Here is a 117,727-nt window from a genome sequence, read left to right as displayed (position 1 = left end):
GGAAAACGGACAGGTTAGTGCCAACAGACACACAGCCCCACCTGTTGATTCTGTGATTTTGTTGCTATGCTAGCATAATAAACTCTCCTCCATAAGTCTCTTGAAGGCTAACATTTGCTTATGTAAGTTCACTGATATGCTCTTATTATGGGACGTCACCTACTTTTTTCTCTTCTCTTTTGTTGATGACAACCCCACTGTTATGTGTGGTTGTCTTCAGGATCTACATTTAGCTGTTGTTTTTACTGGTTGTCTCAAAACAATGCATCTGTCAACACCAGACGGTTCATTGTAATCCAACCTGTTCCTGTCACAGCAGGCCGGGGGTAATAGTGCTACCTACCCGCTGTAATATAGGCCTTAATTAAAAAAAACAAAAACCGCATCTGTTTGTGCTTTCTTTACTTATAGATCTTGCTTCCTGACTGCGTTGAGTATCTCACACAGTAATAATGTTGACTGGAGCCTCCAGAAACAGAAGACACCTATTGAAGAAGATATGAAGGATGGTGTCAGCTGAGATCATGTGGATATGATGAAACCAATGTGGTGAGTGAAAATATAATACGAGGGCCTATTTTCTGTAGCATGTATTTTATTCATGTAAGTTATCATGTTACGTTAAAAGGAATTTATTAAAGATGAGATAATCCTTTATTGATCCCCAGTGGGGAAAGTCAAGTGTTGCAGCAGCAAAAGACAAGAAGAACATGCATATTAGTGTAAATAAAATAAGAATAGATTGTATAAAAATGAAAATAAATTATTGCTTTTGACAAGTAAGTATAAATACTTAAAAACAAACCATTATTATTTTGGCATAAACCATAATAATAATAAACTGATATTGTGACCTTAATGAGAATGTAAGCACAGTCTCATGACTGTGTTTACTAGTGTATATTTCTGGTCACGAATATGCATTAGAGCCAGTGATACTGTGTAAGTCTACAGTCTGCATATAATGAACCAATATTTCCCAAACCTTTTCAAGTACCGAAACACTTAGTATTCAGATCCCTTCTTATCGAGCTCGCTCAATTAATTGTGATGCTGCTGTGTGTACTGGTGTTGTCACAGAAACATGTTCATCAAGTGCTATTGTCAGGGCTGATTAAAGGACCAGATGACTACATGACCTTTACATGCATACAAGTGTAGTCACTGTTCAATTTTTTCTTCATACTGTACTTTAATCAAATCAAGGTTCTTGTTCAAACATGTAGGCTCTTTTCCATATTGAAAACCTGTTGGGGAAATCTGTTAAAATATTTAACATATGTAATATTCTTAGGATATATAACAATAAATATTTTATGCAACATTGATTTGACACCCAGCAGAGCAGAAACACAGTTTTTTAATTTGTATTTATTATTTTAAGATCTGTGTAAATGCATATCTTATTGCAGTGAGATTGAAAATCTGTCAGTTAAATAAGTCAAAAGTGCAGGTTGCTGTTTGTTTGTAGCAGCAGGGGTGCAGATTGGTGATATCATACATCATTTAGCTCCATGGAAAATTCCACCTCAAGTGTGTTGTTGCTTAGTGACCAAGACACAGAAAACGGATTACATGAGTGAAACCAGTCATCCTTGCCTTTGCCCACTGTTTTTGAGTTGTTATAAGAATTTTGATCTTGTATTTCCTGTACAACTAAGCCTTTGTTATATTTAACTTGCAACTCTAAGATAAACTTTGTGTGATTCAAAGTCTGTTGTGTTTCTTTTCTCAATTAAAAAAAACAACAAACCATCATAGAATTCCCAATCCAGGTAACAAAATGGAATCAGAAAACAAAACGGACTCATATGAAGACAACAGAAATGTCAATCAGAGTCGCGAGTCAATCCTGAGTATGAAGAAATATTCCCCAGAATCATCCTCCCCAAAACACAAAAAAAACTTGGGAGAGAATGACCAGGACAAGGAAGAAAAACATGACAGTGTGGAGAGTCGATCGAAAACCAGAACCTGGCGTTCAGATCCGGATCGGGATGAGATGTCAGACAGAGAAGGACAAAGAAGTAGTCGGTCATTTTACTCCGAGGACTATGAGAATGAGTCTCATTCAGCTGGCTCACTCTCATCGTACTCCCGGTCCCGGACTCCATCCCCTGCGCACCAAAGAGGGGTGAGGGCAAAGAGGCTTACTGGCAGCCACCTCTACAAAACAGGTATGTAGAGCAGGAAAACAATCTATTATTGACTGATGATAAGAGAAACCTCCTGATCAAATTTGCTCTACTGTCCAGGTGATGGCAGTGTTAGGCAGTTTGTAATGAGCTGGTTTTGCAGACGGACAATCAGATTGACAAACGTGTTTTTAAAAGCAGAAACATGTACCTAACTGAAGTTTTATTTTAATATAAGCAAAGTTCTTAACAACAAGCTTATTCTGTCTTGAGTAAGGTTTGATTTTCGGCAAACTATAGCTTCAGCTCTAATTTATACTCGCCACCGCTAGTGTACTTAACTACATGTTGCAGTATTGACCTGTTAAAAGTTTGTCAGTGCATTTATATTATCTGAACATCTTGTGTATCTCTATGCCTAGCAGGTGGTGTGGGTCGCCGGGGTCTCTCTCGCCCACTGCGCCTGGGCGGTCAGCCTCTTACCCAGCAGCATCGCAGGGGGGTGCATTCACAAAGCAAGGAGTCTACACCCCCTAAAGACCTGGACCTGGTGACCAAGAAGGTGCTTTCAGCCCGCCTTTTGAAGATCAACGACTTGCGTAACTCACTAGCTGAGCTTCAACAGCGTACTGATGAGCTGCAGAAGGAGAATCGAATCCTCAGACAGGTAGAACTGATCCTGTAGTTAAGCTTGAGTGGTCAATACAATCTTTTTCGTAGACAAAGGACATAAACATGTGCGTCTTTGTAGAATTATTATCCAATTAATCTTTTACAATAACATGCTCTTACTTCCTAATAATGATCATCTGTGGCCTTCTCAATTTTAAAATATTCTTTTCCATGCTGCAGCTTCAGGTGCGCCAAGAGAAAGCCCTGCAGCGCTACGATGACACAGAAAGCGAGATCTCCCAGCTGCTGTCGCGCCACTCCAACGAGACCCACGTACTGCGAGACCGGCTCAGGCGGACCCAAGAGCGGGAGCGAGCGGTCGAGCGGCGGTTAAAGGACAGTGAGGAGCAGCTGCAAAGGAGTCACGCGATCATCGCCAAACTGAAGAAGCTGGTCAACCAGCGAGAGCTAGGAGCCAGAGACGAGCTGAGCCGCAAGCTAGAAGAAGAGAAGACTCGTGCCCAGGAGGCAGAACGAAAGATAAAAGTACAATTCTTTCAAATTTTATTTCATCTACATATGCATCAGATTTGTGGAGAATGAAGTGCTGTAATATTTCAGCACATAATGTTTTCTTGGCTTGAGATGTAGCTTACAGATGTGTCAACTTGGCTGCAGTTTGTTGGTGTCAGGTTAACAAGGTTATACTATTGCTAGATAAACAGCCATCTGTCAGAACTAAGTTAAAAAAAAAACATGCTTATTCTGACCCAATTTGTTCGAATTGTGCAAATAATGTATTTTTCAATCTTCAGACTAGATTTCCTTGAAGTCATTTTTTTCAGGAAAGTTTTATTGTAAGTCTGTGTGTTTTAAGGAGCTGGAGCGTAGCATGGAGCTGAGCAACAGCAGTTTCCAGAGGCAGCTGGCTGCAGAGAGAAAGAAGACTATCACTGCCCAGGAAGACATCGGGACTTTGCAAGAGGAGCTTGAGCGATTGACCAATAAACTTAAGGTCTGTCTACAAAACAATAATCAAAACATTCTTTATGACCAAGCATGTTAAATCAGATTATTCATGGTATGACATTTTAATTCATATTAATCAGGAGAAAGAGAGAGAACTAGATACGAAGAACATCTATGCAAACCGCATGGTGAAACCCTCACTTAAGAAAGACATGGAGAATGGATCAAAACGGAAAGGTAAAGCCCTACTTTTTGTCTGTGTTTGTGATTGATTTGTTTTGAATTCTCTTAATTTATTTTTTTCTGTCAGTCATCGGTCAAATGGGTATTTTGGAATAAGAGTAGCCTAATTAATCTGCTTTTGTTTCAAACTTTTAAAAGCTCCCAGCAGGAACAGCAGCAAGGCAGTGCAGGCTAAAGACAGGTTGTCCAGTCTGGATTTCCCCACACCTCCCCCTGCCTTCACTGATGCAAACGAGTGCAGCGAACAAGCACCTGATGACTACATATCACTCAGGGTAAAGTGACCTTACCTCACTCAGAGAGGAATTCTTTTTTTTTTTTTAAATCTGTGCCCTTAAGTCACGTATTTTGGAGTTTAAATTACAAAAAAAATAAAATAATCATTTTCAAATGTATCCATTAGAAAGCTTCCAGCAGCATCATTTTCAACAGGCTTTAATAGCTGCATTGGAACTTTAAGACACTAACACTAATCTAAGTGTCTGGCAACAGTGCAGAAGGGATTCATACAAAGATATACTTTTTTGTTAAGATAAAATCTTTTTTGAAGGGCTACTTGCTGGTCTACTGTTCCCTTGATTTGTTCATTTTTAAGTTAACAAGGTTTTGGTTATTCTGTGACTTTGGTGTTTTATATGGGATCCAATACAATATCTTTGAACACACAATAACTCGACACAAACACAAACTCACCCCGTGAAGCAGTGGTAGGAAACTCTTGAGTTCTGTGAGGTAGAAGTGTTGTTTTTGTGAAAGGAGTCTGGTGGCTTTGAAGAGAGCAATGTAATGGCTGTCTCTGGTATTAAAATATAATCTTACTTTTCTTAAGAACAAAAAAGAATCATGTTTTCCTCTGTAGCATCCCCCTTTGTCTTGTTTATGTATTAGAATATCAATATCAGCCTATCAGTTGCACACACACAAAAAAAAAAACGCTTTCAGTGCACATGCTTGGATCAGATACGTTTGCCTCTAAGGATTGCATTGTAGAAATTATAGCCTGTTTTGCCTCTGCTGACTGAAGAAAGCTACTGAAATGATACAGAACAGTTTGTATCAGTAAGTCATTCACACATAAACAATATGTAAAAAGTACAGCTCAGCTTTAAAATACTGCAATTCCCTTTAGCCTCAATGTCCACACTTCATCATCTGCCTCTGTTTTGATCTGTTGCCTGCTCTTATGCCTCTTCCTCTAAATCAATTTATGTCAGCAGGAGCTTGGCAGTGTGGACAGACAGGCGGAAACAGAAGATAGACACCAAAGTGGTGAGCAGCAGAAGATGAGAGACATAGAAAAAGAAAGAGACAAGGAGGAGTTGGTGAAGGAGAAAAAGGAGAAACAGCAACTCAACCAGGAGTTAAATGGGCCTGAGGAGAAATCAGAGAGACAAGCAAAACGGTGGGAAAAAGAAAAAGAGGAGGAAGACAGAGAAGGGCATTTCCTGGTTAACGAGAAGGAAGACAGTATCAGGAAGCACGGCCATGTCCAGGAAAAGGTGGACAGATGGAACCACGAGGCTCTGGCCAATCAGCAAGTGGCAGAACAAGCGCGACGCAAAAAAGAACTGCTGCTGGCTAAGATGCATGAAATAGACCGTTCCATAAAAGGAGCCCAGGACACAATGTTCTCCAACTCTGAGTCCAACAGGGGTACCAGTGAACATTCTTCTCCTCATCCTCCTGAAAAGAGGAGCAGTAACTCATCCGTTTTCCAACTTACAGAAGCTGATGAACGTGCTGCAAGCAGGGAAGGAGGAAGGAGATCAGGCATAGAGGGTGGGGTTGCTACAACAGGAATTGGGAGGAGAGCGCTACGACTCCAAAACTCCGGTGATGACTTAGCATTCGGAAGCTACGCACCTTCTTTTGGAAATTCAGCTTCCAGAGGTTCCTCAGGTTTCCCTCCACCTCCTCCTGCAGAAGAAAGGGACTCTGCATTAGAAGCAATAGGTGTTTTCAGTCTCAGAGGGGTGGAGACTGAGAAAGGTGTCGGAAAAGATAGAAAGTCTAGCCTGATGCAGCAGCTGTTTGGTTCCCTGGCAACACCTGTAGGTGACAGTGTGAGCCCCCCTAATAAGATGGAGGTCTTCAGCAGTCCTCCTGCAACCAATGGGGTACGTTCAAAAAGGGAAGGACTTTTCAGCTTCAGCTCAGAGTCACCCACCCCTCCAACATCCTCTCTGAACACAATACATGTCGCAGAGAGCAGACCTGCAATACGTGCCATCTCCTCCTTTAATGAAGACGACATAGAGGAACTGACTTTATAAAAAAAGGGAATTACATCTGATGTCGTCAGTCTCATAGCAGGCCATCGTATCAATCAGTCAGTAACAAAGTGAGACAGCATGAGGTGTTTTTAAACTCTGAAAGATTGAGTCATGAACATAAAATATCATCATTATAAACAGAAGGAAACAGGTGCAATAAAATGTTTCTACAAAAAAGTCTGAAATACCAGCCCTAAATATTATACAGCACTAAATACATGATAGTTTATAGTTTGATGCTAGGTGAAGTATTACCAGCGACTGTGGCTTTTATTAGTGACAAATTGCAGGACATTCCTCAGGTGGTATTAGTTATTGTGGTAAATGTGTGACTTGTTGTTTATCAGACCAAAGGAAGGATAGCAGAGCCTTAACACAACAACCAGCAACAAACCAATCTCCAAGTGGCAAGGTCACATTTAAAAAGGTTTCATTACATTCTCAATCACATTTCTCTGAGATTCACAATTAACCACTTTTCCATATTTAGTAGCAAGACTAGCATGACATTTCTGTTATTTAGTGTCAGACTCTTTGATTCAGTGAACCACTAAACAATGCCACAATGTGTTTAAACTGCTTGCTGAATGTCTGACACTTGTATAAAAAAAACAGTTGTGGAGAGTACAATTTGACTTAATTGAGTCCTGTTGTTCTATGGTTCTTTATAAAACCCCACAAGATTTCAAAGGGACATACTGTTCTTTTTTTGAAAAACCTTTACAGCATCAGAAGTTTAACATGACAAATCAATAACTTTAATCCAGTTAAATATTGAATTGTGAAATTGGTCACTCCATATAGTGAGAACTTTGACTTTTGGTACTTTGAATACAATGCTTTTAGTTGTTTGTTCTTTTTTTCTTAAGTAATATTTAAATTCAGGACCTGTATTTAAGTGTTTTTAGAATATGGTTTTGTTGCTTTTACCAAACCAAGTCCAAGCTACTTTTGTTATAAAAAAAATAACTACTTTCTGTATATATAGCCTATATAAAAAAATAAATACCTAAATTGAGCTGGTACTGTTTTAATGTTCCATATAAAAATTGGATTTACATCATAAACACATGTGAATGACCAGTAAAGAAAAATATACATAGTAAATAAAACTTGTAGAAAGTAATTTTAATTGTTTTGTTTAATAAAATGGTATCCAAACAAAAATGTTGATGGCTAAGACAACCAGTACGAAAACAAACCACTAGGGGCTGCAAAAAGAGTAAACTATTACCGTTAGTGGACAAGGTTTTCTATTTCATTCCTTGTTTATGTTGAGTCGTAATAGACCTCCATCAAATTATAAAATTTGCATTAAATTAAACTCCTAATAAGCTTATGAAAACGCATTGGTCAGAAAAAAAAAACTTGTACTTTTTCAGATTTAAATGTTTGAAGAGATCTTTGTATTTATTCTGGTATATTATTTTAACTTTATTGACAGACGAAATGTGTGACACTTTTTAAGAGTTTACGACACTTGCAAACTTTATGCTAAACTAGTCAGCAGGCTGCTTGTGTTTCAAATGTCTCCACGTTTTGTACTTATAGCCTCGATGTTTTGTGTTGTTTTTGTTGGATGAAATAAATTATAGCAGGAGTGAATTGTTATCTGTGGCGCACTTGCATTATTATTCATGCGGCGGGAAGATAGAGATTCCTGGGGCGTCTCCAAGCAACCACAACCTGACGCAGACTCCCCGCCCCTCCTCCGGTAGCAAAGAAAAAAACAAAAAAAACAAGCGGACCGTGGTGGAGCTGTTTGGAGACGATTTAAGAAGAGGGGAGAGGTAGCGGGCTCGTGATGGTGTTCACTGATGCTGTTGCTTGGATTCGGGGTGGTTGACAAGTTGGACTGCAGCAGAAAAAGTCCTAACAAGGTAAACGAGCCACACGCAGTTTGAATTGACGTACGTTTCGGTAACACCTTCTGTATGATAGCAGATGTGCACGAGGAAGTTGAGGTGTACTGTGCTGGAGGCATCAATAACCGCGCGTGACATCAACTCTGCCCTTAATGTTTATACTGGTGCAGAAATGATGCTCTTGTTGTATGAAGAGACCAAGGGGAAAGACAACTAACTAAGACAGCTGCTTGAACAATTAGAATCTATGAATTAAGATAACTTGAACACAACTCTGATATATTTGAATTTAGGCTTGGCTTAGGTTTAGAATAAGGTCAAGTGAATTATTAAACCAGATATTTGTAGGAAAGACTGACTTATGATCTAACTGTGTTATTACACAATCATCATTTTCTGATACTTTTGTAAAGTTTTCTTTGTTAATTTATTGTATTAATCATGTCTGCTTTAAGTTAACCCATCCTACATGCATATACATTAAAAATTATATTTCAGCTTGTATTTTACAGTTATAGAAAACGCCTATTTAATTTAGTGTGTGTGTAAATTCATTAAATGCATGTGAATGTGAATCTTTTTGACAGACAAGGTGTTGTTGGTTTATCTCAGCTCCTCTATAGGCTCTTTATATAATGTGTTCCTCTTTCTGAACATACACAGGCAGGAAAATGAAACCTGTTCATACTGATATCCTGTGGTTAGACTGAGGAATGTATTGAACCAGCAGCTGTTTCATTAGTTTTTTGTTGCCATAATAAGGGAGTATAATCTACCAGGATAATTGGACGTTTGCCTGTATGAATAGCGTTTGTGTCAGGGCTCTTAACCCTTGAATACACTTAGGATCCTGTTGATGACTTATACATTATTATTTATATTCTTGCCCATGATACACTGTTTATCTTCATACAGTTATCCCTGTGGTTTACCATCTTTAAATGGAAATGACTCAGAGTTGTACTATGTTATAGACTGAAGAGATACACACTCAAGCCTGATTAGTTTCCCTGAAGTTATGTTTGTTATTAGGACATGACTCTATGTTCCAGAGAAGAGCCAGACTTCATAAGTCAGACCAGGTTTAGGCATCTCCTAGTCCAACACCTCAAAATAAAATCTGTTGGTGTGGCAGCACTGAAAGTCTCCTGCCTCGAAACCAGAGGAATGTTCTCAGTTCACATTTTAAATCACTTCTTTACTGTACGTACAGGGTCTTTACAAACTCGTTAAAAATGCATATGGCATGGATTTATTCTCCTCCCGTATTGGTCTTCTGTAACGAGTTGGTCCCCAGAGATACACTGATTCCTTTTAAGAATAAGTAGAGGATCCATTCCCCTGCTTTCCTTATTCAGCTACTGTGCACAGTCTGAGCGGAGGTCTTTTTGTACCTTGCAGAACAGCCATCCTATCATTAGATACAAGGGCAATGACTTCTCTGCTGGCCTGCTGTGCCCATTATGGAATAAATGAGCACTAACCACTTACTACAGGAAGACTTTGTAAGAGGACGCTGGAAGAGCTTTCTTTTGCTGCTCCTGGTATGACTGTGTGCTATATCATTTAAGAGAAGTGAAAGGTTTACATGGTGTTTCTTGAGGTAGTCGTCCCATGCTTTATTTAGTGGTTGGATTTCACAAGATAAAGAGTATGATGCTATTTGTTGTTGTGTATAACAAATTGTGTTTGAATTTGCAGTATGATAATGAATACAGGTTTCTATCCAAAAATACATTTTCTTTAGTCCAGACTTATTAAACTTTACAACTGTTGGATGGATAACAACATTTTCCATCAAAACAATAAGTCCAAATTTAATCTTACCCAACACTTTGGTTTATGAACCCGAACATGCATATGTTTTGACACTTTTATTAGAATGAGCTTTTGCTACTTTATATGAAGTGTTTTACTGTCAAATTTAAGTATGCTACACTAAATTAAGATTCTAAATAGTTGAGTTCATTTTGAGTATGTTATTAGTAGTAGTAGTAGTAAGTAGTATGCTTGTATGTTAGAATTCCTGTGTTAGCATTTAGCTCGAAGAAGAGCAGTTAGCAGCATTCTTGAATTGTTTGTGCAAGTTAAAAAATATGTACAAATCTAATGAGGAACATTTTATGATGAAAATAATGGTCAGGATCTGTGCATGTTGAGTGTAAGAGAAAACATAACTCAGCCAGTCCTTTTAGCTAATGTAAGTTAGTTAGCATACTAAATTAAGAAGTTATCATTCAGCTCCAAGCAGACTTATTGCATATTTCTAAATTATATTTGTAGGTTAAAATGTGTATGTCTCATTGTACTTATGAATATATTATGAATACGATCTATTAAAGTATGGTTTGGAAAACGTTTTTTGTGACATAATGTATGTTTTTATCAAGCAATATGAGAGTGTATGTAAAAGAGAAAAACTATCAGCCTTTGGTTATTGTAAATCTAAGTTAGCTAGAACACCGAACTATTACATTGGCTGTTGTGTCCATTCTGAAAAGCATTCAGCTCCAGGCAGAGACACCAGTCACAGCATTTTGGAGTTAGCGGTCATCTCAAGCAGAGACTTTCAACATTCTCGGGTTGTGTGTTTGTGGAAAAATGTGTAAGCAGATACTGCCTTAATGTTCAGGATTCGAGAAAAAAATTCAAACATGTTTTTTGTCCCATTCTGTGTCTTGCTGTGAAAGAGCAAACCCATCAGCCAATAATTTAACACTGCCAGTAAAAGCAATAAGCCCTGAGGACAGGAGGTGGGAAATGTCTGATTCATTGACAGTCCCTGTCGTTGTTGCTATGGAAACAATTTGTTCCTGTTAAACAAAAATCCTGGAGGTGTGTTTCCTCAGTGTGCTGATACTTCATTATTTGATGAAAGAAGCCACATTGTAAATCTTCTACAGAATGAACTTGTGTGCACAAACTCAACATTCATTCAGTATTTCTGATTTATAATCTTTAATTTATATGACCTTTCATATAGCTGAGACTGACGTGCCAAATTAGATGTGTAGCCTTGCTGTCAGATGTCTCATAACCTTTATCTCTTGTCATTTAGGAAATTGTTGCCAGTGGTCACAGAATGCGTCATACTTTGCTTCTTCTCTCCTCTGCAGTTCGAAACTCTGCCTCCAAAACATCAGTGGACCCGTTTTTATCCATTGAAGATCCACTTCTCTGACAAAAAACCCTCATACATATCTGACAACAAATGAGGCCACCAACTAAGAAAATATATCTAGTTTTTATTTTAACACATTTCTCAGGAATCCTTGAGTGCTGAGCAGATTAAATGGACACCTCCAAAGCTCCTCAGATAACACTGGACAGGGCTTGTGTCCTGGAGGAACCAGAATGTGAGGAAGATGCGGATTTGCCGGCAGATGACCATCTCATGAGCCTGAAAGCCTTGACTGAGAAGTTAAGACTGGAGACCAGGAGACCTTCTTACCTAGAGTGGAAGGCCCGGCTTGAGGCAGAAAGCAGTGACGCAGAAAATGGAAAAGGCCTGAGCGTAGTTGAGATTGAAAAGGAAGTGGTTACTCCCAAAGAGGCTGTTGTGAACTCTGATGGGATTCAGTGCAAGTTGCCATCAGGTGTGCTGAAGGGATTTGGAAACATCGATGAAGCGCTCAGCTGGCTGAGGAGAGAACTGGTGAGACAATGTATTAAGTTGTCATCTATTTCTGCTAGGAGTTTGCAAAAAAGTTAAGCATCTCTTAAAAGTTTTATATTCCCCCCTAATATTTTCAGCAGATAATCACCCTAATACAGAAATTCTCTATAGGCACTTAACTCTCATAAATGCAACACTGTAAACTGGCTACTAGAGATTCAAATAAACACTTTATAACTCAAAGAGCTACACTGCTAGTTAGTGCAATTTAACAGCTTAAGGCCAGAACAGACAAAACGTTTCTGCTAGTTAGCTATTAAGAATTTAACAATGAACACAACATGCAATTACTGGCCGGAAGAATCCCTCTCACATTAGTGAGTGAGATTGATTGGGATTGGGCAATTGCATCAGATGTTCACTTTCTGCAAGTGTAATCCTTTCTACTCCAGTCCAATTGCTTTGGACATTCACCCATAGTTCATAGGCTACAACTGAGCACGCAAAGAGGTGCTGTCACATGCAGAATCGCACTCACACAGTACGTGTGGAGACAATATTTTGCACAAGAACAGAGGACAAGAGAGATGATTATGATGCTTGCACTGATGTGTGCACATAAACACTCACATATTTTCATATACGATAACTGAATACACAGAGCTCTATCTTAACATTAAGACTGGAATCAGGATTAGACCGGCTCTGTTACACACAAAGAAATGTACATATAACAATTTAAAAATCTACCTTTAACAATCTAAAAAACTTTAAACAATCTCAAAAAACTCATTAACTACAGTAACACCACATAGATCAAACCATTTGATTGATTTCTTTGTGCAAAACCACAACAAGAGTTGTCTCATTACGCTTGACACAAAGAGCAGGTATTGATCCCACTCCTTGTCATTTTATGTACAGAGCCAAAGTCTGCAGGGACTTGTGTTGGGAACTGGAGGGTCTTCTTCTTCTTCAATGAGCAAGTAGTGTCCTTTTGACAGGAAGAAACCTTGAGGAGAACCAGACTTATTGGTGAACATCCAGCTGCCTTGACCAGCAGAGAAATAAGTAGATACGAACAAATAGACAAACGACCAGACAGACTAATGTAGAGGGAGCAACTACAGTATCTAAATTAAATAAAAATAACCACAGATAAAAGAACAAATAACAACAACAGACACTTTAAACTCCATCACTGTGAACATTTTAGTTGATTAACTTGTGTATCAATTAATCAGCAGCTTGTTTCAGCTCTACTCTCTTTTGTCTCCCTCAATCAGACAGACATGCGTCTGCAGGACCAGCAGCTGGCGAGGCAGCTCATGCGGCTCCGGAACGACATCAACAAGCTGAAGATAGAGCAGACGTGCCACCTGCATCGCCGGATGCTCAATGATGCTACCTTTGGCCTTGAGGAGCGCGACGAGCTGTCTGATCTGCTGTACGAATGTCCGGTCACCCCAGGGCTCGGCCTCTCCGCCCCACTGAGACTCATTGGTGTTACAAAGATGAACATTAACTCTCGCCGTTTCTCACTCTGCTAGAGGCAGTGATATGACTTAATGCAGGGAATATTCATATCAAAACAGCCTGCCTAATATTATCTTTGCTGGGGTTAGATAGCGTTAAAGTCCTTTGTGTATTTCAGGCTTTTACACAACACTGTAAGAATGAACTAAATGACAAAACACAGATTTACAGTGTAATTGTAGATAATTCACAAAGAAGATTTTGAGTGAAGTAGGAACATTTAAAGTAAACTATAGACGCCAGCTACTTTCAGAAACCTATCTGTCTTGACCATCGGGCCATCATGACTTCCAACAAAGTACTTGCAGTTCCACTCGCAGTAAAAACTTTTCAACAAATATTAAGCTTGTTTTTATTAACTTTTTAAACATTTCAGTCAAATAATTATATTTTATATTACTATATATGTGGTGGTGGTTTGCCGGGGCTTTTGTATCTACAAGCAAGATCCATCACTCACAACATAGATATTTAAATTGATTTTACTACACACTATACTATATATGATTCAAGGACATCCTTGTACTTAACCTTTATTGTTTTGTGTTTTAAAAAAGCTTTAATATTGGGGCTGCTGGTAGCCTAGAGGTCAATGCGCGCGCCCCTTTTGCAGAGGCTGTAGTCTTCCAAGCAGGCGGCCCAGGTTTAAATCCGACCTGTGGCTCCTTTCCAGATGTCATTCCCCACTCTCTCTCTCTCCCTGATTTCTAACTCTATCCACTGTCCTGTCTCTAAAATAAAGGCAAAAAGAGCCAAAAAATAAACCATTAAAAAAATATTATTATTAAAACAAATTGTACACCATACTATATGTAAAACATTTTCGATTTAGAACGAAGTAGTACTATCAGTTTTTCAAATCAATGAACAATTCTTTAAAATGCCTGCACTAGTTTGATTAAATTCCTGTTCTGAAGCTTGCCTTTACATTTAAGAGTATATTTAGGTTTTGGTTGTCACTTTGTACATTTTATGCTCCAATTGTTATGTCCCAGCCTGAGAGTACCCATTTGAGATGACATTGTCTGTTTGAAACCAAAACAAGGTGAAGTTTCCTGAATAAACATCATTATCATTCACCTAGATCTCTGCCTGTACTGAGTGACATGATTATGTGCACCTTGTTAGGAGTCTTCTGTTATGCAGGCAGTTATAATGGTCTTTACCATAAAAGGTAACCTTTTTTGTACTCACCTATTTTTTTTTGTTTATGACAACAGTCAGTAAAGCAACTTATCACATAATAACCAATGATGAAATGATAGGTTGGAATTTGCTTTGACTATACTACCAAGACGGTTTAGCTACATGTACCAATGTAATACTTTTGTTGTGTCTCAGTTTGCAGGGATGCACTATGCCACCTGGCAAGAAATTCCTTGCAATGTTGCCTTAATCTTGTTTTACTAAGCCTATAATTGACTTGAACATACCTTAAAACTGGTTTGGTTCAATGAAATACGGTCACTGTTAGTTGTAATATGATTTCACAAATGAACTGTAAATAAATAATCCATGAAGAAGTTGGATATGTGGCTTTTTTAACCTCAAGTTTGCTAGCGTCACAACAAAATCTCACCAGTAGTCTCTTGTGTTTTCTCCTTGTATAACTCGTCATTCAAACATGGAAGACGGGGTCTATAATGCTGTGGATTAAAGTGCTCAGTGAACCATGAAAGTAGGAAGCATATAATAAAGAGGCTTGGATACAGTGAGCCAGCAATCTTTTTACTTTTTACTTTGAAGCAATCTACGACACTTGTGTAATTTATTAAGCTAAATATGGAGCTATTGTCAGCAGCTAGCCTCAGTTAGCAGCCTAATTAAAGACTGTACACAGCTATGCTTTTAGCTTAGCTTGGAAGAAGAAAAAACTCCTATTAGCACATTCAAGGTAGAAGTAATATCTTACACAGGATTATGTATGTTATATCTTTAAAAAAAAAAAGGTAAAAATCTAATTTCTGTCACTTAACTAGGAGTTACATTTCTTCAACTGTTAAATTATACAAGAAAGCCATTTCTTATAGGCTACATATGAAAAATAAACATGCAGTAACACTACCGCTAATATTTTCTGTTAGGTTTAGTTGGTCTCAGACAAAGCTAGATTAGATGTTTCCCCCTGTTTCCGTTCTCTGACATTTTTCATGCCAATGCTTTTGTTCTGCCAATAACTGTATTCTGCGCACACTGCACAAAAACTGTGCAAACAGTCAGCTCCTATAGTTTTTGGTACGTGTGAAGACAAGAACACTGGGGTCATAAGGTCTTGCATGTGAGTGTCAATGTAACCCACTCACTGATCCCTGTGTTCCTCTCCATCTGCAGGGTTGAAGTGGCACCTCATGAATGACTCTGCTGAGCCTGAGATTTTCATGCATGAGCTCCAGCTTTATGTTGGCTTATCGCTGCTGAAAGCCACAACTCCTTTGGACTGAGAGGCTGCCAAAGGGGCCATCACATACTTTTTTTCTAAGTTCCTGCATTATGATTAAGGCAGTTTTATTTATTCATTTTTTGTTGTACTGGAGAGACATTACTGTAGAAATAAACCTATACAACATTTAAATTCAAGACAAAATTACTTCCAGAGAAAATGAAAAACAAAGTACTTTGTGGTCGTCTAGATTCCATTTCTGCCCAACAGCTGTTTTTAAGAATTGGCAGTTTTATTAATTTCATGCCTAAACCATCTCATTAGCATGACAAAATGACTTGACAGGCATAAAATCAGGCCCCATCGCTGCTGATTAAGCATGAGGATCAGATACTGTATCCAAAGCCACAGTCTTGATGCAAATATAAGACATCACATTGAGAGCTTAAGTAATCACTTTTGGGTAATTTGTTCATTCAAACATTCAAACATAAGCACAGCATCCAATTTAAGAGAAATGACGACACTGAAGAACTTTCCTACACTTAGATTTTATGGTTTCTCAATGAGGGATGAAGTTAACTAGTTGAATTCTCAATCTTTGCCTAGGGGGCACTTCCTGCTTCCATCATTTTCCAGTAATATAAAAAAATAAAGACCACAGATAGAAACGTCTTTCCCAGACTTAGCTGCAAACTATGGCATGAAAGGCAGTCAGACAGAAACCACCAAGGTGAACCACAGACTGAAACTGGCGAGAATCCCAGACTGCATGTCACGCCGAGCCTTTGTGTAGCCGCCTCTCGGCACATTCTGAACACCCAAGAACTGGGAAAACACATTTAATGCCTTTTTTTTCCAACTATGGCAAGTTTTAGGATCCTGACCTGGAAATGTGTTGACAATGCAAATTAATTTTCAAAGCTGACTATGCTTTAAATTTGAAAAGTTAATTGATGATTTAGTGGAAAACATTTAACCAGCAATGATGATTTAAATTTTTACTGCTGTGGTGCTGTGGTAATAAAAGCTAAATCATCTTTTTGAAGGAGGCCAAAAGGCACTATGTAGTCCAATGAGGCCACACAAATAGACCTCAGAAGTGTTGAGACTCTGGTTCTGGCTGTGTTGGTTGGTGGAAAATGGATTTATAAGGTCACTTGAACAGTTGGAACAACTCCATGATGCTTATTAAACTTGTCTTAGGCCTAAAAATAGCCTTTCCAAACTTAGCTTTCCCTGTGAGATTACTTTTGGGAAAAGCCACTTGCTTGCAGATTGTTTTTCATTTTGGATTAGTTTGTTCTGTGTTAGATATGGCAGGCATGTTGCTGTTTGATAACTGTCATTATCAATCACATCCCCCTTACAGAAGTGTAATACTAAGATAGATCTAAACTTTGTATGACCCCTTAAAAAGAGGGCAGGGCCAGAGCTCAGGGGAAAATGCACTGCCCTTTGTGACAAAGAATACCAGCACGAGCTGGTTGGATCCTGACGTGTCACAACAGCAGTCACATTTTTGTTCTTGACCTGTCAGTATCCAGTGCATTTTCATTACAATTTTGAAAAAGTGTGATTGTTTTTGAAACTCACAGTGAAGAAGAGCATTTCATTAACTCAAAGGATTGAGATCCTGCCTCATGTACCAAAGACTGAATTTGCCTGCTGGTTTGATTCCAACCTGTGCTGAAGATCCATTCTAATGTCAATTCACATCACATCGAATGAGTACACCAGAATTCTTTTACTTTCGTTCCTTGTTTACGAGACAAATGTGTTTCCTGTTTGTTGCAGCCAAAGCACAGGTGTGTTGTTGTTGACAACACAGAACATGTAAGGGTGAACTTACTATCTCTATAGTGATTCAAGTGACCAATCTGTGTCTATGAAAAATACAAATAATAAAGGTAATACATTATTAGATCAATAGTTTGTTTGGGCTATTTGAGATATAGCTCAGTATTCATCTAACTGCATCATTTATAGTGATGTATTTTACAGATGGCAATTCAATCAGCTTACAATTTCTCTATGTATTGCAGCTCATTTAATTAATGTACAGAGTAATACATTTTTAACAAATTAGGGTCAATCGTGGCAACCGGCTTGCAAAGTTATATGGATGTTTTGGCAGGAATAATTTTAAAGTTTGAACATCAGGAAAAGGCATCTTGATAGATGAGGATGCTGGAGGAATCCAATTTGGTTTGGAGAGACTGTAACCTTAGCAGCTGGTTTCTATGGTTACTGAAGCTATGAAGAAACATGCACTCTGACAGGGTCCAAAAAGTTTTTAAATAGGCATAAGAAAACCAAAAATTGTTGTACTGTATCCCACAAATTCCTCAAACTCCACAGCTGCATAACGTGAAGAAAAATACTAAAGTGTTAACAGGTAAGCAGTGCAAGGTGGCATGTTTGTGCGGTGGTTAGCTCTGCCTGCTCACTGAGATGTTGTCTGGTTTATATCCTGCCCAGGCCTAACCGCGTAGAGCTCAAATGTTACATCTTCTGCCTACAGATTGTTGACCATGCTTTTGAGCAACGATAATGTAATGAAAGATGAATCCTGAATGCTGCAAGGAGGCACGTGAGTGTTGTGGTTAGCACTGCCACCTCACAGCAACGTGGTACTTGGAGGTAAATAGGCTTGAATAAGCAAGCACCCGGAGGCAACATATTAGTGCTTCAATTTTCCTCCCAGACTTCAACAAGTACACAAACAAGAACCCGACTCTTCATGAGGCTCATTGAAGGTGATAAAGTCTCACCATAGGGGCTCCTGTCGGGTTGTAAAGATAATTGGCAAACTCTTTTCAGAACAGCATGAGACCTTTCGATGATTTATTTGAATCAACTGATCTATTTAATAATGACTTGCTGTAATGAGACACTCTACTCAGTCTTTAATTGGATTAAGGTGAGAATTTACAGGAGGCCAATTAGAATTCCACCGAGGAATGTGAGAAAGCATGCATGATCAGTTACCAAAAATAATCGCTTTCGCTTTTGGTAGCAAAAACAATTACACGACTTTATCGCACAAATATGAGAACAGTGTGTTTGAGGGATGAGAGAGTCAGTGTTTGCTTGGTGAGATCATGGGCGTCTTGATCATTTCATCCTTTTGTTCAGAGGCAGACAGTGTCTCGAGGCGGAGATGCTATTTAAACCAAGGTGTAGTGTTCCAGTCTGTAATGCACTCCTTTGCCTCTGCTGCATTCCCTCGACAAACACTTGATTTTAGTTTTTGTTTGACTTTAAAAACTTAGTGAAGAAAATCATTTTTAAGTAAACCTCTAATGGAAACATTTTGGTGAGTGATTTGAGGAATGTGCTCAACTCAAACTGTCCTGCCAGTTTCTCTTCCCTCAGACTCACAAAACTAATCCCTAACTTTGAGGGGAACATCCAGCATGGGCGGGCGCTTTGATGGAACTCAGGCTGAAGTTACCCAAGCAGCTTAGGGGCATCCAAGCAGATGATCAGTCAGAGAGGATCACAATCATCACAAACACCTTCACCTCTTGTGACAGTTATGGTGTATGAAAGTCAAATTAGATATAACAAACTGCAGTCAGGTGTAAAGGATTATAACCATGTATTTTCAAGAGGTAATACAGCTTATGACTTTACAACAGGAAAAAAAAAGGGACAGTTAGTGTAAAGTAGTTGTTATTTAATAACCAACAATTTACTCAACAACTGTAATTACAGTTCAGAACTTCCTGTCTGTGTGTGCAGACAGTTGGCAGCAGTACTGCAGTGTAAAGGCACAATGATACATGAATGTAATGTCATGAAACATTACACAATACTAGAGGTCCTGCAGGACATGAAAAAACTCAAATCATAAATTTACATCAGCCATAATCTAACAGGCTTTGTCAAATAGTCCCCACTCTTTTGCTTAAACTGAGTGAGAATTTTTGTTTTTACAGCATTTCCTTGGTCTGTTAGAATAACGCAAAAACAAAACAAAAATATATATATATAAATGAGTAAACACTGATAACAAATGATAGTGTAAAAACAAAGTGGTACACAAATCTTCTTGTAAAAACTAAAATATTTATAGATATAGTATAGCAAAAAAAATTCACTCTCACAGCAACACACACATTTGAAATATATGATGCAAAGTTCTCCTGGTGGATGAAGCTGATTGACCAAAGTTATAAAAAAAAGAAGAAGCAGTACAGCCTCAGTCTTTACCTTCTAAAGACATGTGCACAGTCCTCAGATTGACCCTCCAGAGGTCATGCACCTATTCTAATCAGCCTGTCAAAGACTCTGGAGATTGTCGCTACATTGGTGACAGCAGTGGCAGATACTGCCAATAAACGAGTACAAAAATCAAAGCAGTTTAAAAATATATCAGAGACTATGAATCCCTCTGAGTGTAAAAATAGCCAACTGACTGTGAGTCCTCTACAGAGTTTGCATAAGTGCATTTGTTGACTTCATGTTTTCTGGGTGATAGGTTGAGGTTTGCCTGGAGTTTTCAGGGGATATAGAATGTCCTCTTGACAATTAGAGGAAAATACAATGAATCATATCTTCGGTCAGTGCTGAGGACCACCTTCATCTGGTCCCTTTAGCTCAGGCCTTCTGTTCATTTAAGGATCGCCGGCCATGCTGCGTCTTCTCGCCGCTAAATTTCCCTTTGATCATCCTGTCAAGGCGTCACTCCCTCCTGGTCCATACTGCAGCCCAGAGCTTCGATGTCATTGCTAATGTCTGTGATCATGCGGTCCCACTCGTCTCCCTCTGAGGCCTCCTGGCCCTCGTCCGAGGCGACGCTTCCTCCGGCCGCTCCATTGCCGTTGGTGGTAGAATCAGAGGCGGAGCTGGCTGTGCGTCGGTAGCGGCCGAAGCTGTCTGTGATGATGCCGCGGCCGTCCTTCACACCGATTGTCTCAAGGAAGTTCTCAAAGTGCTGGCTGTCCTTCTCTGGTATGAAGGGACGCAGGCCTACAGAAAAACAATTCAATGCATTTTGAGCTCATTTTGTGTTACATGTACTATTAAAATAAAATCTGGCAGATTTATTTTATTCAGGAGACAGCAATGCATATGGTGGCTTGGGTTTTATAATCTCTTCTGTTTTTATGTATAGAATTGAAGTGTCTTACAAAAACTGGAACTAACTGTAAGATTATGGTTTTATGAACTAAGAGAAAGAATAGAAGTGTCATTAAAAAAAATGTATCTGATAAACAACAGCCGACTGTTTCATCATTTCTTATTTGTGTGTGCTTGACCTTCATAATTCTTTGTTTAGCTTGATGAAAACAAGGTGTAGCTGCAAGACACATCTCTAGCTTATGGGAAAATCAAGTAGTCATACCAAGTAGAAGGAACTTTCTGCTGTCCCCGTAGAGTTGTCGCAGGTTGATGCAGAACTCATGGATGGAGGCACCGTTACGGTATTCGTGGAGCAGGGTGGCAAATTGCTGGATCTCCTGCGATGACAGCTTTGTCCGCAGCTAGGGGGAAAAATAACACATTTATATTTTAAACAACAGATTTAGAAAAAGCCATTTCTAAAAATACAGAAACGGGACGAAGAAGGAGTCTGGGAAATGTTTCATACTGTGGTCATGTAGTCCTGCAGCAGCTCTGCAGCGGTGGTGCTGAGCTCTCCTTCACTTGCCGTCTTCGTCTGAGGGGATGCCGGGGAGGAAGCTGATTGAGACTTTTCTTCAGCCTCCAAGGAGCCCTGGAAAGGACTGAGAGAGGAATACACATCATGTAAATGGCATGCAAAGATAAGCCACGTTGGATTGATGTCTGTCTTGATCACTGTGCTTAAAAATAGAAAACTATCATAGAGGTAGAGCTCTTACAATGTGCCAGCTTCAGCCTCAAAAGTCTCTTTAACATCCACTTTGCTTGAGGAGTCATCTGCAAAACGGTAGCAGAAGAAGTACATACTTACAGTTTTGAATTTGACTTTCATACTTCAGGCATTTGAGAAGAAGGTTCAACTTTAAAAGTATTACACTTGTTGATGCCAATGCTCCCTTTAAAAACATATTTTTAAGCTTCTTTAAAAGATTAAACAGGCAGTGTGTAAAAGAGCAAATGGGTTTTTTCCTTACCACTGTATAGAGAAAGGTGTCTGGTAGGTGTCGTTGCTCCATCAAAAATGGCTCTGTCTAAGAAGTCTATTGTGGATTCTGTGTAAACGATCTGAAAGACCTGACTGAGCAGGAGACACAGCTCCTCCGCTGCAGCCTACACAACAAAGAAATGGCTGTCATCAATGCACTTGAATCATAACACTTCTCTGTAAAATATAAAAAAAAAAAAAACGACTGTCAAATTTTTGTTGCCAAAATTAATGATGTTATTTTTGATGAAACTTTTGCACTTCAACTTTAATATTGGCAATTAAAAGTACTACAGATCATTAGAGTTCACATTTTAAGGGAGCACTGATAGACTAGCAGTTATGAGCACATCCCATGTACAGATTCAATAGTCCTCATTGCCAGGCCGTGGGTTCTAACCTCGGCCCTTTGCCGCATGTCATCCCCTACTCTCTCTCTTCCCATTTCCTCTCTCTCTTCAGCGGTCCTACCAAATAAAAAAGGACAAAACCCCCACCCCGCTAAAAAAATGTCTTCCACATTTGAAAAAACCCTCAGTAACATGTAATCTGGGATGCATATTGGTTTTGAAATTATTTCTCGGAGATGTATACTAACGCTTCACGGCAAATGTGAAGTTACTTATCCTTATCAAGCTACTTCCGACCGTGTGTTTCGAGCCACAGATGTGAGATAATACCTTATTGTCAACAGCCAGCACGAGCAGACAGCAGACTTCTACAAGGACAGCTCCGCTCTCTGATAAAGAGCTCAGGGTCTGAGACTTGTTGAGATCAGGACACGAGCTGGGACAAGGAGACCCTCCTGACTCCTGGGCTGAAAAAGATTTTAAAAAAGACACCCTCATATTTTCATTTACAAATGTTGCAGACACGCCTTGGGACACTGTTTAAAAACAAAATAACAAATCTTTTCTTCTTCAATAATACATTATGTGACCAAGCTAGTAATTAAACGGATGGGTAGTTCTGTTTCCAGGAAGAAGTCTGTTTAGAACTGAAAATAAGGATGTGTAACGTTAGGATTTTATGCTTATGGATAACAATACTTATCGCTACTCTTTACCTTTTCTATTTCTACAGAAATATATGCCATTTTCAATACACTTCCTGTACAGTTTAAATAACCCTGGGAAGTCTGAAGGTAGCATAGGAACTCCTATGGTTTTACTATTTCATAATAACTTGCAAACAAACATTTATTGGAATTTTTGTGTCCACAGGGATCCCTACAAATCTCCATGTACACGAAAATGCCAATAAATGTTCCAGCTAGAGCATTACAGAACCTTATCCTTAACCCTCATCTTAACACCTGGAGTTAGCTTTGAATCTTTGTTTTACCTGTTTTAATCACCACGAGGTGCAAAGAATCGTCTCTGATGTAGGAGACAGCAGCAATGTCATGGATGGGCACCCGGAGGATGATGTCCTCTCCATCACGCCAAACAAGCTTGATGTTGTACGCCGATAAGCTCACCACTGCATCCTGCTCTGAGGTCAGCTGGCCTGCCAACTGATGGGACTTCTGACAATCACAGAAGCATATGAGCAGGTCATTTTAATCACTTTATCAGATCACTTTAATACTCTGATTCAAAAGTTTAAACATTACAGCTTTTTTATTAACGGTTGACGCTCTTTCGATGAACCTACTAAAAATAGCAAACATACCCTTGCAGAGTCGATGAGCTGCAGCACTTCTGTGCGACTTGAGGGATTCAAGTATCCTGGAACGGATGTCAGCTGCCCCAAGTACTGCACAGAACACGCACAATCATTTTCACTGCTTTCCTTCGAAACAAAAGTAAAACAACACATCTTCAGGAAATCAATGTCTCGACATGTCGCACTCACTTTGACCTCCTTTTCGATGTAGTCATTGAGGAGGATGTCAGGGTCGATGCGGTGGTCAGGCTGAGAGAGTGAGAAGGTGTGGAGGGCCCTGCGCTCGGTGGCTTTCTCCTGCGCCTTCTTGTCTCTCCCCTTCTCTCCTTTCAAGAAGACTCGCTTGAACGGGGACACGATACCTGGCTGGTGAATCAAGACAAAAGAGAGAGCGTTGGAAGGAGAAAAATAAAACGATTATCATGCTGCCTTCCAAAATACATCAAGAGACCGAGATCAATTTGTATGGATACGTGGCATTCCAGGCTATAGACCATTAAGGCTCTGTTTCTGTGCCGTACATTATCAATAATTACAGGGCTATTCATATCAATGACACACATATAGGGTTGATGCAACAGACATTAAAGAAACTGCAATGCTTTATATAAGCATAAAAAAACATATCAAACTGTGTTTGGATGTGGTACACCCTCTTCCCCTGAATGTGCACAAAGCTGCAGACACAGCAGATGGGCTCTTCTACAGAGTGCAAGCCTTCTGTGTTACCTAATATGTGTTGCTCAAATGTCAACAATAGCATGTGCAAAGGGAAACTCTGCGTCTTGCAACACTTGTGCCAATGCAGTTAAAGTCTGAGTGGAAAAAAAAAAAAAAACTGCCAGAGAATCCTTTTTTTAACATTTTTACCCAGCAGCTGCTACAGATGTGTCACAGGAGGAAATGACATTTTTCTTCTACACTCAAATGTTAAAGCATTTACTTTTATTTACCTAATTTGGTTTGCTTGCACATAAACTGATTTAAGTCAAGTGCTATGTGTGAAAAACATAGCACATTATTGCTAACGCATCAAGCTTTTGCATAATACAGAAAGTAAGTCTCTGTATGCAGGTCATAATAAAAAAGCCTACCTCGCTCTCCATGAAATCGAGTCTTCAATTGAACAGCGAGGAGCTGCTCAATTGAAGCGAGGACCACGGATCCTGCTACACCCAAACTATCCAAACTAGTCACCTGTTGCCTCCACTTACACACGGTGACAGCTGCCAACCAGTGACAGATAAGCAGCATCAAGCACAACCTGTGTGTTTGTGTGTGTGTGAGAGGGATGTGACCCGTAACAAAGGAAGTGTCTGTCTTTATACTCAGGCATAAGAACAGGAAGAGGACTAGCCACAATTTCCTGTGATGACACGTGCAGTTAAGCTTTCAATTAAGATACTGAACAATCTGCTGCGGAATACTAACATTGTTTTAGAAACAATCTTTACAGATGTTGAATTTAGACGAATGACAGTGACGGGCTAGCGTTTCACTTTACCTTTTTGTAACTGCTACACTTCATCAGTCACTCAGCAGCACTCAAGATCTAGAACCAAAAGCCCATATGCAACATTGCTCTTTCTGTTCTGTGGTTTAGCAATGTTGAATATGGCTTTTGGTTCTAGATCTGAGTGCTGCTGAGTGAGACTGTATATATTCTATTATACCAACCACAGACTTGACATCTGCAGTATTTAAACATCTGCAGTATAAATGGCTTTTTAAGTGTAACGACTGTAGTTCTACACAAAATATTTCCTTTTTTTAAGCCCTCTTATCAAATGGTCAGTTCAACTACTTTTCAAAGCAGACAACCATGTAGGAAAAGAGTTATTCTTCCCTCTGCGTACCTCTACTAACTCATCTACAGTCATTCATCATGATAGTGAACATAACTTGTAAGCCCCTGATTTGGAGCTGCTTTATATAGATAGGATAATAAAACCAGACATGTACACATCAACCTCGAATGTAAAAAAAAATGGTCTGATGTGTGTTTGACTCTTACAACTTATGAATCCTTAAAAGGTGCAACACTACGCAGCCCCTGAAGTCCCAAAAAGTAAAAAAAAAAGTAAAAAAAATGTAGGGGCTCCGTACAACACAACCTATAACCAGTGCATTATTTATCTGTACGTAGACCGTGAGGACAAGTGGCAAGCGCATTAACATTTTATGGCTTCTTCTTGTGAAATGTGAGACAAGAACTACAGTTACTGACCTCTGTAGGAACAACCGCCTTTTTAAGTGACAGCCTGTTTACAAAGAAACACCACTGGCTTCTAATGCCGAGCTGACTGACAACAGGCACACAAGAATAACACAGAATGTGGTTATCATTATCACCACAATTTTACTCATCAGTATGCAACTTTTTAAATAGTCCTTCAGAGGAAGTAAGTTTAAAAGCGATGTGAGATGTGTCACTTTATATTTATTTCAAGTAATTAAGATGTAAATTCCTCTGTATAAATTCCTGAATAAAGTTTCAGGAATTTCAGAGCCTTCACTTGAGTCTGTGGCATTGTACAATACTCAGTCTGTACAGCCTCTATACAGTAGGGCAAATTCTGTTCACTGTCACCACCAAGTGGTGCAAACAGAAACTGTATAGGTCTGTGACAAGTTAATATAAGTAAAGACTGATAAACTGAAGAATCTTCAGAGTAAATACGTCAATAGCAATAACAACAACAACAACAACACTATCAATAACATCCATTTTCTACACTAGGATATCAGTTTTAGTTTAGTTTAGTTTATTTGCACATTTTTTGAAAGAATCAAACAGAAAATAGATAAAATAAAATAAAACACATATGCAGGTGAGGTAGAAACCCATGAGGGCTTATCTCAAAACCTCACCTTAAGAGATTAAACAAAGTTTAAATAAAATACAGTAAATCACTGCAATTCCATCAAAATTCCCCTCAAGCTCAATGGAAAATGAAAGTGGGGAGCAACCTCTGAGTTTTTGTCTTGACGACTAGCACAATCATGAAAAACATTTGAACCTCAGACCTGAGGCCCTGCCCTTCAGTTTCCTCCTGTGTCAACCACAGCAGTAGAGAGAAATTGTCCCTTGTGTCTGTTCTGAGACACAGTGGGAAGAGAGAATAAAATAAATGTCTGCTATTTGTCTAAACAAAAAAAAAAAAGAACTGTCTCCATATCAAACAGGATCAGGAGGCAATATAGTGTATAGTGTGAGGCAGGATGGTGTGAACAAGCCAGGAGTGTAGTTTCCTTTTAGCATGAGTAACACTGATAACTGTTGCCTCTGACCTTTGGATGTTGAAACCCCCTCCCGTTTGCCACCAAGAACTCTGGACAAATAACTCTGAAATTAACTATTCAAAAGTACAATCAGTTTACCGCACATTGCACAAGTTTACTTTTTCTTTAAATTTAATTTAATTTAATTTACCATTTTGTACCTTTTGCAGAATTTAGAATGTATTACTGTAAATATTATTTATCTTATTTTACCTTATTTTATTTTATCTATTTTACCTCATTTCATTTTATCTATTTTACCTTATTTTATTTTATTTATTTTATTTATTTTATCTATTTTACCTTATTTTATTTTATCTATTTTACCTAATCTATTTTACCTTATTTTATCTTATTTTACCATATTTTATTTTATTTATTTTACCTTATTTTATTTTATTTATTTTACCTTATTTTATTTTATCTATTTTACCTAATCTATTTTACCTTATTTTATCTTATTTTACCATATTTTATTTTACCTTATTTTATTTGATCTTATTTTACCTTATTTTATTTTATCTATTTTACCTTATTTTATTTTATCTTATTTTACCATAGTTTGGTTGTATTGCACTGTGGGACGGAGACAAACGCAATTTCGATTCCACTGTATGTCTGGCATATTTTGGAATTGACAAGAAAGTTGACTTTTACTTGACAGCTGATGTCTCCCATGATCCACACCTGAACTAAACAACCAAAGTTCTTACTGTGGGGAAGTTGTCACCCTCTTTCTAGACTACTGTCACTGCACTTCACCAAACCGTCCTGATAAAAAAACAGCACCAAGGATAACAACACTGACTGGTGTTTCCCTGTACAGTAAAGCTACAGAACAACAACATCTGAACACATTTAATCCACTACCAAGCAAACAAGGCTACATTAACAGAACTCTTAATATATCCCTAAATTTACACATTTTAGTCCAACTTTTAACAGTTAACTGGCTCTTATTCAATCACACCTGACAACATGAACCTAACTTTACTTAAAGTAGTACATTTATCAGTGTCCTACGGTGATATTTTCTTAAATTACTAAATTTAGCTAGAAAAAAAAAACCCAAGCTCGCCTGTATTGTGCAGCTAGTGTTTTAGCATGCCTGCTAGTTTACTTGAAGTTTAAAGTGATGTCATTTACCTGTCTTACCTTTTTCACTTTCTTCACATCATCCTCCATTTCTACTTGAAGGTCCTCCTCTTCATATTCAGTTCCGCGGGTCGATCCAGGTGAGGTAAGGCATAACTCCCGAAGCTCTTAACCAGCACTCATCTGAAAAGTACTTAGCTTGCTAGCCTAGCCTAGCCTAGCCTAGCCTACAACTAGCATTGGTAAAGTGATGCCCGACATTTTTGGCAGAGAGGAAAAAAGACATTCTGATTTTGGTCCCTAGCCCACAGAAATTAGATAAAATGCCGGCGCGCCTACAGTGTGTAAACGACAAGTCTCCGTGCTGCTAATACATCCAAACACGTAATCTACAAGGAGGACAAACATGGATAAAACTGGCAAAACTTTTCAACCGTGCCGCCATTTTGGGCGTTAAACTGTGAGGTCCAGCATGCTTTGCTTTGCTCAAACCAAAACAGCTGATTGTCCTGTTGAGGGTTAAGAGATGAAGGAAAAGTAGTGACGTGAGGGAACATCACTGGAAGCTCTGTAAAGTTTAATTAAATGACGGAGATTCACATAAGTTCAAAGCTATAAATTTGGACATTGATTCCACAGGTGCTCACTGAAACTAGCTTTTGCTGTAAATGTCATATTACTGCTGCTCTTGTGTTTTTCTTCTTTATCTGCTTTACTACAACTTCAAACTTCGAAACGAGGTTGATATATTTAACATTTCTAAGGAACTACCTCAGTAATTTTCTTTAGGAAAGCCCCACGTTGCCTATTTTATTTCACTTAATGCCACGACTAGAAACAAAACATTTTCTAGCCTCATCTGATATTTGTCTTTCTATTTTAATGTAAGCCTCCAGTTTACTGTTCCTCCTGAATGTTTTTGAGCGGCCTGTTAGGAAAAGTCTTTAAACACATGTGGAACAATAAGGGTTTTAAAGGTATTTCACTTGTTCAAATCCTAAAGGGAATCAAGAGACAATTTCACATGTCTATGTTTGAATGCTATTAATAGTTGCCTTTTAATTTTTTTGGTTTACTCGGCCAAGAATTAATACAATGAAGATGTCATCAGTGGGAAAGAGAGAGGAGCAGATGAAACAAGGCGAGAAGGACAGGTTAATGTGGACATACAGCGAACGCAGTCCCAATGTTGACTACGAAGGAACGGTAGACTCTGTTTTCTTTTCTTCATGCTCAATATTGCTCTGTGAAAGTTCAGAGTAACTGTTTTATATATAGCCTACAGGTACGGGAACTACAGGTATTAATTTATCAAATAAATAATCTGTGTTGACATCTGAATACATTAGTTGCAACACGTAATTAATTGGGGAATATTAATGCTGGTAAGTTACTACAGCAGAGAATGTAGGCTACTACATTACATGTATTTGGTGTATTAGTGCATATCAAGCTATCTTATCGAGAGATTAAAACATCATTCTCTACAATTAAGTCCATCAGAGAATGACCGCGGAATCATCACCAACCCTAGTCAAAATAATGTAGTCAAAATTATAGGCTAATATATGATCTAATTTAGAATAACAGTTTGTTGGAAAGATGTTTTTTAAATTTATTTGACTTGTGCACCCATTTTTATAAGCCTCATGGCCAAAGTCAAACTACGTCAGTGTTTCTACTTGTTGTCTTATATGTATATTATATTGTCCTCCATCTCACTTTATTGTACTTCCGTTGATGTCTAAAACTTTGACCTAATCATTATCTGTTTTGAAAAATGACATAGAGTTATTCTCCACATTACTCTATAGACGTTGAACCTGCACCCTGCATTGATCCAATCAGAGTAGAAAACACAGACAGGATTTAGCATGCACCTAACAATCTGAATTTTAAGATATACTACTAACATACATTTCAAATCTTTTTCCACAATTAGTCAAACTTTGGTGAGGCATGCATTTGTATATTGTAAATATTGCTGCTGCTTTAATCTGTTGAAATGTGAAACAAGCATGTAATTACAAGTACTACTAAATTGCACTTTCAAATACTATATTTATTTTTCTCTTCTGGGATGAACAGTCTGATATATGAATCTACAGTAAGGCTTAACATTACATTTTCAGCATAATATTTCTCTTTTCTTCTAAAAACCAAAACATACAAAAAGAACTTTAGCACCATATGTTATTAATAATATTCATATTGTTCCCCAAAATAGGACATCAGTTTTGCTTCTTTTTTTTTTTTCAAAGAAAAGGGATCCCATGGAACAATTTAGTTACATTTTATAGTGAACAGTAACAAACAAAATCATTCCTAATATGTTCTCAGACACAGGTTGTATGAGTACACTTTCATAAAGATGCTACAGACTGTAGCAGATTTGCTAACCGACATTGTGCCAACTTTTGGAATACCCCGGATAACTCATGTACTTTTAGGGAGTATCCTGATAGATCTGTGTAAATACACCAACAAGCTAACACAATCTATAAATTGTTTGAATATAAACAAAGCAATATTTCCCAACAACTTTGATAACAATTTAAAAGAAATCAGCAGCAATTAATATGACAACCATAGTTGCGTCATTGGAATAACAGTTTCATTTTTAAACAAAATATTACAGCCAATTCTACAATAACAACAAAATATAGATACACACAGATTTAAGACATATAGATGACGGGAATTACAACACAGCAATCACGTTCTATATATATACTTTTTTTTCTCATTTTTCAGTAGAAGTACATTTGTGCTCCTATGCCCCGAAATATGCATTTATTCATCCTTCAGCTTCATTCTCTCAGAGAAAATAAATAAAGCAAATCCTAGTGCAGTGTAAATGAAAGTGAAAAGAAAACATACTTCATCCTGAAACCAGTATGATAAACATTATACAAGCAGTAGAGTTTTGTTTTGTGGTGTGTGTATTGGAAATTAAAATGGCACCATTGAAAGTTGAGTTCTGCTGTAAACTGTGCGGATTTAAGGTGCAAGCTCTTGAACATTTTAAGACTGCCAGTTTCTCTCAGTCGACTGAAAGTTCTTTGCTCTCACAAAGCCAACAAGTGGACTCTGCAGTCCACAGTGGTAGCACCTGTTAAATGTATTTATTCAGCACCAGGTTTATAACTAACATCAAAGCAAAAGGAAAAATGCACCTTTTATCATTTGAGCACACTGCTGCAGTAGTCAAACAGATGGACATGACTCCAAGGTACAGACCTAAACCAAGTCAAAATCTACAAAACCTGCTGCTACACATTGTTGCAGAAATTAGAGGGTTAGTTGTGCAATTGAGAGCACTAACATGCTAAATGTCAAGGGTCACTTCACAATGAGTTCTGAAGGCATGCTGGGAAATGGTGGTAAAACCAGGAAATGAGGTTATCCAATCAATCCAATCATTCCATTGAAAGAAAATGCAATAGAAGGTTGGTTGTTTTTTTGTTTTTTTTTTGCACATTTTATCATCATTGACACCTTCCATGTCTCATTACAACTGCAGGCATTATTGTTTGGCTAGAGGATGTGTTGTTCACACGAGACTAACAACACAAAAATGTTACGTCTTGGCACAACAAATCATTCATCATTGCAAGACAAAGGACAATGTACTGTAAAGGCATAGACAAAAGTACAAAACAATCATTGAGTAAATCGTTCTGTATCGTGGCTGGCATCTGTTAAGACTATCAATTAGGTATAGTCCAAAACGAACATGTTTGAGTTAAGACCAAACTACTGTTTCTAACTTGCTGAATCATTTGGGGCTGCTGTGATTGAGCTTACTCCAACGTAAATTAGATGAGGTAACCAACGTTCAAGTGAAGAAAATGTTCAGTATTGCCTTACTTTCTACTTTGTCTTTTTTTAGCAGAACCAGTGTGTAGGTTTCATGCTCTTAGTCAGTTTGTTTCTAACACTTTATCTAGGATATTGGTACGGTCCTGTAGATGAAAACTTGGAAGAATTACAAGATTCATCATGTTGTTGATAACTGAGGTGTAAGCTGACAGAATAGAGATCTTGGCTTGATCTTTTTTGGGTAGACAGACAGGAAATGCGGTTCCGTGTTGTCATAGTCTTGGTGAATGTGCTGGCACGTGAAACAGGTAAATAAAGACATTGACGTTGTTTGCGGACCTGGCTGCCATGGCTGGATTGAAGCATCCAAAGTAACAAGGCACAACAAGTACTGAGAAGAACAAGCCTTCTGTTCAAACGCTCTTGCTGTGTGCTGTAGCCTTTTAGTTGTGAAGGTTGGCAGGTAACGTAGCAGAAATAATTCTCTGTAAGGGATTTCTTGGTGACTTGGTTATAAATTGTGGAAACAGTTTCCTTCTGCGCTCTTGTGTTGTTCACTTTGAATCCTTGTATAATTTAAGGATAAAACAACAATCTTGTAGTCAATCATTTTACTAGAAATAGAATGTGGTAAAATAGTAGTTGAACTATATAAATACTTAAAATATACTGCTGTTTCAAAAAAATCCATAATTAGACATAAAGACTCTAAAACAAATTACTTTTATTTACTGCCATTACTACTACTCTAACGACACAGTCAAGCAAGCATAAATACTCTGCGTTTCACGACATTAAGCACCACTAGATGAAATACACCCCAGTTGTACATAGTCTTGTTTATAATGTTGTAGAATAACACATGTGTCTCAGACGCACACAGAAAAAAAAAGAATGAATCACAGTGTATTTGCACCTGATTTGGACAAGTGTCCGTGTCTGGAAAGGTTCAGCAGAGGTTAGAAAGGATGCAGGATATGCCAGGCAGCCAACTACCACAAAAAACTGCTCCCCCCCAGTTATAAGAATGATAGAGTATCATTCCCACAAAAAACGAAACATGCAAACAATATTTTAGTGGTCCCAGCCGAGGAGTGGTCCAGAATGCAGTATGTTAAGGAAAAAATGGAGACCCTTGAGGACATGCCTGGGGATGAGAACTGCATTGAGACACCCCTGAGTCAGCTGGTTCAGTGGTCTTGGTTGTTGGTCCTGAGGAACCCCTGTATTGGCTGTTTTGCTTAGGTTTTCTTAAAAAGTTTAACAATAATTGTTATTTATTTATCAACTAACTATTAACATGGCTGTTCATTCACTACAACAGAGAGGAACTACTCTGACTACTATGGTAAACAGTTAACAAGTTGTAACAAGTTGGTTGTTTGCATACTCATGTGTATCTATAAATGGTGTGTTGCATGGTTTCTCCACCCTAGCTGACCCAACAGTTCTCAATCACTCAGGGCTGAACATCGCTCTTAAGCTGAAGGGTGGCAGACCCTGGATATTGAAGCTCTTGGTTATGGCAGTGTACCTCATTGCATGTTCTCATGTCAGGATCTCCAGTTGTTCAGCCTCAACCTCGTTGTTCAGTTACCAGAGAGTATTTATTTGGGAGTGCACCAAGGCCCAGCACCGCAGAGATGGGGTAGAGGGTGGAGCAGCAACCAAGGAAGGAGCCGAACAATCGGCAAAAGAACAGAACCATGGGAAAGGGCTGAAGAGAAACACAGACAAGATAGTGAACTCATCACCCTGTAAGCATTCTTGGATCCTCTAATACCTTATAATGTTCTTCTAGTATTGGTGTCGATAGCATTATCGGTATACCCATTCCAGTATTAGGTATGGGTATACCGGGGGTATAAGATAGCCCCCAGTACTGCTTAAAAATCCGGTACATTCAATTTGCAAGTATGACAGACAATGCATCTGTCCAAACATGACCAATTAGGTAAAAAAAACAACCACTTTCAGATCAGTGGTTTTTCACCAAGTTATTCATATTATATTCAGATGCTACTATTGGCAAATACGGAAATCTAGGTATCAAACTCAGTTTTATAATTTTCTTATTTCATGCCCTTTTCCACATTCTGTCAACATGTTCATTTCCAACCCTGGCAAAACCCCCCTCTTACCTTTAACCTGGACTTTCACAGTTCCTGCTATTTTACAGTACGATGTTAGCAGGCACATGTAGCCACAGCTAAGCAGAGAGCCAGTGAGCCAGGAGAAAGGAATCTCTGTTTGATGCAGTGTTCTTGGGCATCCCTTGTTGGACCATTTGTACTAATGCCTTAAACTAACATCATGCCAAACACTGCAATGTAAAAAACACACATTATATATTCAGATGAGTTATTGAGTAAATAGGTAAAGGTGGAGTATGAAATGCATTCATTTTTCTATTGTACTTTTCAGTAGCCCTCTGGAAGATTTCATCAAGCTCCTTTGACTTAGAAGGCATGTTGTTTTTTTCTGTCATGTGTGTAGACGGTGGCTGTCCTGTTGTTGAGATCTTCTGCAGGTTCAGCAGGTAGATGTATCAGTACAACACAGCAGGCCTATAGATGGCACACATTTTGCAGGGTCTTGTTCTACTGGTTCAAAAGGGGGAGATAAATGAGGGACACCATACTCCAAGATGTGATTTGGCTTTTTCTCATTTACACTAGCAGGTATCAGAACAGTTGTACACCCTTATAAGAGTATAACCTCTTTGAGGGCACACTGATTTTGAGGAGTTTTACCTTTTAACACTGCACAGCACAACATTTTCTGTTATGTAAAAATAATGTGTGTTCTGACAAAATATCATTATGTCAAGGACTATAAATAGAGACACAAATATTCACTTAAGTATCATAGAATAGAAATTTCTTCTTAGATTTGAGATCATTTGAGTTTTTTCGAGAGCTTAGTACAAGTCTTTGCACCCATTAAGCATATATTATTCAAACCAAAACATTTTCTGACAAGAAAAGAATCTAAGGAGGTTTGATAAAGGATTATCTCTTCTTATTTCTGGGATTCAGAAGGGAATGGTGGAGGATTCCCTGAAGACTGTCTTTGCACTTCAAGAAAAGGTGTGTTATGGAACACATTTCTTCTGCTGACATCCTTCATTCAACTTTTTACAAGATGCCTATACAATCTTTTGACTAAGTCTTTGGAATGTTTTTTAACTATGACTTTCTAACAACCAATTTAGAAAAGTTGTGCTCATTTTTACTACATTCTATCTTTCATCCATTATTGTGTTTATTAACCTATATATTGATATTTTGTGCTGTCATACCATTGGGCATAAATGACCAAGCAAGGCATGCTGTTATAGCTTGCCTCCACTGGAGGGCTCTCTACACTGTACAAATTTAATATATGGGTGGAACTGATTGAAGGTCAGTGTGCTTCTTTTTTCTTCCATACATGATGCGATTACGATTAAGGATTTTGACCAAAAATAGTACATTACAGTTGGATACAGTTGAGCCACGTAAGCTCTTAAAGGGAAAATCCATTTAAAATTGCTTCTCTTGGACAAATGTATGATTGTGTCCCTCTGGTATAGTATTGTGATAGAAATTTCAGTGCTTTGTCTCCATTCGTGGGCTAGGTTCTTGGTAAACATCATCATTCATTTCAATAATATACATAAGAATGGCAGTAAATGTTCGGGATGTGCAAAGACCTCCTCCATCATTCCCATCAGGCTTTGCACCAGTCCCCTGTCACAGGGACATACAATATGCCCTTCACAAGTATTCACAGGTTGAGTCACCAATACAGTATAATGTATTAAACACATTTCATAATGAAACATTCATATGTTATCTACATACTCATACAGAACCATCCTCTGTCGATGCAGAGGGATTTATATGAGACCTCTGAATATATCACATAAGATACTGTAGGTTCATGATTTCCTCTCTGTGCTGTATGTGTTTTCAAAAAATAAATCATGACTATGTATTTAGAGTGTCTGGACAGATTTTTCAGTAGACAAAAAACACTTCTCCGTCAGAGAAACTGAATGATCGTAGGAGAGAAGAGAAGTGTGCCAAATGAAGAGAGAGATTAAATCTTGAGGATAGAGGAAGCAGAATGAAAGAAAGGTAACGCAAGTGCATTGCTGTGTCTAAGAGGAGGTTACAGAAGATGCCTTCAGAAGGAGGATTCGTACTGCAGGAGCTCATAAAGAAGCGGACCGTCCCTATACCTGATGCCCGCCGCATTCGGGCTAATATACTGTAGCACGTTAATGGTCCTGCGCAAGCGCCGATCCACAAAGTGTGCATCCCAGGCTGGGTATCGTTTTCTGGGCATGTCTATCTTGATGAGAGGACCCTCAGGACGGATGGGCCTTCCAGCTGCATCCACAGGTTCCGTGGACCTCACCTGGAAAACTGGAAGGCAGGTGTCCGTGGCTGTTTCATCTGACTCTGCGTGTTCTCCTGCCAGACCCCGTGTGGGAGTGGCCTGAGAGCCTCGAGGGCCAGGTGTGGGAGCCATAGGCTCGGCTTCAGGGGGTAATGGAAGACCCCACAGCAACTCAGCACAGCAGGAGCTGGCCAGCACCCTCAGCTGGGGGCCCATTGGGTGCAGCACCCCGTAATAGAGAACCATACAGGCCACACCTGAAGCAAAGCACAGGAAGACACCGCAGAGGGCTAAAGAGGCATAGGCGTCAGTGGTGGCTGGGTCTCGGTACGCATACCAAAGGAAGCTGAGGATGGCGTTCTCTAACAGTACCAACGTGTAATAGGCTACCATTCTGTACCGCGTCCGGCCCTCACGCACATTGAACCAGCAGAAGACGTATACCACACCAACCACCATGTTGAACAGTACCTCTTCCCATTTGGACATGCAGAAGTCGGTGCCGCCATGGATGACCCAGAAAGCCATGGCACACCAGTGGAGCACCACAAAAATGCCAAAGTAGATGTGGAAAACAGAGGCAAACAGGGCAAGGGAGAGCACCCGGGACGAAATGGTAAAAAGGCGCCAGAACAGGTGCACCAGGGCACCTCGGTAACTCATGCTCTTCTTATCGTCCCGTGAATCACGCAGTAGTTTGTGGTAAGAGGCTAGCACCCAGGCCAGGGACAGTAGGGAGGTCATGGCAGAAAAACCTGGAATTATAGACAGAGAGAGAAAAGTAAAGCAGGGAAGACAATGAATGGCAAGAATAAAAGAAACTGCAGAAAACATTGGAAATTAAAAGAAAAATCCATTTCATAACTGAAAAGAAACATATTATCTTGGCTTTGCTGCAACTCTACTTGCTACAGTATATTCATTCCAGCCAAGCAATCCATCACATCTCTGAAAGGCATATTATTTTCGAGATCATCATAGGTCATTCAGTCAACACAGTCTCCATTTACTGAAACAATTCAGTTTCCTTAAGACTGGTATTATAGTGGAGACAGCAGATATGTCAGAGCAGCAACCTGCTACATGAAAAATGATACAGAGTTATCTGCAGAGCAGCAGCATGGTGCCTCTCAGCAAATGTATTGATGGCATTTCCTTAGACACCCAGACAGGGAAGGGGATCACTTGTTGGTATTCAATTACCTCATTCCGTTGGGAGCTTTAATAGATGAGGAAACTGCAAGAGTAAAAAAGGGTTTCAAATACAAGAGTGTGGAGTGGTAGAAATTGGATACAGAGGTGGGGATCCTGCAAAATGTAAATGAAGTGATATGGGAACTTCACACAAAATGGAAGAAAGCCCATTGATAAAAACAGTATGCCAAAAAAAAAAGACAACACAAAAACAAAATCACACTCTCAAGTTGCATGTTAAAAAACTTAAAGAGTCCCTTACACTGCAGCCACTCAGCCTTGTTGCTCTGGATCATGATGCAGAGCTGCAGCACCAGCTGAGGGGCACTTTCTAAGAAGGTCTCCAGCAGTCGCAGCATGTTGACATCGGCATACTCGTACATCATGGCCCAGTAAAAGCGCCGCTGGTTCTCTTTCTGCCGGTGACTTTGTATACCGAGGTACATGGTGCGGATGTACCTGCAGAGAGGAAAAAGACAGAGTGTAAGACAACCCAATAATGCAAACATTCACTGTTCAGTATACCTGCGCGTGGAGCTCAAGCAACACTAGAGGGCATACTAAGCTACACTATGTACCCTGCAGTAAAATATTAAAATCTGCATTCATGAGGAGTTGGGATTCTAAATAATTTCAAGGGACTTGTACTCATGAATTAAGTTGACATTTGTCGACCCAAACACTTTGCGCTTTTAGAGGCTGTACTGTTAAAAAGGAAAATAGAAAAACTGGAGAACTACAGAGAGAGAGTCTCCTCATCAAAACCATTGCTTCCCTGGGAATAAGTTATGACTTGCATATCTGAGCATCTTTACAGAGTACCACTGCCTTGCCTTAAGCAGCAGTCTCAGGACCCATTGTCAATTGTCGGACAATATATGTGTAGGATGGTCAATCTTTCTTTCTTTTGTGTGTGTGGAGGGAGGTGGGGGTCTGTAGGGCAAGATTTCCTTTTTGGTGCACTAGTTATTGTTTACATGTTCCCTATAACTTCAGAAGCAAGAACTTAGTTGACCTATGACCGGATTGTAAAGTGGCTCATATATGCAGATGTCCGTTTTCAGTGATTCATTTAAATGTAATCATGGTGAGATAGCAGATGGATTCTGGTTTTGCTCTTTGCATGGAATGTTTTCCTGCTTTGCATTAAAGCCTGCTGAAAAGCTGATGGACAATACTACTTGGGCTCCAATCAGAAACCAGAATGCTTCCAACACTTAAACCTCAACTACAGATTTCGTATTTATTTGCAGGATCACTTTATGGTTTATGAATGTAAAGACTGGTATTTTGCCGTTGCCTCTTTTGGTCATTATTGGAGGCCTACAGTAAGGAAGCCAACCGTTTTAATCTTACTGCATTTTAATGTTATAGACACTGGACTGGCTTTTCAATGACTGACAGGGCTTTATAATAGTGACAAGATTATTGTGTAGCCAGAGAGATTTTAGGTAATGCAGCTGAGAAGTGGCGGCTAATTCAATCAAGCTCCCGTTTCAATCAAGGCCGAACCCCTGCTTTTTTCTTGAAAGAACAAGACACCAGAGGTCTTTGTTCACTGCTGAGCAAAAATGTTACATGCTCAGTTCTGTGATATAGCTAATTAAGATCTTAATCTTCCTTGGGTATGGATCTTAGAATTGGAGTGCAGCAGCTGGAGTCGCCAATTAATGTTTGCAGGGGAGGATGAGTAAGCAATAAAGAAGAAAACATTTAAAGATTGAAGCTTTGTTCCAAAACATCCAACAAAAGAAAACAAAGGCAACAAAAAAGGGAAACAGCCGTCTTGTTTGCTTGAATCTCTAAAATATGTCTTGAATATGTTAGCTCATTCTGCCTGTAAGGAAACAATCTCTGAAGCCAGCATGACAGTTTTATTTGGTTATAGTTATCTAAACAGCAACTTTATCCCAATGCATATGGCTGCAGGGCCTATCTGCCTGAGCTGCCAGAGTGGCCAAATAAATCCAGCACTTGATGTGAAGGCAGTCAAGCAAGGACAATAGTGTAGCAAGGACAGAAATAGACTAGACAGTAGCACTCCCCCAACAAATTGAGAGTCCATCGATCTAAATTCAGTCTACTCAAAGTGAGACACAAATTCACAACAGCATAACAAACAAATCCCCAAAAATGCTTATGAGTGGCTTTCAATATAATTAGCTTCTGCATAAGCTGTTGGGGAAGAGATTACTGTTTATTTTGAAATGAGCTCGACAACAGTGCACTCTAAAGAAAGCAGCGTATAGGTTCTGATTGCTTTGGGTTATTGTTTGGCAAAGATTGAAGCATTCAAATTCCATCTAGTCTCCAGACTTTAAAAAAAACCCATCTCTTTAAAACAAACCCGACCTTCAGTTAAATGTGATTAGGGGGAACATGAAATATATGTTCAGTGCATATTTAAGGGTGTAGCACAATGACTTGTGCTCACAAAGTCATAAATATCCTGTGATCTTGAGGAAATTGATTCAAGGTTATCATACTTGTGTTATAAATAATTATTTCAAGCTATTCAGACAAACAAATTGTGTTTCAAACACTTGGTCATTTCATGGCTACGGACATTAGCATGGTCTGATGGGGGATCATTAAAAACACCAATACATTGAACAGTGTTACAGAAGCAAGACATCTCATTCTCAACAAATAAAACGAGAAAAAAAGAAAATTGAGTGCTCTTATTTTTGCCAACTACAAAGCTTTTTCTGCTTGGCTTTTATTTTTTCTGACAGAGCTGGCAAACCTCTACATGCTGCAGTCTTTCACTTAGTCAGTCAATTAGCCAACCTGAAGAGACAGCCAGTTTCCCAAAAGGTGCGAAAACAACAAAGAAAAATACAATGGAATAAAAAACATCCACACAACAATAGCTCCGGAATAAAATACATTGTTGCAGCTATTGAACAACGTGTAGCTCTACGAAACATTATGAAAGATCTTACAATGATATATGCAATGATACTATGTAACCAACATTTTGCAGTCATAAGTCATAGAATAAACATTTTGTCAACATACTCAGTGCTATTGGGTTAAAATAAAGTACATAAAGTTTTGCCTTTAACTCTGTCTATAGCCCAGTTATGGCCTCCCATAAACACTGAGCTGAGGCTGCTAATGCTCTGCAGTAATCAAAAAGAGAAAAAGGTCCGGCTGTGAGGTTAATTTTGGAGCACAGGGATGGTGGTCTTTCTCGGGACAGTGGACAGGCGAAACAAGCAGAGGGGCAAAATGTACAAAAGTTTTTTTTTTTTGGGATCAATAGCTCTGGGCTGTAAGAGTTAGCATTATATCCAGCAGTAAAGGCTGGCATTCCGTGACATTTTCAGTCGGACTGGTAAATGTCAGAGGGAACAAGTCAACCCGTCTCCCTCACTAATGACATGCCACCGAGACCTACACAGGCCCTTTGTCTCCATCCCCCAATTTCCATTAGTCTGTATTCCACTGATCCGTCTCACTGGTCTGTAGAGCCTCCATCAGAAACAGTAATCTTCATCGCCTTCGTGCTCACTTTGAAAAAACAAGACTCTGTAGCCTTGCTAGCAGCTCTTTGAGGCTGTACGCCAGCAGAGCAGTGATTTAAGAAAATGCTGATAGAAGCATGCTCACAATGACAAAACTGACATCCTGCAGTTTTTATGTATGTATGTGTTTATGAAATGCAAAAAATACAAAAAGGGAAATTTGTTGACATGCAAGCGAGACAAGCAATACATGCAAAGGAAGATTTAGTACATTTGTGGTTTATTTTTTTTCCCCTTTTCAGATATCCATTTTTACAATTTGGCCCAGTCTGTGTCCAAGCTTCCAGCATTGCAGAAGCATGACATGTAAAGAAACACTAGGGGCTTCATATAAACACACTCTCTGACATGCACACACACACAGCGCTGTTCTTTCCTGCTGGCTCCACCGTCTTTTAGTGATCTTGTCTTGCCCCTGTTACGCCTCTGTCAGTACCAGTGATGTTCAAGTTACTGGAAATGTGTAACCAGTTGGTTACTATTATCAAAAAGCAACTGAGTTACTAACTGAGTTACTGAATTTTAAAAAGAAACTAGTTACTTGTGACAGTAACCACCTACTACATACTACTATCGGAAGTAGAATGCAATATGTCCTGAAAAATAAGAGTATGTACTGCATACTGCATACTACGTTCAACAATAGTATGTATGACTGCCAGTAGGTGGTTATTTTGCAGTATGACAGACTGGTGTGCGGTCTTGGAATGCAGAAGTAAACAGCAGCCCAGCTGACAACAAATGTCACTACAGTGTAGCATCCATTTACAGTATAAAAAAAACTCGCAAGTGACTCATGTCAATAATGTCAATAAACCTTAATTTTATGAAATTGTTGGCTATTTCATGTAAAGTAATGAGTGCTTTTAAATGTCTGAAATTGTAAATGTGCTATTCAATTTAAAAAAAGTAACTAAATACACGACCAGTTACCATAAATAGTGGAGTGTTACTCCCAACACTGGTCACTACTTCTAATGAAAGGGCTTGTGGTAATGAAAGAGGTGTGAAGGCTTGGTACCACCATTGCACCTCAGGGACATTCATATTGAAAGTGAGATGTTTCAGGGGTGTAGATATTCTACTTTAGTTGTTAATATGAAAAAGACATGACTTAGATTACTTAGAGCTTTTTTATTGCTCATTCATTTCCCCATATATGTTGGTACCAATTAAGTGTTATTTCCAGGAAACTTCCTGAAAACATTTCATTTTTCAAAAAAATATCAATTGTTTCTAAAAATGTTCAATTTATGGTGGGATTAAAAGAAAATGTATACAATGTTGTATAAATATAATGGAAATCTGTCAATAGTGGTTGAGATATTTCAGTCAACACCAAATGGATGGAACCAACAAAAACACAGACCTTCTTTACCTCTGTATTTAGTGCTCCATCCATATTACTGTCTGCCATTCATTAAAAACTGGCACTCCAGCTCTTTATTAATACAATGGATAATAAAAGTTCTCACTGTACACACTCACACCAATCCCTTTCCTCTCAGATTAAACACTTTGTTAGCTCATATCCTCCAGTTCAGAAAAAAAAGAAAAAAAAAAAAACACTTTGCAGTTAAACACTTCGGGTTTCCCGGCTGTCAGAAAAATCAGATCTTACTCCATCACATCTCCAGCACAGGCACACGTGTCTGAGTCTCACATACAACCCGGGATTGTGATGCACACTGTTAACTCTCCCACTGTGCCTTTTTCAGATGTAGTAACACAAATGGCTCTCTAAAAATAAACACACACAGACACACACATGAGTGCACAGACGTACTTGTCAGTGCTGTAGGTAATGGGGGATTTCCTCTCCTTTTTGAGACACATTTGTCAGATGGATCTCTCTCTCTCTCTCTCTCTCTCTCTCTCTCTCTCTCTCTCTCTGACTTCCTCCCCTTCCTCCCCTGCTCTCACTCCACTTAGCCTGTGGTCCACTCCTTGATGCTTCCTTCCTTTCTCACCCCCCTTACTCTCCTTCCCTTTTAGCTCAATAGCTCCTCTCTAGGACTCCTCATGAATTATTTGTAGTAAGATCATAGCAATCGCTCACGGCTCGTTAGGCAGCGTATGCACGGTCTAACAGCTCGCCGCTGTGTCCGGGTCGTGTTCCAAGCTCAGACGTCTGCCCCTACCGTCGAGACATGGGCAGCCATTAGCACCACAACACACACACACACACACACACACACACACACACACACACACACACACACACAGACACACACACACAAATACAATTTTAAACTTTTTTAGATCTGACCATGAGAAGCAATGAGACACAGGTGACAGGTCAAATGAAAGAAACACAAGCGCTGTGTGATCTGATATAATGTGATCACGTGCACTGCTCTATATTGAACAGTTTTGATTATTTTGACAATATAAATAGAACTTACAACAATTATTTTCCTGAAGTAATGGATACACTTTATGTAACATGCTTTAAATTGTGTATTAGACTGTTTTACTGACTGTATTCTTTTTGTTAAAGAAAAAAAGCAGTTCAATCAATTAATTAAACATTTTCATGTGAAACATGTGTCTTTCTGATGCTCTCCCATGAAGGGCCAAACGCTAACTTAGCTTGTCTAAGTTAGCATTCCTTAAAGGGGCTATATGTAACTTTCAAAAATACTGCATTTGTAGTGACACCGCATGGCCGTTATAGGCGAAGTGCACCAGTAACCTGTTGCTCGCTCTCCCTCGCGTGCTCGTCATACGTGCTCGTACGTACACAAACGAGCATCATAATCAGCCTCGAAACACTGGATATTTACCGGCATAATGTTTACAGAGGAGGTAAGTGGTCATACACATGTGAAAGTCTGTGAAGTAGTCAACGCTCTCTTGCAAAGTCAGGATGTCCTGTGAAGTGCAAAGCTGCCACTACTTTCCACGTTTTTAGCTAAATGTTTCCATGTTTGTCAAGAGGTACCTTATCTTTTAAGAATAGCCAAAGTAGCCAACACATTTACTTTTTGGTATTGGTAAAAACATTTTTTGTTTGTTTTTTATTTAACAGATGGCATGTACTTCTCCATCACGAGCTCTCCTTTGCTGGGTGTGTATTTTGTGCATTCAAATACTGGCGAACACCTTGTACACATACACCATGTGGACTCCTGGTCTATGTTGTTTTGCTTTCTCCTCCAAAGTCATTGACCAGTGAGTCATCAGACCACCCCTACACTAATCCCTTGAGTGGGTGGTTCGAAAGAGCACACACCCATACGCACACACACCGAGCCAAGTTTAACAGCATCTGTCTTCTAAGTCATGTCCGTGGGAGGGCCCAGGGATTCAGACTGCATTCATCTTGTCATAAGCTGATTCATAAGAAGATCATAACTATTACAGCAGAGCTTAAACAGGTGGATTCTAACAAGACGCTAAGCACGGGGGACACATAGCATACGCAAGGCCTGAGGGGTTTTGAAAAGGGGTGTGTGTGTGTGTGTGTGTGTGTGTGTGTGTGTGTGTGTGTGTGTGTGTGTGTGTGTGTGTGTGTGTGTGTGTGTGTGTGTGTGTGTGTGTGTGTGTGTGTGTGTGTGTGTGTGTGTGTGTGTGTGTGTGTGTGTGTGTGTGTGTGTGTGTGTGTGTAAGGTGTGGGCAATGCCAGCTGCAGTGAGTCACCCCCTGAGTCACTCTGAGGGGCCGCCACTGACTCTCAATGAGGTTTAAACCTCCTTTATCAGGCAGATTGCATCTGATTCTCCTCCTCTTTATCTTTACTTCTCTGTGTCTTTCTCACTTTTTGTAACAGCCAAACTCGCTACTAAGACAATTTAATTTCTACGTGTTAAGTTTTGTCCTTTTTTTTTTCCAGTGCTAATTATTTCCTGTGGAAAGAAGGGGTGGGTGAATGTGGGAGTTGTGGTATAGTTACAGCAGGTACTGCTTATTGATGCCATTGCTGTCTCCTCTCTACCTGTACTGCTTCACTGAATCATGAATCATGAATCCAGAATCGTTTTGAATAGAAAAATTGATTCTGAATCGAATCGTGACCCTAAGAATCGAAATTGAATCGTGAGACACCCTTAAGATTCTCAGCCCTATAGTTGCAGCCCACCTATTGATCTGGACGCTGTGGTTTGATTAATTTTTAAGGCCTTTAGCCCTGTAGTTAGAGTTGTAATGTTGAATTCTTGTTTAATGATTTTGAATCCCATAGTCTCTATTGCGTGTGAAACCTGCTCCTTTAACTCTCAAGGATGCGAGTATAAAATTGCTTACAGTGACACAGTTACGGCTTTCACGCTTTCAGAAATCTCCTGAAAAACTCAGGATGTTTCCAGGAGATACTGTATGTGTGAACGCAAACAGCCAAATTTTTCGCTCTGACTTCACCCGGAGTTTCTCCTGCTAGACCCCTAGTATTTTCTCCGCAGCCAGTCAGAATGGGCTGATGTGAGAACGCCGCAGGAGATTCTCTGCAGAATTCGCCTCGAGCGAGTGGAGGGGGAGTGACGTTTGTATACTGTGACTGCTGCACGGTGCATAGAGTTACTGCACGCGACCGCTACGATCTCCCTGCACATAATTAAACGGCTGCATTATGTTTTCTGTTCGTCAGTATGTTGTTCTCCACTCTTTTGTGGATGTTGTCATTCCGTTGTCCTACACGTAGCATTGATATAAAGGCAAATATTGTCATTATAGCGTCGTGCGGCAGACTCTGTTGCTTCGGCCGCTACTTCCGCATTGTTTTTTTACGGCACGTCATACCAAATACTGTCATACCACCCCCAGTCACGTCTGCCAGGGATAGTCTCCAGCTGTGATGAGCATATGTGAACAGCCAGGTTAGGAGAATCTCTGGAGAGAGAGATTGCATTATTGCATGCATCATCATCTCTGTGTGGGAAGATGTGAAAAGCTTTTGGAGTCAAGTTTACTGCGACCTTAACCTTAAATCTCCTTCCCTTGTTTTGAATATTGTGACCTTCAGCTGCTTAAGATCTGATTATTTTAGTTTAACGTTTCAAACTTTGATACTCAGAGAAAACATAATAACAAAATAATATCATCTCTCAAGCTTATGTGCAGCCTTTGGACAACATGTGTGTAAAGCCTAAAAAGAAACCCTGTTGTTTCCCATCAAACACTTTTATCTCACTGGGATGGCAGTGGTGGACACACACAGAAAGCTGTATGAATTGAAAAAAATATATCTAGTTATACCTTGATTTTCAAAGGATTAAAGTCATCTCTTCACACAGACAGTGAGTTAGAAAGCACCAGACAAGCATTAAGAACTGTCAAGGATTCAGTCTCCTGCTCAAGGACACTTAAGAGTGCCGACTCACAAGTCTGCCATGTTTTTACCCTTTTACAGTGAAAGAAGTAAACACAGCACAGGAGGGAGACTAGCATTACTCATAGCTGAGTTATTCATTATTAAGCTATTTAAGGTCTCAGAGAAAACTGTTACAGCAAATCCCTCTTTAAATCATCATGTTAGATTTCATGGAAGATAAAATCTGAAATAGAGATACGTGGTTTTTATGTTACATTTTATGTATGTCAAGGATAAGGATTTCAACACTTTCTAGAAACTCTTTGTAGCTCAATTGACTTCCCCTTTAACAGTGTACACTGATCCTACATCAGGTATCTCTTTGTCCTCCTTTTGGATGAGAAGAGCCTTGGATAAAAGTCAAGCTGATCTGAGATCTGAGTCCCACGGGCGAGTCAGATACACTTATAGACAAACACACACCGCTCTGTGACCAGTACCTTTGGGCAATTTCCTACACCGAGAGCTGCTGGATGTTGAATGGAAACCGGGTTGACATGATTCAAGCTGAAAGCAAAGGGGAGCAGCAAGCCGAGACGAGTGATGCTGTGTCACTGACGCTCCACCCTGTCAGTTCTTGGAGTGCTTACTGGTTAACCACCTCTGACGTCTTGACTAAATATTATCTCTGTAATTATAACACTTCATTTGTATAAATCACTCCATGTGGGCTGTTAGATGAGGTGATTTATGATGGAACAAGTTTTAGACTGTCACTATGGCGAGTGCGAATTTTAGTGGTTAAATATGTTTTATGAAAGGTCAAAAGCTTCATACCTTAGCTAACATTAGTCCATTTGCATTCAGCGGCCTTGTCAGCTTACCGTTGTAGTTCAACTGAAAAGAGCTTGCAAGGTAAAGTTTTATTCAATAAGCAACAGAGCAAATATATTATTACGATTTGAGCGTCTCCTTTGTCATTTAGCCATGCAGCTAACATGTTTGTATGAAGTTTGAAAATGTTCTTTTTTGACCAAAGTTATGTGATGATCCATATTATTTTGATAATGTATGAAGCCACAGTAAGGTAACAGTGAGCTTAGCATAGTGTAAAAGCTTGTAACTAGAAAGCCTGGCTCTTTAAAAAAAAATAAAATAATTAAACCACCTACCAGCAGCTGAAACTTGTAAAGGGTACCAGGAAACATAGTGTGGTTTCACATGGGGCTATGTGTTGGACTTGTTCTTGTCAACAGCAGGAGTTTCTGTAGGATACCTGGTCACTTTACTGTGACAACAAAATAACAGGTTTCTTGGAACAGCCAATGACTTCTACAGCCTTTGGGCACTAGTTTTCTAGCTGGATTCTGCAGAGTCACCTCCCACCATTAAGAACCAAGCCAATGGCCCAGCTCTTTTGTTACCTCTTTAATTCAGATGTTAAATGCATAGTATGTTTTATTCATTCACATTTACTCATTTCAAAAGACAATAACAACAACAAAAGACAAATTTGACTTTTTGAAGAACTGTGGGATCATGGGAGTTTTGGTCTTCATGGTTAAACGGAAGCAAACATTCTAAATAAAAACACGGTTGACTAAAATGTTCATCACATTAGGTTCAATTACACATGTGCCATTTAATGTAATTTAATATCCATATGTGACTGAAGCTAATGTAAACATTTTGTTGACTTTCTTCTTAGCCTTCTCAACCATTGACATTTCTGATTTCCCACAACTTAACCTACCACTATTAGAATGGTTGGATTATTTTAAGTTATATTAAAGTGGAAATCTGAACATGTTAAAGATAAATCAAACTGATATCATTTAATATTTCATTGTGGTCCACAAGCTTTTCTATCTTTCTTTATCAGTGACCCCCCCCCCCCCCCCCAGCATGTAAACTATAGCTCCTCTCTCCTCTGCTGTACTCTTTTCCTCTCTGCACAGCCAGTCATTTGTCACCATTAGCAACGGTCCTCAGGTACCCAAACTCATTGCACTGTGATCATGTGACATTATGCCACCACTAAGATGGGTGGAAAGCAAAGGGAAGATATAATATAAGATGATTGCTGATGAGGAAGAAGGAGAAGATAAGAGAGGGTTGAATGAATAAGGTGAAGGATGTAAGATAAAGAGCGAAAGAAAAGAAAAAAGCGACATGATCAAGGCCTATTTGCCACTAGATGGACAACAGCCAGAGATTGAGGCTGATTTAAATAATTTGAGGTCAATCTCCAATAATGGACTCCAGCAGATGAGGAGGTGCAGATTCTTTATCAGTGCTAAAGAGACGCCCTGCCTTTTGTCAGTTCAGCTGGGCTTTAGCAGCTCAACAGCAACGGGGCTGCCTTATCCAAAGTCCAGATGGATGATCCAATGAAGTGCAGGCTTAATTAAGTGATTCATTTGATTAAATAATTCAAATTAAAACCACATTATCAAACAGAGACTGAGAGTATACATGAAACCTGCAGTCACCTTAGACTGAACTCTGAAACTGAGAGGTTTGACATGTCAATCAAACTCGATTTTATATCTCAAGCACAGTCTTACATTCAAAATTTTCTTTACACAGAAAAACGTTTTCTTTCTTGAATTCTCTCAACAAGCAGTGCATGTTTTTTTTGCTTGTCTTACTCAGTCATGTTGACACTGCTGTTGCTTAAAAGCCTGAGCTGCTGTTTTTCCTTCAACTTTAGCACTGAAACAAAGATTAGTGTTGTTGTATGAATATGCTGCTGAACCTTCTACTGATGAATTCATTTCTGTGTATAATATATCATAAAAAAATGAATGCTAAAATGGCTATCACAGTTTCCTTAAAGCTCCTGTGTAAAGTTTTTTTAACTGGTCATAAACAGACAGAAATGAACACTGATGCCTCTGTACGACCTACAAAAAGCAAATGACACCATCAGCATAAAGATAGGCTAGTTGCATAAAGTAATTTTTAATGCCTTTAACCTCTGCCACAGGCTAGGTGTCAGGCAAGATGATTTTTAGCATGCTGACAAGAAAAAGCCTTTATTTCAGATTCTACATCAAGGTTTCACAATGAGTGGTGGATTTGAGTCTTAGAAGGAAACAGGAAGACATGTAAAGGACATGATCAGCAAAGATGTACCACTATGTCCACAGGGGGCGCCAAAATCAACACAAACATAAAGTTCCTCACAGAAGCTTTAAGTATCTTAATTTGTCTGATGAAACCCCAAACCCAAATATATTACATTTAATATAAACACATAAATATCTATAGACCATATAAGTAGCATATCCTCATTTAATCTCTTATTTGTAACGTTTTTTCCAAGTAACTGTCTAAGTTTTCACTTTTTTAAGCTTTAAATCCTCGTTTATGATCCTCTGCATGCTTTGATAGTCTCCACGCTTGATTTTTATGCCTTTTGATTGGAGTTTTTTGAGGACATAGCTTCCTATATTTTTATGATTTTCTGGGATTTTTTTTAAAGGTTAAAGTGTCAGGTGCAGTGATATTTCTAAATTACCTTCCCACACATGCGGCACATCACAGCTGGTTTCACAGCTCTTTATAGAATGTTGTACCCAATGCACACACATGCACGCGCACACACACACACACACCTACATACCACACACACACACACACACACACACACACACACACACACACACACACACACACACACACGAAACATGCCACTGTATGAATCCCTGAGAAAAAAAAAATGACAGAATGAGCTTAAATATTAGGACAGGTGGTTATTACAGAGACAGCAATTTGTTCTCCTGTGGCCTTCTCCTACCTTGAAAATATTTTTCCTTTTTCTTTTCTTTTTTTGAAGAGAAATATCCTGACAGCCTGAAGAGAAATCCTCTTTTCTCTCTACTTTTCCTGTTGTCTGTCTATCACTTTCTCTGTCTCCCCTCCTGCCCTCCTCCTCCTCCCCCTTTTACTGTTTTTTTGTTGCTGCTCTTCAAATAAAGGAAGGGGCAGATTATGTCAGGATTAAGAAGAAAAGGCTTGACCCACTTGCTTTTCAAAGAGCAGCAAACCAAAAAGGAGCGTGTGGAGGCTGGCTTCCAACCAGTGTCAGCACTTCTGTTGTTCTGTGTGCACGACACTTGAAGCTCATGTTTATTACTCTTAAGACTATAATTAGCAGGGCTGGCTTATGGGGTTTAAATGCTTCCCTGACTGACTGACTGATTGAAAGTTCTCTATGTAAATCTCCTCTGTGCCTGTGAGTTTTAAACATCGCATAGCCTAAAAAAAAATATATTTTTCTTCCAAAGCTTTGATGATCTTACTTGCAGGTTAGTTAGCATTATGCATATCTCAACCCGTGCAGATAACTCAAGAATGGAGGCGAGAGCCAAGTCAGCAGGAAGAAAGTGTGTGTGTGTGTGTGTGTGTGTGTGTGTGTGTGTGGTGTGGGGTGTAGAAATAGACAGGAGAGGCAGTGGAGATAACCGCCCAGAAAGTGAATGAGAGGAGAAGTGACAGTGTGATTTAGTGACAGAGGGAACAAAAGAAGGAGGCAAAAGTGTTGAGACACAAAACACAGGGAAAAAAGCTTCGAGAGGTGAAGAAGAAACCTGGGGAGTGAGGGGAGAGTGAGAGGAGGGGAGTGAGACAGAATGAGACCCAGGAGGTAAACTAATCACCGAGCACGCAATGCAATTTTCTGGCTCTGTGCCTCCACTCCACCATACTCCTCCCTCCTTCGCTCTTGCTTCCCTCCCTACAAGCCCCCCACCCCCACCCCCCCTCCTCCATCCCTCGTCTCGGGGGCTCTTTTTACTATTCCGCTCACACACACTGTCTCTTGCTCCTCTATCTATCAGGTTGTACCATTTCAGCGAGCCCCTCTCTGGTTTGGTACTGCCCAGTGATCCCCTCTGGCTCCCTGAAATGGATCGAGCCATTCTGGCCATCAGTGTTACAAAAAAATATGATGGAAATGAAGGCAAAGGAAGGGGGAATAAGGCATTTTCTAAAATAGTGTTGACAGGTGTTTTTCCTCAGGTGCTCTTATTCTTGTCTTTGTGATGCGGTTTGTGTGTGTGATGAAGTCAATTATGGGAAAATACAGCTAAACTAAAATGTAATAGAACCTTTTATTTTTTTTGCATCTTTGCTTGCGTCTGTGTGTGTATGCCTTTGCCCCGAGGTGAAGGCATTTAGGAAGCGTTTTCTAACGCTGCGTTGAAGGTTTGAAAGTGTGTTCCGTCTCTCTCCCGAGAGCGTCGGCGGCGCCTGCCTGCCTTGCTGTTTTGCAGTGCCTTGATGATGATGATAGATGTTCACTCCAGACATGCAAATAAAGGAGGCGGCTCCCCAGAAGTGTGCACACGCTCTTAACTCACAGTTTCACACAGACACTCAGAACACCATCAAACAGCACATGGGTATGTTTGACTATGATCAAGTCATCCATTGATATATTAATCTTCCTCTTTAGGGAATATACCCATGGGAACATGCAGTAAGCTCCCATACACAGCAGCATGAAGAGTGGCCTATTTTCACAGATTGGAGCGTGGAAGATTAGTGGCATAACGCGCTAATTTGAAAGATAGGAGTTCTTCTCTGAAAGCAAAGTGAGAATGTGAGCTAGCTCATTATTGACATGCAGTATATGTCACCTCATCCATCATAAGTGACAGCGCTGCTACTACTCGAGCTTAAAGAGACACAAACACACAGAGACAGACAGAGACACACACACACACACACACACACACACACTTGGGATGCACAGGCTACCAGAAACAGATCCTTTGAGGACCTCGATCTGGCCTTTTAATTATTTGTAACAAAATCTGAATCACAAAATCCTATTCTAAAGATATTCTTGAAACAAATGGTTTTACCCTCTACAACATCTAGATTATGAGGAGACTACAATTTAACAAGTTTGCTTTTCAGCCCATTTATTAACTATATCTGTTGTAAGCTCAGAAATGCACTTTTGTATTTTAAGTTATAGCTCTAACTGTTTAGGCAGAGGGGCCAAATTTCTTTTTACAATTAAAATTCACTTTGCAGACTTTTATCCAAAGCGACGTACATCAGAGATTAAGTACAACACTAAGCCATTCACCGAAGCAGCGGGAGCAATGCAGGGTTAAGTGTCTTGCCCAGGGACACATTGGACATGCTGCTCAGCTGGGGATCGAACCCTCGACCTTCCGGTTGAGAGGCGACGACTCTACCAATTGAGCCCCCCCACACTTTAAAAAGTGTTTAATGCAAACTTGTGTTTATTGGAACAACAATCAACTTCTCTTTCAGATTTAAAAAGGTGCATGATTAAAACATGAATGACTATAGTTGTATATATCTGACACTGGAAATGTCAATGTCTGGCCCCAAGACCCTTTGTCTTTGAAAAGGCCTGGACTATAGGATACATTTTAACAAGCTTTTTCAAAAGTGTCCTCTGATACAACAGAATCCGTGTGCATATTATCTCTGCCTTTCTCACTGTGAAAAAACATTGTGAAATGTGATCTAGACAGATGCAGGTACATACAATCATATTCATATACCACTCATATTTACACTATCAGGCAGTGGCACTATAGGAAAGCCCCGAGCCTCATGCTAACCTGAGGGGATCCGTTGACACAAAGCATATGTGTGAGCCTCAAACTGTTAATCTGTGACAGGCCCGCTGAGCAAAACCTGTTGTGACAGATCAAAATATCAGCCTGGCAGGCGCAGGGAAGAAGAGAGAAAGACAGACAGAGAGAGAGAGCGAGCGAGATAGAGAGAGAGAGAGAGAGGCGGAGGGAATGAGAAGCACATCAAGTGGGCACCATAAAAAACGAATCCAAAGATGCTTTAGCGATGCAGGGTACTTTAAGGTCGCAGACAGGCGGTAGTGCAGTCGGACTGCACAGCAGACTGAGAGAGAGTTACTGACAATGAGGGAAAAAATTAAGAGTCATCATAGTTTCCTCGAGGTGCACACAGACACTCTCTCTCTCTCTCTCTCTCTCTCTCTCTCTCCTTCTCTGCCCCTCTCTCTCTCTCTCTCTCTCTCTCTCTCTCTCTCTCTCTCTCTCTCTCTCTCTCTCTCTCTCTCTCCTGCCCATTCTAGCATTTTTCGGCACCATAAACAGCTTCCTCTCATCACCCACACACCGACTAACACAATGTGATATAAATCCTCTGAGACAGTAGCCTGGAATAATGGTGTCAGCTTTTCCAGCTCTTATAAACACGCGCGCACACACACACACACACACACACACACACACACACACACACACACAAACACAATATGCCAGCAGTGCACACGCAGCGAGCAGACACAACACATGTACAGACTAAGCCAGGCTGAGATCTCCTGCTCTACCTTTCCTGGCTGGGGGATGGTTAGATGGTAGATAGCGGAGGGGGAAAGAGACATGGGGGATGGGGCTGGATCAGATCGATAGAGGTATCCTGGGATCTCTTCCTTTCTTTCATGAATCTGTGCAGGGGAGATCAGATGCTGACAGGGCAAAGCCCCGCTCTGGACACCTGATCTGGGCTTCTTCCCCCCTTTGAGGGGGGATTCATCAGGGCTGGGAGTAAATGATTGGCTGTAGCTGTGGCATACATCCCTCATACTACTTGTCCTATCAATAAAAGAAGCATGTGTATGATAGCTACTATATCTTCTTGTATGTGCCTCAGGGAGATAAGAAAAGGGCTGTGGTATGATATATACTGGCTTTTGGAAGAAAATAACAGAGACTAGCGGCGTATCTGATGTATTGACAATGTGACAAGAGAGGTGTGTGTTTTGATAGAAAAGTGTAAAGAGAGAGGTGTTATCTTCACAGGTTGTCAGAAAATTCTCAGTTTGACAGGTACAAATCTTGTACATTTACAGTTTGAAACATGCTGAGCCACAGGCCCGTGATGTCTACATTTAAAGCTGCAGTATTTGAGATTTGTTTGTACAGTGTTGATCTTCATATATATGACGTTTATATCACCGTGTCATCATAGGCAAAATAAACGGTCAAAAGTACATAATGCAGCTCTGCCCAATATCATCAAATGAAGATGAAATAAAAAGAATACAGCAGAACTTGAATCACCTTATAGGAAGTAGATCTGACTTGAATGTTGTTGTAGTCATAGCTTCGTCCAACAGCGTTTTTTTGTCTCATTGTTTGCTTAACTAATCATGTAGATTTAATTTGATTTATAATCCATCCATCCACTTCATCAACGGGTTGAGACTAAAACGTGTCCAGAGGTTAAAACCTTTCACAGCAATGAATCTTATGATGTAGCAATAGGCTGCCTAGGTAGGTAGCATCAACACCCAGCTATTATGGTTTATAGTTCAACATAACACACCACAGTTTGGAATGATATAACTGAGCAGCCAGGAAGATAGTTTCAAATGTCAGCTACTGTGCAGTTTTTTTTTTTTGATGCTGACGTGATATCATATCACTTCACATTAATGCCTCCCAATAGTGACCTGTCTGCCCAGCATATTGAATTAAATGTTAGCAAGCAAGCTAGTGGTCTCTGCTGTGCACATCCTTCTACACCTCTGTATCCAACGTTATTATGAATGAGAGAACTTGAGACTAGCACTGACCGATACTTCCACCTTTACATCATGACCTAAGCTGCAAAAACTTGATTTCATTACTGGGTAATCATTTGAAATGTCGGTAGTGAAAAATACCATCCAGATCGAAGGTCTCATGTAGTCTAAGAGTCTGTATTAAACAAAGAGATTCAGTTTATCGCCCCTCAGATAACGGAGTGAAGAGGAGTGAATCCCGTATTTTTGAGGAAAATACTGGATAAGAGCCTGTCAGCTGGTTAATGGTAGAAACATCCATCCATATTGAGGAATTGTGACCACACACTGACCACTCTTTTTCAAAACTTTTTTTTCAACTGTGTTTTTAAAATAAGTTCTGACTTTGGAAGAAAAATTTGATATCCTCCAGCCAGTTTCTGAGATTTTTTTAAATAACTATTGACGTGACAAAACCAGGGTTAAACAAAATATAACAAAAACACAAACAAAAAAAATAAGAAAATAAGAGTATTTTTTTAACATAGTTGAATAAGCCACGTCTTAAGAGATAGTTCAATTATGAAGCCACAGGCAGCAGTTAGTTAGCAAAGTGTAGCATGAAGGGTTGCTGCTTCTAGCCTAAAAGTAGTCTAGCACATGATACAAAAAAACAAAAAAAAACGTGTTATTTCTACACATAGATTGATTAAACAGTCTAAGTATAATGTGTTGATTTGTGAGTCTGTTAAGATGGCAGTTCCCTGTGCTCCTGGTCTATCTTTAATAATTCATAATCTTTCTCAAACTGTAAAGCGTTGTATTTTGAATCTAAGTTAAGTTCTTAAAGGGTCGATTAAAAATATTTGATATGATCATCTTTGCCACTTGTTAGTTACAGTCTGAACAGAGTTTTTAATTTTCATTTGAAGCCCTCCGACTTTCAAATAAATCTAGTTTCGGTACTAAATTGTTAACAACCTTAAAGGATTGTAATTTGCCAATCATAAATGAGGGTTTCAGATAAGCAGAAGAGTGTTCATTGAAGAGTTTCTGAAATTAGAGTTAAACGTTTTATTCTCAATATAGTTGAATTCACTTTGATCATGCGTTTCCTCAAACTACGTCACTTGTAATCCTGAACAGATCCGTGTTTCTCTCCATTAGAGCTTGTTCCACTTGTCAGGTGACGTATTGAAACACATGGTTGGCCATTACCGCTACAAAGCACTTAAAGTTCAGCGGGTAGAGAGAGAGAAAGAGAGAGAAAAAGAGAGAGAGAGAGAGGAAGAGAGAGGGAGGAAGAGAGAGAGAGAGAGAGAGAGAGAGAGAGGAGGGAAGAAACAGGAGATGGTCCATGGTTGTTTGGATGAGAGTTTAAATGAGGTTGTGTTTTGTGTGCGTGTGTTTGTCTGTAAATGTGGGCTGAGTAAGTATATGAATCAGTAAGAGTAAGCAATGGTCAGAGTGGAGAAGATACATACATACAAGATACCAGAAGGAATTGATTTAATATCTTTAAAGCCCAGAATACACACTGTGAAAACAGTATTTGATTTGTTTTAATGGAGAAAAATGCTCTAGAAATAACATGTCTATAGGAATTGAATGTACGATTTCCTTGTGTAATGCATATTGAATACAATATGAAATAACTAACATGTATGACATCCTAAATTATACATAGACCTTATGTTGTAACTCTAACTGTTTATACTCTATAATTTAAAGTATGTGTACTACAACAAAAAATATCTATGTTGGGGCACTGGAGAGCATAGAGGCTGTAGTCCCCGACTCAGCGGACGTGGGTTCCTTAAATCCGATCTTGGCCCTTCCCTGTATGTCATCCTCCCCTCTTCCTTCTCCCAACATTTCCTGTCTTTCTTCAGCTGTCCTATCCATTGAAGGACAAACATGCTATTAGTTTCTTTTAAATTATTGCTGAGTAATCACAACATGCAGTACACTGCTTTAACATAACTGTATCTAAGATACGCTTATTTGAATTGTAAGCAAGTCAAGAGAGAGTTGAGCGAGCGAGCATCAGAGAAAGCTGTTGACTCTTGGGAGTTGCTAAGTGATGGTAACTGGACTCCAACATGTTGCTGTCTGGGAAGCCTCCTGATGAATAGGGAGGGAGAGAGGGCATAGGAGGACGGGTGGGAAGGAAGACGGGAGAAAAGCTAGCTGTGTAATGTACTGGCACGGTGCCAAGGCGTCCATTTCATTCACAAAGCCCCTGAGCATGTCCAACTTCAGACTGAACAACCCGCTCACACTCAGCCCGGGGGAAAACGACAGGAAGCCTCTCTCCTTCCTCCTCCTTGCTCACTTTGATCCTCTTCTGTTACTCCTCTCTTTCTTCCTATTTTTGTTTTCTCGGTTAGGCTTTGCTCTTCTTTTTATTACATCAAAGTCATAAAATTTGACTATTTTTGCAACATCACTTTGGATGTATGGATAAGATGAACAAACCATGCCAATGTTCCTCTGGGACTCCCTGACTGACTTCAATATGGTGTTTTCCAAGTGTGTTTCATGAATCATATTTTTTGATTCATTAAAAAATATATATATAAAAAAGTTAATATATCCAAAGACAGGCCATCAGTTTAACATTTTTTTTCTCTCTTTAAAAGTGCTCTATTTAATGCACAAAATGACTGAGGGTGCCAGTATTGATTTCTCCTAAAGTTACACAAGACTCACTAAAGAGGTGAAATTATGGTTTAAAATTTTCATAAAAAGCATCCCACATGTAGCAGCTCAACTCAGCCTGACCATGCTGTAATTTGAGCAGCTTAAGCCTGTCTGCTCATCAGTTTGACTAAAAATAAAAGACTCAGAAATATTGTGCAGCTTTCTCACCACCTTACAAAGTACAAACAGAGGCAGATAGTTATACCAAAACCAGCAACAATATGAAGAACAGTGGGATAATTGACTCAATATTTGTAATTGCTTGAGCAAGAGCAGAAGTTCTTGTCAACTATTCAAACACAGTGCAAATGTACAACTATTGCTCCAATGTCACAGAGGCGTAATGTGGGGGGGGGGCGAAGTGACAATGTGCAGAGGCCACAGTCCTTGTGTCTGTCCTGGGTTCAAGTCCACATTTGGCTCATTTCGACCCCAACTCTCTTCTCCCATCATTTCCTGTGTCTCTCCTTTGTCCTATTGAAATAAATACAAATATAACGATTATCGTCTTTTTAATAATTAATACGTCAGTGTACCAGATTAACTGTTTTGGAAAGAGAACCCAGAAAAACGTCTGCGCTTTTACCAAAGGTCGGCCTGTGTACTGTGTAAGTGTTGCATGTTGAATTTTTTTACACAAGCTTAAAATGCTGCATATCTTCTCAAAGGATCAGAAGTCCTCAGTTGGTTGTCAACCGAGAGAGGTTTTTTTAAAAAAAAGCAGCAGGGATCAACAACAAAAATGGTATGCAATGTGATTTTGTGATTCTTAAGCAGCAGCTTGGAGCATGACTTTCTGAGGTGGTGGCGAGCAAGGCAGAGAGAAAGATCAGGAGGAGGAGGAGGAGGAGGAGGAGAGGAAGAGAAAGTAGGACAGAGATGTGTGGGCCTGGGTCTATAAGGACGGTGGCTCTAATCAGGACTGAGCAGCTGCCATTACTCCAGCGCTCTCTCAGGGAGGGAAGCGCAAAACCCTACTCATGCTTTAACAGCAAGTAGGGAAATCTAAATCACAAAGGGAACTGTGAGAGGAAGCACACATCTTTGGGAAAAAAAGGGATTTTCTCTTGTCTTGCTACCTTAAGACATCGGGAAAGTAGTAAATTATTCACTTGAATTGAACTGCAGACGAAAATGATCCAGGAGGGACAGATGATGAGTAACTTTTAGCATATCTTGTATGCGTCACTAAAGTAGACCATTTTACTGAGTTCTTATTACAAAAATAAGCCTGTTGTAAACAATACAAGTCAAGCAGAGACTAGGTTTTCCTAGTCAGACAATATCTAGCAGAAAGAAGTTTCAAAAATGACAGCAATTTTTCTTTTTTGTCTCATGGGCTTCATGAGCATATCCCTTTTTATTCAGTGAGGGCGGGGCTCCAGGCTTACCCTCACTGAATATGATGGGGCCGATATATTTGCACATCTCTTGTTAAAAATACATTGTTTTATTTTTCATTCTAACTCTTTTACTCTAACTTTAAACAGCAAACAACACATTCGGTATATGCAAGTCACTGACACCTCAATCCCTGTGGCAGACCCTGTAGCCTCAACTCCCAGAAACACTGCACACTGAAATATTAAATAGAAAATAGGAAGCGGCAGTCTTTTGAAATTTCCGCACATTGTAGGGGAAAACAAACTGTCAATATCAACGCACCCTGGGAACACTTGGAACGTCAAAGAGACAGAGACACTGACAGAGATGGAGATGGAGACACAGAGTGGAAGGACATGTTGATGTCTTTTTCTCCATCATTGTGGGCTAAGGGGCTTGTCTCTGACACAGGGAATGTCCGTCTACATCTAAAGTGGACAGCTGAACCTGAAGAGCATAAAAGGCCATGCAGGGTGAATATCCTACTCAGCCTCTGCCTCTTTGCTCCCAAATAAATATTTGGAAAGTTGAAAGTTAACCATGAAGATTTTGAGGCCAGTAAGTTTTAAACATGGCTGTATTACAAGATTTCTCTTCCTACCAAGAAGAAAAATAGACTGTACATCCACGGGAAACAAAGTAAACAACATCCACACACTGTTGTTTAACATGCCTAGCAAGTGTTAACTACTTGTGTTATCATTTGCTATCACACTGCAGCCATCTGTTATATAGACAACAGTTTGTATGAGTCAGTTGTTGTCAAGAAGTTAGGCTCTAGTTTGTTTGTAAGGATTTTATTTTGGAGATTTCAGTGATTACATGATAACACAAACTCGCCTATCCTTGTGGGCCTACAACAGAGCGTACACTGTAGGATTTCAGGCTGAGAAAGACAGAATAGTTATGAAGTTGACTACTTATGAAGTTGGACCAAATTTCAGCTCAATTGTGTGTCATTGGTGCTGTAGTGCAGTGTACACTGAAGCATGATGGCTGATCATGGCCTGATCTTCTGCTTGCAATCGGTGATCGATGATTTTTCTGGCATGTTTGATGTTTTGGTCATGCTATTGCACACACTTGCACAGTGAGAGCAGAACCGCAAGCCAATTCCCCAGCATCTGGAATTTTTTTTCTTCTAGTTGTGCCTGCACAAACTGACTAACATCGTCCAAAATCACCATGGCAGCAGCAGACATGCCTGTTAAACCTGTCTTCCCCCCATATCGTGAAAGAAACGATGGAAGGAAACATCTCCAGCTGACACGGCATTTTGTTATGATTTCGCTGCTTGTGTAAGTAAGCTTGTGTTTATTGGTGATTTAGATTGTCAATGGGAGTTTTCTATAGACAATTGTAAATGCACTGTCCCGAAATGTTGCCAATCACCACAACATTTCTACAGATCTGACCAATCCCTGTAGTTTACTCAGTGTGATGATATTTAATCACTTTAGTTTGCCACTCATTAGGTGTGGTTGCAAGCCGTGTTGACCATGGCTCAATGGTAAATAGACTTGTGCTTGTATAGCGCTTAAGTCTTCTGACTACTTAAAGAACTTTTAACACCACAGGTCACACTTACCCATTCACACCACATTCACACGTATTCATCAGTATTAAATGAACCATTCATACACATTCACACCCCGCTAATGCAGCAGGAGCAGTTTGGGGTTCAGTGTCTTGCCCAATGACGGTTGGGTTGCTCCCCCAATGACACTTCAAAATGTGACTGCAGGAGCTGGGATCAAACCCTTGACAGTTGAGATGCGACTGACATAAACAATGAATGAATTTATGTAGAATTGACAAATTACATTTGAACATGTCTTGGTGGTATGGAAAACTGTCAATGGGGAGAGAAAAAGCTTTTTTCAGGTATTAATGCAAAAGTCAAATGATAAATGCTGTCTCTGTAGTATGGGATGGGCATTTGCAGTAATTTAGTCACTTGAGAACCCTCATTGTGAATGAGTACTGGAGTGCTTACTAATGATATACTGTATACTTTTTTACTGTAAAAAGAAATATGTTAGACACAGATCTCTTTGTAGCCTGCTATGTTTCCTGCAGTGTGCTACTCAGTAGTGTCTATATGACAACGGTCTTCAAATCCGGTCCTGAATGAAATAACAGGTGATGGTAACATAACAGGTCAATCTCTTCAGCTAATGCAAATGTGTATGTTGAACATAGCTGAGGCTGTGGCTGGAGAAGTAATACCCTACAATGAACGGTTTATTAATTAACAAGTTATATAAATTAACAAGTTTTTTCTTACCACTGTAACTTTTGCTGCTTAAGCTAAAAGTGCTCATGATGGATAGGCCGGGTCTTTGTAACATAACAATGAGTAAGGTCTTTTTACCTGCTCTTTTGTAATGTTCACAGACAAAGAGTAAGGTCTTCTACCTGCTTTTTGTAAAGTGTCTTGAGATAACACTTGAGTTATGAGTTGACGCTATAAAAAATAAATTGAATTGAATTGAATTGAATATCCAGTTAGGCAAACCCAGAATTCTTGATTTCACATGTAACGCTAACTGAGTGGAATTATTTTAGTAGAGTACCGATACCTTCTCTATAGTCCAGCTCTCTCTATTGTATCTAATTAAATTACCACACAGAAAAAGCCAGGGAGTATTTTGTACAAAACTTATAGATGCAGGAAGGAATTGGAGCATTAGAGAGGCCCAGTTAATGAAAAAGCTAATTCATGTAACCTGATTTCGTTGATGTTGTCCCGTTAGATGTATTCCCTCTGTGCCAGGGTTGCAACACATCGAAAAACGAAACATCTGGGAGTTGATAATTAGCAAGTTTGCATGTGCATGCTTATCAGTGCACCCAGGTGGCCTTCCTGGTTCACATCAGACCACATCAAACGGCTGCATCTCAAGTCTGTGACACACTTCCATCAAAGGCTGCACACAAGAGAGAGAGAAACATCCTCAGAAAGGCTCAATATGTCACGGTTGGGTTGCTTCCCTAAAGAAGGCTGGGTTATATGCAGCACTATAAAAACACACACCATTGGCACACTCATACACACTAACACTCACAAGTGCACTACTGTAAATGGAGCCAAGTCTGAAAGAAAAGATACACACACTCTGCATTCTGAAAACTCACAAAAACAGTTCTGAGCACAAAATAAGTGACACATGGATTACAGTCTTAGGCTAAGTATATATGCAGCTCAAAATGTACTTGTTTTCAACAGAGGTCTTTGCATACATCGGCTACATGACAGAATACTCTGCTCAAAGGTTTCTATTTTTACTCTATGCTCCACTGTGTCTGACTGTGTCAGAGTGCAAGACAAGGCAGAGTTGACTTCAAACAGTCTTGTCCCATCGAACAACACATCACAGCCCTGCAGCTCTACCTTTGAAGCACCCTCGATGGAGCATGCTCAGTGGCACACAGTCAATAAGTCGTTAGTGGAAGCTTTAATGCCAGTTGCTCACCTTGTAAAGCTGTGCAGTGACCCTGAGTCAGACCAGGGACCAATGTACCACCCTGCACACAGTTATCCTATAGATCCAAAGAACAAACAGGAATGAGAACACCTTTGAGGATATCTGTTGAATAATTTTCTTTTGACATTTTGCTTGAATAAAGCATAAAGCTGTAAAAATACAGCAATAAGATCAACATACCTTTTAGCTAATTTAGCATTGCAATAAGCAACAGTTAAGAAATCAACTCTCTCCATGTAAGATCTTTGATAACAACATTAAAAAAAAAAAAAAACCTTATCAGAGTGGGCAGGTAGAAAAGTTTTTTTTTTTGGGGGGGGGGGGGGGATTATGTGGGGATATACTTTTTTTGACTGACTCATACAGAGGGAAATTATGGTGCGTTCCATTTAATCTCGCAAGTCGGAGATTCGGAGTTGCCGGTCTGACACGTCATCAGTAAGGCCCCCCTGAAGTCAGGATTCAGACTTGGAAACATGGAGAGCCACCATTGGCCCGAGCTATAATCTAACATGGCTGCTATGTGCATCAACCGTACTGTTAAGCTCGAACTATTGTGTTTATTATGAATTTAGTCAATCACACCGACAATAATGAGCAAGTTCTATCTGCAGACATGTTGTGTTATTTTCATGCACAAACTGTCACGTAGTGTGTTATCGCCAGGTATTAGCTAACAAAACGAAGGTACGCCTGGAGGCGACCATATTTGACGCGTTGCCTACACTCAACTGGAACACAGTTAACTCGGGTGTGACGTCATTCCCAGCCCTGAGATCCGAGTTTGGTGGTAAATGGAATGCACCATTACGCACCATAATTTGTGGCTAAATCTGGTGTTATTATAGTCTAATCTCTGTCAATTAATTTCTGACAAAGGTAAGCGTTGTAAATAAGTCTTAACCCAATACAAAATTATCTGAACGCTAATTTGATGAAAAACCACAAACGAGTTGATTTGCTTTTGATACCACTCCGTCTGTCTTTTAAATATTAGCAGGCGACAGCTACACCAAGAAATTCCAACAACAAGCCCCCTGAATAACAGCTTTGTCATTTTTACACTTCTTTGTTAGAAGGAGGCATTTTGAACAGGGCTTAACTATCTATTTCCCAACCTTCATAGTCACATTTCAGAAAATAGTATCAACATTTAAGTCTGAAAGGCCTTTTATATTTCCCTTAATATGTCAAGCAGTTTAAAGCTTAGGTAAGATAAGACTCATCCTTAACCAGTAGTAGTTAATACATCGCAATGCTTAATCCACCCATGTAAAGTTGTCATTTAAGGCTTGGACTACTTCGCTACATCATAGATATGAATAGCTTTATCCAGGTCATGTCTTGCTGTGTAGACATTGTAAAAGATGTGGAGGCAGGTATTTAAAAGTAAAAACTCACAGCAAGATCAGTAGTCATTCATGAGGTCTGCAGACAGAGATCAAAACCTTTTTTGCATAGTACATGGGCAGAGAGGCTTTTCAAAGTCTCTTTCATGGATCCTCTGGTTGTGACCCGCTCAGAACCCATTTCTTTTATTACCTTCAGTTCCTTATTTTTTTCCCCGTTCACTCTCAGTCTGCAAGCTTTCCTTGTTTTGTATCTCCTGTGTTACCCCTTTATCTTTCTTTTCTCAGTATTCTTACCCAGTTTTGGCAACTCTCTTTTATGAAAGATGTCGAAAGAACAAGCTTCCAGAGTGTAGAAAACGACTCTTTTACATGTCTGCCCTTGATGTTTCATTAATGTGAAAAAGTATTTTTTTTTGTATAAAGGATGACATAAACGGCTTACTGAATTGATAATAGGAAGTTGTACATTCATTTTAAAGAGTAAATCATCTTTAATTATTACTCAGGTTTTCATGAGCCGAATGTAAAAGTGCAACCACATCTTTTATTGTATATTCTAAATTGTGAGGTCGGACAAAAATGCATCTCACCATATGCATAATGGGCCCTTCTCACAACGTTGAGTCACCCTTAATTAGCTTTTCAAACACAAGAAGATCTGGGGAGGGCAGATCCTGCTTTTAGTTAATTCATGTTGAATGAAGAAACAACGGCCCACATGAGAAGCCCCCTTTTTCTTACAATAAAATGAAGCATTGGCTTAGTATCCTTCCTGACTTTTGGCAGGCACATTAGAAAATGAATGTGTTGAAGCCAATTTAATGTTAAGGCTAATAAACTGGAGTGAAGTTTAGCCAAGAAGCTTCTCCTTTATTTATGTTTTTAAAATTGTTCTTAATTTCTGTCAATAACCTCTGTGTATAGTTTGAACTGGTTTTTGTACAGTGTTTTTTAATTCATCAAAAGATGCTTATGCTGCAATACGCAAAATAACTGTACCAAGGTCTGTGACATGTAGCAGAGCCTTTTGTTACTGTGACAAGTGTGCTTGACACTGCGTCTCGCTAAAGCACCACTGTGTTGAACCACTCCTTTCATATTTTAGCTTCTGTTTTAACTGCTTTATTTCTCATTTGGTGTAATTCATTTTAATTTTAATGAATTGTTATAACAAATTCTAGGCATTTGAAGTTGCAATTGGTGAGAGCTGGGCTGTGTAAGGTGCCCCTGCAAGGGATACCTTACACAGCCTGTCCGAGCCAGCCTGTGAGCTGTGTTCCAGACACAGAACGAACAATCTGTGAGCCTAAATCCTTGGGAAGACATTCTGGGGTGGATTGTTAAACAGAATCCATTTCAATTAGTCCAGAGCAGCAGGGGAATCTGTGACCGGCGGGACAGTAAGACTCTGTGGTCAGCGACTTCAGAGCACTGGATGGTTGTTCTCATTACTTATGGTAATTGTTCACTTTTATTGACACACCCAACACAATGTGGTGCATATGTTTTTAATTTGACTGTCTTACTTGCACTGATGTCATGTTTCTGTATTTCTTTTGGATCTTATTTTATTTATTTATTTATTTTTCAAACATATTTTCATATTTCATCTTCTCTGTTATGTTGTTTTAGTGATTTTTAAATTTTCTATTCTATAATGTTCTCATCATTTGAGTTCAACCATGCTAGAGTTAGCTTCTTTGCTAATACCAGTGCAAAATACATTTAAAGGTCAATAGGAAAGTCATAATGTTTTTAGGTATTTAGTCATAAACCAAAGTATTTGACACATTGCAATTTGTTCCTAACACCAAAATTATTGCCTCAGAAAAAAATTGCTCTTCACTTTTTGTGTGTGCAAATATTAGGTTAGGGTTTTAATTTGTTTTACTTTCAAATAAAGCAGGTGCCAGACATTGTGTCGTAAGTCCACCATAATCCCTCCTAATTTTGGATCCTTCCATCCTTTGTCAATTTCCTCTGTCTCCAGCAGGCTGTGTGAGACTGAGAGAATGAGAGAAACTGTAATTTCCTGGCAGAAGAGGAGAACTGGCTCAGTAGCGGCTCCGCCTCGGGCCTTACACACAGCTCCTTTACTCAATTCTCAGAGGAGCTGCCAGTTACCAGAATGATACCTGACAGCCAAGAAGAAAAAAAAGAGGCCATGCAATGGTGGGAGGAGCCAAAAAGTAAGTGCCTAGTCACAAGATATGCTCAAACACCCTCTATTCTTGAGATCTCTTTGCTGTGTACTTTAGGAAAATTAAAATAAGACTGAACTGCTGGGATGTTTTAAATATGTCATTAATACAGCCTGTCATCCTCTTTGCATTGATCTAGTAAAGGAACACCATTAAGAGGCCATCATCTCCACTTAAAATGTCCTGCATTTTAACTTTTAAGATTTTAACTCTCCCTGCCACCCAGTTTAAAGGAACTATAGTGGGGAATAACTAAGAATTGACATTTGAAATGAAAAGCTTTGTAACTCCATAACATCTTCCCCACCGCTATCTATTAAACAGCGAGACATTTCATACAGAGTAGCAAATAAAAAGAGTCCCTCAAAACCACATGACATTGTAATGCAGAGCAAATCTCTCCCCCTCAAGCAGAACACAGAGCAGCTTTGCGGGAGGCTCTTTTTCTCTCATCACCCTGCAAAACAGGCAGACTAAGACAAAACATCTTGTGCAAAACCAGGAATCCGCCCACCCCAGATCCAGTAAGTTGAGTGGACCCCTGCTGGGTGGCGCTTTGGTGTGACACCATCTGCAGAGGGCTCGATACGCCCCCACACTTGGACCACAGCAGGGGGGCTTGAGCTTACAAATGGATGCTATGGTAACTAGATGTGACTTTTGTGAGAATTTTTCAACACCCGTATCAAGTGATACCTGCAGATGAAATGGAACTGAAGGAAGATTAAGTTTGCTTAAGAAATTCTGATGTGCACACAGCAGATGTGGAAAACAAACACTGCGTTTACAGCTCTGATTCGAAGGGATTCCCCGTCCACCCCCCCACTCTCACAACCACCCACCTTTCTCTCTTCTTCTATGTGCAAACATAAGAGCGACGGCTCATATCGCTGTTTGCTCAACAGTTCACACAGATTCCACACTTTCCGTAAAGCTTGCATGGAGACAAGTGTCAAGAGTGGAGAGAGAAATAGAGAGACAGTAACAATGAGGTTCAGTACAGGCAACATGAGACAGTGTGATTAGTCACTGTACCAAACAAGATCACAGCACAGAGACAAACACCGTCTGGGAGTGACACAGTGTTAACTCAACATGTTGCAAGCCTGAACCCGAGATCGACCATAGAACCTTGTTATCAACACAATGCTGCTGAAAGCCAAGGTTCAGCTGAGACAGAGGAAACAATAGTAATGTGACTTAGCACCAAAAATGCTGCTGCAACAGGCAGACTTTTGCATAGTGTTGTCAAGTAAGGAAAGATGCGTTGAATCCAGGATCTCTGATGTTAACCAGTGTTTCCAGTTATACTGATGAACACATAGTGAAACAGAACCTCCACATTAATTCTACCTCCCGCTCCAGCTCCTCTACACAAGCATGTACAAAAAAAAAGTGACAGAGGCAAAACATCTAGCATGTATTTTAATAGAATATATACTGCAACACATACCTGATAAACACATTGTGTCCACTTTCTATGTAATTCCTGCTCCAGCTCCGAAACAAATAATAGTATTCAGGTTTGCTGATCAGGCTATTAATCTTCATTAACCCTGATCATATGTTTCAGCTGATGTGTGTTGGTCTGACTTTTGTTGTAACTGTGTACTGCACATAAAATCCATTATTTCTTTTGTTTTTCTTTCCTTGAATTATTGTTTTATTGTTGTCCTATGTAAAGGACTTTGTAAATGTTGTATTATACAAAAAAAAGCTAGGATTATTACTATATACAGATAATAGTTTGCTGTAACTTTACGCAAGCAGTTATCACTTTTACAGTAACAACTTTCGTGCCAGTTCAATAAAATCTGTATGTTAACATCTGGAGAAAATTCATTGAAACACACTTGGAAATATAAATATAAACAAAAGACCATGAGAAATATTGGATTTATTAGGATAATAATGAGATAAAATATAAACAAATCCTGCCTTTTCTACACAATAATTGCACAAAAGGAGAGAGAGGGGAGAGGGGCAAATTGGATTATTATTTATTTTTGGGCTTTTTTTGCCTTAAATGAAGAGACAGGACAGTGGATAGAGTCGGAACACAGGGAGAGAGAGCGGGGAATGACATGTGGGAAAGGAGCCACAGGCTGGATTCAAACCTGGGCCGCCCGCTTGGAAGACTATAGCCTCCATACATGGGGCATGTGCACACTGCGCCACCAGTGCCCCGGAAATGTGATTTTTAAAGGACGGGCTCTAAAGTACAAAAACAACACTTCTGGAGTTATGGTGGTCTTCAAAGACACCACTAATAAAAACCTATTTCTAGAAGATATTGTGTAATTATAACAACAAGACAGTCAGACATAAATTAAGACTTACTGTTACATTTGAATAATCATTGAAATCATTAGCTTCTCTGCCGCGATTTGAACATCTGCTTTGGGGTTTAAGGGGTTCATTTCTGCTGCAGAGTCCAGACTCTGAAGAAACCAGCTCTAGAAATGACAGTCGTAGGCTTCAATTAGAACCTCTTCAGTCCCTTTCTTTCTTCCTTGCAACCAGGCGACTAAAAGCTCTCGGGGGAGCAGTCACTCTCGGCCCACTCGTTGCCATGGCGATTGAATGTCAATCAAGACACGGAGGGGTCCTCTCCATTAGATTTTTAACTCCCACACGAAGTCTCTCTGTAGCCTTGTACAAGCTAAAAGGATGACAGTAAATAAACATAAACATGCGTAGGTGGAGTTCAGTGATCATGTCACGAAAAAATCATCCAAGCTGCAAGGGTTTGGCTTTTTCTCTTTCCTTTTCGCACAGCAGGAAATAAAACATTGAGGGCACTTGAGATTAATGTATTCACCTTATTTTACCTCTGATACCTTCTTCAGATTTGATTTCACTCATAACTCTGTTTCATTACTAGACCATTTCTTATCCCTTTTTTTTATGTCTCTCTGTATAGAGTGTATCATATAATGGTCTCAGTATACAATATACTACTTTCTCTCTCTGTTTTTCTGTATTTTCCATTTACCACCCCCTCTCTCTTTGTTTCTGTGGCTCAGACAGTGCTGTTGAGTCTCAGTGGGGCTGAGCCAAAGTGACCTCGCAATCGACTGCTAATACAACTGTCATCGCCTGCTGCCCGCTGAGGCCCACCGGGGTAAGTCTGCAAAAAAAAAACAGTAGAGGAATGGGAGCTAGAGAGGGAAAGAATGACATGACTGTGTGAGCTGAAATGTGAGGGGAAAAACGTCAAAGCTGTAAAGAAAAAAAAACCCATAAGATGCCCCAGGGAGAGAAAGCGGGCAGAAATGTGAAGAAGAGTGAGAGTGGCATGGATGAACAGAAGGATTGCAGACAAGCACATTAAGACAAAACTTCTGTCAGTGGACCGAAGAGGCAGACTGCTCAGGCTGGTGTGAGTCACCGAGGTCGCCCTGTGACACGGCTTCCCATGTAGCAGCAGGGTCAGCGGGTCAGACAGGTGGATGTCTGAGAGCACACAAGGTTTTTTACTTGACTGGACATAAGAAGGTGCACATGGCTGCTCCTGCCCCAGTGCATTGTGTAGAACACATTCACCTGGATATAAAGATCATTTAATCTTGACCTTGTTTTCACTGACAATACATCTTTTGATTCCATGACAAACTTGAGTGGCTGAGGCCCAGATTCTTAAACTGCTGCAAGATTTTTTTATGGATCTCGTCACACAAATAGAAAAAAGAAGAATTTAGAATCACGTGTCAAGACATGCAGGTAATGTTGGTTGTGTTTGCTTTGCTTTGAGAATAAATTATTTTTCAATATATTTCTGTTGAGAAAAAGGTTAAGTCAGAAACTTGTGGTTCCTCCCCAATCGCAGCATGCAGCTTAGAGTTAAAAATATTTGATAAAAATTTGAGTTGCATTTCACAATTTCTTCCCTTTAATCATTGCAACACTTCTAACATTGCATACTTTCAAAGTCCCTTAAATGAACTTATTTTACTATAGTGCAATGGTCTTGCCTGGCTCTTATGATGCAGTTCTTTACATATCATATCAAACTCTACCTGAACAACCCACCATCTCCCTAACCTTTTTTTTAATTTTACCAGAATAGATTTAAATTAGTGAGGGGAATTTTTCTCAGATATTTGGCCATTCTGGGAAAAAGAGTAGGCAAGGCCGTTTTTCCACCAAGGGAAGGAGGAGTGGATTTTGTGCAAAACAAATGATTGCAATAGATTCAGAATCCTGAAAAAAATCTTAGTTTGACCCCTTAACAAGCTGCCTAATGCAGGTTCAAAATTTAAATTTTTCACAAAAAATGTTCCAGGTACGCCAATTTTGAGCAAGCTCTCATGTATTTCCTTACAAGAGTTGAATTGAAATCTTTTTCTAAATGTTATAAGACATCTTTATGAACACGTCTGTGAATAAATGTCTTGGTAACGAACATATTCCCAGATTTTTGCAATATTCCCTCACTAAATGGCAGCCTGTGCTACCCTATCTCGTTATATGAACTTTTAATGAAGAAGCCTCCACTTAAATCTTCCACTGCTGCTACCATCAATAAATACTCGTACACACTTCAACTAAGTTTTTCTTATTAAAATATATATTTGAGTTTAAATACAGGCAAAGAAAGGGTTAGTTCTTTTTGTTCTCCATTTTCTCTGCATGATTAGAGCTGGAATGAAAGCAAAGCACTGCCACTGTACAGCAGCAGTGGTGTGACTGGTCAGTGCTGGACTAGACTATAAATCTAGGTCACAGTTTGCAGCAGGGCATTACCTCATTAACAGTTCTCGATACACACGGCTCCCTGACCACAGGCCATACACAGAAAAGTATCTATGTCAAAACGTAGTTGGAAAGAAGGAAACTTTTGTCCCAAATCAAATTCTAAAACATGCACATTTTTAGTATGATATAGTATTATATGTAGGCAGAATACTCCAGATATGTAAAGACATAGAACACTCTGGTTTAAATATGTCCTTTAAATATGGGATTTTAGGAGACTGGACAGAATAAACTCGGGGAACTATCATGTTTACTCAATTGACTTTTTTTTATGTGTTCAACCCGATCAGCTGAGTTCTCACCTAAACCATTCACAGTCAGCCAAACCTCTGTGAACGTCTACATTCTCTGCCGCTTTCAGTTTTTGATGTTGTGACTGAATGATGCAAACCTCCTACTACCCTACAAGCCTTTTCCATCAGAATGATCTGTGCAATGTTTATATTCAGTGAGCCCTATAGGAATCACGTTCTTGATCACTTCTATTCAGAGTCCCGCTAGGGCTTTGTTCTTTATTTTTCTAATGACACCACTGTCCTATACAACCCCCTCAGGTGTCTGTTAGGTCTCATTGAGCCACATTTAGGTTAGAGCTTTCCTGTAAACCACTGACTTGGCTTTTCCTGATTCATAAACAAATGCTAAATCGATTGGAATGATCTTGTCTTTTAATTAGCAAGGATTAGCATTATTAACCCTAACCCTAACCCTAATCCACAGACCAAAGTGGCTGTAGATACCATTAAAAACAATCAAAGAAGCGATGCTGCAGCACTCTTATAGGCAAGGCAAGTTCTAAATTTAAATGCATATGGCTACTTGTTCCGTTAAATACTAAATGTGTGGCACGACAGATGATTTTGTAGGCAACACTTACCTTTTTTCACACAACATGAACTACCCCCAGTTTGGGTGAGACTGACCTGTTCGCAGAGTCTGGATGTTTCACCTAAGTTGCAGCCGTCTTGCTTGGCCTCAAGTGTGATAAAATCGGCCCTTTGTGAGATAATAGTTGTGATTGTCTTGATCTAAATCTGGTAAGATAGGAATCTGTCTGAATGGGAGGGGCAACTGGCAGAGCAAATAAAGCTTGCAGACTTATGTGTTCCCTAAAGTGTAAATCATCCCAATATGTCTTAAAATCCAAATACTTTATCTCAACAGCTTTATTTACAGCTCATATGCTTTCCACCAACACTGATGATAAATTCCACAGAAAGTGCGACACTTGGAAAATGGAGTGCAAGATTGTATTATTGTAATACTGATGGGCAGATGCTGTGCAAAAAGCTAATTAAAACTGTTCAGGGAGTTCAGTGGGAAATAATTAATTGCATTATTACTGTACTGTCAGATGGACTATTAAATAATACTCACTACAGAACAAATGAATTCTCTCTCTTTAAAAGAAGCACACAAGACCACTGTTAAAACTCATTATCAACATCCACTGCAGCACTGCAGCTTATGATGTTTTTGTACGTCCATCTTTTTTCCTCTCTCTCTCTCTCTCTCTCTCTCTCTCTCTCTCCCACATACACACAATATTCGGTTTGCTCTGAAAAAAAAAAGAAAAAACTCCTCGAGCTTTGATGAGAAGCATGTTAATGACTGCTCGGACATTTTGAGAATCCTTAGGCAAATTGATGTTTGGCTCAATTAATTTCATATAGTGTCTAGCAATGACAGGTGTAAATGAAACCTGACACATCAAATCATCATCAACAACCTAAATCCAGGCGGGGAACGCACAAACACACATGCCTGCATGTACGCACGGACACATGCAGTCAGCTGAAGTGTGAAAATGACTGCGGTTCTAACAGCATTTGGTATATATGTAACAGATATGTGCAGTAATGTATATGTTAAGAGTCAGCCTCCACTTCTTACACTGATAATTATTCAGGTGATTAGTATGTGCCATGTTATATTATACACTGTTATGTAATATAATGATATAATTACAAGTTGACTTAAAAGGTTGAAATGCCTCTCAGTTGAAGTGTGATTACAGACTTTATAAGTGAGGCGTTTATATGTTAAAAAAAAACCCAAAAAAACTTTTTAGTCATTTGGTTAATGCATTTATATACTGTGCACTGTAAAAAAAAAAAGTTCAGTGACAAATACACAAAGAATACAAAGAAGTTGTCCAACATGAGGTAATTCATTTGAAAATGTTTCACGTCATACATAAAATAGCAGCACATTATAAAAGTGTACACTACTGTTTGTATTAATAAGAATGGCTTAAAGTCACATCCTCTGGATTGTGGGTGATGTAGGGGGATAGGCAACCTGTCAATTATTCTCTTAAATTCAGAAAGTGAAACATGTTTTGATCCAGTATATTCAATCCTGTGTTGTATCAGGCTTTATTCACTTGTAGTATTGTGTGTGTGTGTGTGTGTGTGTGTGTGTGTGTGTGTGTGTGTGTGTGTGTGTGTGTGTGTGTGTGTGTGTGTGTGTGTGTGTGTGTGAGAGTTATTTCGAACACATTTGAATAATTAAATCAAGTTTTGAAAAAAGACAGGAACAAACCAAGTCACTCGATTAATGAAGAAAGGTAAACATGTCTTTATGAAATTGGCAAGTTCTATAAGTAGGACATAATTATTATTATTTCTTTAAACCTTCAAGCTACCTGAGAATGACATTTGTTGTAATGGAAAAGCCTAAATTTAGTAAGCTAGCACAAGCTAACCGCCGGTGTTAATGACCTGCCCGTCCAACAGAATAAAAGGCAAGCGCTGCGTCGCAAGTTAAAACCAACCCAAGGTTCACCCTCGTTTTTGAAGTTTTAGCCACGTGGTGCTTCGTCTCATTTTGATTAAATTTCCTCTCCTTTGCCACTAGGTCTGCATCCGCAATAATCCCCAGTTTGAATGGCATCCCATAAGTAATGACTGAGCGATATAACTTTTGTATAAGTCAGTACTTTATATTTAGGAAAGAAAATAGTGACTCTAATGTTTTGTTACATTCACTTGTCTTCAAAGAGCAGAGATGTGTGCCCAGTGGGAAGGTGAGGGAGAGGAGAGCTCGACCATGCCAAGAAAGACAAAGACCAGTTTGTAGTCTCTTGTGGCTATGAGGCAAAAATGCCAGACATGACAAAATAAATAAACAACCTTTCTCTCTCTTGGACCTAAATGGTTTTGGAATATCCTCAAAGTCGTTTACAGAAAATACAATATCAAAAAAAAGTCCAGAATAAATCAATAAACAGACATTGAAACGTTTGTCAGTGTTGCATGATTTTGTGTTACTAAGGGCCTTTGTCCTCGGCACACACTAAAAGAATTCCTTGGCTGTTTTTTTTGCCCAGTACTCAGATACATTTTAAGCTTATTTCAAAAGGCTCCATGATTAAACATCCCACTAATCTTGGCCCATTTTACATAAAACTCCACAGAGCTTAAATCCATTTATTGCTAAATGTGAGGAGAGGCAAACATAGAAAGACGGGTTGCCCTCCAATTTAGGTAAAAAATGTTAACTTCATTACATTTGGGAGTGTGAGAATATGTGTTTGCCAGTCATTATACTTGTTTAGGTTACAATATCATATAAATTGATAAAAAGGGAAGATGCATGGGTGGTGAGAGAATGACCGAGAGAGAAAGACAAAAACAGTGGGGGAAAAGATGAAGATTATGAGAATTAATGTGTTTGGTTTGTATGTCGTTGTCTATGCATGAAGGGTCCATGATACACTGTAAATAAATTATCGCTAATTTCCATTCCTTATTTAAAGACTAGATGGAAACCATCGGCTCCATTTGTGTACTTTTTAGCTGCAGTATGAGGTAAATAACTAAACAGCCTTTGCTCTGACAGATATTCATGGTCGACTTCTTGCTGTTTCTTCCAAACCTGTAATCCATATGGAGCAAAGGGAGTCACAGTAGCAGTTTTTGAATGTCCCTTAGAGGAATACCGGACTAATCCACTTAGACACAGTGGCTGAAAATATCTCACTGGCTACATGTCATCCTGAAACCACTGCAGTGTAACGATATGTTACAAATCTTGAGCCCACTTTAAAAAAAAAAAGTGATTTGGATTTCAAATATGTTTTCAATATATTTTCGAATACAAGAAATGTGTTTGGCTTATATGAATTCATCATATCATTGAGGACATTTCTGTAATAAGGATATGTGTGTCAGTATGTGTCTTTGTGCATGCATGCATTCCCACATTGCTGCACTGAGTCAAAGCAAACAGGCTCATGTGTACACAAAACTGTTGGGAGTAACGTGTTACTTGATATGTCATTACTCTAAAGCTACTAATATTTGCGGTAACTACATGTAGTCGTGCATGTAGCTACCAAAGTAGAACCACTCCATCCGGCTTGATTTTAAACCACTGCCAGCTCCACGATCCATAAGACAGGACTGATAGCAGGGTATGTTGTTGAGGAAATGCTTCATATCAACTGTTGAGTCTGTTGCATTCAGAGAACTTATTTGCAAACTACCTACATATTGAAAATAACTGCAATGTTTTGTGAAATTTGTGAGTTGTTTCTTCTCACACTGCCACAGCAACACTAAATAATATCTACATGAATATGAGTGTTGAAACAGAAAAAGTAACATTAATGTTACTTTTACTAAAGTAACTTGCCCATCACTGGTAAAAAAACTTAGTATTTAGGCACATTGTGTATTCAAAATTGTTCTTATATTGCAACATTAGGGATATATGTATCCTTATGTGAGTGAATTACATCCTGTCTGTCATACTGAACAATGAGTATGTTGCATCATCGCTTTAGTAACTGGTGTGCCACAAGGATCTATTTTTGGTCCCATCATGTTCTCTGTGTTCATACTTCTTGTTAACCAACCAGGCCATGGAAATCAATATTTATATTGCTAATCATTTTTGTGCTGATGATACACAGTTTCATTTTTTTAATTAATAGAAACAGATACAGTACAAACTCTTCCTTGAAATTACCTTGCCATATCGGTTCTGTACAGTACAATTTATGAGTTTCCTTGTAACTAATCTGAAACTGTAATAATCTAATTAACAGTGTAACACCATATCTTCTTGCAGAGACAAACTTGACTGCAAAGCCTCAGATGATTTACACTTCCATATGAGATGCGTCATGAGCTTCTCAACACTCTTTGTAGCAGAAGGCTGAAGAACATTCACACCTCCTGTGCGTGCACTCACACACAAACTCACACATTTGCATACTTACATGTATACAATTTCACATATGCAGGACCAGTGCAAAGCAGGTGGCTGAAGTCATAAGTGTACTTTCTTTCTTGTGAGTACATTATGTATGTATGAGTAGTAACATAAGAGAGACATCAGTGAGGCCTTTTTGCCTGAGCTCATAAGTCAACTTTACAGGGTGTATTTAAAAGCCCCTCAGAGCCAAAGCAGACAGGCTGTTGTTACTATGTGCTCACTCGGAGTGCAAACATATAGGGAGGGAGGACAAGTAAGAAATAAAAAAATAGATATGAGAAGAAAATGGGCGATGAAGGCATAAAGGGAGAATGCGCAGGATAGATTGGAAAGGAGAAAGTACCAACAGTAACAGAAGGAGATTGAAGGGACATGAAGAGGTGCAGGAGTCACAGAGAAAAGAAATAACAAGGAAGCAATGAAAATAGGTCTGAGTTGCAGCATCTCAAGCACACTTGATGTAGACCCATTCCTTTGCTGGCCTGAAGAGGTGCTGATATTTGACATCAACTTGATCACTGTTGGACTCTTGAGCCGATGATCTCTTTGCTGTGTTCCTCTCAGGTCACCCCTCAAGAACCCAATTTAGCTCTCCTGGCACGCCATGGTCACCCTTACCAAGGTGAGATCCACCTAGGCGCAGTTATGAGGAGGAGCGAGGAAGGACACAGAAAGGACAGTGATGGACTGCTGAGCAGGAGGCCTGAATATGAGCCGTCCTAAATATGACGAGGCTCCTTACACTATGTGGGACAGAACACATTATCTGTGTTACGTTAAAGTTTTCAGGAGAGTTAGACATTTGTGATATATGCTTTTAAGTGTTCATGAATGTGAGTTAGATAGAAAGCCCTTAAAAGATAGGAGATCAGTAATGGGCAAGTTACTGAAAATCAGAAACTACAAACTAGTTAGTTCACTGAAGGCAACAGACTTAACAGTTGTTAGGGAAGCTTGTCCTCAACAACATACCTTGCTGTCAGTCTCTTTAGTCCTGGCTTACAGATAGAGGAGCTGGCAGTGGTTTAAAATCAAGCCATGTCTGTTTCGATGAAGTATCTCCGCCTTAAACTGCCAAGCTAAGGTGAGCTGCGCCTGTGTCTCCGGTGTTTGCAGCGCCCAACTCTCTGACAACTAGCTTAGAAAAAGCGTGTTGTTTAGCTCGGTGCTCTGTGAGATTAGAACTACTATTATTTCCGGTGAACAAAGTTTTCCTTGCTGCACATAGACTACACCACTAATTTCTTGGCGATGAACACAGGGGAGCAGGGGAAAATAATGTTGGTGTTTCAAAGACTCAATTGAAAAAGATACAGCAATAAGACAAGTACATACACATTTTTCATGGCAAATCAAAAATATTTAAGTGAACATTTTCTACCTTGATTTTATACCAAGGTGGTGATCAAATAATGAATAAATGATACTATGAAAACTGCATGTAATGTAACTATGTAACGTGCTTCAAATAAGACGTCAAAGAAACACGCCGACATTTTTAATTTTGGCACTACAATACTTGGATGAATCCATTTTATATATCTTCTGGATGTTTGTAAGTAACACTATATGGTAAGTTGATGAGGTCAAGATTCACTTAAAACTTGTGTATTTCAACCCTTCTGCAATATCAAGAGACTTTCCCCTGCATGTCTAAATGCAAGGTAAATATGTTAAAACACTTGACACAGCAAACTCTTTAATACTTCTCAAATGTACTTAATAGTATAAAAGAAAAATTTGATCAGAAAAATAACGATGATGACACTTTCACTTATACCCATAATGTGTCCATATCTGACAATATGCTGACAATAGAATTTTTCAGCAACTTTTAGATTCTGTTTCAGCTTTGACGACTTTGTGTGTGTTCATTTTTGCATTTAAACACATTTTGGAAACAGTTTTTCGAGTGTATTTGACTCTGTGAGTGCAAGGCATGATTTTGTTGTCATGATTCCTCATTTTCACGTTAGCACATTGGCACCCTGCTTAGTGAGCTGTGACAGAATGCACACTCTGCACAACAGCACTGATTTGGTGAAAGGATTTTGCTCTTTCGACTTTGCATGCAGCACACCTTCATACAGCTCATTTCTCAGTGAGCATAACAGCACACTAAGCAGGGTATCGCCATGCAAATATGAGAGTGAGACGAGATGACTGAGAAACCCTGCTAGTGCGACACCGTGAGAACGAACGGGCCTGTTCAATTATTTATAAGCAGAGATTGTCTGTTTATCAAACTGACGCCTGGAGCGTCGACCATGATTAGACTCGAACAATGGTGGTCGTCTCCAAACTCTGCTGATGCAGCTTTCAAGAGACAGCCAAGATATGAATAGGATAAAGACAGCATCAAATGACACCGGGAAGAAAAAGACAATGTGTGTGTGACGTGTGTGTGTGTGAAGACAATACAATATGAATTCCGTAAAACCCCAAATTATTCTCTAATAAATAGATGATACTATAATTATCAGGACATCCCTCTGTGTTTTCTGTATTTTTCCCTTTTCCTTTCAATCGAGAACACACCAGTTCACTTCCTTGATTCTGCTGACTCCTTACTCTTATTTTGGAGTTGAGACAGTCATATCATGTGATGCCCCCAACACACATGAAGCCTGGGAACACTTTCCACCTGGTAGAAAGGGGAGAGACTTAAACAGAGGCGCACACTTTTTATCCATGACAGACACTTAAACTAGTATGAGATCCCTCACTGGCTTCCCAGTAGCAGAAGCATGGACATTGTTCATGGAGAACCTCGCTAAACAGTAAATACTGCATGTGCATCAAATAATTTATCCAAACCTTTGATGCAAGTTCTTTTATTTCCTTGACCTCCACTTAAACAGCTCTTTACTTGTTCTGTTTGTTTCACCCGTTTCGTCACTGTAAACTGTAACCATCACTGTCTCTGGTATCTTCCTTAAAGAGCAGCATTAGAAAACTTTCAGCCAATATGGATCAAAAATACTCACATCAGAGATTCTCTGTAAGGACATCTTCTCGTGACAGCCTGTGAGCAAACTACTCAAACATACACATCCATCAGAAAGCAGAAAGCATCAGAATCCGTTTTCTTTTGTTTTGTTTCCTGTTTTTGTTTTAATTCCTTATTCTTTGTTACTTTTTGAAAGATAAAGCCTAAAAGCAAACTTTCATTTTATCCTTTTTATTTTTTAAGTTTTCCACATTTTGGATGTCAGACTCCGTGAACAAATACCTCTCTGGCTTTCAACTTGTTGAAGTTTCTTTCTCTTGCCACTTGTTCTTGTTCTTCCATTTCACACTGCAGGTTGTGTACAACCAGCTTTCATTTAACTCCTGGGCTAAGTGCAGATTCTCCAAAGCTATATGTGAACAATGTTTTCACTTGAGCTGACCAGTGTCTGACAGCTGCACAGCCGAGAGTTGATTCTCGGTGAGATCTGCACCATGAACCTTCAAAATAAGACTCATTTCATTCAGTTGTGGGATCAAAATAGAATTTAATGCACCTTTGAAGACCAGTGTAATGCCAGTTACAACCTCTCACCTTTTACTGTATTGGCTTGCTCTGTTTTGTGTTGTCTATTCAACAGAGAATAACAAAGTTTGACGACCTGCAAATCCAAAGAGAAGGCATTTGGTGTAAGAGGACAGCATTGAGCCACAGGATGACTCTTTAACCGAGGTGATGGTTGCTTTTTTTTCTTGTAGAAATGCAAGTTTTGTCAAAGAGCTGGAGCGGAAATAAAGAGCTAAAGGTGCAGAGGAATGTGGGAGATCTGAAAATTGTCTCTGAGGGGAGTAAACGATGGGTGGTATTGCAGGGTAAAGAAATTCAGGGAGGGAGAGAGGGAGGAGATGTTGAGTTGTAATGGGGCAGGAGGCAGATGCTCCAGTTTCCTTGACAGAAATGGAGGTCAAGTGCAGCTTTATGTGAAGGCAACACGGGGAGAGAGGAGCGGACATAAAGAGAAAGATGTAGGGGAGGAAGGGAGCATTATGACTTTAACTTGCGGTGAGGGACACAGGATTTCAGCTCACACTGTAGAAAGTGCAATCCTTCGAACTCAAATAATGAGAGGATAAGAGAAACACACAGTGTGGTGTCTCCTTCAGGATGGATGGAGGGGGATAAAAGGCTTTGCGAGGAGCCTAAGAACATTAATAGGTGTAAGTGATAGGAGGGATAAAAATAAAAAAAACATATGTTAACTTCCCAAGGAGGACAGATGGTAATGTGGTGACTCGAGCATATGAGGACCGCTAATGGATAGAGAGACTGTACGGGGAGAACACATGATGATCTCAAATAGTACATCAGGGAGAGTAGGCCTCACCTATTTCAAGAGGAAGGGAAGCATAAATATATATTAGGGGTATAACTATTAGGCTGGGGAATCCAGATGAAAAATAGCCTTTGTGTGTGAGCTTTTTAGCCCCCTATGGGCACAGGTAATGATAATCTCTGAGTGGAGTAATATGAGAAATATACATCACACAACATGCACAATTTGTCTGCTGTGAGTGCTTCTAAACGAGCTCAAAGGAAAAAGTTGCAGCAGGGCAGATTCAGCTTTTAGTCCAGATCAGAGTGGAAATAATAGACAGCTGTAGGAAGGATGGAGAATTAAACTGATGCAGCCAACATGGTTTGCCAAACAGAACTAGCACACACACACACACACACACACACACACACACACACACACACACACCCCCACACCCACACACACACACAAACAGCACATTGAACAAACAGTAGACTGTCAATAAATCATCAAGAGCCAAGTTCCACAAGCATGCAAGCTACAACTGTATCAGGCAGGATAGATGAGTGTCAGCATGTTAGCATACACAGAGGCAAACACTGGAAAACATGTCTAATTTACAACATTAGGCTTGCTCTGAATGTAAAGGCCAGAACTAACAATGTCCCTCAATAATTACAAAGTGTGTGAACTTGCCCTAAGCCCATTGATACATTATTCAAGACTGAAACATTTAATGGTAAATGGTTAATGGACTTGAGCTTATATAGCGATTTTCTAGTCTTCTGACAACTCAAAGCACATTTACACTGCATGTCACATATGTCATGTAAGGACTTGGGTTGGGAACCGGAGGGTCGCCGGTTCAAGTCCCGGTGCGGACCAAATATGGAAGTTGGTCTGGTAGCTGGAGAGGTGCCAGATCGCTTCCTGAGCACTGCCGAGGTGCCCTTGAGCAAGTCACCAAACCACCTCCCCACCATCAGCTCAGGAGCGCATGTTAGTGCATGTCCATAGGATCCTGTTTGTATATTTCAGCCTATGTGTGTGTGAGTGTAAAAACAGACATTTTCCCTTGCGGGGATCAATAAAGTCAATCTTAATCTCTTAATCTTAATCCCATTTATACACCGCCACCAAAGCAGCGGGAGCAATTCGGGGCTAAGTGTCTTGCAGATCGGACATGTTTCCCAGCTGGGGGTTAAACCCTGGACCGTCCGGTTGATAAGCGACGACTCTACCAACTGAGCCACAGCCGCCCCTGTAGGGCTGTGAATGCTACCAACACTCTACAAAATAGTACTGTTTAGTACTGTTGTTTAACAAATAAGTTAATGTGCAACTACTTTGCCAGCATGGCTTTGACTGGTTGTCAAATGTCATTTTGAAGCTTTGAGTTTGACATTTTGACCAAAATATTCTTAATACCATAGCTTTTGGAGCAGAATAATGTAGCCAGACGTGAACTTCAATATATGGACCATATCTGTGTTTTCTACCAGCCTGAACACTTTTCTATTGGTCATTTTAACGTGGGGCCTAAAAGTATTGTATTTTCTCAATAAATAATTCAATATTGTAATTGGTACTTTCAGCTGTAGATTAATACATATTCGGTGGTCTTTAAGTCTTTTAGCAATATTTTTTTGTCATAACTCTAAATAAAGTTGAGCACTTATTTTATTATAATACCAAAACTAATTGACCAGTGCAGTGATTTTTTTTGAATTTGATGATTATAAGTGTGCTCTGCATTTGACAGCAGGCAGAAGGAGGCTTCTTCTTTTTTTTTTTTTAAAGCCAGAGCAGCTTGGGAGGAGTTCATTGTCAACAAGCCGCACCACCTCTCTCTGATCTAAGCGCCTTAAGAAACAGGACATTGAAATGTGTAGTCTGCCAAGGTGTGTGTGTTCTCCATTTCCCTGAGCAAAAGGGAGGCCATGATGTGAGACTGCATATAAGGAGCTGTTTAAAAAAAAAGCTACTCTCAAACTCCTTGAGGTGTGGTTTTATGTATGCGGTTGTACACACATGCATGTGATGCACATACAAAATCCCAGTCTGGTAACCCATCTGCCTTTGTGCTTATTATTCCTCCATGAGTTCCAGCCTGTCACTGTCTGGTGGCCAGTTTTTAAGAACCAGGGCCTTCAGGCTTCTACTACAAAATATTGTTTGCTCAGGAGGCAAGCCTGAGGCAGTTAAATCAAGCATCATCATAGCCTCTTTATTCCCAGTCATTCTCTCTACACTGAACTTAAGAGCTCTCTGCAGAAACAGCCGGTGTCATTGGCTGTTGAAATGGGATTGCAATCAGCTCACATGTGAGCTACTGGTTTATTTTAGGTTTTAAAGCTTTATACACAGATACGATTTTTAAATAGGAGATACTGTTTACAATAACATTTCTGTATTTTTAAGAGGTTAATGTTTAGATTTACAGAATCCCACCAAAGCACATGCTACATCAAGCATTTTTACAGCAATACTCTATAATTCAATAACCCAGCTTGAAATCAAACCCTGATGACACTGAACCAAAACAGCAATTCAATCTCTTTTTTCAGAACCCGCTCTCTTCCTCTGCTACTTGAAAAGCTGAAGCACATATTTCTGCCTCGTTTACGGTTTTCCGTCTCTTTTACCCCCGGCTGTGAAAGTGGGGTCTTTTCTTGCTGTTTGACAGGCTCCTCTGTCACGTAATTGGTGGGTTTTCTTGGAGGGCTGGCTTTAAAGGGTTTGTCCCCTGTTATCAGTGCTAATGAGAAAATGAGTAGCGTAACAAGGAGCTATTCCAGAGCAGCAATGGTGGTTTAATGTGCTGTCTGTAAATAACACACAGCACAGTCAGATGTGTATTTTAATAAAGATGAGTATTCTCTCTCTATGGCTTTGTGTTCTTTTCCATCTTTTGTTCTCTGCAGAATTAACTGTTTTGTGGTTTTCTTCTGTCTTCTGAAAAGCATATTGACCATAGTGACACATAGTTTTCCCTTTACAACAATAGAAACAGTTGATTTTTTGAAAGGACAGATTTATTTGGACACTGAAAAGACAGGATAGTGTGAGCCAGTCATCCATTCAGTTTTCTCCTTCACTCCAAAAATACTCCAGTTGCCTCTACTGTGGCGGGAACAAGATGTTCCCATCTTTCGCCATTTTAAACTCTCAATACATAATTATATGGATTGTAACCAATTTATCCGAGCCTTCATCTCTTCCCCTCGTTCACCCCTTCAGCTGTTTTTTTTTTCTCTTGACAGGGCAGCTGGTTGCATTGTATCATCTCAATGTCTCGCTTCGCTGCATGTACAAACCTTTTTTGGCAACTACAAGCAGCCCAGCCAGCCAACAGAGGCTTTTGTCGACTCCTTTCCCAGTCTGCATTAATATTTACCAGGCTGGGAAACCGAGGCAGATGTCAACCATGAGGCGATTCCTTCGTGTTGCTCGCTGGTGAGCAAACACTTGTTCGGGATTAAAGTGTAATCCAAGCATCAGATTTGTGGTGTTTAATCATTTTGTACAGTTTCAAAGGAAGAGGGGGGAGACCCCACTTCTTTGGCTGCTGCAGAAGCGGAGAGTTCCTGGATGGCAAAAATAAATGGATCATTTTGGTAACATTTCAGCATACTTTTCATTCTCGTTGTCCCCCCAAGTGGAATTAGCAGTCTGTATTATGTTGTTTTTGGATACTGAACTGGAATATATCATGTATTTATAAACTGTTAACCAAGCAGTAATGCAATACACACACACAAATAACCAACATTTCAGCAATCTTTAACACAGCTGTAATGCAAGTCAGTTTTACAGTGTAATCTTAGTCTGACCTAGCCTAGTGTTCAGCAAGACTCCAAACATGATGAAAAAAAAATACAGACCCATTCAAGATCAAAATCATGACACATAGCTTCCAGATATGGTCTGGATTGTGGTAAGGATGGTGTTCAACACAGTGTTGTACTGTGTTTTACATGGTACAAGAAGGGAAATGAATCCGAATTGAAACCTGTGCTTCAGTTCAGCACTGGACAGCTCCCACAAAACACAGAAGAGCAGGGCAGTGTTTTCAGGAGGGACAGCTCCTGGTAATTTTATATGCAGCATGGAAGGAGCATTCAAACATTTGTGTTGTCTGTTGCAACAAATACATCTACAAGAACTGTGTAATATACTTCTTTGCAGTAGACACTTATCTACTTATACACTGCTAGCTAAACACAACAAATAAATGTCATCCAGGGCAAACAGGGGCAACAGAGTTAAATGGGGGATATTTTAGACAAGCTTGTTGTCATGTTCACACTCTCTAAATCATATTTAATCATTTGAAGATTCATTGGTGTTTTAAAGGGGACCTCCAACAATCTATGACTGTACTTCCCCTGAGTTGTGCAACCAACAAGAGACAACTTTTTATATCACAACTCACCTCACACCCATCATCCCCCCACCACTCCTCCTGGTCACACACACACATCTCTCATCCATCTGTATTATTGTATTATAGTATGTTCATATTATGTCCATATTCTTTATATTATCTGTAAACTAGTATAGCATGCTCACTGCACCTTAATCTGTATATTATAATCCTAAGAATACACTTATTTTGTAGCATTACTTATTTATAGCATTTATTTATATTTATAGCATCCCATTAATCCAGCCATCCATATATACCTAATAATTCACTTTTTTAGTCTACATCTGTAAGTTTTGTAATTACTGTACATAGCACAGACTCTTGCACTTTCTGCTTATTTGCACTTCTGGTGAGATGCCAAACCTCATTTCGTTACTCTATACTTGTATATGTGTAATGACAATAAAGTTGAATCTCATCTCATCTCATATAAAGGTCCAAATGAGCTAGAAGCCCAAAATCCTGAACTTTAGTCTCTAGTGTGATCAAGTATCCAAAATAATCCACATTTAAATAGTACATTTTCACCACTGTCTTGATTAGACTTTCTGCCTTCTCCTTGTTCACTTCTTTCAAAAACCCTTATGCCTATTACTAATGCCCATTTTCTGTCAGAAGGTTTAAGGAAGTTGTATACTCTAGCTAAGCCAACCAACAAAATGATGGCAAATGCTCATCTTTAAAATGTTCAGCTTGTGGGAAGCAACTGAAAATTGTCCAACATTTTCATCACGAACAATGACATTTTCAGAGGGAAGATAATGACTACACCACACCCAATTCTGCAGGGATTTCCCAAATACAGAGCGCTCTCAAAACTTCCTTCATGGATTTCCTAAGGGAGGCGGGAGATGGATGCACCTCTTTCTCAGTTGGACGCTAATTTGGGTTTACACTGATTAAGCTGTCCATCCTACCGACAGGAGACTCCTGTGTCTGCGAGATCCTCTGTGTGCGCGAGCATATGTGAGCAGAATCTCTAAAGCTTAAGGGGACACACTGATGGAGGTGCTGCTGGTGAATCACAGGGAGGGCGACATGATAGAGCCGGTGGGAGCGGAATAGTCCCCGTTCAGTCAACAATTAACGAGGGGATAACTGCAAAAAAAAACAAGCTTGGAGATCCTGTCATCATCTTGGTCCTCAGGTGCTCAGAGGGAAAGTGGCTAATTGAATGCAGAGCTGAAAATGGGATTGAGTAATGAGACATGATGAGGCAGTGTTTTTGACTCCTGTCAGCGTTTCATTTTGTTTTTCTCACATGAATGAAGACAATATATTCCACAAACTGATACTGTAGCATCTCATTTGGGATGGTTTTGATAGCTGCTTTGAAAACCACTCACATATAGTTATCATTTACTCTGAATATGATGACAAAATAACAGAATTTTATTAGTTCAGACATAGACAAAAAATAGCACTATCTATCAGAAGTAAAGCCATAAATGAGCGACGTAAAGGACAGATTAAAAAACTTTGTATTCATGGCCAATAATCCAATGTAAAATGGTAACATATGCTACCTATTGGCACTCTGGCCTCTCACATTGGAGAATAATCTCCATATCAAGTGTAAGTCCTGTGGGTCTGAGGTTGTGAACTCACACTAAGCTGACAAGAGCAGCTTTTGACCCTTAACTCCCCCCCACCACCACCACCATCACCACCACCAAAAAAAAAGGCAGGCAGAGCATGTCCGAAGGGAGACAGTGTCCTGACAAAGATCCCTTGCCCTAGGCTTCGTGCTGTCACATACACACACCAACATAATGTTTACTGGAGTTCCCTCAAAGCACATCTTGATTCACTATAGTTTCTTTTGCAGTTCATTTTGTTGTTTTGTTAATCAAGGTTTTTTTAACTGCCTATTTATACTGACTATACACTGAATGGCTATAAAACTGAAGTTACCGGTGACAACTGAATGGTGTCTTTTTAAACAATAAACCCCCTTAAATACTCAACTCTAACTTAAAAAGCTCATTTGACCACAGACATGAATGTGAATTAACATATACACTTTGTAAACACTATACACATGATGATAATCAATAGTACTGTATAATATAAATTACAATAAGACGCTGATACTTGCAGGCGGCGAATTGGATGAGATTATTGCTACCAATCTATTCCTTTAATAAAGCTAGCATCTACTTAACTTTCCACAAACAGTAATTTGATTTTTCTAGCTCCATTCCAAAGGTAAGAAAAATCCTCCCACGAGCATCTCTAAAGCTCACAAATGAACATGTTGCTTATTGTTCATTTAATACGTACAAAAGCATTATGTGCCGGCAGGCTAGAGCATCATCTAGTCAACCAGCAAAGACTCCAGGGATAAATACTGATATAACCCTTAGCGAAGCAAACATTTTTACTATTGCGAGGATAAAAAGACAAGATAAATGTTATTTGGTGACTTTTACCGGTGTTGTTGGACATTTGGACAGAACAAGGCTAGCTGTTAACCTTCTACTTTCAGTCTTTGTGCTGAGCTAAGGTTAGCCAGCTGTGGCTTAACATCTGGGCTGTTGTACAGGCTCAAGAGTGATGTCAGTCTACTCATCGAACTCTTTTCCATATTGCTAATTAGTTTTATTTTCCAAGAATGTTAAGCCACTTTTGATATTTATTGATCTCAGTAAGTGCACACAAGCATTCACTTACACAAGGTTATATTTCTTCACTTCCTCAAAGGCAGAAATAGCAAACTTTGCATACAAGGAAAGTGAGAAAATGTATTGAACTATTTGAATGACAACACATAGTACAGGGTTTACACAGACACCACTGTTTACTTATTTGTATAAATGAGGTGAAGCACCTTGAGATGCTCTCAGTCACTTTACTCCAAATGTATTTAACACTGTAACTACAACTAATGACTTTGACTTTGCAACATCGCTCTATCTGTATTTCCTTCCCACTACAGATATGACCAAAATAATCGATTGAAGCGCTCCAGTAGAGTAAATAAAACTGCCAACACGTCTGCAGCTAATCAATATAAGAGCCTTCAGGTGCAGCTCAAAATGAGTCTGATGAGGAATGCAGAGTGCACTGTCTCTGGGAAAAACCCATCTTGACAGAAGATGTGCCAGTATGCACTGAACATAAATGCTGATGTTCTTTTCAGCAACATGAAAAAGGAAACGAGGCTTGTTTCTGGAATAATTTGACAAAATGTATGGCTTGTGGCGATGTGTATGATTTCTAAAAGGTCAGTGAGATTCCACTCAGATTTTACTCCCAGTCTCAGCATGTGAGTAATTCAGCCTGTAGCACAAATGCTCTCGTGCATTAGATTACAACACAACCATGGCTTAGACAATTAATTCGTCTGATGAGGAGGGAAGGCAGCTGTCAAACACAAACAGTGTGTCATAATTAGTGTTCAAGTTCTGCATTTGATGCACAAAAACACTACAAGCATTGACAGAGAGGCGGAAAGTCAGGATAAAATGATTTGACCCTTTGCACTGAGTCTCACTGTGCTGTTTTACATTTTCCCAGCCACTGGCAGTCCTCTCAGAGCAGCCGTCATGCGTTACTTTTTTCTTCCATTAAATGCCAGCCACTGCGTCTGTCTGCACCAAAAAACAACTCGCCGCTCACTAGCTCACACTGAGTAGCCTTAAATAGAGAAGATGTGCGCGCACCAGTGTCAAATTTTACTACAAGTGAAGCCGCTACTACATCTCACAGATTACGCACAGAGATGTACACCTTGAGCATTCACGCGTTTCCCCCAGACGCAGCATTTTTGTGTGGTCAAAAGGCGGATTTGGGGACCTAAGATGTGGAACGTCGCAGAGGAATCGATGACATCATGTCTGTGGGGGGAAGATGTAGTTTTGTGAGCGGTGAAACAGATGCTCGTCTGGCCTCTAGTTGCAGAGTTGGGGCTTTTGATGCGGGGAGGGAGAGGGAGAGGGAGAGAGAGAGAGAGAGAGAGAGGGTGAATCGAGGCGACGGTGTGTGATGCACTGTGGCGCAAACGGCGCGTCTGACACTCTCTCTCTCACACACACACACACACACACACACACACACACACGCACGCTTTCGGCTACTAGGCTACCTGTCCTCCTTTGAACAAATAGTCCTCCTCCCTTCACACAAGCGCAATGGCGCACTGTGAAGAAATAATCACAGCGGCGCAATGTCTGTGCAGCTGGAGGAGTTTTCTGTATATTCTTTTGGTTAAGCGCAAAGATATTTGTGGCAAAAGAGTATATGACTAGATTTATTGGATATGCAAAAAAAAAAAAGTGGGTGCGTAATGGCATCACCACGGTGCTGATTCTCACCCCAGTCATGTACACACAGCGGGTTATACCAGGTGACAGTCAGAGAGGTGAGAAGGAGTGAATAGAGAGCTAGGAGCTGGGAGCACAGGGCTTTGGGGGCTTTGGGGGCTTTAACTGATTCTTTTAAAGGAAAACGTGAAGTTTTTCTTACCGCCACACTTGTCCCATCTGAAAGATGTGAATGATGGTCTGCCAGACCCAGACAGACAGGCGGCAGCACCTGTCCCTCTGCAGACAGGCTGTAGCTCTCCGACTACTCAGCCCCTCCACGGAGCCCAGTCCGCCCCCAGTGTAATCCTGCACAAACCACCTGAAGCTCAGGATCTGGACCAGCACCGAGGGCACCAGCACGAAGAACAGGGTCAGGCCAGACCACAGGAAGTCCTGCTTGTGGTAATAGTCGACGGCCAGCCACAAATCAGTCCCCACGTCCCAGAAGAACACCAGCAGCGCCAGGATGATCCACAGGCAGTCCAGCCAGAGGCGCTGCTCCTGCGGTGGCCGCACCGTCTCTCTCTCCTTCCCCTTCCCCTTCCCCCGGAGGTAATGCAGGCACGCGCTCCGGCAGCCCCAGTAGCACGACGAGGTGTTGCAGCAATGGCAGATGTGGAACGAGCTGCCATCCCGCGCGTCGTCCTCTCCCGTCCCCACCACCTCGTCCAGGTTGTGCAGCTGGGCGAAACCGGTGACGACCCCGCGACCATCGGATTTCGCTGCCATCTTTCCCTCTGATGTTCCCACCTCCTCCGGCTTCCGGGGTTCGTGACGACACTTCCCTGACACCTGTTTTGCACCCCAAATATTGGAGCCATCTAAAAGCGGGTTGTCAGCGCGTGGCCGTCGCTCACTGTGTCCCCAGGAAGCGCACGAGAGGCGCCGCGAACACCGCACATCTTTTGAGCCTTTCCCAATCCCTCCACTTCAAATCGTATCCCAACTGTTCACAAAAAAAAAATCTAATCTACAAGTTCGAGCAATTTCCCTTTAGGCTACAACTCGTGCATTCAATTGTTGTCTACCAATTTCTACCTGTGCAGTAATCTCTTTCCCTGCTGTTCAGTTGTTTCCCCTCTCTGCAGCTCTCCTCAGCTCTCCTCCAGCTGCAAGCTCAGAGCCAGGAGCAGACCATCCCTCCACTGTCCCACACCGACGTAATTCACCCCCCCCCCACACACACACACACTTCTCTCTCTCTCTCTCTCTCTCTCTCTCTCTCTCTCTCTCTCCCTCTCTCTCATACACACACACACACACACGCACACGCACACTCACCGTCTCTCCCTCTCAACGTGGTTGCCATCTAGTGTCTCATTTGAAGCCCCCAAATATGCAGGAGAGGACTGCATGATGTAATTCAATACGCCTGGACACCACCAATGGATCTATTTCCCTGTATTTGAAATCTGAACGATTGAATCAGATACGCAGACACGGTGAGAGGTCACGTTTTTAAATAGAAAAGGAAGATCTCCCCACTGAGGAAAAAAAATAATACATTTTTCAACGACTTTTAGCCTATTTCTTTTTAAAGGGGGTTGACGTGACCAAAACCTGGCTTTAAGCATGTAACTCCTCAGATATGTTATGACATTGCATGCTTGTGAATTTTTATTTATTTATTATTAATTTCGTTCTTCTTTCGAGAAATATTTAGCTCGAGGGTAACTATTTCCTTAGGGGGAAAAACAAAGGCCTACATTAGTCTATCTATGGGTGGATCCATTGATCTCCTTAACTGTTGCTAAGAGACGTGTACCCTATGGTTTTTCCCGCCTTTTGCAGCATTTCCCCCCCCCCCCCTCAGTACTCAATAATGTTAAGCCTTTTCCTGAGAAGTGGCGTTTTCCCCTCTGGTAGCATGTTCGAGCAAAGAGCTGGTGATTCCGCTGTAAGGTCCATAGCCCAGTGATTAGACTGAGCCCGCTGAGCCGCCTCGCGGGGTCACATCCAGCCTGTGACGCTGATTGGATCTCAGCTGCTGCCTGCTGCGCGTGCCTGCTCGGGACGCAGGATTTGGTGGGAGCTGTCCAGTTCTGAAACAGGGTTTAAACAGCCACAAGTACCTCTTTCTTTCTCTTTGACTTAGTCCTTTAACCTTAAAACACAGTTTTACTCTTCTCAAGAAGCGAACACACATTCAACTCATTTACACACTAACATAGCCACTAATATAAAGTTTTTTTCTGACTTCCTTGAGAGGCCCATTCTTAAAGTTTTCATGTGTTAAACACTTAAGCTATTTCCTATTAAACCCGTTTTAATTGATTTATTTTGTTTTGTGATTGATCATATGTGTTTGTTCTTCTTGCTTGTTCGCTCTTGCCGTCCCTTTCCCTCGAAAAAAAAAACCCCTTAATGTCCTTTCAAGATTAGGTAAAAGCTTCCTCTGTTTGTGGATGAATGTCAAAACAGTCTTCTGCAAAATGATCATCATAGTGCAATCAAAGTCTCTCAAAGACTTGGTTTAATGGTCATATCTATCTATGCTGGCCATGTTATCGTGCATGCGGTGAATTGGATGAGAGTTCACATTGGAGCTTTGCAGAAAGGAAAAGCATTACTTAAGTTTGCAGGCTTTTCTCCCTTTGTACAGCGAGACATCAGACCAGAGAGATGGAAACTGGAGCTACAATAATTCCCTCAATGAAATCTTATGGGTTCATGGGATAATATAATAAACCTTATAATACATTAAAACACTTTTTGCATCTACTTTATTTGAACATTCTTGAAACAAAACTAGGTCAACTAAAGATTTTGCCATGCATGGGTTTAATGTGGTTGAAAGCTATCATGATAATGACCATATGTCCCAACATGCTTACAAACACACGACTGTTTCTAGTGTATTTTGCGTGTAACACTGGATTGTGTCTTTTTAAAATCTATTCTGCATGTGCAATGGTATCAGAATCAGAAATACTTTATTCATCTCAGGGGGAAATTGGGTAAAGAGGAGAGTACATTATTTTAGAATGCAGGAGAAGTCAAAGTGATGTTGCATAAAAGGCTCCAGGAAATAGTCCGTTCCTGAGGGCCAAGATAACTGAGAAAGAAATTCTTTACATGTGAAAAATTGAACACAAGAGAGTATGATCTTGTGCACATCATGACATCTGTTCCATTTGAGTAGGCTTCTTCTTCTCCTATTCCTCAGGGCTGTGAGGCCTTCACAATGAGCTGCACACCATGGACATACACGCACACACACACACACACACACACACACACACATACACACACACTGAGCTTTCATGTCCACTGGAAATATGAGGCAGTTAAATGCAGCTATAAAAAACAATCAATTTACAGGACATCCATTCAAACTAAAAAGTTATTCTGAACCAAATTTGTCGCAAAGTGCTTAACAGGACAACAAACTGGCATATAAAACAAACAAAGCAGAAAATACGGCCTACATGAGTGTGTTTGAGACAGATAAAGTGCATGAGCATTAAAGCAGACTCAAAAAAAGAAACAAGGCAGGAGTAGCCACAAAAACTGAAGGGCCTCTTGAGGAAGAGATCAGGATGAAGGCACAGATGGTGGGTTTGGGCTGAGTGCATCAGACAGTGTGTGTGTGTGTGTGTGTGTGTGTGTGTGTGTGTGTGTGTGTGTGTGTGTGTGTTATTTGGGTTTTTTTCAATTCATAGAAATTACACACAACTTGCAGAAAGAGGGAAGAGTTATACGTTGTAGCCAGTTGTATTCAAATATACAATCCTGCATCTTGGAAATGAAGTACAGGTGGAGAAATCCAATGGTGCATTTTCTGGGAAATTACTCAGTTTTTTTATATGAATTATTTTATTTTATTTTATTCTTTTTTTACTATTTTTGTTAGTCTGTCCTCAGGCGTGTGAAGCAATGAAAGGACAGAAGCCAGTGACAGGTCACCTTGGATGAGTATTCCTCCTGGGGCTGACACATAACATAAAATAACACATGACTTACCACACCACAAAAACTGTAACACTTTGTAGGATTTTGACTGAAGAGGAAAGATAAGTTTTAAGGCGTTAGATTTTCAGCTTTCACTAGAGCTACATTTAAACTAAGACATTTCTTAAGCTGCTAATGTTACTTTCACCTTAATTTATTTGATCGTGATCTGAAAGACTGAGGTGTCTATATGCAAATCCTCCTTTGATTTTTGGTGACTATGTATCATTTAATGATCTCAATTTGAGATCTGTTTTGTCATATTGCCATAAACCAAGGAAACAACCAGCTCTCAAAGGCATGAAAATTTAATGAAAGCAAATAGGGAAGCATTCAGTATAGCTCAGGCTTACATAGTTTATACATCAGCATGCATGTAGCATGTATTACAGACGCTAAATAATGCAAAGAATGTAATTAGAGATCAATCCTTTAGCATGTTTCACACTTTTCCCCTTCAGACTATACAAACCAGGAAAAGCAGGAGCTATGATTTTACCGAAGTTAAAGACTAAGTTTTACCAACAACCAATGCAGCTACCAAACTTTCAGATGCAGAACAATGATTGATGGTCTTTGATTGGTAGAGTTTATCACAGAGCTTCCAAAATATCTGATATAAGACTGCCTCTAAGTCATCATTATCTGCAGTACTGCTCTGATTCACTGGACATGCCTGAAATAACCAAACAGGATCACATAGCAGAACAAACACCAAAAAAAATAAAAACGCTGAGCACAGAAGGGAGGATGAGACATCTTTATCACGCACTGAATAAAAGGCTGAGCAATGGTGTAGGTGTGAGCACAAACAGTCAATCCCTAAAATTACCCAGTGTATGTTCCAAAAATGTTAACACACTCATCAATAAATGTCAACATATGATGCAAGCACTGATTCAGTGATAACAACTTGCTCATAGTTTGCCATAATTACTCAACCCTGTCAATCCATGTTCTTTTAATTGAACATTTTGAGTCAGACTAGTTTATTTATCTTGATTCTTGATTTCTCCGAGGCAGAGTAGCAAGAAAGTGATTCATCAAGTGTACTGTCTTCAAACATCTATCAGCTGCCTTAAAGTCAACATTTTATGACAGAAGAAAATCAACACCCCTGCACCCACACATTGTCTAAGCATCCTGTTAAATAAAACATGGAGCTCAGGTTACTCTTTTATATCCTGTATAGGGCTGTGAATGGAATATTTTGCTTTCAAAGCAATTTTTATCAGCTTATAATCTGTCAAAGAAAAAAAAATCTGCAGTAAAGCATCTTTTCCTCGGAGGAAGAATGGATATTTGGTTTGTAAAGCAACGGTGGGTTTCAAATTCAATTGAGCCTGGGTATCTGTACCAACTACTCTACAGTGTGATGTTGGCTGGGTGAAACCATCTATTGTAAAAGCCAAAGACAGGCTGCAAGGGAAGCAAATACTGCCCTGATTTGAGATACATCACACACACAGAAAAAAACACCCCCACACACACACACACACACACACACACACACACACACACACACACATTTTTTGACACCTACATAGATTGGCCTCTTAAAAATGTGTCAAACGCAAACAGGTTTGCTCATCATCACCATCATTATCAACTGAAGATTTGTTTACCTTCTTATTGTCTCCCAGCTACGATTGGGCAAAACCTTCTGTTTTATGATCTTGAAATCTGAATTTAAATTCTATTTATTATGGCTATTTCATGAGCATCAGGATTATAGGATTGTTCTTTTGTTTTGAGTGTGAGCTTGGCCTCTGTCTTCTAAGGTTACCTTTGCTTCACCAAGTTGCAAAAACAATGTTATACAACACATCCTCCGAGGTTTTCCATCCGCTGACCTCCCCATTAACCTGCTAAGCCTGGCACTGGTCTGACGTGAGAAAACCAACCGGACTGTTCTCTTGGAGCCATTCTCTAGATTGAAGATTTCACTGTAATTGTCATTTTTCCATATGGCTCCTAATCAATCCAACAAGGGATGGCTCCCTCTTTGAAACCCCTCCCTTGGGATTTCTTCTTTTTTTCTCCCTCTTGTCCTGAGCTGTAATTGCTTGTTAGTCTTGTCGTACTGTATAGACGGTATGGATGCCAATTTACTGGCCCTTTCAAAGGATTCTCCAAGCTGCTATCTTTTAGTTTCTAGCCTTTCAGGATACCAGATTGCATGTTGGTAGTTCTGATTAAATATGAGGCACCTTTTTTGCTGCCTCTTAGTTGTTTACAGGTTGCCATTACCAGTTTGGAAATCGAACTGACTGACCATGATTTGCTATCACAATGACATACAGTATTGCATATTTCTTTTACTAGCTATTACAATATAAATATATCGTGATCATGCTGAATATACCCTCCAGGGTTCTTAAATCCAGTTTGTATTGATTTATGGGTTCATTCCTCAGGACCTCAAGTGGGAGCTGAACATCAGCATCCCTCACCAAGAAAGGACAGCAGAGGATGTACTTCCTGCGGCAGCTGAAGAAGTTCAACCTGCCAAAGACCATGATGGTGCACTTCTACACTGCCATCATCGAGTCCATCCTCTCCTCCTCCATCACAGTGTGGTACGCTGCAGCCACAGCAAAGGACAAGTGCAGGCTGCAGCGGATCATTCGCTCTGCAGAGAAGGTGATTGGCTGCAATCTACCATGTCTCCACGACCTGTACGCCTCCAGGACCCTGAGGCGTACAGTCAGAGTCATCAGCCCCACAGTCAGATAGCATTACATTAATGTGAAGGCTGAAACTGATTTTATGCATTACATTAATGCATCGCTGGACTTTTAATACTGCACCTTTTGAACATTTTGTGTTTTTATATTTCTTATACTCTATTGTAATTACTTCTTATATTTTATTTGATGTAAGTTGTTGCTATTTTGCTTTATTTCCTTTGTTAACTGTTTTTGCACCAATACACCAAGACAAATTGCTCGTGTGTGTAAATGTACTTGGCAATAAAACGATTCTGATTGACTTCTGATTCTGATTCAGTTCAGTTTTCAGCGACACGCTCTCTCAAAACTTTCTCAATGTCACCACCTAGTGTCCATTTTTGATAATGTGGCTGTTTTTAATACATCAAATGTTGATGTATGAGATATGCACAGGCCTTTAAAAAGGACTTCTCATTCAACAGAAATCTTGAAATACATGCCATGGGAGAAATCGGTATGTTGTCATCATAATGGAAAGGTAAACAAATAGTAAAGTTTTACAAGTCTTCTCAATTTACAGAGACGGGCATAAATGCGGGCCTTGATACCTGCATGATTCATTATTGTAGTTCTCTACTTCATGGTCTTCCTAAAGATAAGGCACAAAAACAATGACTGCAAAGCTAAGTTATTAATGGTTATGGCCATTTATTTACTTATCTGAGATTCCAATGGATAAACCCTTGGAATTTTGAGGTCTTGGCATTTTCATCATTTTAATAATTCAAATAAGAACAAACCCCATTTTTTTAAAAATGTATATAAAGTGTCCTAACTCTTTGATGTATTTTAGAAATGTTCATTTTATTTGATATCTTGACAAATGAAATGAACCTACATTCCACACAGATGTTTTTCCCTCTCGTATTTTCCCGTCATGTGAAAGGTCATTGAGTCCTAAATTAACACATTGTTGCACATCGTTTTTTATATAATTGACAAGAACACAGTTTATTATTTTTTTTATTTCGATAACAAAGTGTCCGGAAAGAAAACTCTCAAGTCTGCTTGTTTCCAGTCGGCTTGTTTTTGGTAACGCACCAGTCTCGCCCAACAACGAATTCAACGGTAAGATTAATGGGGTAGTTGTGTGATAAATCGTCTAAGCCTCCCTTTTAAATGTCTGTTTTTGCTTTAACGACATGTGCTTTCTTGGAAATATGGAGTTTATATAAAAAAAAAATGACATGACACTTTGTATCGTCTGTCGCGACTAGCCAGCTAATGTTAGCCACTTCATTTCCTGAATCAAGCGAACTTGATCTACCTCATAGATTGTCTCCGCATGTTTTGTATTAAAGAGAATGGACTTCCCTCCTTGTCTTTCTTTAAAAGCAGCACAGCAGAGCATCAATACGCAGTCATTCGTAGCTGTGGCATTGTGAGCTCACCAGTCCCCTCAGTGTTTAAAAAAACAAGTAACCCTCATCTTCTTTCTCTCCCCTGTGACTGATCTGTCTCCTCTTCAGGTCAGGATCATGGAGTTTGCAGAGTTAATAAAGACCCCCAGGGTGGACGGGGTGGTCTTACATCGGCCTTTTATGCCCACTGTGGAGGGGACCCTGTGTCTGACTGGTCACCACCTGATCCTGTCCTCCAGACAGGACAACACAGAGGAGCTGTGGCTGCTTCACTCAAACATTGACTCTATAGAGAAAAGGTAATCTTGTGCTTCAATGTAGATTTCCAAGCCAGTGTATATGAACTTTAATAACCTCATCAGCTAAACACAGGGGGGGGACACACCACATTAATCAACCATGGATCCCCTCTGAGCTATATTTCTTCTGGTAGCCTTAAGGATATTCAAGTGATCAACATGGGTGCTGTTTTACTATTTCATTGTTTTTAGGATGCTTGCATTTTTAAATGTATTTGTACAAATGATTGCATCTAAAATCTGAAGTGTATGGTTTCACTATATCAGCCTTTTTCATGGTAAAGTATGTTTTTTTTGTGTTTTTTTTAAGACAGCTCACCTGCTCTTGTTGTCACATTCCTGATGGTGGCATCATTGGATCATTCACAGTGTGATGGTTTGAAAATCTGGCCCCTTCAGACCAAAGCTTTAAATGTAGCATATTTACAGTTGATAGACTCAATCCTGGTTCTGGTATCACTTTGTAGATATTGATTATATAACGTGTCACTGATCATGAAAGAATCGTGGTTATGACTTTCTTATTATGACACAGTAACGCCAGAATCACAAATGCATTGGTATTAATAAAAATACAGTGTTTCCCCTACCATTATATTAGCCCCCCCCCCCGCCCCCCTTGAAGGTCAAGTAAAAAAAGGTCAAGTAAAAAAAAAAAAGTAAGAACAATTTTTATTTATTTATTTTAAGATTTATTTTTGGGCTTTTTGTGCCTTTATTGTAGGGATAGGATAGTGGATTGAGTCGGAAATCAGGGAAAGACGTCATTTAAGGATACCTTTCTGATAGAAAAGGACAGCTGTCATTAAAAGTAGCACATGAACACCAAGATTCCTTCAAGTGTTTGTGTCGGCGTGCCTAGGGGAAACACCGAAATCATAATCATCACCAGTAAGCTGACTTGCACACAGTCATTATAATGAGATTTTATTTAGGCTAATCAAAGAAACAGCAAAGGAGGTCAGTGCATTATTCAAATAGTCTGTTCTTCTGCTTTACCAATGGGGTGATGACAGTGTAAATGACTTATGACTTTAAATCACACAGGGCTGAGTTAATTATCTCTGACAGTTGTTGATTTATTGAACACTGCCCAACCCAACTGTATAAAAAAAAAAAAGGTGCTACAGGAGAATATAGAGTAAAGTAGAAATGTGTTATGAGGGTAACATTTGTCTTTAGGGTGCATCTCCTGTGGGAACCAGATAGAAGCATTTCACCGCCATATTTTTGGATCGTTCTCCTACTCTTGTCTTCAGTGTGAAGAGAGGATCTGAAACTGTTTGGCAGGAAGTTCGATTCTGACTGTGCTCTTGTTATTACAACAGAGTTTCCCGCAGGTTGGGAATCCACATTTTTGTGGTTGAGATGGGTGTGAAGCAGTTAAATGACTCTGAGAAGGCAACTGTTGCAACATAATGAAACCACACATGGTTCAAATCTGGGAAGACACAATGCGTGAACGCAATCTTTTCTCGCAAGCCCGTCCACTTGCTAATAAAGCTGAATACTAGACCATCTGTATTCGTTGTGAAAACCTTTTCCATATATTCCCTTTATATCTCATAGCTCCACAAGGGAACTTGGTCAGGCTCTGGGGCTTGTGGTTTTTGGCTGAATACAGAAAGCAACACAACATGAAGTGAACATGCTTGTCCTTACATTGATCTTTGACTTCTCTTTCCAGATTCGTTGGCTCTCTGGGAAGCATCATAGTGAAATGCAAAGACCTGAGGGTGATTCAGCTGGACATCCCAGGCATGGAGGAGTGCCTCAACATTGCCAGCTCTATTGAGGTCAAATCATTTTAAATATGTTTTTTTTTTTTTCAGTGTCAAAGAATCCTTCATGTATTGTACTAAAATATATATGAATATTTCCTTTCTAGGCTCTATCCACACTTGATTTAGTCTCCCTGATGTATCCTTTCTTCTACCGGCCCATGTTTGAAGTCATAGAAGATGGCTGGAACTTATTTCTTCCAGAGGATGTCTTTAAAGATTTGGAGTCCATGGTAAGGACACAGCTAATAAAAAAAAAAACGAAAAACTTGGACTTAACATTCTCTAAGCTGTCATGTGTGCTTCCTTTGTACCCTTCTTCTGAACTGTCTTTATCTCTTATTTTAGACAGACGAGTGGAGACTGAGTGACGTCAACAAAGACTTCAGCGTGTGTCCGTCATACCCCCCTCTAGTGGCCGTACCCAAAGATGTTGACGATGAAACGCTGAAGAAAGTCGCTACCTTCCGACATAGTGGCCGCTTTCCAGTCCTGAGCTACTACCACAAGAAGAATGGCATGGTGAGCACCTGGGAAATTAGGTTTTTTTTTTTTAAATAGTTGAGGAATAAAATTGTATTTGTGAAATAAAACTGTGTAATTGCTAGACACAGTGTGTAAATGTGGTTTTAGTTTGTTTTTTTTTGTATGGAAGTCTTATTTGAATCACTTTCACTTTCAGGTAATGATGCGAGCAGGGCAGCCTCTGACCGGCACAAACGGGCGACGGTGTAAGGAAGACGAGAAGCTCATAAACGCCACCCTGCGGCCAGGCAAACGTGGCTACATCATCGACACACGCACCATCAATGTCGCTCAGCAGGCCAAAGCTCGAGGCGGAGGATTTGAGACCGAGGCAAACTACCCACAGTGGAGGAGGATCCACAAGGCAATCGAGAGGTGAGGTCACTGAGAGCTTTTATGGCCTTTTCTCTTAAAATATGTATTTATGTTAATCCAAAACTTTTAGAAATGATGCACTTGAGTGCCTGAACATTTCTGTCACTTCAGGTCTAACATCCTACAGGAAAGCCTGATCAAGCTTGTAGAGGCGTGTAACGACCAGTCCCACAGTATGGACCGCTGGTTAAGCAAGCTGGAAGCTTCCAACTGGCAGACTCATGTCAAGGAGATCCTCACCACGGCCTGCCTGGCTGCCCAGTGCATCGACAGGTCGGGGAAACAATGCTTCATAATGTCTTTTTGTCTGCACATTGTCATTCTTTTATTTTTACACTGTTAAGTTGTCCGATGTTTGTGAAGCAGTTTGGTCAGTTCATGCTATTTTAAACGTACTATATCAATAAATGTGACGACTTTAAGAATAGTAGACAAGGTATTAACAAGCAAAGAAAGCCAAAACATCTGTGATTCTGCAGTATATAAAGCTGATTCTGTGATTTCTGAATTATAGCAGAGTCCTAGTTAACATTGTGAATGTAATCCTGTGTGTATGTTGCAGAGAGGGAGCCTCAGTGCTCGTTCATGGCACAGAGGGCACAGACTCCACCTTGCAGGTGACCTCTTTGGCACAGATCATCCTTGATCCTGCCTGCAGGACCATCAGAGGCTTCCAAGGCCTGGTGGAGAGAGAGTGGCTCCAGGTGAGCCTCTCTGACCTTTGAAGTACAGCAACAATGTACTCCAAAGTACTTACTGAGAGTGATCCTGCATATCTTGTTTTTTTTAAAGCTTAAAATTTCACACACATTAGTCAAAAGATTGTTATTTAGATGTTGGTCATACAAGGAAAAGAATGTGCATTAGCTGATGCTTAGTAAAGAAATAAACATCTTTTTTTTTTTGTATCCCAGGCGGGCCACCCGTTCCAGCAGCGCTGTGCCCAGTCTGCCTACTCCAACAGCAAGCCTCGACAAGAGGCGCCTAGCTTCCTGCTCTTCTTGGACTGTGTTTGGCAAATCCTTCGCCAGTTTCCTTGCTCCTTTGAGTTCAGTGAGAGCTTTCTGGTGCTTCTGTTCGAACACGCCTATGCTTCTCAGTTTGGCACCTTCTTGGGCAACAGCACAGCTGAGAGGTAATAAATACTGATTAACATCCTGTTTGATTTTGTGTTTTAATTTTCAAAATGATAAAATGAATAAAAACATATATAATATAATGTACTCAGACTTATTATGCATACCATACAACCTTTATAAAGCTACATCACAGTATTTAGGCCATTAGTGTGCCTGTTAGATATAGAGCCTTGTCCTTCACATTCTTATTCACCGCCCACTAAGCAGCTTTACTAAAACAGTTGTGGAAGAGGTGACTTCTCCAAAGTCAATCCTGAAGTTTCCCTTTAAGGAGATATTTCCAACACGACAAAGTCCAGCTTAGTTTCATTATACAGGTTACAAGCCTATTTTGACAACCTGTGAGAAACTACTGTTCTGATGGTTAACCCTTCATCATCTCACATTTCACAGAACCAAACTGTCTCTGCCTGAGAAGACCGTGTCCCTCTGGTCGTGGGTGAATCGGCCCCAAGAACTGGAGCGTTTAACCAACCCGCTCTTCGAGGCCAACAGTCTTGTGATCTGGCCCTCTGTGGCCCCTCAGAGTCTGCTGCTGTGGGAAGGTAAGAGGCGGACACAAAAAACATGCAGTGTCAGAAGCATTTACAAGTAAGTGACAAATAAAGTGTCTGTATCAGAGAGAGGATGATCAGTCTGTCAAACTTCTATCACTCTGCATTGAAAAATGAATCACAAAAAAAAACATTAGCTTCAGTTGTACTTGGTAGGGAGAAGACTAAATGGTTCTTGATATAAATTCTTAAAACCTTAACATAATTATCCCTCAATACCTCGGATGATAAGTAAGCAGGTGATGATATAGAACATGTGAAAATATACTCAGAGGTGTAAATAAAAACCCAGCAGCAACACATACAGTTAACTTTGAAGGTAGTTCTGACATTATTTTTAAGCTTGGGTCCTACTTTTTTCTTTTTTTAAGGGTCTAAATCACTAATAGAGTCTGATAGATCGCCTCAGCTTGCAGCTGCAAAACAGGCTGTGATGGCTTCATCCGAGTATGTCCAATTAACGAGCTTGGTTTCTCCGCTGGCAGGCTACGAGTGTTTGGTTTGGCAAAATATTTTCACAACTCTTGCTCATATTGCCACTGTCAATTTCCTGCAACACCCCAACAACAATTTCTTTAAACCGTGAGATTACACAATGAGACTCCTCCTGAAGTGAGATTTTGATCCTGGCTAAATAAGACGGAGCCTTAAAGATATTTATTATCTGTCGAGAAGTTACAGTCACAGTTGCCTGCAAGCATAACAGCAGCTATTGTGGCTTGTTTCATGGTTGCCTGCAGGCGTCAGGTTAGAAAATGTGAAGAAATTTCAGATTTCAGTGGTTTAAAAAAACCAGAGTGTCAGATATTTTTGTTTTTTTGAGAGATTATTGAAGTAGAGCTTTGGTTTGATAGGCTTGCACAGATGAGCAGAGAGTTGAGTAAATACATACTAAAAAGAGGTGCCTTAAAGTATTGCTCAAAGTCACAGTAAGATTAATATACTGTAACCTTTTGTCAACTCTGCATGAGATCTCATCATCAGAAGTATTTGAACATGTTACCTGTACATTGTTACATGCAAATCAGCAAAACAAGTGCCTTTAAATAAACATTTTAAGTGCTGCCAAAGAAGCCTGGGAGAAGTCTTGAAACTGTTCTTGATACAGAAAGATTCAGTGTGCCTAACCCAGCAGCACGTTAGTTTATGTGATTCTGAAGGCTTGCGTCATATTTGCAGTTGGTTGGACTGAAGACAGGCCCTGAAACCAGTCTGAGTAACTAAACTGGCTAAATCAGTTTCAAGCGAGGGTTGGGAAAAATGCTGTGATGGCCACAGGAATGCAGCCAATTATAGTTTGTTATATCATCTGCAATTATATTTTTGGCCCAGACAGACGATTCATGATGTTACCAGAAGGGGGCGCCATTGATTACACCATTTTTTTGACCTGATGAACTAAGTGACCCTGTAAGCCTAATACTCTAACCTATATGAATGCAGGTGTGCATACACATATTTAGTCAGGAGTTGGTAGCATTTACAGTGAACCCACTGCTGCCCTCTTTGCCAGGTCACCCTAGTGAAAGAGATCTTGATCTCAATGGGTTAATTACCTGGTTAAATAAAGGTTAAATAAAAAAATAGAACCCAGTTATCTTGATGTAGTGTCCACTTTTCCAAACGCATGACCTTTTGACAAAACATGACATCATAACGAAGTAAAACACATAAATACTAAATAACACAAATGATAAATCGTCAGTGTAAACAAAGCATAGTCTTTCCTCCCCCTAGCTCTAAAAAAAACAAAGCACAAGCAGCATGTTGCAGAACAGGATCCAACGCTGTGTTGCCATTGAGCTCATATGACTTGACACAGCACCTTTACATTTTCAGCATTCCTTCTTGGGCTACTTCAGGATGTGTTTGGCTGCTGTGTTGGTCTTATTATAGGCTGCACAGAGGGTTCTGTATCTTCACTGAAACTCGAACCCTGGTGTGTGACGGTGACTGGGATAGTTAACTGTTAGTTAGCAGTTAGCAGTGAATGCTAACCAAAGTCCTGGGGCTCTCTTTATTCTTGTCTTGCGAGCAAAGGTCTCTTTTTATTAATTAACAAATTGAAAGCTAGAGTTCCAACACAGAAAATGTAGTAAAATGACAAAATGAACGAGAATGTTACAAACGTGATCAGCTTAATTCAGTTGTCACATTTTCCTCCAGGTTACATTAAAGTTAACTTTGTGTTTTAAAATCTGTGTGGGTGAAGTGAATGAATTCTGCACTTTCAGCTTTGAGCTGATGTCAATATAAAACATAGGTTCATTGTTGTAAATGTGTGAATCAAAAATGACCATGAATTGATTTAAAGCCACAATATCTTCTACTGGATGTTTAAGGTCCAACATATCGTGAATCCTGGGAATCGAGATGACTTAGTTAACAGTACATTAAATAGTCAGGCTGAGTTGCTTTGGCAAAATGATGTCTCAGTAATTGTTTAAAAAAAAAAAAAAGACAAGAAAGCTGTTAATTTCGGTAATTATGGGTTGAGGGACTTAACCCACAATTACAATAGTAAAAACCTGTGTGTGTGTGTGGGGGTGGGGGTTTGAACTTGCAGAGTGTCGAATCAGCTCAAAGCATTCAGATGCCACATTAAGTATCTTCAGCTCGATGTTAAACGTCCAACACAAAGTGAGTCCTGGGAATTGAAACAAATATGTTAAGTGAAAAACTACAATGAAATTCATTTCTCAGAAATTGTTTAAGTAATAAAAATAAATGTTTATAACAATAATTGTGGGTTGAGAGACTCGTTAAAAAGTCCCGGGAGGGTGTGGGGGGTGTGTGTGTGTGTGGGGAGGGGGGATTGTCTGTGCTTGAACTTGCAGAGTGTCGAATCAGCTCAAAGCATTCAGATGCCATACATAATGAAAAGTTGGGGGATGGGTCTAGACAAATGAGGGGGTCATTAGGTTCAACGGGTCCGTCCTATGTGAGGCGGGGGGGGGGCCCCCGTCCTGCCTTTGGCCTCAGAGCCCCTCCCCCTTCCTGTTTGAACGTATGTGAACAATCGGAGCACGTGAAAAGCAGCAGACCTCCCGCTTACGCAACCTTTTCAAAGAGTGACGCAGACTCCCTTGAACCCCATGGAGGTCCAGATCTACCAGTTGTTGATGTTTACACTAACTCTGACTTATGTGTGAATCATATCTTTATAGAACAGCAACAACATGCTCCCAAAGTTTTGACTATAGCATGTGACAATAGTTGCTGAGTCATTTGGAATGAAGTACGGCAAGTTTTGTCATAAAATGCACAAAAATTCCAATATGAATTGTATGAAGTGAAATAAATGTTCTAATTACCGTTTATAAACATGATACAATTCTTTTCTTAAATTCAATAAAACATCTTGACAAAATAATCATGATCCTAATAATGAGCTAAACCCTTGAGTTGTATCCATATTGATTGCCCACACTTCCTTGTTGTTGCACACTCGCTCACATATTGGCTGAAAGGTCGTCTCCTTTTGTGTCATTTAAGACGTGTTTCATCCCAGATATGCATCACAGCTTTGTGGTCACACTTGTATTACAAGTAGGACAGTCTCGCACGTCTCTCTGTTAAAGTCCACCACCCACGTAGAGATTCATAGAGTGGGAAGGGAAGGTTTCACTGTCAGTGCAAACAATCAGCGCTCTCTTCAGATCTGTCAAACCTCACTGACTGCACATTCAGACTCGTTCACTTTTTATGTGCAATTTTCACACTCGCACTCGTTGCTGCTGCTCGCTCATAGCTGCCACACTTGCATTGCAAATTCATTGTCGAGAGCTCTTTGTTGCAGCATCAAGCTGCACTAGTACATGTGTCCATCCATGGTTACTACACCCTGAGGTATAATTACCAAATATACCCCTAAAAGCAATATCCTTCTCATCAGCCTTTGCTGAAATGATGCATCAAGTACCATGAGGAAATTATGTTATACCAACATGCCAATGATAAGGCTGACCATGATTAACATTGTTCATACTGTATCACCATTTTGCATTGGGATTGCACTGAGCTGCTAGCAGAGCTTAGGACTCTTAAATAAGAAGACAATAATAGGACAATAAAAGAACGTGATTTGTTTTGTACCGTAATTCATTTATTACTTTCAATTGTCTTTCCCCTTGATTACAGGCGTGTTCCTTCGCTGGAACCGGTCGTCCAGGTGTTTCGATGAGGCCTACGATGAAATGGTTCATATAATTGAATACAACAAGGAACTTCAGAACAAAGTAAACAGCCTGCGCAGGCAGCTGGCTGAGCTCGAAACTGAAGATCCTCTGCTACAGACGCCATAGACGGAGAAAGAGAGCGAGGAAGCTGTGAGAGGAAACAGGCGGGAAGATCCAGGTAGAAAGTGTGACATTACACAGAAATACACATAAAGATCAATGTCAAGCTGATTTGAGGCTTTGCTTCAGTTTAAAATTTTCTTTAAAAAAAAAAAAAGGGTGAAATTTTGATTTCCTGCACTGACAAAAAAATTAAATTGAACAACCATAAGCCCAGTATAACTTAAAAATCCGTCATGCAGTTATCTTTCCTATATCTTATACGCATACACATGGTACAACAGTTTACAAAAAGTTGTTAGTTGCATCCCTACTCTAATGTCTTCATTTTACAGTATTACGCCTCATCTCGTATCACACTGATGGACTCATTTACATCACAGATGTCTCAAAAGTCAGTTTCCTCCAAATGAATTTGTATAGATTACCATAAATGTTGGAGCATTGATCTTGTTTAGGAAAGAAAACTGCTACTTTGAATGTTAATTCACTGCATGGTACCACACTTTTTCCTCATACATCCTATATATATATAGATATTCCACGGAAGCACTGCAGAGTAACTATGGCAACATATAGGGTGCTATTAGAAAGTGTGTGACTTTGCTGCACGTTGAGATGACATAATCAGCGTAGGTAGGGTCAGCGCCTACTCTTCTGTAGAATGAGATGGGCTGATGGTTTAATAAGGATCTTACCAAAATATCCGGATTCTTGTGTTTATCAGATTCTAACTTGACATTCCAGTGTGTGATGTAGCCAGGGCCATGAAGCAAGATTTGTATAACACAACATTATATAAAGATTCAATGTGCCGGCCTGATAATCTCTGGTTAGTACAATGTCACTATGTGAAATAGTGAAGAACAGTTATTTTGTTAGTCATTAAAAAAAAATGCATATCTGCTGTTTTTGAAGTTAAAGATCCAAATCTATTGCACTTTGTTATTACGGCATTATCAATATCAGAAATGTACAAATGGAATTGTCATTCTTGTACTTTAATTTTTCTTGTTCATAGTCACCAGCTGCTGCAGGTTAAGACAAAAAAATGTACATATGTCTCACTGACTGATACTCAGACTAAGTTAGTTCAATGACACAGACAGTGTGTCATGGGAACATTTACATCAATGTCAATGTTTTGCACCCAAAGGTCATGTTTTCCTCAAAGAAACACAAAAAAATATTTGACGTTTCTTTAATAAATCACCTACATTTTCTCTGCATACTGATGGCACAGGTCATCTTCCATGCTGTCTGTAACTAGTAGCTCTCACAAGCATCTTATACTCTTGAGAAAGCACTTTAAATATATAAATATATATATAAATGGAAAGTTGAGGGCAAAATTAAATGCAGTGTTAATCCTTTGATAATTGTTTGTTTTTGCCTGTAAAGCTGCGTTTTCTCTGCTTGTTACCATGTACTCTTAAACACTTGATCTGCTTCAGAATGATGTCATAATCACACTAAAATGAAATGACTTCAGCCACTACATAAAAAATTTCTTAAAGAGATAGTTGCTAACAGCTCTATATTATACATTTGTTTCCTTTTGCCAAAAGGACATATTGCCTACTGTTATTTGTGTGCATGAATGACACAGTTAGTTGAGTCAGTGTAAAGATGTGAGTTGCAGTTGTACTAATTTCCTGTATCTGCATAATCCATTAGATTATCCTTATATAATCACTGCTTTGTCAAAGTCAATTAAAGCCTGAAAGAGTGTCAGCACTGTAGGCATATAATGCGTTTGTCTGTTGTTGTGTTATGAGCTTTATGCAGTGCCTTACTGCATATAAAATGAACAGTTCTATTGTCACTTCAGATGCCTGTAAAGTTATATCATTGTTGTTGTTTTTTAAGATTTCAAGCCATTAAAGATTATAGCACAAAATATATATATTAATTTTTTGGAAATCATTCTTCTCGCATATAAATGTTCCTCTGAATGAATGGCCCATTTTTCCCCCCATCATATTATTCCATGAACTTAAAAAAAAAAAAAAAAAAAAAAACAGCATTTGATTGACTTGTGTACATGTAGTCAATATTTCCAAATGAAAATCAATCCGATAACTTTGCCATATGAAACAGACCGTTTTAGTGTCTTACAGCTCATTGTTTTAGTTGTACATTTTTGGAACTCAAATTTTACTGTTAGGTTTTTTAAGTTTCTCCATAACAATAAAATATACTAATGTGATTAACTTCCCTGATGTGGCCAACAATTAATAATCCCGCTTTAAACATATCAGGATTGGTTATTTTTCATTACAACAATACATTCTTAAAGGGGTTTCACATAAAATGCCAATTTAAAGTCTCCATTTATTTTCCCAGCTCTAGTGACATCAATCACTGCCCGTGACAGAGGTCCATGTTTCCATTACAATGGCAGGTGACTTTGTATTCCTCCCATACACTACCCCATATGGCTCGTCCAAGGGTTAATAAAGAGCGACCTCATGAGACATGTTACTCGTGGCTGTGACGAAAGGATCATCTGCTAAGGCGATCGGGGCATCACGCCATGGATCAGATGTTTCTTGGAGGCATGTTGGCAGCCAGTCTTTTCAGTGCTACTACAGTGTCCATAATAATGTGGCCTTGGATCTGTCACAATCCTGACTGCGTACGTGGGAGACTTGATTGACACAACCCTCCTGGAACAATGGAGGACTGCATGTGCCTTCAGTCAGGTGTCTAGTGTAAATAAGGTTTTCTCCTTATTAACTAACCCTCATTTGAATCCAGTCTGTGATATTTGGGAATGTATGTAATCAGTGTTTCCTGAAAGGTATCCTGGTTTTGTTTCTGGCAGAACTGTGTCAGTTTACATATTAACTTGTTTTTGAGCAGGTCATTTCCTCACCCATGTTGACAGGCGGGGGGGTGTGCATCGGTCCTCCACTCACATTTCAGCACGGATCTTTTACACACCCTTCAACCGCTTTGGCCTTCCCTCATTTTACTACAAACAAAGCTCAAAGTCAAACAGAGGCTGCTTATATACTCACATCAAACCTCTCCCTTGATAAACATGAGACATCTGTGACTTTTAACACCACTGCTTACTGGCATGTCACAAAAACCAGAAGTGCAAACAGTGATTTGGTTTAAAGTGCCTTCTCAAACAAAACCTAGCTGAACATCAAACTTGTTTGATTACAGAGGTTTGTTATACAGAAGCTATGTTTAAATTACTCACTGACTTTTATCACTTTGTGTAGACCTTTTATATCAACAGTTTAGACACGTGAGCTTATTTTGGCCTACTTGACTCAAGCTCAGACTGTGCTGCCAAATAATCAAACCCCAGTCAACTTAAGTTACCTGATTTAACAAAAACACATGTATGCTTTTTATTGAAATATGTTGGAAATAATACAAAAGTCCTCTAGAATATTTCCAGAGTTAAAATTATTTCCTCGGCATAAACATCCCAGCTTGAATGATGAGTTGGAACAAGGTAATGCAAGGTATTCATTGTATTACAGTGTTAGACTGTGTTGCACAAGATAAATACAAGGTATGATTTCAATTATTTGTTCCTCTAGATGAATAGATAAATAGATAGATAGATAGAGAGATAGATACAACCAGTTTAGGGAACATAAAGTTGGGTGTCATCTGCATAACAATGAACAATGGTTTGGCTAGATAGACTGATCAAGTCAAATAAAATGTGTGAAATATTTGGTTATTTATACTTTGAGTTTTAATAAAAGTTTGAAATTGCTCTATGCTTAAAGGAGGGGTTGGTAATTTTGGAAAACTAGCATGATTTTGAAAGTAGTATTCCCTGGGTGCTCTGTGAACACCTATCCCCTCACTTACATGTATGAGCACTGTTACTCCAGAAGCAGACCTCAGCTCATCTCTAGAATTGTGAAGAAACTACGTCGTCCTGTCTCATTCAGCGGTAAGTAAACATGTATACATGTAAAAAAAAAAAAAAAAAATTGACAAATTACTACTCACAATGGCCAACAACAAACTCACAGTATAAACTCTGTCATCGGTGACGCCCTTAGAGTATGGGCTAGTGCACGCAAGGGTTAGAGAACAAGCAGGGAGACTGGGAGGCATGATTGGTTCATCTGATTGGTACCTTGTGGCAGACATTGGTCCAAGTATTTACAGGCTTATAACTGCTACAGATGACAGATTTTCTTTTTTCAGAACACGAGTTATTCATTTCTGTCAGGACCTAAAGACAATTTCAGCCAAAATCTTAAAGAGTGTATCTGGAGAAAACGTCCAACCCTGTCTTTAACAGGGATCCATTGAAGCATTGCAATAATTGGAGCAATATAGTCTTGTCCCTTAGAAAGAGTTTTGAACAGGCCGATGACAATAGATGGACTTCTTGATGAACCCATGGTGAGAGGAAAAGATAAATGACTTTTTGTTTTATAAGTGTGATTATAGTCAGAAGTTTTTTTTTTGTTTGCAATAGTCTTCAGTTGGAGAAAGCATTATAATACTTCCTCTGTGATTTGTATGTAAAAGTAATGCTTAAAATCAAAGATACATATTTTAAAGTTTTGAAAATAAATGTTGAAGTAAGCTATACAAAATATACTTTAATGATATTTAAGTACTGTATAATGTGTACATTATTTGTCAATGTATTGATTATATGAGAGAAGGTAAATGTTGTTTAAATCATTTTATTGTTTAAAAAAAACGTCCAGATCATCTGTTGTGATTTTCTCTAATGAGTCTTTGGTAAAAGTCAACTTTATATCATCAGCATGTATAATATGATACACTGTGCTTTAGTGCAGGTCTGTTTATTTTTGCTGTGATACCATGTCTCCACTTTAGTCTTGGCCACATCATCTAAAGACTAAATCACTGACATGGTATACACCCAATTTGAATCACTGCGGGCACATGTCACCAGGGATGTGCATGTGTAGAGAGTCAGTTTATGGACATGACACGTTGAATTGAGATTTGATCGGCAGTGAGAGTGAATGGATACCGGCCTCTCTGCCGGGTGTAGATGACGATGCAAATTGGGCGTGGCCTGCGAGGGAGGACCGCACCTCCGAGGGTCAGCCAATCAGAGAGAAACCCGGCTTCCCCCCTAAAGCCAGATGGCCGCAGATATATAGCTTGAGGAGGCAGCTGATGCAACACTAGACGAAGATAACAAGAGCATCAAGTCAAAGCTGAAGGCTACAGGACCAGCTCAGAGGACGAAGATTCATCATATTTCCGTAAAACAGACTCAGACAGGAGTTTCTGCTTCTTTTATTCCTGTAGATACCTCGGTGAGTAGACTACTTCCTTTTAGTTTCCTGTTCCTGTTAGAATGTCAAATGTGTTTTAGATGATCTAGTCTATATAATCGTGTATTTAGTGTATAACGAACACTTGGTGCTTTTTCAAATTGCACCACTTTTATTGAATTCGAATGAACTTCTTTAGAAATTATTTATGTGAATGTGCTCCTTTGAAACCGTTTAAGGCCTGTCTTTCTACAATTCACTTAGCAGACGCTTTTATCCTTCAAGTTGGGACCCTTTCTTTTTGTTCCCAAAGCACAGTCCCCTTTTATGAATTAAATCAGTCCGCCAGTGCGGCTGTTACGTATTGATATTGGGCTGTGCGCCAATATAGCCTACAACCTCGCTCCAGCTCACTGGCCTGGTTTCATTTGTCTGGTTGGCTGACTGTGTCTCAAAGAACCCCCCCCCCCCTCCCCCCATAATGCTTTATCTAAACAGTGTGTCGGTTATTCTGAAAATGTGTCGAACTCCTGCTCCTTGGCAGTCTGTTGTGTGAGGGAAAAGCTGCCACGTTGAAAGGAGATCAGCGACACTTGCATTGGCGACGCTTCTCAAAAGATTCTCTCCATGACGCGCGCTGCATCGGGTCCGAAAGGGAAGGTGGGGACTGTTCCCCTGTTACACAACCTGCACATCCGTGCTGGCACAACAGTAGCAGTGGATGGCACGTGTTTTGAGGGGTGGTGGGAGGGGGGGGGCAAAAGGTCAGCAAGATGATGCCAGAGCGCACTGACCTTTTTGCGCAAAATAGTGAGCATTAATAACTTGCATATCTACCTTACAACGATCGGTTTTCACAGTGTGTTCAGCTGTTTTTTTTTTTTACCGTTAACAGTTAATCTAAAATTGCGCTCCAGACAAAATATTAATAAAGTGATTTATGAAAAAAAAAAAAAGTAATTACAGATCATAACAGGGTGATAGTCGCCCTTGATCTTGGCACTGTTGCTGTACGCCCTCTCTCCCTGATTGGCTCTCAGAGTGGGCTGAGGAGTATAAATACACTCAAGTTACTCTCCTCCTTCCTCTTTTGGGAAGCTCGCTACACTCTCGGTAAGTACATCTACCTCTAAAAAAGATGCGTTGTGCAAAAAGTCAGAACGGCTCAGCGATGAAGCAATAAAGAGACGCGCATACAGGTCCGCCTTGCATTAGATTAAACTCGCTCAGTTCTTAAATGTCTTTAAAAAAAAAAAAAAAAAAAAAGATGGAACACGTGAGCCTGCTCCTTTCACTGTGCTGACTGTAGGGGGGCTGCTTTAGAAAATGAAATGCATGTTCCAAGACACTCTCGCATTCATTTTCCCATTTAGTTTGATGTAAGTTTACTCGATGAACTCGGTGGACTGTTTGCGTTGCTATGCGCTCTACCTCTCCGCTGCGCCTCTTTGGAACAATAGTCTATCATTTGTATTTGAGTGTAGCGGACACTCTCCGCTGCTGGGATAGTCTCCCCCCATCTCAAGCAATGTTCATTGTTTGTAACGTCTTCATGCAGATCTAATTGTATGAGCTTGAATCAAAAGCAACCCCCCTCAGTGCCAATTTAGTTTAGTCCTCTTTCTGTCCTTGGGAGCCCAAACCTCTTGACATAAAACTTCATGCCAGACAAACAATCTGAAGGCCACTAGATGGTGGCAGTCGAAGACATTCAAATACTGTAAACTAATTATTGGGTTAAGTTTATTACACTGGAGAGATTCCTAAAATAAGTAGGTCTTTTTTTTCTGCTGTTAAAGGAAAAAAAGAAAGAATACTTTTGATGCATGTAGAAGTATGATTGACACATTTGTCTTTTTTCAGGTACCAACATGCCTGTCATCAGAACCCTCAGCAAGGTGGCCCAGCAGGCCCTGTTCAGCACCCCGGGGTGTGGCTGCCAGCCCCTTACGGTGGCTGTGCGCAACATCAGCTTCTCCCCTCGTCAGGTGACGTCTGACGCCAGCTTCCACTCTGTGTCCTTCTCTGAAACAGACCACCCCAAGGTCCTCATCACAGGTATGCAGCATCTCATTTAGTTTTTTTTTTTTCAACAATAACCCCGCTGTGTTTTTATCATACATGGGAATTGTAGTGGAAGAAATCAGAGCAGCATGACAGTTAACAACAGAGTGTAGGCGGTCAATGCTATGACCTTTTTTTTTTCTTATGGCCCACTCTCCTCCTTAGTTACTTCAGTCGCCATAGAAACCAGCTCTGATGATTACTATGCCTTGCTGATTCAATGTCGGAGCACCCTCTGACATCTTGTGTTTCTGTCCATGTCATTTAGGTGGACTTGGTCAACTCGGAGTTGGACTTGCCAAAATGTTGAGGTAAGATTTTGATTTTTGATTTTTTTCTCTAATATTTTACATAAAAATGTTAGGAATGTTTGTGATGCATTTTGTAGTTGTCTAACGCTGACTTCTTGCTCCACAGGAAGAGGTTTGGAAAGAACAACGTCATCCTGTCTGACATCAGAAAACCTCCAAGCAATGTTTTCCACAGTGGTGAGTCAACTTGTAACCTCATTTGTCAGAATCACATCAGATACAGGCCTGAACAAGAAAGCTTTTCACAGTGGTTGAATTGTCTTAACTTCTGTGAATGGAGCTCCTCATATTCTTCTGGTCTGGCGTATTATTCAATAAATATAGTAAAATTAACTGCCATATGAATTAAGTGGCTTGTGTCCGTGTAGTGTGTGTGTGCAAGCGCGAATCAGCTGTCAGGAAAGAAAACGTAACATACCTGCCGCTCACAAGTTAACGTTAGCCCCTCCCCTCTTAATCCGCTCAGTGTTTCAGTCAGTCCTTATGTATAAAATAATTAGCAAATGCATAATAAAGCAAACCGGTTGATTGACGCTGCTCTTGTCTGGTGACCCTGCTAGCTGTGCAAGTACACCAGCAGTGCTTTGATTGTAACATTCTTAGTTATGTTTATGTAAAGATGAATTTAAATCTTAACTAACACTTTTGTAGGCTTTTAATGGAGGCGTGTCTGATAACATTAGTCAATAGATAGACTTAGTCCCAACAAGAAACACTAAGCTCATTTAATCTACAGGAAACAAAATATCATCTAGACAGGATTTTGACTCATCAAAAAGTTGATTGTGTTATAAGTGTAGCAATGATTCAAAACCTCACCTCTTTTTTTTCAAAAGAAAATGTTCTACTGGCAGAGCAGGTTGGTATGTGAAATGTACCAACTTTATAACCAAATACAGTCAGTTCAGGTCATTTAGATGCATTTAATATTTATGTTTCAGAGGGAGTTGTATTTTTATGTTTAAAAAAGACTTTATAAATGACTCCGAATCATGTTTGACAAATGGGGACTTTAAACCTTTAAATTAAAGGTCTAATAAGAAAAATAACCGATGGAATAGTAAATAAACACAAACTAAGAGTTGGCTAATTGCTGTTTCCTCCAAGAGAGGGAAGGGCAAAGAATCACTTTTCTTTTCTTTTTTTAACTTAACACAATGGTTAATTAATAAAATCTTCCCTTTTACCTACTTTCAGGCCCATTCATCTACTCGGACATCCTGGACTACAAGAACCTGCGGGAAATTGTTGTGAACAACCGCATCACTTGGCTGGTTCACTACAGCGCCCTCCTCAGTGCTGTTGGAGAGGCGAACGTTTCCCTCGCTCGCTCTGTTAACATCACCGGTAAGGAAAAGTGTGACTTCTTAGTAACTTTGTAGAGTGAGGTGTTGGAATCATTACAGCAAGAATAATTTGGCCATCCTAATGGTGTTGGTTTTTGGTCTGTTTCTTAGGGCTTCACAACATCTTGGACATCGCAGCTGAGCACGGCCTGCGCCTCTTTGTCCCGAGCACCATTGGCGCCTTCGGGCCAACTTCTCCTCGTAACCCTACACCAGATCTGTGCGTGCAGAGACCTCGCACCATCTATGGTGTCTCCAAAGTCCACGCTGAGCTCATGGGAGAGGTAAGCTTACGGAATTGTTTCTTTCTTATCATTCCAAAACACACAAAAAAAACATAACAAGCCACTGGATTTTTAGACCTACTCCACTAAATTATTCCTTTTTTTTTTTTTTTTTTTAAGTTGTATAAATTGAAAAACGTAACTTTCTCCGCAGTACTACCACCACCGTTACGGCCTGGACTTCCGCTGCCTGCGCTACCCAGGAATCATCTCTGCAGACTCAATGCCCGGAGGTGGAACGACAGGTGAGAATTCAAACTGTATACACTCCTTCAATTTGAATGAAGGACAGTTCCTGCATTGCTGCTGTAATGTCACAAGTTGTTATGTAAGTGACTTATACAACAGGGTTGTCATGACCTTTTTTATTTTTAGTCCAACTGATATCTTAATGTGACATCTCCATACTTAAACATATCTGAACAGCTCCCAACACCCTAAAGCTGTCTTTAGTTTTATACCTGTCTCATTTACTCATTTGGTTAACTCAACAAGTTTTAACTCAAAGTCCCGCCTTTACAATGTTGTCATTCCTGTCTCCCACCAGACTATGCAGTCCAGATTTTCCACGATGCCATTAAGAGCGGCAAGTTTGAATGCAACCTGAGACCAGACACACGGCTGCCGATGATGTACATCGACGACTGTGTGCGCGCAACGCTGGAGGTGATGGAGGCGCCGGCGGACACACTGAGCATGAGGACCTACAACATCAATGCCATGAGCTTCACCCCAGAGGAGCTGGCCCAGGAGCTACAGAAACAGATGCCTGAGCTGGAGGTTACTTATGACGTCGACCACGTACGACAGGCTATCGGTACGTAAAATTGATTTGTTAGAGCCACAGTTTTTGACCCTTACTTGTGTTTTATTTATTCACACACAAATGCACTTTGGACAAAGGCGTCTGCTAAATGAAATAGTCGAATTTTTCCATACAGGACAAATGCACACACGTTTAAGTTTAAGATTCTCTTAATGTCTTAATTTAAGGCCTAATTTGTAACACGATAAACTACATATTAACAGGATTACATGTAGACAGCAAAGTCTACAACCACTTTCTATTTAAAGTAACCATATCGGTTTTAAGTGGCTGACATTAGCCACCATAATCTACATACCAGACCAAGTAGGGCTGCAACAGGAAGACCCCTGAGAGTATTAAATGTAGCATGGATGCTTTGTATTTCTTCTCAATTTTAATGATTTGCAAAGGAGAAGTGTTCTTTTTTTCTTAACCAAAAAGTTGCATATCTGGCTTTAATTTAAAGAGCCTATTAGAAAACACAGATTTTGGCAGTTAAATAATTTATTGACATTCTCGGGAGAAAACCCGTGATCACAATCTGATGTAAGCTGTAAATCAAAGGCAAATAGTTTTATTCTTTAAATTAAAGGTTGTCTCTGTTTCTGTTTATTTCAAGCTGACACTTGGCCAATGGACTTCGATGACTCTAACGCACGGAACGACTGGGGCTGGAAACACGACTACGACCTGCCAGAGCTCGTCCAGACAATGCTCAATTATTTTGGTGTAGAATCGCTCATGGCGCGTGCTAACTGAGGCTGCACAGAATCAGTATTGTTTGCTGAGCATTCTTTGTACATAGTGTAAAGACTGACCAAAGAGAATAGAGAAACATGGCCTGTACATAGTCGTTCTCTCACTTCTCTGTAAACTCAGAAGGGCTCTGCTTGCCTGGCACAAGGCGTCCGTGTCTCCAGAATGTAAAGATTGGTGCGGGCCTGACAATCCTCCACACACCTGTCTTATCTACCCCTGCTTTTTCCCCTTTTTTTTTCTCATTGGAGATGTGGTGAAGAGTTCAGTAAAGGTTGTCAGCCGTATCGGGGATAACATGGTTGGTGGAAAAGATGACTTGCATGCGCAAAATGTTGCAAATTTTTCTTAGCAAAATGACTTCAACAAACGAAGAATGTTGCATTGTGAACTTTTCACCCATTATTACGTTGGAAATCTTTCAGGTTTTCATTTTCTGTAATAAAAATCTCCAAGGATTTTTAGAATGCAGGTATTTGGGGCTGAAAGCCTCCAGGGGGTAAACAAAAAAAAATCAAGTTTCTTTGGCTAGAGGAGTGTACGAATACACAAGTTGTGTTGATGCACTGTAGACGCATTCTATCTTCAAATGAGCCTTATCACCTGCAGGGGCGATTTCTGATACAGTGCATCTGTATTAGGAGCAGTGCGGAGCGATAATTCATGAGAATTGTTCTTCTGTTTATTCCACGTTGTGTTATTTATTCTGTCTGTCCGTGTTAAACATATGGGAGCATTAAGTTAGAGCATTTCTTAACAAACTTTATTTCTAAGTGTTCCTGTCCACTTTTATTTTTTTATGTTTTGGGAATTTTTTTGACATAAAAGGGAAATGTGACACTGTATCCCACACATTCTGTATTTCAATATTTAGCAAAAGCTATGCTGGAACTAGTTTCTATACAAAAGTCTTGGCAGGATCTGTCTATTCTTTCTACCAATCATCAAGCTTTGGCAATAAAAGCATTTTCCTAATACCCCCGTTTGTGTTGTCATTTGATACTTTACCCAGCTGAAGAGATACTTTTATCCAAACAAAGTTACGTCTGTTCTTGCTGTCAGGGTGATGGAGAAATGCCATGGCAAACATTTGAGAACAAAATGTCCTCACACTCCAGCTGTGAACACTTCATCACCCCAGAACGTGGATCCGTCTGTTGTAAGTCAAATAGTTTCCCTTTTTTTCCGAATAAATGATAATTTTCGAATCCTGACACTTGTGAGTTATGTAATTCATGAAGCTCTAGATAACTATCAGTTCTAACATGTCTGAGGTG

The 117,727-nt window shown here is 39.8% G+C and overlaps 6 protein-coding genes across 13 annotated transcripts in view; 4 read left to right on the top strand and 2 right to left on the bottom strand.

Annotated features, from left to right (window-relative positions):
• lca5 (lebercilin LCA5) overlaps nt 1-7,843 on the top strand; it is an 8,166-nt gene extending 323 nt beyond the window's left edge. The window contains exons 1-9 of one of the 4 annotated variants that reach the window (XM_029278255.2): nt 1-13; nt 412-549; nt 1,762-2,177; nt 2,561-2,802; nt 2,988-3,293; nt 3,625-3,762; nt 3,857-3,953; nt 4,098-4,234; nt 5,174-7,843. The exon at nt 1-13 is cut by the window's left edge and continues 323 nt beyond it. In XM_029278255.2, the coding sequence (XP_029134088.2) occupies nt 1,784-2,177; nt 2,561-2,802; nt 2,988-3,293; nt 3,625-3,762; nt 3,857-3,953; nt 4,098-4,234; nt 5,174-6,232 (2,373 nt within the window). In that variant the 5' untranslated portion in view covers nt 1-13; nt 412-549; nt 1,762-1,783 and the 3' untranslated portion in view covers nt 6,233-7,843. Of the gene's footprint in view, nt 14-411; nt 550-1,761; nt 2,178-2,557; nt 2,803-2,987; nt 3,294-3,624; nt 3,763-3,856; nt 3,954-4,097; nt 4,235-5,173 lie in introns of all 4 variants that reach the window. The other 3 variants (XM_029278252.2, XM_029278256.2, XM_029278254.2) reach the window with 3 other exon arrangements.
• A 112-nt stretch (nt 7,844-7,955) lies between these two features.
• On the top strand, nt 7,956-14,776 carry fam167ab (family with sequence similarity 167 member Ab). Its single transcript, XM_029278257.2, has 3 exons — nt 7,956-8,112; nt 11,214-11,752; nt 13,000-14,776. Exons 2-3 carry the CDS (start codon nt 11,390-11,392, stop codon nt 13,261-13,263), a joined length of 627 nt encoding a protein of 208 aa, XP_029134090.1. The 5' UTR covers nt 7,956-8,112; nt 11,214-11,389; the 3' UTR covers nt 13,264-14,776.
• A 4,518-nt stretch (nt 14,777-19,294) lies between these two features.
• ccm2 (CCM2 scaffold protein) lies at nt 19,295-28,256 on the bottom strand. Of its 3 annotated transcripts, none has more exons than XM_020638824.3 (10): nt 27,844-28,256; nt 23,605-23,781; nt 23,422-23,505; nt 23,092-23,275; nt 22,428-22,564; nt 21,737-21,872; nt 21,482-21,539; nt 21,229-21,364; nt 20,983-21,121; nt 19,295-20,606 (listed from the first exon to the last, which is right to left on the bottom strand). In XM_020638824.3, exons 1-10 carry the CDS (start codon nt 27,880-27,882, stop codon nt 20,311-20,313), a joined length of 1,386 nt encoding a protein of 461 aa, XP_020494480.1. In that variant the 5' UTR covers nt 27,883-28,256; the 3' UTR covers nt 19,295-20,310. The 3 variants fall into 3 exon arrangements, with proteins under 3 accessions (XP_020494480.1, XP_020494481.1, XP_020494482.1); XM_020638825.3 differs by having other exon boundaries at nt 27,853-28,255; XM_020638826.3 differs by lacking the exon at nt 27,844-28,256 and adding an exon at nt 24,510-24,713.
• Nucleotides 28,257-29,833: 1,577 nt separating this feature from the next.
• On the bottom strand, nt 29,834-89,832 carry xkr6b (XK, Kell blood group complex subunit-related family, member 6b). 2 transcript variants are annotated; one of them, XR_010668779.1, is made up of 4 exons: nt 88,781-89,832; nt 37,457-37,653; nt 33,756-36,755; nt 29,834-33,331 (listed from the first exon to the last, which is right to left on the bottom strand). XR_010668779.1 is itself a non-coding variant. In XM_020638872.2 (3 exons), exons 1-3 carry the CDS (start codon nt 89,347-89,349, stop codon nt 35,785-35,787), a joined length of 1,737 nt encoding a protein of 578 aa, XP_020494528.1. In that variant the 5' UTR covers nt 89,350-89,832; the 3' UTR covers nt 29,834-35,784. The 2 variants fall into 2 exon arrangements, 1 of the variants encoding a protein (XP_020494528.1); XM_020638872.2 differs by having other exon boundaries at nt 29,834-36,755.
• A 6,467-nt stretch (nt 89,833-96,299) lies between these two features.
• Nucleotides 96,300-107,539, top strand: mtmr9 (myotubularin related protein 9). Its single transcript, XM_020638871.3, has 11 exons — nt 96,300-96,371; nt 96,773-96,963; nt 98,651-98,759; nt 98,852-98,977; nt 99,093-99,266; nt 99,427-99,644; nt 99,756-99,917; nt 100,207-100,348; nt 100,559-100,779; nt 101,177-101,328; nt 105,478-107,539. Exons 2-11 carry the CDS (start codon nt 96,782-96,784, stop codon nt 105,639-105,641), a joined length of 1,650 nt encoding a protein of 549 aa, XP_020494527.1. The 5' UTR covers nt 96,300-96,371; nt 96,773-96,781; the 3' UTR covers nt 105,642-107,539.
• A 3,228-nt stretch (nt 107,540-110,767) lies between these two features.
• On the top strand, nt 110,768-117,427 carry tdh (L-threonine dehydrogenase). Of its 2 annotated transcripts, none has more exons than XM_020638909.3 (9): nt 110,768-110,923; nt 112,745-112,939; nt 113,214-113,256; nt 113,363-113,433; nt 114,454-114,603; nt 114,714-114,886; nt 115,041-115,131; nt 115,434-115,703; nt 116,314-117,427. In XM_020638909.3, exons 2-9 carry the CDS (start codon nt 112,753-112,755, stop codon nt 116,451-116,453), a joined length of 1,125 nt encoding a protein of 374 aa, XP_020494565.1. In that variant the 5' UTR covers nt 110,768-110,923; nt 112,745-112,752; the 3' UTR covers nt 116,454-117,427. The 2 variants fall into 2 exon arrangements, with proteins under 2 accessions (XP_020494565.1, XP_020494564.1); XM_020638908.2 differs by lacking the exon at nt 110,768-110,923 and adding an exon at nt 111,852-111,994.
• The last annotated feature ends 300 nt before the right edge of the window (nt 117,428-117,727 follow it).

Source organism: Labrus bergylta, chromosome 15, assembly GCF_963930695.1.
Source record: "Labrus bergylta chromosome 15, fLabBer1.1, whole genome shotgun sequence".
NCBI lineage: Eukaryota > Metazoa > Chordata > Actinopteri > Labriformes > Labridae > Labrus > Labrus bergylta.
This window is presented reverse-complemented; position numbering and strand designations above follow the sequence as displayed.

Excerpts from the sequence above, each read along its gene's own strand:
- fam167ab (XM_029278257.2), top strand. The coding sequence starts at position 11,390 with ATGGACACCTCCAAAGCTCCTCAGATAACACTGGACAGGGCTTGTGTC. Across the intron at positions 11,753-12,999 it reads GCTGGCTGAGGAGAGAACTG|ACAGACATGCGTCTGCAGGA; the intron begins GTGAGACAATGT and ends TCCCTCAATCAG.
- ccm2 (XM_020638824.3), bottom strand. The coding sequence starts at position 27,882 with ATGGAGGATGATGTGAAGAAAGTGAAAAAGGTAAGACAG. Across the intron at positions 22,565-23,091 it reads CCTCGTGGTGATTAAAACAG|CCCAGGAGTCAGGAGGGTCT; the intron begins GTAAAACAAAGA and ends AATCTTTTTCAG. Across the intron at positions 21,122-21,228 it reads TGCAGGACTACATGACCACA|CTGCGGACAAAGCTGTCATC; the intron begins GTATGAAACATT and ends TTTTCCCCCTAG.
- xkr6b (XM_020638872.2), bottom strand. The coding sequence starts at position 89,349 with ATGGCAGCGAAATCCGATGGTCGCGGGGTCGTCACCGGTTTCGCCCAG. Across the intron at positions 37,654-88,780 it reads CAGATGGGACAAGTGTGGCG|GTACATCCGCACCATGTACC; the intron begins GTAAGAAAAACT and ends TCCTCTCTGCAG. Across the intron at positions 36,756-37,456 it reads CAAGGCTGAGTGGCTGCAGT|GTTTTTCTGCCATGACCTCC; the intron begins GTAAGGGACTCT and ends CTATAATTCCAG.
- mtmr9 (XM_020638871.3), top strand. The coding sequence starts at position 96,782 with ATGGAGTTTGCAGAGTTAATAAAGACCCCCAGGGTGGACGGGGTGGTC. Across the intron at positions 99,918-100,206 it reads GCTGCCCAGTGCATCGACAG|AGAGGGAGCCTCAGTGCTCG; the intron begins GTCGGGGAAACA and ends TGTATGTTGCAG. Across the intron at positions 101,329-105,477 it reads GAGTCTGCTGCTGTGGGAAG|GCGTGTTCCTTCGCTGGAAC; the intron begins GTAAGAGGCGGA and ends CCTTGATTACAG.
- tdh (XM_020638909.3), top strand. The coding sequence starts at position 112,753 with ATGCCTGTCATCAGAACCCTCAGCAAGGTGGCCCAGCAGGCCCTGTTC. Across the intron at positions 113,257-113,362 it reads GGACTTGCCAAAATGTTGAG|GAAGAGGTTTGGAAAGAACA; the intron begins GTAAGATTTTGA and ends CTTGCTCCACAG. Across the intron at positions 114,604-114,713 it reads TCGCTCTGTTAACATCACCG|GGCTTCACAACATCTTGGAC; the intron begins GTAAGGAAAAGT and ends TCTGTTTCTTAG.